Genomic DNA, 115,915 nt, shown 5'->3' with positions numbered 1-115,915 from the left:
AGCGATCACGGAATGAGGGATAACTGGTCGGTTAATGAATGGGTTCGCAATAATTGATGCCACTTTAAATTGGCCAAATGTTGATGGCCCCGAGAATGGCTGGCCGAGAACAGCCAGGAAGGGAAAGTTGGCCAAGGGACTGGAGGCTGTCCCATCGAGTGTTGCAGGTGATACTCGGACATGGAGTCAGAGTGATATTTCAACCTTTCTCCCGCTACCCAAAAGCGAAAACATTTTGCGAACGTGATTGGGGATAGGGATGGAGATGGGGGATGGGGATGTGGATGTGGATGTTTGGACATGGCCTTTTAATCAAGCCCCACATTGCGAGGCAAGTGATTTTATGCCTGGCATTTCTGCGCTCACTGACCAATTTAGCCGGCTGAGCACAAAATTTCACCGCAAGATCATCGCACTTGGCACGCAACCCGAAAGCCAGGCCCAAAAATCCCAAGTTGGCACTGGACGCCGCGGCCTGATGTTTATGTATGAGTTCAGTCACATTTTGGGCCAAGCCAAACGGTTAGTTGGATGCTCAAAAAATTTGAAAATGGGATCACTGCTGCGCTGCACTGACTCGCTGACTGGCACTCGCATGCTCCAATTAGTGCAGCGATGGGATGGAATGGGCTGCAATGGGATGGGTTCGCTGTCCGGCTGTCACTCCTGGTTATATCACCGCATGGTGGCCCAAACCCGAATTGGAGTTGAATGCACCCGCCAGCGGGAAAGCGCGAATTCCATTGCCCTCTGACTCCTGGGAAGCTGTGGAAATCGACTGCATCATATGCACCATACGTATCTTCAGACCAGCAGACAACATCACTCATACGTGAATGATTCAATGATTGCATGATCACGAGGCAGATGCACCAGCCCCGGCAGCCACCCACCTGTCCATCTTCATCTTTGTCTTCGCCTGGCCGCTGGGGTGTTGCATGAATTTGCGCAAATCTCTTAAAATTTAATTAAAAACAATTATTTAAAAATAAAATTTAATTAATTGCAATGTTGCATGAGTAGACACCTCGCTGCTGATATTGTAACGGTGGCACTGGCCTCGCCGTATGGGGCATCCACACCTCCAGCTCATGGGTGGCACACTCCCTCCTCCTCCTCCTCCTGCTCCTCTTCCTCCGCCTCCTCCTCCTGCTCAGCCCCCTCCTCCTCCTTCTCAGCCTCCTCCTCCTCCTACTCCACCCCCCAGCTGCATGCGAAATGAAATGCAATGTGCTATATGGCCTATATAGCCAAGTCGGTGTGGCACGGGAATAATTAAGTTATGCTATCTGCTGCCCCGTTTCATAATCAGGGGGAGGGGGTTTCGGACTTGAGATTGGAGGTAATGCAATGAATAATATTCTTCGGATTAGGATTAGTCTTCGTCTTGTTTATTAAGCGGAGAGAATTGAATTATAAAATGCAGAACAAAGAAATATAAAGTAGACAAGATAAATTGATTTTTTATGACATGCAAAGGATTTGAATTCAAATATAGATAACGATGCAGTTTATTTATATAAGCCAAGCTTTTAAAATATAATCCCAAAATTAAACTGCTTACGTATAAGTGGAGATATTCAAATGCAAGTAGTCTTATTTATTTAAAGTAAAGAATCCTTCACTTTACCATCTGCAAGGTCACCTTTTTACAAGTCATCGGAAACTTAAATTAACTAACATGAAAATTGGTCAAAGAAATGGACATCGTTAATATGACAAAATTTTTAAAATTATAAATAGTTTTCAAACTGTGGGACTGGTTTGCGGACGGACTATATACTTCATAGGTTCGGAAATTATAATACCCTTTGCAAGGGTATAAAGACAGCAGGTGTGATAACGAAATTAGTAAACAAAACGCAAGTAACCAAGACAAAATTAAGAGAACCCCATTTATTTTTCCACAAAGTGTATTTTATGGGCTGAAAAAGCAAAGATAAACATCAAAGTGTAGAGCTTGTGATAACAAATCGGAACTGTCAGTGCTAAATTAGATTAAATCGCTTATTTGCATACTTAAGAAGTGGAGTCCAAGCACTAACCACCTGAGGAAAGCTGCCCCCACCCAAAAAGATCTCCGAATGCCTTCATGCTGTCCGAGGCTGGGAATAAAGAAATTAACATGTTGCCACAAAACTGCAGTTATGCCCTGGAACAACCAACAAGCCAGAATCAGAGCTCTAACCACTGATATTGGCCCACGGCACATTTAAGAAATGCGCCCAAAATATGCCGAGAACAAGGAAATGTTTACTTTGGCAGTTAACGTGCCCGCTCCACTTGGACCCAATAATTACCGACCACAACCAAAATAACAGCCCAACTTGGTCTTGGCCGAATGCTGCACGCATAAATTTAGCCTTAATTGGCTTTAATATTATGTTGTCAGGCAAAAAAAAAAAAAAACCGAAATCAGCAACGCCAATCAAAAAGGGACAAGATGGGAAACGGAATTCGGACAGGATCGGGAATGAGGATGAGAATGAGAATGAGAATGGGACTGGGACAAGACTTGCCAAATGTGGCACGTTTTCGGATGCCACGGTGTTGGGGTTAATCAGCGGTTTCCATGCAATTGCCAAAAAAATGTCTTACACAAAAGAGGTGGAATGGGGCGAAAGATGCAGATATGCATGTGAAAGTAAAGAACAGGCCCTTAAATAAGCCCAGATCACAGTGATTGCCATGGCAATGATGATGATGATGGGTCAGGCATCGGATTCGGACCCTTGCCCCCACACTTCTTCTTCTGGCCAGCAACCTGTTGGCCTTTTTGGCGCATTAACGGCTAGGCAGAGTGGCTAAAAAGCAGGTGGAGGCAGGTGGAGGAGGAGCATTTGGATGATGGGGCAACCTTTTAGACAGTCAGGTTCAATGCCACCCAATGCGACGAAGGCAATAAAAACAAACTACCAAATTTGAAAGCAAAAAAAAACCCCGCTTGGCAAGAAGCACAAGTGGAAGACGTAAAAACTACACAACGTTTATATAGCAATTACCAACGCTGCTCGTGTTTCGGATCATATGCAAGCCGCACTCTTTTAGCGGTGACTGTGTGAGTGTTACATCAGAGCTAGAGATGATTCAGTGATCATAGCTGAGGATTCAAATTAAAATAGTTGTCTAAAACTGAACAACTATTTCTAAAAAGCTCTAGAAACAAATTAAACTTTGTAGTTTTTTATCATAATTCCTTATCATTTTCAACTGCTATTTTGTGATAGTTATGTTTGAAAGATCTAAATGATAATAATAATTATTTGACTCAAAAATTATTGCATTCCTTACTATTTTTACATGAACTAGTCTTCATATATATTTGTTGTAATTTTTTTTAACTATGAACAAACGCACAGAATTGGCCATACATTGTATAAGCTAATAAATTATTAAAACTCACTTAATCAAAAGTCCTTCGCTGCGGATTAGGTTCTAATGTTGCACTCAAGTACATCACTCTCCCAGCAGGAATTAGCCTATATCACTTACTCATCTCTGGCGATGGTCAGCTGCTACTTGGTGGAGTTTACTTTGTGGTTGCTGCTGGGTTTATAGATATATAGATGCAGATGCACCAGAGACCGGCCATTCGACGTGTGTGTGCTGGTATCCATGTGCTGGTGGTTTTGGCACTGGCTCTGGCTAGCAACAACATCAAAAGTTCATTATGCGCGCTCGCGAATCGTGACATTGCATAATGGCAGCTGCAAGTGGACTGCGAGTGGCCAGGCGGACATGCAAGGCGCCGCCGACGTCTTCGTCTTGGCCGTTCCCCAGTCAAAGGTGGTGTACTTGTACCGGGTCCACCGAGCACACACGTTTGGAGAGAGAGGAATTGGAGTCGGAGTTGGGTGCCACACCTTCCTGGAAGGAGCCACAGCTTGGGTTGCGAAATTGATTCCCCGACTAACGGCAGAGTGGGCCGTCTGCCGAGCAGTGTCCACATTCACATCCACGTCTTCATCGCATCAACATCAGTCAGCTCATCATCTTGAGGAGCTACCGCACACAGTGTATACATAGTATGGGGCATATTCCTTCCAGTCCGGGTCAACCTTTGCCTCGTGCTCCACATTGGAGTCCTGCATAGTGCAAAACATAAAAGCTCTCTATATCTTAAATACTTTATTATACTTAAGAAAATACTTACCTTATAAACAAAGTAATAAATTTCATATTTATATTAGGACAATATGGCATTATATTAACAAGCCCTGACATTTTTTGATCATTTGATTGGTTCGTTTAATATTAAAGATACAATATTTAATGAATTCTCCTATCTAAAAATAACAGACCCAAAACTCTGAAGAACTATAGTCCTATAGATTTACTATACTCATTTAACAGAAGCTTCTTCTTGATCAACCATTACCTTTTATTGTATAATTTTATCTGCTAATAACATATTATTTGTATATCATCATTATCCAAAGTGACATATCCCTGTGGTTAATTTAAAATATTTTTAAGTTTAAAAAAAAACCGGGTACTGCTGTATGTTATACCCTTTTCAAGGGTATAAAAGCAATCGAATTGATAATCAATTCTTGAGACAATTTTCTCCTTGTGCTCCCCGGCCTCCCATCCTTTGTCCAGGTTGCAATTAGAATCTTTGTCGTGTCGCTGGCTTATCGGCGCACACTTTCCGACATTTTCGAGGTGTGTTCGGCCAGCTTTCTTCTGTCTTGCCAGCCCATTCTGGCCCATCTGAGACCATCCCATACCATTCCGATTCCCATTCGCAGTTCCCCTCCTGCAAGAGATAAAAAAGAATATGTTGCGGGTATTTTTTCCCATTTCCCATTTCTCTTTCTAGGTTATCGCTTATAACAACTCGTACATGGCTCTCTTGTTTGTCATACTCCATGGACTGCGACTATGAGTCCGGAGTCATATAATAAAGGCGTTCCAAGGCATGCTCGGAAATTGTCCAACGTCTATATTTGGCGTCTATGCTGTGTTCTGTACTCCCCGAGCCGCACTGCCCGGCATCTGCTGACCACAACTTGACCACGGTGCCAGAGTGGGAGCCAAAGACTTGCCTTCGGAATGGGAGTAGAGATGTGTGCCATGTTGACCCGTTTTTATTATGTTCAACAAGAGGGAGACGGAGCGGGGAGATGAACGGGGGCCAACTGGAACGCTTGACATGTGCACCGAAGCCAATCCAAAATGCTGTTGAACATGGCCAAAATATTCGCAATGCGGTCAAAGTTGAAAAGGTTCCCGCGATCTGGAGTGAGGGCATCAAGTTGGTCAGTGAGTGGAGGACTGCTTGTTTGTAGATAAACAAATGTTCGCTACCGAATCGGAATCTTGACTGTGTCATGTTGTTTGTACTGGTAGCAATTGCCAAGATAGTTGCACCACTTATGGTATATGTAGGTGGATATCAAGCTCTCAATGAACTGCTGGAAAATGGTATTATAGTAAAGACTTTGAACAGGATATGATATGACTTTGATACGAATATGATATTTTGTATCTTTTCTGTTATGGTTAGAATTTATTAAAACTATGTAGAAATGGACTACTCCTATTATCTTAATCCAGTAACATCAAATATGTACACTTCGTAATAAATACCTTTGTAATTACAAAATGTAAGTCTACTAATGAGCTTTTTATACACCTAACTTGTAATTCCTGGTAAGTCGCGTTTTATCTAAGTGATAATCTACAGACGAAGAGCAAAGTAGATCATCGTTAGGCCATTAGTTGATCATTAGGAGATCACACATAACTCATTTTGAAAAAAGTGGATCACTTGTCGCCACACTTTCCCCCACTCCGGCAGCAATTAGCCGACGGATTGGAGAGCCATCAAATCGCCATTCGATTGGTCGGACGCCGGGCTACCGAAGAGCCTCCTCTCAATCAGCCCCAATCAAAGATTGTCCGTTTGCTAGATGGACCGATGTATGTTTAAGCGATCCCCTTAAAAGCGAACAAACGAAAATTGCAGCGAAATCGACGAATAATGCGCGAAACAAATAAATAATTGCCCGCTAAAAAGTCAAACAAATCTTCGGCTACACCAAAAAGGAGTAACAACAGCCAAATACTGACAGCGCCGATTGCTATATATAAGCGGCAAATAATATTAACAACAAACAGACAAACGCCGATCAATCAATCAATCATTTTCACTCAGATGTCGATGGCGAAGTCGAGGCTGGATTGAGTTGGATCCAGCCGGCTGGTCTTGCCCTATGGATTTGATATGGCCATAACCCATAAACCGGCCCCCCACTTCTAAGCCATCTTCTGCCTGGTCTGGGCGGCTGTGCAATTAAATAAACGAAAGTTTTTCATTAATTTCGATTGCAGCTAGACGACACTTAGACCAGGGCCTCCTCTCCAGTTCCTCCCCCTGATCTTTGAACAATCCCAATTCATTAGCCACGCTTTGGCTGGGCTTTTGGGCCTGCTTGGTCATGGCTGGAAGCCTGTTTTCGGTGGACCTGGTCTTGGTCTTGGTCTTGGTCTTGGTCCAAGACCTGATCCGCTCTGGAGTGGGGCGTGCTCTGTGCTGCTCATAAATGTCTGATGGATGTGACGTGCCTTGATGTATTTCACTTTTCTTCTCCGCTTTTCCTAGACTCTGTGCTGGAGCTGCTAAGTGCCAGCACATACTCACGATGCCAGCCGATGCTGACGCTGCTGCCCAACAGCAACAACAAATAGTTGTTTGTTATTTTTCTAGTTTCAGAAATTTTCACATTACTATAAAGCAAAGAGAGCCCCAAGAGCTGGAGGTGAAAATAGAAAAATCGCTTGGCAAATGAAAAGCGCGAAAAACGCGCGTAGCGAACAAAGCAAACGAGCCGCTTCCCTCTTGTCCACACTCTTTGGAGGGATGAGGGTATTAAGTTGATAGGAAAACAGTGATGGTTTCAGTACACATTTTCGAAAACATACCCGATTTCCCAATTGCACTTGTCTTTAATTAGCGTTTTTCATTAGTATCGATTGGGAACTTTACGATTCATTTTAGTTAAATTAGGTTTTAAGGAAAAAAGGGTTTTTGGGTCCAAAATTTATCCTATTATCTACTTTTTTAAGAAGTGAAATAATTATCATAATTGGGAGAAATAAAAACAAGAAACCAAATTCGTTGTTTCAAAAAAATGTTTAGCGTACGAAAATAATAATACTTTTATTTAAGTTTAAATGTGTACTCCGTATTATTCTTTATTTCTGCGGGAATACAAACCAATTTCAGGTTAGATATCTTCCCAAGAGCATCTAAAATTCGCTGCAACCATTTCCAGTAACTGGCTTTCATTTGGTTTCGGTGTTTGCCATTTCATTTGTCGTCTTATCCGTCATAAGCTCTCTATCTCGGCTCAGTTTAGCTCAACTTGGCTTGGGCAGCTCCGAAAAGGGAAAGTACAAATCGCACTTTTCCTAAGCACTTAGGGCTTGCCATCGGCACTGTCACAAGCCAATGCAGTATTGGCCTAAGGATGCAACCAAACCCAACCCCGAAACAACCTCGACACGAACCCAACCCAAGCCCATAAAGCCCATCTCAAGTTCAATATGATTCACTTTGATTCACTTTCGCTTTTGTTGCGTTCGAAATTTTATTTCTTCGCTTTGTCTCGGCTATTTTGGTTGGGCGCAGTTGCTAAAAATTAATAGCTTTGTGTCGCGGTAAATACGCGCTTATATCCGCCGGCTGGAGCGACACACATTCTGTCTATATATCGCGAACACATATATCCATGCCATATGTACTCGAGGTTGGGGGAAAGCTGCCTCCACTGCGTCCGTGACTCTGTGGCCCCCAAGATTGCGTTGCAATTAATCATCGGACAAAACGCATTGTTCGCGTTCCCCAGTACTGGCGGTGGGATCGGGGAACTTGGGCGGCCGTGGGGCGATGGGAGTCGGACCCCGAGCCTGTCACGCACCGCTCCCGCCCAGAACTGCCCACTCCTCGGACTCCAGCTGCTGCTCCCGAATATTAAAGTCGGTCATTGGCGCTTGACCAGTGTGTTTTTTATGCTTCCTCCATTTCCACATCCACCTCAGATGTTCCCCCAGTTTCGCGGAGTTTTCTTGACCCAGTTTTCCCAGAGGATGAGGTGAAAAGAATTCTTGTTGCTGAGAATTTTCCGCACGAGTTATGTAATCTGAAAAGAAGCCAAACAATTTTTCTAGACATTATCTATTGTTCGCTTATACGCTTGTTAGCTTTAAGTTAGTTAAGATACCAGGAAACCATTTTAAAAAAAAATCTATTTGTAAATAAGGCATAATTATAACCCCATATTCCTATACTATATTACTTATCTGTAGTATAAGCAAATAATTTTCAATCCCAATAACATTTCATTAAACAAAATTAATTTTCTGTACTTTTATTATTATGTTTTCACAGTATAATAAACTTGGTTTGAATGCATGTATAAGATACATACACACCTTATATCGTATATATATCCTGTATATATATATATATATATATTTCTCATAATGTATGCATGTTGGTATGCGTAAGCGCGTATAAATTAATCGTAATCATTATAGTACTTATGCAGATAGTACATTATCTACATGGTTGCTGCTCAGTTGATGTTAGTCCTTTTTGAATATACATAGTGCTGTATATTTCGTTTTTAGCTCGATCTTGAATCGATTTATAAATCAGCTTAGTCATTATTATCATTATTTAGTATTATTAATAATTAAAACTGTGCGAAATCCGCAGTTTCGCCTATCAAAAATTACAGCTATTCAAATATTCGGTTATTATTGGGGCATGGACCTGGATCTAGGTTGTGGGAACGGGGGCTGTGTTTTTCTTTCTACATTACAAAAAACAACTCAAGTTGCTCGACTTGATCTACGATCTGACTGGATATATCTCTCTCGGTTTCTGTCATATAGTCATTTTTTAAACCATTTTGTTTAATTATTTTGCTTTAGAACACATTGTAGTTTGCAGTTCGTGTGAGTGTGTTTGTTAATAAACTGAAATCAAAATTGTCTTACAAAAATCAGTAAACTTAGACAACTATTTTTATAGATTTCTTCCTGCCCCTTCGGCGGGGGGAAAATGCTTCGACTTGGGATACTAGAGATGTTTACGTTCATTAAGGCTAGTATTCAATTTGTTTCAGAAGTCCCTAACAGATTTCTAAGTCTTTGCTATAGATCTCTAGCTGGTTCCGCTTATTCGGGCTGACTTTTTTTTTAACGAGTCTATCAAAAGGTTTCTTGGGTTTCGTCGGTTGAAGTCGTTCTCGGGTTGTATGTCTAGTAAGCCATGCTTAAGGGGTTCTATATTTTGTCTATGTATTGCTTGATCGATCTGAGATTGATATTGGCTAGCCTAGATGTCAGCCGCAAGCTTGGGGAGCAGAAAGCAAGGACCTCCAAACTGTTCAAAGATATATTGATTGGTTAAATCGGAGCTATCTGATATATCTCGTTGGCTTGAGCTGCTTAAGCTAGTTAGTTCGTTCCTAGTCATGATTTGGAACCATCACAAGTCAAAGACTCTAACCGAACTAGCCCGACTGGCTGTTTACTGACGGTTCTCCTCGAGTTCCACCTAACTCTGCCGCTTCTTTGGCATTTTTATCGTTTCATATCGCTTCGTTTTCAATTTGCTGTTTATTGTGTTCATCGATTGATAGGTTTTGTTTAACATTTAGAAGAGAGATTATGCTTTCACTTCTTCGCTTTTTAAGTTGAAATTCCCGAACGTGATTTTATTTAATTAATTTTATTTACAGAATTTATTTTACTTTTCATTTTGAAATATAAAATAACTTTTTTGTTTGGTTTTCGTACTTTTTATGATTTTTATTTTTATTGCGCATATAAAAATATCAAAAATTCTTTTTTTCTTTTTAAGTTTTTCCGTTTATATAATTTTGTTTTAATTTTCCGTGTGGAACTATTTGTAAGTCTGTTGTGGTTGATTTATATAAATTTTTGCCTGACTTGCTCTAAGTATACAAAATTTGTTATGAATTTTTCAATGCCAAAAATTAAATGACAAAGTTAAATTTTTTTTCTTGTGTCAAAGGTTAAACCTTTTCTGGCGCCCCAAAACGGAAGCATCCATTTTCCACCAGACACTTTTAATTTTTGTTTTTTTTTTTAAATTTTTTCTCATTTAAAAGGATTTTTGCTTTTTTTATAAATATGTACAAATATATTTTGTCGTAAAAAATTATAATAAAAAATGGCGGCAATTTTAATAATTTTGTTGTTATTGTTTTTGAAATAGGTTTCGGCCTGAATATAACTTTTAGTTGTTTGCTAATTATTGGCGCCTATAAACTGCATTGATGTAAGGTTCCGTCTTTTATTAACTATTAGTTTGTTTCTGTTGTAGTTTTGCATAAAGCACAGCACATTAGAGGCATTTTTAACATATAACTCGTAATTTTTCTGTTTCCTTTTGCTTCTTTGGAGTATAAATAATGTAATGTAATGTATACGAGTGTTGCATGTGGGGGAGGGGCTTAGTAAGTGTATTTCGATTTGTTGCTGTTCAGTTAACTTAACTTCATGTTGCTATATGCTAAGTGTCTGTGTGTGAGTGCTGTCTGCGTGAATAGTCTGTATAATCAGCTTAAGCGGCCCTTAGATGATGCGTTTGCTTACAAGTTCCTAGGATGCATGCCATTATCCTACTACTAAAACGAACCGTCTCTGAGCCGCTTAATTAAATGTTTTGCTTGTATTTAAAATTAACTAACCACTGTAAGCGCAATGCCCCAAGTGTTATATTTAATGTATATATAATTATGTATATATATATATGTATATATATATGTGTATAATCATATGTAGTAAATTATTTTCCTCGGCTTAGGCTTCCCTCTTTCTTGTTATAAAAAAATAAGTTACTATCAATTGAATTCTCTTATTATTGGTGTATATAAACTAGCAAGAAAACCCTTTGCTTGCCTTCGTTATCATGGTATAATTATTATTTAATATATTCTTGCTTTTTGTTTTCTTTTGCCCATTTCTATATGTTATAGGTATAGTATAGTAATAGGTGATGAAGCAGAACATGATGTGTGCTTGTAAAAGTTTGTAAACTTGTTCTATTGCATCGATGCGAGACTTGTGGAAGTACTAATGTGCGACGAGGTGCCCAACGTGGAGGCCATGTCCCCTTGGTAGCTGAACTGTAGCGGCGAAACCAAAAAATCGGATGAGCAAAAGGTGATCCACTTGGAATAATCCCAATAAACCCTTACCTGCGGGAATAGCGGCTCTTCGGCTATGGAGCCTAAAGGTCCGGTGGGATCCGGCGGCGTTAGCTCCACACTCTCTCCCGTAAACTCCTTGTCGAAGTACCTTGTATCCGTATCGGATGTGACCTGAGGCTTGAAAGGCGGCGGTATCTATGGATAAACATTTTAAAAACTAGGCATTCGATAAGTTATTCTCTGGCATACCTTTTTCAGCACCAGATCTGTCCAGTTAATACTCGCAAAAAAGGGATGTGCTTTTATCTCATTGACATCATCCTTGCCACCGCCCAAACGCTTCTTGGGATCCTTGGCCAGTAGACCTGCTAGCAGATTTTTCGCCTCATCTGTGATATTGGGTGGGAACTTGACTTCCTCTACCAAAATTAATGTAAACAGCACATCATGATCACGATTGTAAAACGGAAGACGACCACAGATCTGTCAAACAATTTTGTTTATTATTAATTCCATCTTTAGATGTCCTGCAAAAGATTTACCATCTCGTACATAACCACGCCGGTACCCCACCAGTCCACCGCCTGGCCATAGTCATTGTCGTCTAATACTTCCGGAGCTAGGTATTCCGGTGTGCCGCAGAAGGTTTTCGTTGTGCGGCCATAGGTTATATCCTCCTTGCACAGACCGAAGTCAGCGACTTTGATGTGGCCATCTTTGTCCAGCAAAAGATTCTCCAGCTTCAAGTCGCGGTAGATGATGCCCTGTGAATGCAGATAGCCCAAAGCAGAAATGATCTCTGCGCCATAGAAGCGGGTGCGGTCCTCAGTGAAGATGCGTTCGTGGCTCAAATGCCAAAAAAGCTCGCCCCCGTTCACATACTGCATCACGAAACACAAGCGGTCGTTGGTTTGAAACGAATATTTAAGTGACTGCAGGAGAATGAAGAAAAATGAGAATCAGGATTGCATTTTTAGGTACTTTTTTACATTAAATATAAGGAAACAAAACGGTTTAACTAAACGCCATTTAAACATTAAAGTTTTCAATAATACTTAAATTTTATTTTGCACCTCTCTTAAAAGTTTTAAGGTAATGTAGAAAATATGTTGAGTACTCACAATGAGGAACGGATGATTGGTGGACTTGAGCACACGACTCTCGGTCAGAGTATGTGCCACCTCGTCTTTCTGGATGATTACTTCCTTTTTGAGAATTTTGATCGCGTACAGCCTGGCGGTGGCCTTCTCGCGGCACAGAATAACCTTACCGAAGGTGCCCTTGCCGAGCACCTTGAGGAACTCAAAATTCTCTAAAGTCTGCAACGAGATAAGGTGTTAGTTCGTTCATGACACTAGCCAGTGACTGACTAATCGAATACTTACCACTTTCTTAACGCCGCTGCTGTTGCAGGTGGTGCCCTTTACGGAGAATTGCTCGGAGAGCTCTACCCCCATGTCTACGTCGCTCATGTCTGTCTGGACCGACGGCGACATGGCCACCTCGCCCACATCAATTAGACGACTGGACACGTTGCGGATGGCCTCTGTCCATTGCTGACGGTCCAGTTCTGTATCCACGGCGAAGGTGCGCTCGATGACCGTGGTCCACTGCAGGCCGCGGATTATAAAGGTGAAGGGCTTGGGCCGATCCACGGTCATGATCTGGCAGCCGCGCACCGTGAAGTTGTTGAGCAGCGAATCCGAGGCAGTGCTGGCGCTGTCTGCAGGCTTGCTGCGATAGCCCATCAAACGTCCGTCGGAGTGGAGAACAAAGTAGCGCTGGCGCCAGGTCTTGATGTGCTCGCCCCGCTTCATCAGCCAGCCTTCCTTGACCAACTCCGTCAGCGAGTGGTCCATGCTCATGCTGGGCAAGCTGGCCGAGTCGAAGTTGGTGTTCATCGACATGGTTCCGGTTGCGTCTGTGGTGGCCAAGGGGCTTCTGTCTAGCCAGGATGGCTGCCTCCAGCTGAGACTGATGGGGCTGTTGTTGCTGTATTGGCTATTGGTGATGTTGATGTTGCTGCTGCTGTTGCTGTTGGTGCTGGGCGAATCCGGGATCCTAGGGGCGGATCCTGGCGCTGGGGTGCTGGCAACCACAGTCGATCGCCGCTGCAAGGCAAACGGTAAGTAATTCGTGTTGAGGCTGTTCCGAAAACTCTAGGGACAAGCGAATGTGATGCCTGTAAGAGAAATAATCAATAATTAGCAGGCGGTTGAGTATATTAAGGTACAATGTTAAAAAAAGACCACACAAGCGAATGACGTGCCTATAGAAGAATAAGGTACTTATTTAGGTATACTCTTAAAAAACACACAAGCGAATAGGGTGTCCCTAAAGCCAATAGAGAAGGTCAAGTCAATTAAATACAGGTTGAGACTGTTCAAAAATCTCTTCAGATAGGCGAATAGTAGGCGTAAAAAAGAAACAATCAATTATTGGAAGGAATAATTGAAATAATTTAACAATTAAGTGGGAAGTTAAGAATTTAAAGGGTATTAAGTTTATACAAGGGTAAACCTCAAATTGTGTAATTAGGCTGTTCTTAAAGGAAGGTTTAAAACCGTAATGATAAAATAATTAATGCCCTTTAGGTAGGAAAATCAGGAACAAGAAGAGGTCAAAGTTCATCCTACACATTTTTGCTAAGCTAGGGGTACCCTTAAAGAATGAAATCAACAATTAGAGGAGTCAAACATAACCATTCTCACAAAATCGCTTATCTCACGCTGGTAGTAAACAATTGTTATTGTCATTTTGCATGTTTATGACAAATGCAGTTGGCGCTTGCGTCAGCAGCCGCTGCAAAACATTCACGGCATTTCCGCTGGCTGAAAGGGATTGTATTGGATTGGATTGAATCCGATTGGATGGGGAATTGGATTCTTAGTCACTGGCCCACATGCAGATGTAGGCGCCATCGTCGCCTTGTTGTTGCTGGCACTTTCGGCTTCAAACGAAATTCCCCGCCATGTTACGCAGCGCGAGCGATACGAGCGAAAATTGTTCGCGATTGCATTTAGCGCGAAATTAAATCAAAACAAGTCGACGGCGGCGACTGTTCATGAACTTATGTACATATGTATGTGTATAGACGACACACAGGCAGCACTCGCACTCACACTTGCACAGCTGCAAAAGCATATTCATTTACAATTTGCGAAAATGTCAACGACGGATGGCCGCCGGCTGTACAAATTTCGCTATCTATCTAAAACTGTAAACAAATGTACATAAAATAAAAATCGACAAAATACACAGAGGCAGGCGCGCTCGCACACGCACACTTAGGCAGTCACACAGACATGGCTGCATTGCAAAGTGCGAGGCCAGACTGTGGGTGCGAGGGGGAGGGAGACAGACAGTACGCGTGTCTGCCACAAAGGTGTGTGTGTGTGTGTGTATGTGTCTGCGAGTGTCTGGCCGTGTGGGTGTGAGTGAGTTATTGAGTGTGTGTATGTGGGCAGCGGCGACCTAGCAGCGCAACATGTCAAATCACTTCGTGGAAATGGAAGTGGAAAAACTAAAAAAAAACCCACCTAGTTTTGGAAAAGAACGCGACTATTGCTTTCGCTACTACTGCTATTTGTTTTTCTGCTCGTTTTGGTCTTTTGGTTTTGATGGTGACGGCAACGACAACGTCACGGGCCTTATTATTGTGCGTGTGTTGTTGTTGCTTCGACTGCTCGCTGTTGTTGTTGTTGCTGCTGCTGCTGTTGTTGTTGTGTTAAGGTGCCAGACACCAGAGGACGGAACGGAACACACACACTCGCGCACTGGAAAACACACGCAGGTTCAGTCTCTAAACGCCACCCGGGCGTTTTCACTAGCTGTTTTCGGCCTTCCAACGCGACGCTGCAGCAATTGCAATTGCTAAAAACCAATTTTTCATAAACACAATCACGCACACAGGTAAAATAAATTTTCCATGTACCGTTTAGTTTTTACGCTTCACTTTTTTTTCGATAACTGGCTCGATAGCTTGTTTGAGTTGCGTTGCCACAAGGCTTGGCGATAGTTTTGCTGAAAGTCACGATGCAGTGCTGCCAGACGGGCGCTCTCTTTAGGGCTGTAAAAGGCTCAAATATATCGTTGAAGTGTGTAAATATTAAAAAGAAATTTAATTGTGCTGGAATGGCTTATGTCTTTTTATGTTGCGTGTTCTCCTACAATATTTGAATAATATTAAAAAGAAAATAAATAAAAACGAATGTTTTTCGTTTCGTATTTTATGATCAGCCGCACCCTACATCTCCTAAATATAGAAAAGGTTTTGCATGCACTTACGCAAAGATTATTTGCAGAGTTTTTTTCATTGATTGTCATATTATCTATAATTTTAGCCTAATTAAAAATAAATATGTTTTTTATATTTCAAAAGGGCCCCAACACGCCGGAGAAATGTTAAATATTTATAGATGTTATGAACAAAGTCTAATATTTTGTGAGAGCTGTCTTAAATGAATACACAAAAATATGATGTAAAAAGGCTTTAACAATTAAATGCTTTTTATTATAAAAAATGTGTTGCTGTCCTAAATTTATATCCAAGAATAAGGTAAGAAAACGATTTAATAATTAGAGGCCTTTTATTTAAAATAAATGTGTTGTGAAATGATGGGAAATTTATACTATGTCCTCTTGTTACATGAAATATCATTCTTCATAATGTTCTTTTACGCAACAAACATAAAATTTACACCATTATTTTTAGATATTTTACGTAAATTATTGAATAGAAGGTTAAGTAGACAAATCCTCCAAATATTCTATATTATTTTATATCAAAAACCGTTTTGGCAACATACAATCCTAATTAATCTGTGACCGTTATAAACCATTAAATTTTGTGGCCTCGGCAACCCTAAAAATTGCATTCGATGGTTTGAGTATTTGCTAAGCAAGTAGTAAGGTGTGACCAGTTCTTGGTCGATGGCAAATGTTTGCCTCTTCAGTAACATTTGACGTCGCGTTTTGGTATTCTGACTGGCAAGACCAGTGGGCACTCTGCTCAGATTTGTTTATGCAGAACGCGAAGTCTTTGAGCCGAAAAAGCAGGAAAAAAACAGCGAGAAAAGTGCCCCAGTGGCAATTAACGAGGTAAAGAACATGTAATCCGATCGGTAAAAAGAATATCGCCTGCCACTCCCAAAAAAACAAATTGCGAACACAGCCTGTGTGTTTGTGTAGATGTTGAGCCTGCCAGTGTGTGTGTTATCAAAAAAGGCGTAGAAAAGTGCAAAAACAAAGGTGTTATTGACTCGTAACTTTCTTTTTCTGCCTTTCGTGTGTATCACTGTGGGCTGTGGCTGAGCATTTGCCAAATAAGAGCAGTTGGAATGGCATAAGTAATGAGGCAGAATCGAGTGCATTCAATTAGGAGAAGAAATGAAAATGGAAAATTGGAAGAGATGTGCGAGAGAGTGCAGTCTGGGGCAATCAATACCAACGCAGTCACGAGCCCCCTTTCTTATGTGTGTGTGTGTGCGTGTGAAAACAAAACAAATGTGTGCTGGCTGTAGAAAAGAAAGCGCATAATTGAATAATAAATAATAACAGAAACAGGGCAAATGGCAACGACTCAATGACAAAAGCAAAGCCGCCACCGCAGCACAAGAAATGTGGCTGCAAAAGTGATGAAATATGCCATTGTTTATGTGATTTGCAAATGTGCACATTTACACATCCATAGCTGCAAGATAACTGTTGTTGTGCGGGCGGGTGCATTGCTCGGCAGGGCTGTGCGTGTGTGGGAGCAGGATGGCCATAGATAGAGAGCAGGACAGCAGGTCAGGGGCGGATCTGGGGGGATATCACGGGTTCCCTCTCAAAACAATTTTTTAGTGTCAACATAAATTGTTGTTTTTGCCCTTAAAAGCCAAAATCGTAGAATTGTTTAATTCTCTAATCGCATAATGTATTTTTTTTTGTTTAAAAATGATTTTTTAAATCCTACATTTAAAACCACATCTTGGAATTTGATAAATCTTACCCGTTGTACTAACTACACAAAATCAGTTTTCCTCAACTCAAAAATATCACCCCCAAAAATGTTACCTATATCCGCCCATGGACAAAGAGCAGGAAAGAGAGAGAACAGTGCAAATCGAATTAGTCCAGACTTTTGGTCACGCCCTTGAACTTTGCATTAACCCACTAACACCCCCACTTTGCAGTTAGCACCTAAGGATCCCCACACACCACACAAGATGTTCAACTTCATGAAAAAGAGCGCTGGCGACGAGGAGAAGGAGCGCCGCAAGCGGGAAAAGAAGCTGCGCAAAGAGGCTAAGGGCACCACTGGTGGCTCGGGAATTAGCGGCGTCACTGGCGTCACCGGGAGCATGAGCACCGACGAGCTGCTCCGCTTGGACGAGGTGCGCCGGTCGCTCAAAATCCGGGGGCGGCGCAAGGAGAAAGAGAAACTGCCCAGCGGAATCACGGCGGACTACAGTGCTGACTTTTTTGCCGCCCTCAATGCGGACGCAAACGGCGGAAGCAACGGGGGAGCAGCGGGATCTGCAGATCCCGAACAGGATCGTGGCAATGAGGAGATTGTAGCATCTGTGATGACGCACATCGAGAGCCGAGCGTCCAACGGCGCCGGCGTGAGTGTCAACTACAGTGAGGTCACACATTCCCTGCTCGCCGGCGGGCTCAAGGTGAGTTTCTTGCCCTATCCTTGTCCAATATTCGATTAAATCAATTTTCTTCTCCATTCCAGAATCGCTTTCTGCCGCCTATACCTCCCAAACCACCAAAGCGAGGCATCCTAAAAGGCTCCCGCAGTAACATGACCAATGTGCACGAGGAGATCAGCTTTGCAGGCGGGACTGGGGGAACAGGTGGCACTCCAGAGATGCTCTTGCGCAACACCTTCCAAAATGAGTCCCTCTATGAGGGAGCCGGCAGGGGAGCCGGTTCGATTGGCTCGAACTCCAGCCAGCATGGCACCTCTTTCACCTCCGTTGAGAGCCTGCGCAGCGACGGAGAACAGCCAGGTGCTCAGCAGAGGGCCATGACCCTGCCGGCCAACGCCCGCTATGGAGTCGCACCCCAGGCCAGCAGCCAGGTATCTCACCTCCATGTGCTCACCTCGCCGTCGCCCAGCGCCGACAGTCTCACAGATACCACAAACTCCTCGTTCGCCACACCTCCCTTCTCGCTGAGTCCTGTTGGCGAGTCGCAGGGCATTGACCGCTGGGCCCGCGTCCATGCATTTGAGGATGTAGAGCTGCCCCTCCCACCGGTGCAGCTGGTGCAACTTCCGCCTCCGAGACAGCTGGTGATCAGGCGACAGAAGTCGCCGCGCCAGGACTTTGGATTCAGCCTGCGCAAGGCCATCTGCTTGGACAGAACAGAATCGCTGACTTCGCCCATTTTCAGGCCGGTGATATTCGCCGAGCCAGGTGCTGGTGGTGGAGCCACGGGTCTGCTGCCCGGAGATCGCCTTATCAAGGTGAACGGAACGCCAGTGGGCGATCTGTCACGGGAGATCATAATCGAGTTGATACGAAACAGCGGCGAGGCTGTCACAGTAGAGGTAAGTTCTTCTCGGAATTCCTTAATCCCTTTGTTAAATTCTACATGTGAGCACGAGGAAAATAACAGCCGAAATTTGGATGATAAGAAGATTTATGATAAGAGCAAAGATTTTAAGATTTTCTTTATTTTATGGGTTGAAATGTTGTTGGAGTTATGCTTATTAGAATGCTGATTTGACTCTTATATTAAATAACTAAAATAATACATTTTAAAATATATATATAATATATTACATATATGTAAAAGGAAGTTAATTATTATTTAACCGGAATTATAAACGTATGTGGAATAAAACATAACGTGATCTCATTTTTCACCATTGAATCCTTTGTCGCCCACCTAGGTCCAACCAGTCGCTGAGTTGGTGGAGCTGAGCAAGCGATGCATGGCACCCAGTACGGCCACCGTGGAGGAGATCGATCATTCCATTACAAACGGCAACTGCAACACCCTCCGGCGCAGTGCCAGCAAGCGCTTCAAGCGTCAGGTGAGTCGAGATCGCATCCATTAGTGGGTCTAGCTCACACACACGTGAATGATGGAACTGCATGCCCGTCATTGCAATGAACCAAACCTCGAGGCCTTGCTTGCATAACAGCATTATCCATTAGTATGTATCGGACTGTGATCAATTATGAGAAGCTCAGGTGCATCTAAGTAACTATTGGTCTGTACAATGATTTTTAAACTGAGAATGCAGCTTTAAAGTTCAAAAATTGTTTTAATGTTTATTTATATTATTGGAACAACAATTTTAAGTAAATCTTCAGGTATTTCTGTCAGGCATTTCCTGTTTAACATCAGTTTCCGTTCGCAAATATTCTCTTATTTATGACTCAACGTCAGTTCTGCAGAATGTAGTTACCTACTTATTACTTTAAGATCTATATGACGTATGTCTAGCAACTAGAATTGCCAATCCGAATTAGTACTCACTGATTGGAAATATATTTTCCCGTAGAGACATTTGGAGATCCGATTAACCCAATTACAATTTGTATAAGGAGAATATTATCAATGTTTATTTTGTATTGTTTCGAAAAGTTCAAAAACGGATAAGTAGGTATTTTTAAAACATCGTGGGGAGAGCATTCTATAATCGCATATTTCCTTATCCAGCTGGTCTGCTGCAATTCTTATTGACTTGTTGACTATGCTAGAAACGTGTTTGACATTTTCTCGCCGTGTTTAACTTGCACAAATATTGTGAAATATGGTCGTCAGCTCAGGCTCTCGATCTAGCCAGCGATCTACTCACCTATGTGTGTATCTATCTTTCCACCTATCCAGCCTAGCCTGGCCTGGCCCTTTCTATAAATATTTACATATTGTTGGTGGAGCAACCTGGGTGGGGTGGTGCTAAGGCGTTGACATATTTCACCGCCTTACTCGCTTCCATTGAAGAAGACGAAAATAAAACCAAACCGATTTGGCAACACTGTGGAAAAACTCGAACTGCATTTGGTATGCACTTTATGCATTAGCAGTCGGCCATGCATTGCAGCAGCGACTGCAACAGCAGCAGCAGCCCACTTCGAAGCGTCCAAAAGACGACGATCCGTGGATTTTCACGATCCATGGTTTACCCGTGGCTAAAGCACCAAGCCAGCAGCTCTGCCAGCGCCGACTGCAACTGCGGCAGCGACTTCGGCAGCGACTGCGACTGCAGCTGTGTGTGCATTTCTACACCCACTTGGGGCTGCCTACACAAATATCTGGCAAAGCCACAACAAAATATGAAAGAACTGTAAGGAGGCTTAGTATAGACTATCAGATACCGCTTATTCGGTTCTTAGGTAAAAAAAATATAAAATTTAAATGCCTTATCTACCATTTTTCTATCACAAGATGCAGTCGATCTTTTAAACCGTAAAATATACCAATTGGTATATTGGTAGATATATAAAAGGTTCGGTTTTAATGGGATTAACTTGTCCTTAGCCTTCTTCAGACTACTTAGTTAAAATTACCCTATTGTGTAAATAGATAAGCCGAAAGCCGCAAAACCCACATTTTCGATATGCTTCTATTTGCACTCAATATTATGAGTCATATTGGTAAATAAAGTTAACAATATTTTTAAAGTGTAGGGGGAACAGTTTTGAATAATGAAGTTCATTTATTAATTTGTGTTCACGAATTTGGGGGAACTATCCATAGATTATCCCTCGTGCTTTTATTGGAACTCTGTTACACAGTTATATATTTATTTCAGCCGAAAACTTTAACATATATTTGAATATTTATTTGATCTTATATTTAAATAATGAGATGGTTTAAAATAATATAAATTATTCTGGGTTACTTATATGGTAAATACTTGATAAAGATTATTTTATACAACTAGTCCAACTTAAATATATTTATTTATTAAAATAGTCTAAAAAACCTTTTTCTTATCAGAAATGGTGTGTTTAGCTCTTATTCTAGTACCTATATACCCAGCTACCGGGTATAATCATGGGCAGAGGCTGAAGCAGCGACATCGCTGCCGACGCAGCTTGCTTCTTTTTTTTTGTCTTTGGTTTTGTTTTTGTTTGAGTCTCGGGGTTTGTTGTTGTCGGACGGTTCGCTGTCGTTGCGCTTGGAGCAGGGCCGTCAGTATGCTGAAAACTTTGCCCAGGTTCGGTACGGAAATTGAAATCGAGGAAAGACTGCGCGACGCCCACGGCGAAGTCCGATGTTGTTACTAGTTGTAGTGTCTGCTGCCTGGCGGAGTGGATTTTGGTGTTGTGTGTGCCATGACGATTACTATTCTGGCTGTCATTCGGTCTGGACTGGCTTTAATTCATAACTCGCTGGCGTCGTCGCGTTCGTGACTTGAGTCTTGCAGTGCAATCAATCAATCAGTTCGGTTTGGTCCATCGATCGATCGATGATTGGCCATTTTCAGTCGCGCAATTGTCTAATGTCAATGCGCTAAGTGCTCTAGCCACATAAAGCTAACAGTTCCAAGGTTCCGCGGGCGCTCCAGTTACCCAATCGTCGCCTACTTCCCGCTCCGCTTCAGACTCTGGCTATTGTGTATCTTCGCATCAGTATCTGTATCTGTATATCTGTTTGCTGTTTGCTAATCCGCTCTGGTCATGCTCCGCGAGCTGGCCATGACAATTGTGTGTGCCCAGTAATCGCATAACAGCCATGTTCCTTAAGCCCAAAAGCTTTGAGCAGTCGCTGCGCGGCGGAATCGTTCCGGCTGTGCCAGCTGCTCCAGGATCCGGTCTGAATCCCTCATTCCACAAGGGATGCACGGGCAAGGCGCATGCCTGTGGCACCAGCAAATCCCAGCGGACAGGAGGATCAGGGACGGCAGCCAGTGGAGGATCTAAGGCGGGCAGTCAGACTCCGAAGGCTCAGCGCAAGAACAGCATAAGTTCGGAGACGATTAGCGAGAGTGGTTCGGAGAACTCCAGCAGCTGGCCCTCCTCTTCCTCAGCGGCCGTTCCCTCTACCGCTCCGCCACCGAAACCTCCACGATTGGCGGCCACTAAAGCTAAAGAAGCCGCCGCCATAGCGTGCTCTCCGCCACAGCCTCCGGTTACACCGATCTTCGAGCGCTCTACAAAACGATCGCTTAGTTTCCGGAGCAGCAATAGCAAAACTGGGGAACCAAAGGTTTCCCTTGGAGGAAGTTCCTCTATTCGTCCGCCCTGGAACATTTCCGCCGTTGCTGCATCAAAATACGCCGCAGCAGCCGCCGCCAGTGTCCCCCAGTCACCCAGTCCCAGCACCAGGAGTTCGTTCCGACGACGCCGCGATGCCCAGAACATAGGTCTCCAGTGGCCGGCCATTTGGGCCAGTTCCCTAGCCGGCAACTGTAAAAACTACGATGCAATCGTCAAGCAAAAGGTGCGCACAAAAACTACACTAAACTGCAAAAATTATTTTGGTTATTAAAAGATGAGTTAATGAAGGTGGGCAGCTCTAAAAAGTTGGAGGGTTAGAATGTCCGATTCAAAAAATCGTAAAGCATATCGTTTGTCATTTTATGTTAAATGCTTGTATTACTTTTTAAAATAATGAGTCATATGCAAGTAATTGAAGTCATTTTTGTCGGTTGCAGGGAAATCTAAGTGCTTTGAAATAACTTCTAGCAATGTTGTTAAATCCGAAAATAGAATGAAATGTTCAAAATCTTAGCTAACAAATCATACAATTATTTTTTCAAACCTACTCACATTGGACAAAAGTGGCTCCAAACTTGGTTGCACAGTGTTCGGTGCACATTTTATCCAACGAAAACTTTCTAGTACTTCTTACTTTTTTCCACTATGGATGGGTGCAATAAAAAAACAAATGAATGGACAAGCCGACGAACGAACAAAAGATGGAATCGATCGATAGATCGCCGAACCATGACCCAATGTACGATTTAGTTGTTAGACCTTTTATTATTATGCTCGGACGGTGCGTGGGCCGTCGAATCCCAAACTCATAATTTACAGCACGGTACGGTCGTCGTCTTGTCGCTGCATTTATGGCGGTATAACTTTATGGCTCAATACGCCTGCGAAGCCGTCGAGCGGAAGTGTTCATTTAGGTTCGAGTTAGCTTCGCAGCGTGGCCGCCTCTTTAAAGTTCTTTTAAAGCGGTCGGGCCGCAAACTGGAATCATGTTGCATAACGCAGTAAAAGATAGATGGATATCCAGACAGTAGCTTTTGGTAAGCCCTATCCATCCATTCGTCCACTGCCTTATCCTATCCGCTATCCATGTTAATTAGTCAGGTCTGATGTCTCTGTGTGGTGTCTCCGCCTCTTCGTCTAATTTGTGTGCTCGCCATCATCATCATCAACAGCTGCGGCTACGTCTGCGGGTTCGTTGACTTTGCCGTAGAGTGGAGTGCAGCATTGATTGACAGTGGACATGCGCCCGGGGAACTATTTTGTTTATCTTAATATTCCTCCAAACAAGTTCCACCCGATTGATGAGTGTACGCGAGTTGTGAACTGAACGGGCGATCGAATTGTGGCCCAGTTGGATACTAATTAAGCGGGTCCAACGCGCTCATGAATCAAATTAAAACACGTAAATTAGATCTTTCGCCTAAATGGGGCAAGATTGAGTTAAACTTAGTCACCAATACTAGTTTCAAGGGTGTATCTATTTTAATTGACTTCTCCCTTATTTATTTTACTTGAGAAAATTATTTATTGTGATTATAACTTTTTTCATAAGTTACAATTCTTAACTTACCAAATAATCTTACGATTCAAAAAGTGATTTAAAACTTCTTAATAATCTAACATCATTAGAAATTTCAGTATTATGTTAATTGAAAAACCTTCCTAAATTCCACAGAAATTTACTTGAAAAACTGTAAAAATACAGTTTTAATAAGAACTTTTGAATTCAAGCCCCTTTTAATGAGTTTACTCTTCCCCACTTAAATTCCAACACGTTCAATTATATTAAAAGTCTATGAACAATCGTTTCGAAACTGTTGAACAGCCATAAAATTAAAGTGACTAAGAACCTAATGAAAGACTACATTCGTTTTCCTATCCGTTCCGGCTTTCCCAACATCTACAAAATTAATTAGTTTCCCCCACTTTCCCGAAACGTGCCTTTAATTGAGGGCTATTGAACCTTGCACAATATTTTCATAATTCGGGAGAAGATCTATCTGGCGGAGGGATATCTTAGCAAGAAGATAGCTTGGGAGGCTGCTGCTGCTAAATGCCATTTATAGCCACAAATGTGAACTGACGCTGGCGACGACGTTGGTGGGTTGCATAATGGCGCATCCGCGTCGTCGTCGGTTTGGCTGTCTAGCCCAATAGCATTTGGCGCGTCTAGGCGGCTAATTAGGATTTAGAAACATCATCAAATTTAGAAATGCACCCGAAATAAACCGAGAGCAACTCTGTTGGCTGCCTGCGGCGGTGGAGTAGGGATAATAAATGGAATAAATGCGTGAAAATGTTTCCCGATCCACGCCGTTCCCAAAATAAACTCAATGTACACCCCACACCGCCGAACTGCTGCTTCAGTTGAAGTTGCGCCGACAAAATGTTGACCCCAATTTAACTCAATTTTTGTGTTGCCTTGTTTGTTTTCCATCTTTTCGCAGAGCCGCCACGAGAATGGCAATGGAGGAGGGGTCGAAGGAGAGGGCCACGATCTGGAGGCGGATGTGGCGGATGCCAGTCAGCCGGAGCGTGTTTGGCTGGTGCATCGCGGTGGCTTCACTGCCGCCATCCGCCTGCCGACGCCGTCTTCTGGCCGGGATGAGGAGCACAAGCTGAATCTGCGCCTCCTGCATAATGGGGAGCTGCTGACGGTCGACGAGGACGACGTGGAGAAGCAGAACAGCTCCGCCCTGGACCTGGCCGAGGACATCTGCGAGCTGAAGTATCTGAATGAAGCGTCCGTGCTCCATTGCTTGCGCCAGCGCTACGCCAGCAATCTCATCCACACCAAGGCGGGGCCCACGCTGCTCGTGGTCAATCCCATGGCACCACTGTCCCTCTACTCCGAGAAGGTAGGTACCAACTGGATACTGGTCTGAACGGGTTATTTATCGGGTGCTGTCCCTCGTTCGTAGGTTGTCTCCATGTTCCGCGGCTGCAAGACGGAGGACATGCCGCCCCACGTCTATTCACTGGCACAGACCGCCTACAGGAGCCTGGTCGAAACGCGGCGCGACCAGAGCTTGATATTCATGGGTCGATCTGGTTCTGGCAAATCCACCAGCTTCAAGCATGCGCTCAACTACCTGGCGTTGGCAGCGGGTATGTCTAGACCGGGCTGCGTTTCCACCATCTTATTGTCGTGGCTGCTCCTACTCGCACTCGATTTTCAGTTGCATTTGTTGTTTGTTTTCCTTTTGGCCGTAGGCTGTGGGCTGCTGGCTGCTGGCTGGCCCAGTTTGTGCGGGGCCACACCAAAATGCAATCTGCGTTCGATTGGCTCATTTGCATTGTTGGCCAAGAAATGCAGCTGCAATTAGTCAAGCCTCCAATTCGGTTTCATTGTTAGATTTATGACCCAAAAAGGGGAACCGTCTAATGAAAATGTAAATTGCCATGATACATATTATTGATATTCGTTTTTATCGGGCAACTTATATTGCCCAAGCAAATTATACAATAACAAATATTAAGACAGCTTTACTGACGTAAACAATACGATTTGTTTTGATAAGCTCTTGAATATTTTAAAGGTTTAAAAAAATATGTATATTTTTGATGTCTACTTTGCTTTCGTTGTAATTATATTAGTCCTACATAAAAAAAACCTGTATATATATTTACCCTTTTCAAAGTTACAGTTTTTTCTTTTTTATTAAATACTCATTAATGAATTCAGCGAGAATTGTAAAAACAACAAAAGATATTGAACTTTCAAAGGAAAAAAAATAAATTTTTTGTTGATAAATTGTATTTAAAAGATACTTGTTTTTGAAAAAAAATTAATTCTTTCTTCTGTTCTTTAGGTGCCTATAATAATTTCATTAATGCGGAGAAGGTCAATGCCCTGTGCACGATTCTGGAGGCTTTTGGAAATACGAAAACTTGCCTCAACTCTAATGCCACTCGGATGACGCAGCTGTTGAGCCTGGATTTTGACCAAACCGGCCAGATTGCATCTGCTTCATTGCAAGTGAGTTTTTATTTAATACAGGCATTCGCATAGTTTTTTCACCTTTTTTTCACTTAGGTTCTGCTCCCAGAACGACAGAGAGCTGGTCGTCGCTTAGGCCACGAACATAGTTTCCACATCATGACGCGACTTCTTGCTGGCGCAGCAGGTTTGCTCCAGAAGGAGCTGCACCTGGAGAACATAACCTCCGAGGACAGCCATCCCTTCATATCGCTCTCCCAGAAGCTGGAGGACCGCCATCGAGCGGCCAATGACTTTATGCGCACGGTTCAGGCCTTCGAGACGCTGAACATTGATGCAAAGGCAGTGCGCGGGATTTGGAGCATTCTGGCAGCCATTTACCATCTGGGCATTGCGGGTGTCACAAAACTGGGCACTGGATCTACAGCACGGACTCAGTTTGCTAATCCCACAGCCGCCCGCAAGGCTTCGGGCTTGTTGGGCGTGAATCTAGAAGATCTGTCATCAGCAGCCTTTGGTCTCACACAACCCAATGCCCCAAATGGCGGTCTAAGTCCTTCAAAGTCGCCCACGACGGACAATGGCCACGAGTGGGCCTGGGAATGTTTAGAGGCGTTGGTTATTGGCCTCTACTCGGAGGCTCTCGCTGCGGTGGTGGCGTTGGTCAATAGACAGATATGCACATCCGCCCACACCATTGCCTCAATTATGTTAATCGACACGCCTGGCTTCCAAAATCCGGCCAGCTGTGGCCAGCAAGTGGGCGCTACTCTGGCGGATCTGCGTCACAACTACCTGCAGGAACGGCTGCAGATGCTCTTCCATCACACCACTCTGGTGGCGCCCCGCGATCGATACGCCCAGGAGCTGGTGGAGATCGAGATGGATCAGGCTTCGGAGTGCCATCCCGGCCCACTAATCTCTCTGATCGACAAGGCGCCCCAGAACCATGTGGTGCGGTCATCCCAGCGAGATCTACGTGACCACGATCGTCGGGGCATGCTATGGTAAGTTAACTAACCTTCCTTTAACGCTTTTAATTTGCTAATTTATTATATCGATCTATGTTATAGGCTGCTGGATGAGGAAGCCATTTATCCAAACTCCAACGATGACACATTCCTCGAGCGCTTGTTCTCTCACTACGGTGACCGGGAGCATCACACGCTATTGCGCAAGTGCGCCGGTCCCCGGCAGTTTGTACTCCATCATCTGCAGGGCACCAATCCCGTGCTCTATGCTGTTGATGGCTGGGTGAGGCATAGTCGCGAGCATCCTGGCATACGAAATGCCGTGTCCTTGCTTCAGGACAGCAGTCGGGAGGAGATTAACCGCCTGTATATTGGCTCACTGACTAGAGGATCAGGGGCGATGGTGTTCTGTGGGTCCTTTGCTGGATTGGAGGGCACTCAGTCTCTGCGGCGCGTATCCAGTATTCGCCGCTCCTTTACAACGGCCGGAGTGAAGCGCAATTCCATCATGCTACAGGTGAAGTTCACCGTGGACGGAATTATCGATACTTTGCGACGCACCGGCACCCACTTTGTCCACTGCTATCTTTTGCAACATAACGCTGGCAAGCATGCCAAGTTTACAGCAAATGGATCACCTAGTTCTGTTGCCGGTCAGGCGGCCAGCGAGGAGGAAATGGTCAATGTGCCACTGTTAAGGAGTCAGGTAAGCTTAACAGATCAATAAATTAAAGTTAAAGGGTTAGATACAAACCGACAAAAGAACAACAATTTGATTTTAATATATAATATATTTCTATATGTAAAATTTAATGTCTAATCCAAGAAACAGTTACAGTTAAAGACTTTTTACAACTTTAATAATTTATTCTTTTCTTTGCTTCACATAGCTACGTGGCTCGCAAGTCCTAGAAGCCGCTCGTTTGCATCGCCTTGGTTTTCCCGAATCAGTGCCATTATTGGAGTTTGTCCGTCGCTTTGGCCTTTTGGCCGGTGACTTGGCTAGCAACAAGGATGTGAGCGTTGAGCAGATACTAGCAGTCAATGAGCTGGATGTGGCCAGTTATCGCATTGGACCTAGTCAGGTGAGTCCTCGAATATTACGCTCTAGTTGGTATATTTGAAATCTTTTTATTGTAAATTGGAAAAATGTACTTTTCTTTGAATTATGAAACAATATTTTTGTAAGCTTTGGAAAAATCCCTATAAAATATAGTTTCTGGAAAAGTTATCTAATCTGTGAAAAGCTTCAAGCAATTAAAGCAATTAAATCTCCTTAATAATACACATCATTTAGACTAAGAACTATTGCACAATTAATTTGCAATAATTAATTAAAAAAATGCGATCTATAATTGTTTAATCTATATAGTTTAAATGTATTTTAGTCGTATATGCCTATGGTGGTGTACCTGCCAGCCAATTAACAAGTTTGATGGTTGCGCCTCGGTCGTCTCTCCCCTCAAAGTTTTGTTCGATCTCACGTTCCTATAAGATTAATCACTCTCTGTTGAAGGCAACTCCCATCTAATTGTTTTTACTCACGCGTAATTAGTCGTTTAAACCGAAAAGTTGACATTGACTTAACACGTTCAATAGTAACTTGAAATTGAGAAGGGCAAAATAATCATAGTCCAAAGACAAGATTAAATCTGAGGAAAGACCCAGTTCAATTAAAGGAATATCGTATTGAACTCAATTGTAAAATAATCTCTGCTTTATTCGTATTCTTTGGGCATTTCGCTTTTAGTAAAGGCTAAATCACTTTTTGGTCAATTCTCTTCACTCGCTTCTGATCAACTTCTATCCAAGTAATGGTCGTCTCGCCGTCTCCCGAACTGTGGACGGCCGTGGTCGTCGAATGTGGACTAGTCCATCGCCGGTGCCGTACGGAGATCGTGGTCGTGTGCTTAGATAGAAGATACCCCTCTTGGGCACCGCCGGTTCACCGCCCATGAACTCGTTGCCACTGCATATTTGAGCTGCATGTTTTCGGCTACCATTGCCGCTGCAGTTGCAGGTGGCCGAAAGCACCGATTGAGCCGTGCTGCAGCGCAAAGCGGCAAATGATTTGGGCTGACGCACTGACTCGGCAAAGTAGAACATGGCCGCAAAGTGGTCGCACACAAAGTCAAACTCCGTGGCCGTGGCGTTGGGACAATGTGGTTGCCCCAGGCCCCAGTTGGCGAAGAAGGAGGCGTGGCTGAGCTTGGTGCTCGGATTGCCCAGTAGCGTTAGGTCCGTGTGAATGGACTCCACATACAAGGCATCATTAACGTCCAGCCGGTCCTTGGGTCCCAAGCTCAGTTGAGTAAGGCCTGCGGGGTCCAGGGCAAAAATAGCACCCAATCGCTGTGGCTTCAAATACTTTCCGGTCAACCCCGAGATATGACTGCCGGCACTGTGACCCACCAAGTAGATTTGCTCGTAAGGAACTCCTGTATTATCATGCAAAAATCGCAGCAATTTGGCCACATTGGCAGCTATTGAAGGAAGCTGCTTGGACACACGCGGATAGCTGATATCCAAGGCTTGGCGACTCCAGTCTAGAATTATGACATTGTAGTTGCCACGGGATAAGTAGGCATCCTTGATGGCGGCATTTGAACAGGAAGTACTCTTTCCCGCCCAGCCATGTATAGAAACTCTGGAAAAAAAGATACAACATGTTAAAAGGTTTTGATTTTAGTGCTTTTAAAAAATATAATTTTTTCAAACTTCCTGAAAAGATTTGTAAAAGCAATGTCTTTAAAAATAATTTAAAGTCTCGAAATTAATAACAACGGATGATTAATATTCAATATTTGTAAGATATAAGATCTTTATTAAAAGATCATATGAAATTATATGACTGAAAACAATTCTTAATAAGAGAATTTTAAAACTTATTAATTATAAAATATTTTTCACAATAATCTTAACGGAGAAAAAACGAACGCCCCTTGTCCAAAATAAACACCTAACATATTTTCACATTTCCCTAGCTGATAAAAATCAAAAAGATAAAAAAAACCTGCCAAAAAATGTAAATTCATGATGACAAATTTGGTTGATTTCTCTCACCTCACTGGCCATTTAGGATTGAAGTGCGAGTTCTGTAGCATGCTGATATCTCCTGGTCGCAGAAACTGGCGCTCCTCCGGATTAAGAGGAGTATAGAGATCGTACTGCAGCAGTTTGGATTGCGTTGGGCGGGGTCTTCCCAGGATGATGCCAGCTTCGGTGTTAATCATGGCCTGTATTACATCTGAAATGGATATGTCGCATTTTCCGGGCGCGTAAGCAAAATACTGGGCAGACGCAACCACTGAAAAAGCATATGTGTGAGAACTTCTAGATAGATCATTAAAACCAGATCACATTGATTGATACTTACTTCCCGATGTGCCAAGAATGAGCAGCGAAAGCCACGATCTTAATATATGCATTCCCGTTAACGATCCCATAAACCGCACTGGTCGAAGCCAAAAACCAGATGACAATTCACAACAAGGCGTCAATTAAAATCCACTTAAAAGCGATTTAAGGTATTCTGTTGTTTTTCGAATTCCTGTCTTAATTCGCGATCCAATTTTTATCACTCACTCGTGCCGCTCACTAAAACAACGCGAAATTTCTGAGCGGTGCAGAGCAGAGCCTGGCCTGATACACCTCCGAATCGTTACAAGCTTCGAGCCGAAGTATTGCAAAATTCTAGACGGAGGCTTGGTTAAATAAAGCCCGCTGCGTTCTGTCTCTGCCGCCGGCGAGCGGCGAGGGCAGCCTATCAGCAGCAGTATCAGCAGCAGCAGCAGAGCGGTCACTGTCATGATGAACGATCATTAACTGGTTGGAACGGCAGGCCTGGCAATTGCAGTGGCAGTGTTTGCTAAGTGCAGGCAAACACTCCACAGATTGTCAACAAAAGGATGCCGATCAGAACACCCGGTCGATGGGGATCGATGCTAATGTTACACGCCATAAAAAAACGAGTCAGCAACCGATATATTGGGTCAATAGGCTTTCACTGACCACTGCGATGCCTTAAGTTATTCATTTATGCATTGATTATAAATGATTTTCGTAGCAAAATATAATAGACACGCATATCTTTGGCTGATTTACAGTTGCCGGTCGATAAGTCCCATCATCAGATGGTTGATCTTGCCAGTTGTTTGCTTATATAAGTTCGTTCGGTGTATCATTAATATTAATTGGAAAATTACACTGCGCAACATTTGCAGCTTTTTCGGGTGTTACCGCAATTTGGACATCGGATTAAGAAGGTACTTCATCGAGACTAGTTAACACGCGAGCTAAGCTAGATAACCCCCAAGTGCAGTTTGATTAGGTTGCTGATTAGTTTCAGAAACTGAAATCCAAATTGCAGTTACATTTTCCGTGTTGCACTGTGTTATTAAAGACTGAGTCAATAAAATAAGCTGTCATTTCGAAAGGGATTGTCCATTATAACGTAATGGATTAAAGTAAATAAATTAAATAATTGCACGGAAAATTAAAACAAATACGTAAATGTATGTGGACCGACATGCTCACTTACAGAAATTACATTTAGCAATTATTTTTTAATCCATCCAGCTAGAAATCTAGTTAGAGCAAGCACTTATTATAAACAATTTAATTCAAATTCTGATTTGATAAAATTAGGTCTGTAAATAGAAAGTCTCGAGTCGTTGATCTCGCTTAGAACTAGACACTTCTTCACTTTTCACCTGTGCCAGACGAAGTGCGGCACAGATTTAGGTGTCTAGATCCCAAATACGTTAGGGTTCAGCTCAGCGAACTGGGATTGGAACGTCCAGATGTTTGCAGAGCATTTAGCAGGTGTTGAGCTGGGTTTACGACTTGCCTGGCTCTTCTTCTCTGTTATTTTTGGTTTAAGCTCATTCATGCTCATGCTAACATTTAAGTATATATTTTTAAAGATCGTTAAACCCGTGCGTGGCGTTTGCCATTGTCGTGTGTGCTGATCTCGCGCCGACTTGTTACAAAAAAGTTTATTGACAGGATTTACGTTTTAAGGCAAACACATAATATGTGATTATTGTTATTATGGTTATCTCAAACGAAACGAAACGAGTCACAGCGGAATGCGTTGGCATTGTTCCGTGTATTTGTCCAAACAATTTGCTGTTACTTTCAATCTAATCGAGAAATTACCTTGGAATTCGACGGATGTCATTTGTCAGTTCAAAAATATTGAAACGTTCCTCTATCTGCAGTCTCCTGTAATTGTTTATGGCATGCGAACAATCACCTCCTTGTCAGAATCCTTTCATTAACTTAAACTTACTCTGCAATTATTATATTAAATGGGCACCTCTCAATCATCACGGTCCCTTTCTAGATGGGATCACACAGCAGCGTTCACATTTTGAGGAAACCAAATACTAGTTGACTATCTTACACTAAGTAAGCATGACTTGACGAAATAATCGTACGTTTGATTTGCCCTCAACCTCTTTCACCAAAGAGGTAGGCTCTTTCTTCAGCTTCTATTCAAATTAGAATATATAAACCCCTTTGAATAATTTATGCTTGAAATAAAAACGAATTCGCAGTGGTGATTTGTGATTTTACTGCCATACAAATTCGTAAAACTCAAACAAGAATTTCTCGTCTTTTTTTATAGAACTATTTAGTAAGTGAACGAAAACGAAACTAAAATTTACACCTAGCCGAATTTGTGTTAATTTGCTAAATGAAAAATCTATAATATTTATATTCGTTTGTTTCATTCTTAATTATCAGTTTATTTATGTCTGCTCTGCAAATACATTCTTTTCTTTTATATCTCTGAAGTAAATGCAAAACCTGAAAATATTTTACAAAAATTCGAATTTAACCTAATCTACAGTATAAAATATCGTGGCTCTAAAATGTTGTCCACGGCTGTGTTAGCTCCCTGGGAAGATATCGGTTACATGCAGCCTCTTTGGATTCACTTGGCTGCCCGCTTGAGTTTTTTTATTTCCTGTTCTCAGCGCTGCAACTGTGAATCGAACTGTGCTTTCGGCCGGCGGCTGTCAGTATTCAGTGGTCAGTGAAGTGATCGTAATAAAGCCACTTTGACGTCACTTGCGACCAGTCCACCAGTCTTTCCCCCGCGACTCTTTCTCCGCTGAGCGATGACGCTGGCTGCTTTCACGGTCAAGTTCATCTCGCCATTGTCGCTGGCTTGGGTATAGAATTCCCCAGATGTAATCTCTGCGCCTGGAAGATGGACGCGGCTTCACTGCGGCTCAGTTGGACTTTGCGAATGGAAATCGCCTGAGCTCTCGACGAGATGTGGTCGGATAAAAGCGCAGTTTGTTTGCCGTGGAGCGGCAACGCGAGTACCGCCCGATTATCCCGCAAAAGTGTTCAGCTCCTAGGCGTTTTTTGTGGTGAGGGGCAGGAGGATTTGCTAGTGCCCGAACCAATCCTGCTGACCATCGCTTGTGCTGTCTGTGCCCTCGTCTGCATTTGCCTTGTACGTACGGGAAAGTGTCCAAATCCGAATCCGAAACCAATACCGATTCCCCCGATTATGATTACGAACACACGCACGGCGGCATTGTCGCCTCGCCGACTTTCACCAAAAAAAAAGAAAGAAAGAAAAAAAAACGGCAACCAAAACAAAAATCGAAAATGACGTTGCAACCTGCATTCGCTTCACTGGGAAACCACATTTGACCAGTGCACATTAAAATTATTTTAACCAAAGTGAAATTTTCAGCGTTCGCTTTCATTAGAAATGGGGAGTGGCTCATGGCCGATGGCTGATGGCTGTCTGCTTGCCGAACATGATTATATAACTCGGTTGTGGCGGGTTCTGTCAACGCCACAAAGAGGCGGAGGGGGGAAATACCTTTTAAATTAGCTCTCCCGGTCGGATGGATGGGAAAATAAAAGCCCGAACCAAACGCAATCGAGACACGAAAACTTCATTAACGCCTCCCCTTGGAAGGGGGCGCGGCTAGCGTCTTTAGCTTTAATCTCCATCCACCCAGACGAGCCCTGCATACTATATGTAAACTAGTTTTTAATTATGAAACAATGACCAGGAAGCTGCCTGCGTTGCGTTTCGAACTGGCTCTGAAATCTCTTCGACATTTGCGGGACTCGTTTACTTCGGTTTTACTTCTTGTGATCGCATCAATTTGGGGCCACAAAATCTGTAAGGGAAGCCCCAATGACATCGTTACAGCAGCTTCTGTCACGATCATGGTAATGATGACTGCGGGGGATCAAGGATTTCCTGATCTTAAACTGCGACGTGCATTTGTTTTAAAGATTTTGTGATCTTTATTAACGGTATGACAAAATGTCGTACGAGGTCGATGCAATTATACAACAATCAAATTACGAAGTATAATTAACAAAATTTTTAAGACTTATAATTTAAATACCAACTAGAAATTCTCAATTTCACTCTTTTCTATTTATTTACTTAATACCTTATAATTTTCCTTCATTTATTGTTTATCCTGCAACACTGATCACAAATCAATATATACCACAACTGATAATCACTTTTCAGTGGTTTTTCCTATCAATTAAATAAATTACTTTGTTATTTAATTGAAAACCACAAATAAAGACTATCATTTAATTGTACTACTATTCTGACATTTATTAACCCAGTCTGGTTAACGACCTTTCAACCGTATTGCAACCTCTAAAGTCTAGACCGGTGCAGCCTATACCAATATTTATTTGTCCCCAATGCGCATGGCACTTTTGCCCTGCCCTTCCGTGGATCTCTTTGAATCTTTTGTAAGGTAGACGGACCAATTGCTGGCAATGAAAAGGCAAATTGGAAACATAAATAACCAGCCGAGGGCAGGTTCAGACCTAGTCCATTGCCTCACTTGTTTCGCTTTTCTTCTTTTTGTGATTGCCTTGATGGCGATGATGTGACTAATTGTGCTGGGTAGCCGCAAGTCGAGCATGTGTGGCCAATTGTTGGTACTGGTAATTAGCATCATTGGTCCAGCCTGAGGATCGGTGCCTGGTTGTTGGGGTTCGCTGCTCGGTGGCCGTTTGGTTTGGTGCATTCGCTTGCCCCTTTCCCTCGGCCAATTACCAACGACCGCGACCTCAGCCAAGTTTGTGTTGTGTTGAGCTCTGTTTATGTGCCAGCCCGTTTCTCGATAAGCCACTTTCGAATGCAGAGCCAGCATTTGGCTTGGACTCGGACTGCGTCTGTTTGGCCAGCCAATTCAGTTGCGTCGCCGAGCCCGAAGAGAAAACACCATACCACATCCGAGAGCACAAGAGTTGCCGCCGCCCAAGCCGTGAAAGTAGTGGCCAGTTGCCGTCGACCATTGAAAAGGAAACTGCAATTTATTGCGAAATTATATGCACTTTTACTCGCCGCCGTCGCCAGTCGCTGGACAATTGCTTTACATAATCTCGGAGCAATGTACAAGCACACGGTCAAGTCCAAGTTGGGCCAGGTGCGGAGCAATCCACCGTCTGTTGCTCCTGCCACGCCCACTGCCCCCAAGCATGGATTGGGGGCGGGCAAGAAGTTCTTCTCACAAATACGCCATAAAATCGAGGATAATCTAACGCCCAAGTTGAGTGGCAAACTGTATTATAAAGGAAGTAAGCATACCAGATCCATGAGTGCCCTTTGCACGGTGGATGGAGGATGTGTGGGTGGCAAGTACACACCAAAGGCAGTGCCCACAAGTCCTGTTCCCCTGCAAAGCCAGATACCCAGTCAAATGACCAGCAGTGTGTGCAGCTATGTGGACAGCGATGAGGAAAGTCACCTGAGCCTGAGTCTCAGCTTGGCCCAGCAATCGCTGGAGGATGAGATATTCGCGGAACTGGAGAAGGTTGCTCACGATGAGAGCAAACTGAACGAGGTACTCCAGAGCTTCGATCACATACTCAACGAGTATCCGCCGCTGGAGGGTATGAAACTAGCCCCACCCGACGAGTTGCCCGCTCCGCCTGCGGAGTTCTGCGATCGCCAGCCCCTGCTGGCCAAGTCACACAGCACCTTGAGCATGGGCAGGACCAGGATGCAGGTCTACCAGTCCCCGGAGCTGGCTGGATCAGTCCTGCTACTACGCGGAGGTGGAGGCGATTCACGATACAATTCCCTGAGTGACCTGAGTGGCAGCAGGATACCTGTGCGCAAACAATCGAGTCTGCGAAAGCGTAGTGAGAGTTTCTGCCTGGAGCAGCCCATTTCCTTGAGGACAGCCAGTAAACAGCGGACTCGCTCCATGCTGACACTGAATATTTCGGGACCTCCAAGAGCTGCCAATTCGGCTGCTGTGACCATGCCTAAGCGAGCCAACTCCAGCCTGGAGAAGCGGCAAATCACCGCGAGACCAACGACCAGGCGATCCAATTCTACCGTGAAACCAGGAGCTGTAAAACCAAAATCTCCGAATGCAAACAGCGATGAGCTGCTGGTCAAGTGTTTGGCCAAGGGTCAGGAGATCCTGCGTCAGGTGGAGAGCATGAGTGCTAAGCCCAAGAGAACCGGAAGTCGGGGAGTGACCAAGGAGCACTCGCAGCTGGTGAGGAACAAAAAGAAGCTACAGAAGCTGCACTACGCCAACGAGGAAAAGGTGGGCAGACCCAAACTGGAGTCCTGCAAGATAATACCACCCAAGCTGGGCGAAACCTCCGACAAAAACCAGGAACTTCTAGTGAAAGTAGTGAAGGAGGTACAGACCACAACGCAACAGCCTCTGAAGAAACAGACAAAGGAAATTCGGACGGAGCAAGAAGAGGACTCCGATGACTCGGGACACATTAGCAACCCGCAGCTCTCCACATCCACCTCCACGAGCAACTCCACCGGTAGTCTCTGCGAATCCGAGGGCGACGAGGCCGAAGAGCAACTACCGGAGGCCAAGAGCGGTGGCAAATCCAACAAGATCGCGGAGCTGCTACAGAAATTCGAGGCAGCTGCGGCGGCTGAGAAACAGAGCGCAAACGCCACCACGCACTGCCCCACTGTGGTGGCCAGCAAGGTGGTGGCCCAGGTGCAGGCGGTGTGCTGCATCCAGACCCAGGTGGAGATCTATCCCACCTACACGAAAGAGGTAACTATGCGGCTGCACTGACTTGGCAGCGGCAGAGCCGATCCCGCTTCCGATCCTCCCCAGCCACTCCAATCTTAACTCTCAGCTGTATCTACTGTTTTGCCTCTATCTATATCTAACTCTATCCAACGTATGCTGTAAATGGAATAAATATTTATTGTACAAAACCACTTGCTATGGGTTTATCTTTCCTCCTTTCCTCTGGCACTATCCCTACCCCTTTACTGCTTTAGCTTTACTTTCCTCTATTGGCTATATACGAGGTCCTAACATCTGGTTTCTGGAGCTAGTTTCTGGGATTGAGAGTTTATTATGCCACTCTGTTTAAAAAAAAAATATATATATAAGGCTTTAGAAAAATATACTTTATATGGTATTTTAGTTACATAATTATCTAAACCATTTTAGTATTGAGTTAACTTGAGAATCCAGATTTCACTGGATAAACTCCATTCTATTTAATGTTATTCTTTTTAGAATACTTTAAATTTTAAATACTTAAAATTTTAAATGGTCTTCTGATCAATAAATATCTTTTGACATTCTTGTGAGAGACTTTCCCCAAGTCCGATATTAGAAATAATCGGTGGCTTGAGGCACACGGAAGAACACTTCAGTTGGCTTTTTATCGCTCGGTACCAACCACTCCCAGTGTCCAAATGGTCACATCCGAGTGTCCATGCATCCAACCACCAGCAGGTGATGACTGTACCACACACACTCAGCAATCGCCGGCACAAGACAGTTTAGTTTGCCATTTCACATTGGTTTACTTTCATTTTTGTCTACGTGCCGGGCATAATTAAAATTTCGAGAAAATAGTTTCTCGCCTCGGTCGCGAATTCGGCGTTGACAGACAGAGACGGACTGCGATGGGGGCCACACCTCGAAGGTGCGTCTTTTCATCAGCTAATTTGTATGGGAACCCGGTGGCCCTAAATATGCTAAACACATATGCCACGGATATATTTACTCGACTGTGTGCACTTCCACCTGCATGAACCGCCATTAGGAGGGCACCAGCACCACTCCAGTGATGTTTTTTTGCTTTTATGGCAATATCTTGTTTACAATTTCGTTTTCATTGCCCTCTGCTGCCGCCGTTTCATCTTCACACTTTCACACCTGTAAGAGTTTGCCATCTTTTTCGCGAGCAGGTGTTCAAATTGCTCATAATTTGTATTTTCCCCTCTTACGCCTCTCCATTAATCTGTATCTTCATTTGCATGGTCTGGGCTAAGTCAGCCCACCTTGACCTTCACTTCCTTGGAATAATGTGATTATACCCGTTACTCGTAGAGTAAAAGGGTATATTGTATTCGTGCAAAAGTATGTAACAGCTAGAAGGAAGCGTTTCCGACCCTATAAAGTATATATATTCTTGATCAGGATCACTAGCCGAGTCGATCTAGCCATGTCCGTCTGTCCGTCTGTCTGTCCGTCTGTCCGTCTGTCCGTCTGTCCGTCTGTCTGTCCGTCTGTCTGTCCGTATGAACGCTGAGATCTCGGAAACTATAAAAGCTAGAAGATTGGCATTTTGCATGTAGATTTTAGAAGTTCCTACGCAGCGCAAGTTTGTTTCAAAATGGTGCCACGCCCCCTTTAACGCCCACAATGGCTTATATACGATTTTAAAAATTTAAATATTTCGGAAAAGTAAAAATGCAGTTTTATTGTGTTTATCAATACCTATCGAAATGTAGAAGAAAATTTTCAAATCGGACCATTCGTTAAAAAGTTATGCGTGATCAAAGTTTCTATCTCCATCTCCCTCGCACTCCCTTTACCTGAGTAACGGGTATCTGATAGTTGGGGCACCCGACTATAGCGTTCTCTCTTGTTTTGTTTTTTGATTTCTCCCTTTCCGCTCCACTCTTAAATATTTGAGTTTGATTGTGCACCTGACTTCTTATGTTGAGTCATAATTAACAAGAAGGAAAGGTAATATTATAAGAAATTATTTAATCAGTAAAATCAAACTCTTTTTTCTTAACGAATTTACTTAGTTTTGAGCTGATTAAAAGCGATGCTTCATGAATTAACAATTTTGATTCATAATGTTGATATCTCAGAACAAACTGAGAGCAAGTTACTCACTCTATGAGGGCATTTTATTAATGTTTTGATAAGTCGGTCGATAGCACCAACTAAGGAATGTTTTGTTTTCAATTTGTTTTTAAACAAACGCTGACTTAGCAATAAGACCGTAATGTATGGATTTGGGATAAACACTCTGAAATTGGGTCGCAAATAAATGTGAACAGTATTGCACACATGTTTCTTGTTATAAGATGCTGTTAGCCTATACAATTCGATCAGTAGGGACTTTCGTTTACACAATTAAAATTATTCAATAATAATTAGTTTTTTATTGAAGCAATAAAAATACACAACTGTTAAAAAGATTATTAATATTAAATGTTTCAATTAAAATTAGATAATTAGAATCCAACTCTTCTATAAAAATGTATTTCATTTATTTCAGATTCTCTTCCGCTCAGGAGTACTTAGTGATCTGGAAGCCAAGCGCGATGTCCTGCTCTCGGATCGCATTATCCAACTGCAAGCATTTTGTCGCGGCTATTTGGCCAGGAAAAAGATGTCCCAGCGGCGAGTACAGGTAATTTCAAACGCAAACACAGAGCCAAGTGGCAATTTGTAATTTATTCTATTTTTCGTAAAGGAACTGGCAGTTCGTTGCATTCAACGCAATGTTAAGGCATTCCTTGCCGTTCGCGACTGGCCCTGGTGGCGTCTCCTGGTCCGGGTCACTCCCCTGCTCAACGTCCACCGCACCGAGGAGCAGCTAAAGACGGCCAATGAGGAGCTGATCATGCTGCGAGCCAAACTGGAGAAGATTGAGTGCGATCGCAGCGAGGTCAAGGCGGAGAACCAAAAGCTGGAAGCCAAGGTAAGTCGACTCTTCTGATGGACAAGTGACCGAATGGATCTGCAATTAAAATTGCGCCATATGACATGACAAGTCATCTGCGTGGTCATGTTTGCGTTGGCAACGGTTAAATATCTGGGGCGCCAAAAGAAAATGAAAAATGCTCAATATATTTAGATTGTATTGCAGCGGGGGTTCTTCATTAAGAAACATATTCTGTTTCAAGAAAAATATGTATTTATATTTGGTGTTTAAATCTATATATATCTAAAACAGATAGCTTGACAGTTTATTATCTTGTGCCTTCAAAAATAGTTGAAGGGTTTGGGTGCATATGTATTATTGCTCAATAATTCATAAGAGTCCATGACTAAAACTTTACAGATTAATAAATTCCATGAACTTTGACTCAACTCAGGTTGAAATAGCAACATTTTAAAACTGCCTGAAGATACAGAAAATATACAATGAATATCTTTATAGCCCGTTAATTAAAAGATTTTCTGCTTAATCAGTTAAATGCTTCATCAATTCGGAGATTGATTTTGTTTCCTTAGGAAGCGTGAAAAAGATGCACAATTCGCCAACGGATTTCCATTCCCCATTTGTGTTATTTTGTTTTTGAAGTGGGTTAAAAATAGCATTTTGGGCATTGAACACCAACTGACTCTGACTCTGAGAGTCTGTGCGAGTGTATATATTCTGGTGGAGATGGATGGGATGCGATGTGGATGCTAAGGCAATGTTTCGCACATATCGCACACCAGAATAGCCAGAAGTATTTTTAAATGCTCTAAAAGATCATTAATAATACTTTGTAGCGCTACAATTGAGTTGCAGCTGGGATGCGATAGGGTTTACATAATGCCCCCAAAGATTGCCAAATTATTGGATCAACAGTTGGCCGCAATCAAGAGACAACCGTCAGACCATAGATTATGCGATAGGCGGAACTGCTTCGATGTTGCAATTGACTTGGCTCGATGGCGCCTCTCCTCTCTGGGGAAAAAGAGATTTCTCTGGCTATTGGTTTGCCAAAAAAGCAAGAGGCAAGTAGCCGGCGAGCTTTTCCTCTGGCCAGAATCAAGCGAAACCCGTACGCATCACTTAGTCGCCGAGCAAACGTCGCGTACGCCTGAGGCCTGTGGCGCCGTGTCCGGGAGATTCGATGCGATCCGATCCGATCCGAGCCCAACCGAGCCGACCTGATCTGATCTGATCTGTCTCGATTCGTTTCCCTGCCGTGCGTGTGTGAAAAATCGCTGCCAAGAGCAATAAAAGCCAGCGCAAACAAAGGAAAATCTGCTGGCAATTTGAAGCGCGCGCGTGCTGCGGCCGAAATAAATGCAGCAACAACAAGTCACACAAAAATTCAGTCCGAGATAAATTTAAATTGCATCAACGGTCTCAAGTTTTTGACAGCCCCTAGCATAATATAATCCCCACCGACACACAAAAAGAATCCACAAAAAAAAAAAAAAAAAAAAAAAAAACGATTGATATAACAAACAACGACAAAACGACACAAAAATTTCGAAACTTGCGAACAGAAACCAAAATTCGACAAATATTGGCCAAGGAAATTTGCACAGAAACAAACCCCAGAGCCAACACCCCAAAACGAAACACTCTAACCCCCTCCTGCCCCGCTTGCCACTAATCCGAACCCATGCCTCCTCTGTCGCCTGCTAATGAGGCTACTGCTGACATTGCAGCTTCAGGAGATGAGGAAGCAGGCCCTCTAGAATCGGACCGATTGGAGAAGGAGAAGTTTCTGGCCCGCGTACTGGCAGCCATGAACGGCGGGTCGAGATCAGGAGTCCTTGCCTCCAACAACAGCAGCGGCTCCTCACTGAATTCTACACTGAGCGGGTCTGCCCCTCTGGCACGTCCACCCAAACCACCGCCCAGCCAAGCAAGGAAGCAGCTCCGCCTGCTGCCCAAGCAGCGGGAGCAGAGTCCTGTGCTGAGCAATGGCCACACCACACGAACCACACTGAACACCCAAAACACCACCAGCAAATACACTTCAAAAACCACCAGTGGCAGTGGCGGCAGCTCGTCGTTTTCCTCATCCTTGCTGGGTAATAAGGACTCTGAAAGCCTGTACGAGATCTCGCTGAAACTGCCACTGAATTCACCCACAGGAGCGGACAGTGATCGTCTTCGCCTGGTGAACCGTTCACCCAGTCCGGCCTACTCCGTATCCTCGCGATGCTCCACCCAGTCGTCGATCTCGAACTACAACTCAAACTCACGCCTGCAGACACCACCGCGAAGGGTTTTCCCGCAGAGTTACACCCGGGGATCGGGAGGAGTTGATCCCTACGAGATGCGGCAGCTGGAGAGTTCGCCCGTGGTCTTTGATGGCAATCTATCCTTTGTGCTCGGCTGTCAGCGGCAGCCGGTGCATCAGTCGATGCGTGCCTCACCCTCGTTCGAGGATCCCCGCACCTCGTCCGCCTATCTCAGCGAAAAGATACAGAACTTCCTGAAGCGCACCGATCATGTGCAGGAGGAGTGGACCGCCATGGGCAGGAGGACACGAAGGACGACGAGCAACAGTTTCCGCGCAGGAGGATCGGAAAGTCGGTGCACCACTCCGGGCAGCACCTGCTCCGGATACGATGACTATGACACCATCTCACTCATCGAGCGACAGCGTGAACGGAATAGCATGGAACGCTGCGGATCGGTGGGACGCACTCGCTCCTCGCAGAACATCCTGACCAAGGCCTTCCAGCTGGCCAAGCAGCTGCCCCATACGCCAACGTCGCGCGGCAACTCTGTGAACCGGGATCGGGAATCCTCGGTGGCCACCATTAGCCTGACCAACGGAGACCATGACGATGATGATGATCGCACCATTCGCGAGGAGGATGATGAGGTATCAGTTGGGCTAACCTTGAGCTTGTCGTTGACACAATTTCCCGCCTCTCCATTATTAAGTCTTTATGAGTGGGGGTGATGATGTCTCCTCTTCATAAATATTAAATTCCTAAACAAACACCACGGCAAATGGTATGGGGGCTTCCATGCTGCGCTGACATTGACAGCGGCAAAGCTCCTCCGTCCACCCCCACACCTGAGTTGGATGTGGATCTATTTTTGGGATCGCGTACTGGGTGAATCACACGGCGGAATTCTTTCAGGCAGGAGGGAATGTTCCACATTAAAATCCATAATATTTTTTTTTTTTTTTTTTTTTCGTTTGCGGCAAAATAAGATAAATCAAAAGTTTAGGTGGGTTGGAAAAATAGGTTCTCCAAAATATTTTCTAAAAGTTCCGATATTCGGAAAGTTTGAATCCTAGACTCAACATTTTTAACAGGGCAGTGAACCGACCTTCTACAGTTTATTGAGTTAGTTTCGATTTTCGTCATGGAAAAAATATTGAATTGTAGTAGTATTTTTGACAGATATGCTTTGATCTATGGTTTGGTAAATGATCCCACTAAATGAGTAATTTCCTTGTCGCATTTTGTGATCTTAAGTCAATTTTTCTTGCGACTGTTTTCATTTTCTTTTTAGTTTCTAGTATATACGACGTCATGGGATCTGAAACATTTCAGCTGACATAAATAAAACATTCGTTTTAAATAGGTATTGCTTTAGTCATTGATTTGTAGTATTTAAACATATAAAGTTCATAATGTTTTGTTATTCAGAAAAAATTATTAAACAATTTAAATAAAATTTAGTTTATAAAAAGATAAACTTTTTATTAGCTAAGTACAAATGAAACTAAGTGGTTCCTTTACGCATTTCCGCCGGTCAAGGTTCAATAAGTGTATCTCAAAATTTACAAAATATCGGCACTCCGACCGAGGCGTTTTATAAATAATGATCTCACTTGTTTGGACATATGGCAGAAAGAAATCGAAATCGTAGAAACAAAACAAACAGTCAAATGATATGAGAATAAATTCCTTGAGAAAACTGGCACATAATTAAAAATGAATGTTCTATATTTTTCGAATGGCTTTAAATCTTTGCAGCTATCCGAGCTGACGGTGGACCTGGCCGAGGAGCGATCCACTGCTCACATAGCTACCGAGCGGCTGGAGGCGGAGACCGGAGAGCGCCTGAAGCTGGAAAAGGAGCTGGGTGATCAGGCGAACAAGGTGAAAAACCTTCAGGAGACGACTGAGAAGCTAGAAATGGAGTTGATATGCGCCAAGTCCGATCTCAACGGCATCTCCGAGGACGAAGATGCAGAGAACGAGGATGGCGGCGGCGGCGGAGTCTATAAGCTGAAGTACGAGCGGGTGGCCCGCGAACTGGAGTTCACCAAACGGCGACTGCACACGCAGCATGAGCACGATCTGGAACAGCTGGTCGGGCTCAAGAAGCAATTGGAGAAGAAGGTTGGTTCGATTGATACCAGATTGTATACTTTACAACAACCCCTTAACCGTTTCAATGCTCCGTTTTAGCTTTCCGATGCCTACGAAGAAGTTGAGGAGCAACGTCAGGTTGTGGGCCAATGGAAGCGCAAGGCACAGAAAATGACCAACGAGATGAACGATCTGCGCATGCTGCTCGAGGAGCAAAATGCCCGCAACAATTTGCTCGAGAAGAAGCAGCGCAAGTTCGATGCCGAGTGCCAGTCGCTGCAAGATGCGGCGCGTCAGGAGCGGCAGGCCAAGGAACGCTACGGCCGCGAGAAGGACGTCCTGCAGGCGGAGAAGTTTACGTTGGAGCAGACTCTGGCGGTAAGTCCACCCTGCAACATTGTCCCCTTTGGTATTGGCAACATGTAGCCGGTGCCTTGTGTATCAGGCAACATGTTGCTAAAGCAACATTTCTAGAACACTGATAAACAAAGAGTTTTAGTGTTTACATTTAAAATAAGAATATATCCGAGAATCTTTATGGGGCTAAAATAATCACAAGCAACTTAATATTCGTGATACAATACAAGTGTATTTTCGGCATTGTTTTATTGGACATTCGGATAAAAGCATAACAAATGTTCATTTACGGGAAAGGTTAAATTAAATTTGTTTATATTATTACCATACAGACTCTCTGAAAATATAAATATATAATTTGTTACAAATTTAAAGAAATAACTCCCAATTGTATGGTTTTAATGGCATTCAGTTCAGGTAATTAAAATGCCATTTAAAAACCTCTGGTTGCACAGTGTTTAAGCAAGTGGCGACACGGTGCGCACATTGCAGCCGAGATACCGATACAGATACTGGATATCTCGGACTCGGAAACTCGTTCGTCTTGTTTGCCCATGCACATTCTGCGGCTCTACGGTCTTCACTCTACCTAGACTGCCTACCTGCCCACACCAAGCATACGACACATGCGCGCATGTGCGGCATGTGCGACACGCTCTCTTGCATAGTTCCATTCCGAGATCTTTCAGTTATGGGTTCTCTGTTCTCAGTTCTTGGGGTTTCATGTTTTTATCGGCCTGTACTCGAGGCTCTCTGCCTCTCTCTTCGCCCTGTATCTGAATCTCTGTGACGGCCTTTTGGTTACACATTTGTGGATCTCCGCTTTGCTGCTTTCTTCACGGTTCCGCTCGACAGTAGCTCGACGAACGTCAACGTGCGATAACTGGAGTACATAGTTCTGTCTGATCCCTCCGCCTCCGTCTGTCCCAGTGCCTGTCTGTTCCGATTGTTCGGCCTGCAAAAAGAAATTAAAACGTTGGCGGCGTTCTCATTACGCTTTCGATACTCATAATTAGCTGGAAGAGGAAGAGCCTCCATGGCGTGCGATAACTGAACTGGCCACTGCGATTTAGATAGCATAAACCGAGGGTCACAGACACAGAAACTGAATTTTCCCAGCCCAGTACAGCTATGAGTTTCCGCTACACCACTCGGCTGATTCAAGTGAGTCCGAATGGGCACAAAGCCAAGCTCCAAACTCCAGAAAACAGAAGCAATTAAGCTGACTGAATGGACAGAGGCTTCAGTTGATTACTTAGTGTTTTATATTAGAGTGTACTTTAATTTTAATTGTGCAAGATTTAAGATATCTTAAAATAATAGTTTAGGTATACAGATTTATTTTGGATGTAGTCCAACTTCAATATGTTAAACATGAAATGTTTCTTTAAACAATTATTTATATTTAATTAATTTATTTAATAGGACACACGTCTGGATCTTGACCTCAAGGAGGAAAAACTCGCCTCACTGCAACGCGAACTGGAGGAGATGACCTTTGGTGGCGGCACTGAGGAGGAGTTCGCCCAGCTGCGGCGCTCCAAGAATGAAACGGAGCGTCGGGCCAAAGAGCAGGAAGAGGAACTGGACGAAATGGCCGGCCAAATACAGTTGCTCGAGCAGGCCAAGCTGCGCCTAGAGATGTCTCTAGAGACGATGCGCAAGGAGGCGCGACGTGAGTCTCAGCAGCGCGACGAGGAGCTGGAGGAGGTACGCGGCAACGGCTACAAGAAGATCAAGGCTCTCGAGTGCCAGTTGGAAACGGAGCACGAAGAGCGGACATTGCTGCTGCGGGAAAAGCACGAATTAGAGCGACGACTCTCATCCATGGAGGATCGTGATCGTGTTGACCGCGACGCCGAGGAAGCCCTAAACCAGAAGCTTCGACGTGATCTACGCAAGTACAAGGCCCTGCTCAAGGATGCCCAGACACAGTTGGAGCGACTCAAGGCAGACACGCCCGGGAAGACGCTCATCCGACAGCTGCGCAACCAACTGGAAGATGCCGAATCCGCTCGTTCGCTGGCTATGAAAGCGCGGCAAACAGCCGAAGCCGAACTGACCGAGGTGCAGGCCATGTTCGAGGAGTCACATCGTGCAAGGAACGACGCTGAGGAGCGAGCCAACGCCGCACATAGGGATCGCGCTGAGCTACAGGCTCAAATCGAGGAGAACGAAGAAGAGCTGGGCGAGCTGATGAAGAAGTACAGCGCCACGGTGAAGCAACTAAATACTGAGCAGATCAACGTGTCCGAGGCTGAGTTCACGCTGAACGAGATGGAAGCAGAGCGCAACAACTTAAAGGAGCAAGTGGCTGAGCTACAACATCGCCTGGATAACGTGGAGAATCTGGGCGATCCCTCTATGGCTATGATGTCAAAACGGTAAGTGGAGGTGGCATAATAAATATAATTTTTGCTAATTTATATAAATGGATCAGGTTGGAGCTGCGCACCAAGGAACTGGAATCCCGCCTCGAGCTGGAGCAAGCCACTCGTGCTCGTCTTGAGGTGCAGGTGAACCGTCACAAGGAGGCCCTGGAGAAGCTGCAGAATGAGGTGACGCAGTCAAAGATGCGTGAGATGCAGGCCCAGGACGTAATCAAGAAGTCGCAAAAGAGTCTGCGTGACATGCGCGAGGAGTTCCACACGGTGTCCAGTCGCGAACAGGAGTCACTGACGCGACGCAAGGACCTCGAGAAGAAGATGGAGCAAATGGAGTCCGAGGGGGCGGCACTAAAGAACGATTTGCGCCTGGCTCTGCAGAGAATAGCGGATCTTCAGCAGGCCATGGAGGAGGAGGGCGAGGAAGAGCTGAGCGAAAGGTGAGTAGAACCATTTAAAAATTATGTATTGAAGTTAAACCAACAATTACTTTTAACCCATTCCAGTGATGAAAGCCTAAGCTCGGTGGGCTCAATCAGCGATCTGGAGGATCGTCTACGGCCAGTGCATGTGAAGCGCAGCTCACAGCAATCTCTAAACGGCAGCATTGGCGGCGGAGGTGGCTCCGTTGTTAGCTCTACCCGCACCGTGGTCTTTGAAAAGGACGACAACAGCCCTAGGTACGCTGATAACGAAGTCAACTCGAACAGCAGAAAGCAGCACAAGCATTAAGGCCCAAGCACCCAGCATAGACTCTCTCACCCTCTATTTGTCTGACTCTTAATATGCCTATCGCTAGTTAGCTAGTCTGTAAGGTCTGTTGCTATTTGCCGGCTTATCTAATTTAAATAATTAAACCATACATGCAAACCATCCGCCACAATCCACATCCACAAACGACCCCAAAAACCAAATCGTCAACCGCCGCCAACACTTTAACGCTGCAATTCTCCAATGACTCCTGCCAATTCAAACAAAACCATAAAAACCAAACGCCCCAAAACAAACGATGCGTGTAAATATGTTAATGCGTATGTGACAACAAACCAAAACACACAACAAATCCTCACTCCGCTCCGCTCTGATCCGCTGAACCGCCCCCGCTCCGCTCCGCAACAACAACAACAACCCCGCCCCTTCCTCCTCCGCCTGTGTGTGCGTGTAAACCATTAGCTTTTTCTTATTGTAGAATTACAGTGACGTCGCCATCGTCGCCACACATTCATAAGCTGGCACTGGCGGCCAAAGCCATACCGGCCAACAAACCGGACACAAAACCTGCAGCAGCGGCCAAAACAGCGGCGGCCGCATCGACCAGGATGGGATTAACAGTGCCAGCGAGCCAGTATAACGGCCAGGATGCTGGGCTGGCCAAGCCGTAGATCCATATTGGGGCTGCTATTTGTAATTTGTAATTTTTATTTTTTGGATATTTATTAGTTGTTTATCATTATTATTTGATTACTGTTTAGTTCAATATGTTTAACTATTTATTATCGAAATATAGCTACATGATAATACATTATATGAACCCTAATGGCATTCAAAGGTAATGCTAAATCGTAGTTAATTTAATTTGCGCGACAGTCCCTAAATAAAAAGTGATTAACCATGTTTTATCTCTCTCAAAACAAACAAAAACAAAACGGAACTAACACCTATAGCCTATATAGAATATAGTCCATTATCCTATAGCCAACTTAAATGAAATTAGTTAAACGCGTTTCAAAATCATAGGCAAGTGTATGCAAACGCAATAAATTGAATCTTTAATCAAATTAAATCCCACAAAACCAAGTATTTTACAAATAACTGATATTCTTATACGAATCATCGTCCCCATCATTACATCAGTAATTAAACAACGTCATTAGCGTCATTCATCTCATATTGAAAAGAAAATCTTATAAGTAAAGACAGTAATATATATTGGAATACGAAATTTTGCAGAAATCATTAAAAAACTAAAAAAAGTTCATGAAAATTATAAAAAAAACTTATAAAAACTAACGAAACGAACATAAACAAATAAATATATTGTTATAAAACTCAAATAGTGTATTTTTCATTGGTTGTGTGTACTTCGCAAAGGTATTATAATTTTAGAAATAAAACTGAATAGATTGGTTTCTTAATAAATTGTTTTTATACCCTTGCAGAGGGTATTATAATTTTGGTCAAAAGTGTGCAACGCAGTGAAGGAGACATCTCCGACCCTATAAAGTATATATATTCTTGATCAGGATCACCTCCTGAGTTGATATAGCCATGTCCGTCTGTCCGTCTGTCTGACCGTCTGTCTGTTTCTACGCGAACTAGTCTCTCAGTTTTAAAGATATCGAATTCAAACTTTGCACACACCCTTCTTTCCTTTGCACGCAGTATAAAGTCGGAACGGCCGGGATCGGCCGATATCCTATAGCTGCCATATAACTGATTAATCGGAAATGCCATAACTCTGCTGTTTGTTAAGTTAGGAAGTTGGGACTTTCTATGGGTTTATATTTGGCCAATCAATACGACGACCAAATTTCATAAGGATCGGCCGACTATATCCTATAGCTGCTATATAACTGATTGATCGGCAATGCCATAACTTTGGTGTTTTTAAAGTTAGGAAGTTGGGATTTTTTATGAGTATTAAGAATGCATCATATGAATATTTTGGAGAATATAATTTGCAGAATATTCTGCAAGGGTATTTCAACTTCGGCTCCGCCCGAAGTTAGCTTTCCTTTCTTGTTTTTTCTAATATTGATCTGTAAATAGTTACCTTAATATGTAGCATACTTTTTGGGGAAGTTCACATTGCTCACTTTTGTAAAATGTATGTAAAGTGTCAGACCTTGGTTTTTTCTTAAAATAAAAACTCAAGAATCGCAGGATCTAAATAACCGTATATTCCCCTTTTTCATCCCACTTTTTCAATCAAACAATGTTGATAATCTTTAATGCCTAATTTCCTTGGCCTAAGTTTCGAATCAAGGAACAACAATCAAAAGTCAGCACCTAAAAATGGCACACGGGCACTTGGCCTAAAACTGAATTTCCGGGTAAGAAGTAAGCCAACTCTTGAGTTGCACCGCCGCATTGATTCATTTGTGTAAGCACGCACGCTGGTAGGTCGAGGTCAAATGTGTAAGACATACCGAGCCCATGCCCGATCAGGGGCTACAAATCTGGCACCCACTTACCCCCAAACTGGAGCCGAAAACCCATTAAGTGGCACCATTCGGCAGTCGCCATCCCAGGTGACTTTGAAAGTTGCAGCAATCACAGTCCCACGCCCACGCCTCGAATCCCGGATCGGTCACGAATGAAAGCCAGGCACGCAAGTTTACCGCTTTGGGGGAAGGCCCCGAGCACTTGAAAACACTTGTTGTATGTCAAAGCCGGAGGGCCAGACATCAATCAGGCGTCTGGCTATGGCTTTCCAATCTAGGCGGGTGCAACAAGTGTTGCCCCGGGAAACTCCTCCACCCGGTCCCCCATTTGGGGGAAAAAATGCCGCGTGTCCGTCAGTCGAGCTGAACTCAAAAACAACCGTCAACTAGGCGACTGTCAAATGCGCCACGTATCCGGAATATCGATCAAACAGCAGCGACTTTACGCCAATTTCTGGGTCTCCGTTTTGGCGCAGACACATATTGGATTTCAAAGGCTGCGGAACAGAATCGCAGCGCTGCACTTGCGGCACTTGGAGTAGCTAAAGATAATACCAACATGGATGACCGCACCATAGACTCGATATTCCTGGGCTCCCTGGAGTCCCTGCCGCCAGTCAGCTCGAAAATCGTGCGCATCTTCACCAGCTCCACGTTCACGGGTGGGTCAACAAGCCAGATACCTTTGGCCACATGTGGCTGGGCATGCGAAGAAGTGTGAACTTGTTATGTAATCCGAGTTTTCGCAGACACCACCATGGAGCGAAACACACTTATGGCCAAGTGCTATCCCCGGATCAAGGACTACTGTCGCGAGAAGCACGGTCTTGAATTTCAGGTGGTGGACATGCGTTGGGGCGTGCGAGATGAGGCCACCGACGATCACATGACCACGGAGCTCTGCATGCGTGAGATTAAGAACTGTCAGCGACTCTCGATGGGACCGAACTTCATCGTGTTTCTGGGCCAGAAGTACGGCTACCGTCCCATTCCCACGTACATCGTGTCCTCCGAGCTGGCACTCATCTGCGAGGAGCTCACCTCAATGGGTGTGGACCGCGCCATCCTCGATTTGTGGTACAAAAAGGACAGTAATGCGGTGCCACCCATCTCGGTGCTACAACCCATCTCCTCTATTTTAATTAATTTCAACAACAAGGTTAGTTTTGTTATGAATTCTTTATTAAATTATGCCAAGTGTTACCCAAGAAATATGTATTTAGTGAAGTTTTGTCTTAGCATTGTTAAAGATACATCTTAAATATTGTTCAAACGCCAAAGAACTGTGTGTAATATAGTTTATAATGCATTCTATCTATGAATATATTTGACTCCTTAGACTTGGCTTTAAATAAAAAATGTAATATTCATTCTATCACCAGCGCGTGCCCAAGCTGCAGGCGGAGGATCAGGCGGTCTGGTGGGACACCCTCAACAAGATGCAGAAGCTGCTGCGCAAGGCGGCCGCCTCCTTGGGTGCCAGCAACAAGATGTCGAAGGAGGATGTGCACAACTACTTCATGTCGGGTGAGTTCGTAGCACTTAGAGAGTAGCAATCGTAGTGGTAGCTGAACAAACATTGGTCCGCGTTTAGTGACGGAGCGGGAGGTGATCAACGGAATATTGAACGTGAAAAACACGAAGAATCATTGCCTGTCCTATGTGAGGTACATCAACAACATAAATCTGCAGAACTTGAAGAAGGCCTCGCTGTTCGTGGACATCATCAACCGCAGCCTGGACACAGAGTCTGCCAAGTTGCTAAGCGACCTGAGAGACACCCGATTGCCGGCCAAGATCGAGGCCGTTAACGCACAGAAGTAAGGAGAGAAAGGAGCGCCTAAGCCGCCGTGAGAAGACGGAACGGGATGCTAATGCTATCTGCTGGGGGGCGGGCACTTTTCAGATACACCGTGGAGTGGATCGGACGGGAGGGACTGGACATTGAGACGCACGAGGAGTACCTGAATCATTTCATCTCTCACTTCTATAAGAACGTGGTGAAGCTGGTGGATAGGGCGATGCGCAAAGAAGACTCCAGTGCACAGGGGCAGATAGTAACTGAGATCCTTCAGCATCTGCACGCTTGCAACAATTCGGTCAAAATATTCTACGGGCGCGAGGAAAGTTGCGAACGTATCAAGCGCTACATGCTGGGGGATTCAGATAAGCCACTTGTCCTTTTCGGCGACGGAGGCTGCGGCAAGACCTCACTGCTCTCCAAGAGCGTTGCCCTTGTGGCCACCGAATGGTTCGTCCATGCACGGCCTATCAACGTCATCCGTTTCCTGGGCACAACGCCGGACTCCAGTGCCTTGACGGCCACCCTGATTTCCATCTGTCAGCAGGTGAAGTCCCTCCAAAACCAGCTACCAACCAGACCCCCAGAACTAACCCTAACCGCTTCTAACCTCTTACCCTGACACACACACCCTCTTAACCAATCAGATCTCTTACAACTACATGCTACCCTTCGAGAACATACCCGATGATCTTGTCCCCTTAACAGCACACTTTAAGCAATTACTAACTTACGCCAGCCCCGCCCAGCCGCTCACCATCTACCTCGACTCAGTCGACCAGCTAACGGGCACGCAAGACTCGAACAAGGTATCATGGATACCCACGCGTCTGCCTCCGCACTGTAAGGTGAGCCCTATACCCCGATGAGGCTGTGGACTCCACTCAATGTCCGCTTTCTTACTTTACTAACTCTTGGTGCATGATACTCTTTTGTATATACAAAACATTTCTCTAAGTGCATGATTTTAATCAATTTTATATAAATATTTAAAACAGGCATAAGATCTCTTTCCTCCTCTCTGACACTGTACAAATTTCTGCATGATATTTTGACTTTCTTCTAAATATATGAAACTTTTGCACTTTTATAAAATCCAGATTGCAATAACTGTCGTTCATCAAATTCCTCACATTACCTATTTTCTCTTGTAAAATATACTAGTCCTTAAAAGAAATGAGTACCAGCTTCACTTCCCTTTATATTTGTATTAAAAAGAATACTCTCCAAGAATTACTTTAGTCATCAAATTTTAATATTTAATATAAATAAAATTCAGAACAGACCAAAATGGATCCAAAAATCGCTTTACGTTAGATATTATTAATCGATATCCCCTAATAGGTAAAAACGAAAACGTAACGTGTTTGAAATTAGAGTTGCGAGTATTTAACATTTCCTTGATGAACCGATTTTCAGTTTTTTAAGGACCTTTCTACGATTATAGAAATATTAGGGAAACCAAAAAGATCAGTTCAATCCCCTGCTTCAATCCAATTTCATCATCATTACTCATACGCCCTGTGTATACACTGCATGAATCCGCATGCCCCAAATCAGAAGGGAAACTGTGTAAGTTTTTCCAATTGCTTGACCTGTGCGTGCTAAGCAAAATCACTCGTCACCGCCACCAATGCAATTGCAGGCACCTCTCCCAAAACGACACCGCAAGGAAGCCGTTCTGCATGAGGCGATCCTCGCTTGGTACTCACCCTTTGTCCAATGTCCTTGTATACAGATCCGATTCCGACTGTTTGCAGATCATCATCTCGTGCGCCAACGAGCCGGCAAATCCGACGGTGTCCCACGAGTACCACGTCCTGTGCAAGATGATCGACGTGGAGGAGAACTTTATTGAGGTGACCGCCTTGGGAGAGGATCTGGCCATGAACGTGATCAAGATGTGGATGAAGACGGCGTGCCGGGACCTCAACAACTACCAGTGGCGACTGGTGGCCAATGCCATTAGCAAGTGCTCGTTGCCGATTTTCGTAAAGCTCGTCTTCGCGGAGATCTGTCGTTGGCGGAGCTACACGCGTCCCCAGGAGACGCATCTGGCCAATACGGTGATGGACTCCATTATGCTGCTTTTCGAAAGAGTGGAGAAACAACATGGCCGCATACTCGTCTTTCACGCCCTGGCCTACATAACCGCCTCAAAGTCCGGGCTATCCGAAAGCGAACTGGAGGATCTTATTTCGTTGGACGACAAGGTGCTGGACGATGTCTACCAATACCATCTGCCGCCGACGCGGCGCATTCCGCCGCTTCTCTGGACCCGCATCCGTAACGATCTGCCCAACTATCTGAGCGAACGCGAGGCGGACGGGGTCAACGTGATGAACTGGTATCACCGGCAGTTCCGGGATACCGCCAAGGAGCGCTACTTCAAGAACATGAATATGGCTATTTACTTTCACTCCATGATTGCAGATTACTATCTAGGCATCTGGGGCGGTGGGGTGCCCAAGCCATTCAAGTTCACTGAGATTCAGCGGCACAGGTTCGGGTTGGCGGACAAGGAGGGCTCGGCGGATCGTAAGGTGCCTATTCAGCCGTTGGTTTTCAGTAGCAAGGACGGAATATCAAAGCGCTACAATTTGCGTAAGGTGAGTTGTGGGGCTCTCTATTTAATACGTTTATATTAATCTTAAATACTTAACAGTTTGGTGAGCTGCCTTTTCACTTTGTCCGTTCGCGCCGCTTTAAGGATCTGTTCGAGCACGTCCTTTTCAATTACGACTGGCTGCACGCTAAGCTATCAAGCTGTCCGCTTCAGGCGGTGTTGGCGGATTTCGAGGATGCCTCTAGCAACACCGACGACAAGGAGGCAAAGCGAGAACTGATGCTGGTTTCGGATGCCCTGCGTCTGGGAGGCGCTATCCTGGCCATTTATCCCAATATGCTGGCCCCGCAGCTGGTCGGACGGCTCCTGCCCGAGATTGGAGGAAATCCCAACATCAAAATGTTGCTGCGGGCCTGCGATCGCAGTGGTCCCAAGGACTGTGCCCTCATTCCGGTTAATCATTGCCTGCACACGCCAGGAGGACCACTAAAGGTAGATGATATATTCAAATGAAGTTATATTTAATTATAAAACCTCGTTTTATTAATAGTACTCCCTGGAGGGTCACCAATTCGCGGTGTTTGCCTTCTGCCTGACCAGCGACATGCGCTACATGGTCTCCATATCCACGCACTTTATCACTTTTGACCTCTCCACTTCGGATCTCACGCGTGACGTGAATCCCGGCATCGAGGGCATTATGCAGCAATTGGTTTTGAGTCCGGACAACAAGTGGGCAGCCGCCTATTCCAACAACAACCAGACGGTGCTGCTTAACATGCTCTCCAGCGAGTTTGTGGTGATCAACAGTCCCTTCGAGGAGTCCCACGGACCGGTCAGCGGTCTATATCTGCTCAATCAAAAGTAAGTTATGTGCGAGATCTTACAGGTTTCTAATTCTATTCTTTTTAAAGCTTGTTCATCACCTGCAAGCTTCGTTGGGCTCAGTTCGATATGCGCGGTAATTTGGTGGATACATTCGAAGTACCTGGCGAAAATGAGGATTGGGAGATTCTAAGTAAGTACGACAACTACCTATTTTCGTTTGATATACCAATAATAAAATCAAAAGGAGATGGGATAAATTAACACTTTAATAAAACCTAATACATATGCACATTATTTTTCTGGAAGATTCTATCAAATTAAAAACATTTTAAATGTATGATTAAACCCTTATTAACCGTTATCAAATCTTACCAGATATGGAGTTCTTCACCGCTGCCGATTACAATGTGGTCTTCTGGTCGGGCTCCATTAACGACATGCGACTGAGGCTGGATTCGTGTCGTAATGGCAACTACTCCAATTCCCAGCGGCTATTCAGCGCGATGGTCATGAACAAGGGAAGGACCAGGGCCTACGGCTGCGCCAACGAGGAAAATTTCGCGGTTTCCGTGTTCGATTTTGTCCAAGATGAGGCCACCGGTGAGATCTGCTGGACTCTAGTGGAAAGCCTGCCGCGCTTTGAGAACGACGACAAGGAGATGCTTTTGCAGCTGCGCCTCGATCAACACGATCGCATGCTTTTGGGTACGGCTGGTAAGGGATTTGTGATCTGGGATTTTGGCAGCCGGGAGAAGGATTCGGAGGAGCAATCCCGGTTAAGGGAGGGCGCACTGTACCTGGCACTTCCGCACGGGGTGCGCAACATTACAACCCGCATCATGCAATCGAACTCGATCATGGTTAGCTCAAAATTGGATTATGCCGTTGCCGGAGTGCGTAAAAATCTGTATGTGTGGTGCCTGACTACCGGCCAGCTGGCAAAGGTGCTGGACGCCCACTTTGGGCGCATTATCCAACTGGAGCCGCTGACCATCGGCAACTGGAACAACTTGGTCACGTCATCTATCGATCGTTCCGTGAAGGTGTGGAACATCAACAACATCTTTGAAAAGGTCCATGTCATCGATCGCCACGAGCTGCAAATCGACGACATCAGTCTATCCGAGGTGGACATGGCGGTGACCGTCACCCGCAGTTGTGTTGGCGTCTGGGAGACACGATCCGGTCGTTTGCTGGCCAAATTGGCCGACAGTCCTTTGGGTGCCATCGTCACCCATGCCGAGATTACGCCGGATGGTCGCTACATCATCTCCTCTGAGACGGGCAAGTTCTTGGTGTGGAATCGAGTGTCCGAGCAAGTGGTTTTCAGGGATGACCAACCAGGCATTCAGCAGATCACCCTCATGGATTACGGATACAAAGTGCTTACAGTCTCCGTGCCGAACATCAATCAACGGGACATTCTGGCTGCTGCAGGCGGAGCCGCTGATGAAGCCAACCGGCTAACAGCCATAACCACAATGCGATCGGTACCAGGTGAGTAACTTGTTGATCCAATAAAACATACCTGCTTGAGTTATCTGTTGCAGAGGGAGCAATCCTGTTTCGATTCGACTTTCCCATACGGATGATAACGGGCATGCCCTTCCGACAATCGGTTATTACGGCGGACAACGCCTACATCGTGGTGGTGACCGTGGACAAGTCCAACAAAGATTGCCTGGGCGTGTACAGTGCAACAAACGGGGCTTTCGTGTCCAAAATACTGTTGAAGGGGTGCTCCATCAAAGAGGTGATCTCGCTGGTCCCGATGCCTCACAAGGCCAACCAGGTTGCCGTGATCAGCAGCGAGAAAGGCAGCGTGATGGACATCAAAACAAAGAAGCATGTCCGCTCCATTGCCAAATGGGGCGGTAGCATCACTAGGGATGGCAAATGCGGGTTATATGCCCCCACCCGCGGCGGACTGGAGATGTTGGAGCTGCGCAAAGGAACCACGGTGAAGACCTTCATACCCAAGGTGGCCGAGGGCGTCTTCTCGGTGATCTGCATCTTCACGGAGAACGACGAGTACGTGGCTTACTACCACAGCGGTCGAAAGACCATACGCGTATTCCGCACCGTAGACACCGAGATGATAGCCAACTACCGTCTGCAGGCGGAGCTTACAGCGATTAAGAGCAGCAAGGATGGTCGCGCTATTGTTTTGGGCACAGTGGATGGATGTATGTCTGTGCTGGCTATCGTTGATCCAAAGAAGGAGGAAATGAACGACTACCTCAACGACTTGCCCTCCCGCGACGAGAACTGGAAGGCCAAGCTGGCCAAGATGAAGGCCCGGGTTGGCTTCAAGGCTGCAATCCGAGTGGCCACCATCTCCTCGCGCTACGCGAAGACCAGCAAAGGCGAGGACGGCGAGGAGGAGCTGCTGACGGAGATCACCGAAGACGTGGTGCCAGTGGCCGACTAGCTTGGTTAGTCGATTTATAAATATAACATTTATTTTCGCATATAGTTCATGAGGATGTTACAAAAATACGCTGCGTGTCTACTGTGTGTTATCCTGCGTGTACTGCGTGCTTGCGGCATAGAAATCAGTGTGTGTGTGCGGGTAAAACTGAATGGGTCTTAAACTAAACAATGGTTAGGGGGTAACTGCTATTTGGTAAAAAACTACGGTTAGCTAATACGAGTATAAATTAGGAGTTTTTTAGCGCGCACTGAGCCCAACGCTTGGCTTGAAACAATTTTATCCGTGTTGAGAGTGTTGAAAACATAACCAGACATAATAACAAGAATCGATTATAGTGGGCGCGTGAGGCAAAACAATGACCTTTCAAGTGTACACAAACCTTTAACATGCTACTGCTTTCACTGATAATTTAAACAAAATAGCGTAGGCATAAACTAACAAGCTGTCTAATGGAACCCGCTCTCAGTCACAGTCGCCACTTCAATCTCAACTTAGCCAATCGAATCTAATTGAATCGCATACGAAACACAACTCAGTGCTAATACATAGACCGATCATTTGTTATTAGTACAAGTACAATACATAATTGGAGGAAACGTAGTTATAGTGTAATTTGTTAATTATTGTTACTGTTGTTAACCTGCTTTCGACACTCGCTGCTGCTCCTGTTACTACACATTATTACCGTGAATATATATATGTGCCGACTTGTAAGCATACAACTATGTTAAATAATAAATGATTCATGTAGTTTACGAGGACTGGCTCGTTCAGTGTGTTTTGAGTGTGTCTCTGTTTCTGTATAACTTTTTAGCTGCCGCTGTTTGTAGCTAAGAATTTTTCAGCTACGGGAAGCGCACAGCTTATTGGGCATGATTCTCTTTCTTGATTTGGGCCAGCTTTGCCTGGAGATGCTGTAAGCGATTGGGCGACATGTCCCTCTTCTGAAATAAGTACATTAAAAAATTGCTATCTTCTTCTGCACTATTTGTACTCACATCTCTCTTGATGAGTGACGCCTTCTGTGAGTTCATCCCGTTTAGGCAAAGGTTCTCGTCCACCACCTTGTTGTCCAGCATGTGAGATCCATCGTCTGCTGAACGGGTAGATGCTAGTTTACCGGCCCCGCCTCCGCCGGACAAGTGATACTGCAGGCGGTCCATCCAGAAATCGGCATCGTGTCCGGAGTTCTGGTAGTTGACATCTGTGAGATAAGAACGAGTAGCTGCTGCAGTTCGTCGGATTCAAACGCAAATATAAATGTACGTGCGTGTGATTAGTTTATGAAATCGGGTGTTAAACGTTCCGTGCGCTGCCATTACCTGTGCGATTATCGGGCGCCTGTGTAGAGCCAGCGTTCTGGTTGCGTTCGATCTCGGCCAGACCCTCCTCGATGTACTTGTGGAAAGTGGCACTAGAGCCTTGGAGGAAGGTGCTCAGATCGATGTCTGGATTTTGTTGCTGCAACGTAGAAGACAGTTGCAGTACAATAACAATAAACTATAATACCTTCAAAAAACAAACCTTAAAATCGTAAAGCTTTTGCAGACCTTGCTGCTTGGTATCCCTATCCGAAATCAGCTTAAAGATCTGTGATACTGTATCATGAGTTTGGTGCGAAATACGCTTGGAGGCAATCTCCTTGGCTCTCTGGGGGGATGCTCCGATTCCTGCCGCAGAGCCGTCCTTCTGGAAATTCTTAAAAGGCATTGTCTTTTTATTTAGCCAAATTCTTTAATAAATTGATCTAAACAACCCACCTTGAGGATGCGTATTAAATACGTATGTAGCTCTGAGTGTGTGGGAATCTGGTTAAGATGCTGCAGAATGGCGTTGCCCTTAACCTTTGCCATGTTGTGCAGAATGGTCTTGATCGTTCGCATTGGAGTGTCCGACGGTCGATTCTGCCACCAGGTACTGGGCAGGGCCAGCATAAACTCGTGCACCTCAAGAATCACGGCGTCATAGTTCAGCTCGTTGCTACGCTCTGGCAACATCTTTACGTTTCGCCAGATGCACTTCATCAGCAGATCTGTAAACTTTGGTAGCTTTGCCTCAGGACAAGTCTCGCGCAGCAAACGTATCAAAGCACTGGAATGGTTTAAATTAAATGATGCGACAGAATAGAATATTGAATTAACTTACCAGTTTAAATTTGTAAAATCGACCTTATCCAACACTTTGAGGCAGATGCCATTTATAACCTTGTTATATTGGCTGTCATCGCCTACGGCCAACTTGGGATCGGCCATTAGGTTTAGCAGCGACGACATGAGATTTTTGATGCAGGCCACGCCCAGCGTTTTGCCCAGAATGTTGGCATGGAAAAATGTATAGAGAATGGATAGTAGCGGCTGGTATACGACCACGGATTGAGCCGATGGTATCTGAGAGAGATTCTGGCAGTAAAAATAGAAAGGTAATTATTTGAGCTTGCATAATAACAATGTTATATACCTTAAACTGTGCCAGCACATTTTGGATGAATATTTCCTCGTAGTCACGCAGCACGGCCTGCTTCTCGGGAGCCTCGATAATGGCGGCCAGCTCGTTGATAGACGCACGAGCCTTCAGCGTGTCTGTGCTGCTAACACCCTTAATTACTTTGACCAGTTGCGGATCGTGCTTGGGGAGAACATCAGCCAAACTGCAAGTAGGGAAAATAACAGTAGCGGATGGATATAAAGGGCAGGCGAATGGATAACCTACTTTGGTATATTATTCTCCAGTTGCTGGGGCACCTGCTGGTGCTGCATGCGCATAGGACTGCGATATGGCGAGATGCCACTTGTCATGCCGCCGGTGGACGACGGTGATGTGGTTAGAGTCTGCTGCATGTAGTGCTGCCGCGAAATTAAGCGATCGAACTTCTCCTGCGGGTAGTGAACCCCGGCTCGAGTCGGCCTTACTCTAATTGGTTCGTCCAGCGACGAGATGTCTACGTTCAGTAGTGGCTTCTGTTCCATTTGGTCAACGCGGACCCAGTCTTTTTCGATTTCGTTTATTACCTGCAAATCTAGGCCGAAGGGACCACTTGGTTTCTGTTGCTGGGCCTGCTGCTGCAGCTGTTGCAGTTGCTGCTGAAGGAGAAGCAGCTGAGAAGATGGCGCCTGATCAAATGTTCTACAGAGTGTCGAAAGAAACAAACGTGTTAGCGCAACTCTGGAAACTTAATTGACTTTGGTACACGGAAAGCAATGACAAAAACGAGAACAACAAAGGCAAAGGCGACTTTGCAAACAATCACGCCAGCAAGCAACACAAAACAAATGAACAAAACAACACAAAGTATAAAAAAAAAAGCCACTTTACGCCTGTCGAGTCAGGGAGTTCAAGTAGGCAACCACATTGGTGGCACTCCGCTCCGTCAGGTTGCTCAGCCCACGTGCATTTAATTCCCGCTGCGAACTGAGTCAATAAAGTAAAAATATAAACGAAAATCAACTAACCGAAATCAACAAAAATAAAGGGGTTTGTCTACTTGGGTGTCCGAGGGTGGAAACCACTATAAACGCTGTAAGAAACATATATGATATGATGCACAAATGTAATGTGAAATTTATCCAGAAATACCGTTACCGCCAAGAACTCGTCTCAGGGTTGGTGTAGTCTGCATTAATATGCGTCTAAATGTGTAACCTTCTATGAGACTACACCATTTAAATATTTGTTATGGCAATTTAAGTTCTTAAATTTATTGATTTATTCCTTTCATTACCCTATGGAACCAAACCCACAAAGTCGGGAAATTCTGTATTCTTTCTATTAACACTCACATTTGGATGACAAATAAACACATTAACTCAAATCATAATTATTTTCGTTTTTAAATTTCGCTTAGACGGTATAGACGGTTCGGATTGAGAGAATTTCTTTCGCCTTGTTCATAATCCCGGCAGCAGTTTCCAACCCTCGCCTGTACAGGGCACCCAACAAACTAAGTAGATAAATGGACCTGTATCTAGGGTCTAGGGAAATTGATATTAAAATCAGCCCCCGCACACTTACCCTTCGTCGTCCGGGGGCGGCAGCTCGTCGCAACCGTTGCCCATTTCTGCATCCTCTATCTCAATGCTGTCTTGTCGCTGAGAAGCCGCCGGCCTGCCACTGGTGGGCATATCCACAGAGGCCGGAGGCGTTGGCTTCTTCGTCTTCTTGGCACGCTTGATGCGCTCATCGAGCATTGACAGATCCTTCTCGTTGAGATGGCCAATCATCTTGTAAGTCTTTTCACCGGACAAGAAGAACACCTGGACGATGCAGTTGAGGGCCGCGTTGCGCACGGAATTATCTCGGTCGGAGATCTGGCGAGCAATCTCCCGGACCGCCGCCTGGGGGCAGATGTTCATGCCGTAGCTCTCAATAAGAAAGGAGAGTTCGTCCAGGCACTCAGTACGCTGGCGGGCATTCTTAGACTTAAGGCCCTCCATCACATAGGCAAAGACCTTGACGAAGGGGAAGACCAAGATAACTTGCCGCAGGACACGACGTACGCCATTCCGGACAGCATCCTTGGGATCTCCGATCTGAAAATGCACAAAGCTTTAAACTAACTTTGAATAAAATTTCGATGGGCGTGTCTTACCTTTAAAAGGAGGTGAGGCACAAAGCAGCTGCCCTCGTTCTCCGCCAGAATGTATTCCTGATCAATAAGCATCTGAAAGACCTGCACTAGATATTCGAGACCCTTAATCAGCACAGAAGGGTTCGTATCGTAGAAGCGTAGTGTCAGCCATTTAAGTATTAAGTCCAGGTTGCACACCAGTGCCTTGCTGTTGCCAGCCAGATCTTCGCTTAACTGCTCGATGACTTTCAAGTGATAGCTTGGGAGAATTTAAAAACGTTATCTCTGGAATGAAACAGTGATGGCAGCAGGACTTACCGAAAATCGTCGTGGAACATGTTGGCTATCAGCGCTTTATTTACATTGGCCGTCATCATCTGGTCGCGCAACAGTTCGGTGAATTCCTCTCGCGGTGTTACGAAGGTCCATTTGAGCACTTTCATTTTCTGTTCGTCCAGCAGCCGCTGGTTCTTAGAGTTGTTTACCGTCAGTAGCGGAGAAGTGTCGATATCCTCATCCTTCTTGCGCGCAGGAACCGGCAATTTGTCCTGCCCACCGGCGGCCCTAGCGGATGCACTCTTCTGAACGCCAGCTGCCCCACCAGCACCGCCGCCACGCACTGTCTTTGCCTTTGGCTCCTCCGGTATAGGAGCCTGCTGCTTGCCTTTGGGGAGCGGTTTTACCGGGAGATTAGGACGCGCCTTCTCCAAAGCCGCGTATATATCCTTTTTAGAGGCTGGCTTCTGCTTGTCCAGGGCGCGGTTCAAAGCATCAAACCCGAGGTGGATCATGATTCCCAGCACAGCCTCGTTGGCGTTTTTGCGCACATCGGCATTGCGATCGCAGATGTGAGCGTATAGGTGCGGCACCATTGAATGCAGATCCTCCTTTGACACCGACTTGGGGGGAAGTCCTGGAAGTTTGTCTGCTAGCCAAGCCCAAAGCTCGGTCTTCAGGGCTGGCGATCCACCCTTGAGGGCATCAGCAATCATTTCGCTCTCAAAGAACTCCTTGTAGCCGCCCTTCTCGCCAAAACTGTTAATGCAATTGAGGGCGGCGGCTCGCACGAAGCTTTTGTTATCTCCCAAGGCGTGTAAAAATCCAGGGAACAGAGTGCGCACATGGTTGCGACAACCAGCGCCCATGGCCGTGGCTAGCTGCTCGCAAATGGCCAGTGTCGTCTGGGCAATTTTTGCATTGGAATCGACTAGGCGATGCGCCAGAGCTGGAGCTAAATCTCCGATGCTGGGCTTGATCAACCTCGCCTCCGATATAATAGCCTGCAGTTTAGTCAGTCCCTCGTTGCGAGTTTTCCAGTCCTTGTCCGACATCTCTTTTAGGAGGGCTTCCGTAATCTGTGGCGCAATGTCAACCCGGGGTAAAAGATCAGCCATGTTAATAGGCTCTTCTTCTCCGGCTGCTCCACTATCTTCGTCCTCGTTATCCGCGGAACTACTAATTGCTCCACCGCTGCTACGTTGGACTCCTCTTACAGGCTTTGGCGGTTTTTCTCCTACGTTCTTGTCAAACTCCACCTGGATCTGAGACTTTAAGGCGGGCTTTTCACTATCGAAGAACATCATAAGAGCATTTCCCATATACATGGACATAGTGCCCACAAGTTGGATGGCAGCGGCACGAACTGTTGGATTTGTGCTCTGCACGCCCTTACGTACATCCTCGATTAAAGTTTTTGGCTGCAGTTGAAAGCCGAACTCTGTGATAGATTTGCCCACCCAATTGAAGGCCTCTGATTGCACTTTCGGTGACTTTTGCTCGAAGGCAAAGTTCAGAACTTTGCCAACGACATACTCCAGCTTTGTGGCTTCAGCAAACGCGGAAAGAACATCAGCAGCAGCTGCTCCATTCTTAGCATCAGCCAACTTTTCGGTTATTTCGTTAATCACCAGATCTACAGTTGTCGTGGTCAGCGGATAATTCTCAGCCACACTACGGATAATGTCCAGCTTAAACTTGAGTACCTGGAAATTCATTTCCTTAAGACCGGGCTTACGCCCGCTGATGGTACGGATCAAAATCTGAGATATGCCCGCCTGTTTTGCATCGAAGCCGGTAATTTCGCCCAGAAGCTGCTCAACGGCAGCGAGGCGATTCTTCCAGTTGGAATCCACCAATCCATTAAGTATGTCGGCTGGCAGAATTTCCTCTGCCTTTTCCTGCAAATCTTCGGGCGTTAATTCACGTTCCGTGACTAGGGCTTTTCCAGTCCCTTTGGAGGTTGCAGCTGGAGCAGATGCAGCTCCTCCCCCTGTACTTGACGAGGGCTTCTTCAGGACTTTGCGTGCCCCTGTAGTAGCAGGTCGTGCCACTGGCTTCGGATCAGCACTGCCTGCGGTGGTCTTCGCAGGAGCAGTGGTTTTCGCAGCCGGTGCAGATGCAGGTCGTGCCTCCTTCTTTGGACCTGCAACCTTTATCTTTATCTCCGCCTTGTCGTGGCACTCCTTGATCTTGACCATCTTGAGTGGATCGACGTCCGCTAGGAGTGGAGTCACCGCCTTATCACCCATTAGTTTCATTAGAGTTCCCAGGGCTTCGGCGCTGCTGTCGCGGACCGTGGGATCCGGCTCGTTAAGAGTTTTAACTAAACTAGTGGTGAGAAGCTTGAGCAGCTTCTTGTTAAGCGCGGTTGGCTGAGTGCGGGTCAGAGCACGGGCCAAGAACAAAGCCGTCTCAGATTTAACACTTGGATTCTTGTTAGCAAGCGACTCCACAATGGACTCTTGTTGGGTCTCCAGTGAGGTGGAGGAGTAGATGGCATCGATCGCCTCTCGTAGGGCTGTCACAACATTAGGTTTTTTTTCTTTAAATTTCTCTAAAAGGGATGGGACACAAGCCTGAAATAAAATAACGTATTTGATTATGCTTCGCTTAAACGAATGTAGGGAACCAAGACATTACTTACCGATGCGTAGTTGGAGAAGCGCTTTGCCAATCCTTTTGCTAGCAGGGCTAAACATTTTCCGGCCATTGCCACAAGGACAACGTTGGAATCCTTGGTAATCACTTTTTTCAGGGCGCTTACTAGTGTTCCGTACTCTCCGTTCTCAAGTTTTGGATGGTCGGTAAGCAGCTTCTCCAGGACCTCCAGCGATTCCTTGCGTAGTGTCCACTTCTTTTCCTCTAGCTTGTCGTAGAAGTCCTTGGGCATCTTTGAGAGTATATCAACGGGATCAAGTAGATCCATTGGATCGATTTCTTCGACGCCAGGCTCGCCATCCTCTTCTATTTAATTTAAGTAAACCAAAAACTTAAATTATATTGATTTAGCGGAAGTATAGAGTCCTTACCATGATAGGCATCCTCGATGGCTGCTGCGTCGGCGATCTTGGCTTGCTTCTCTTGCTGGGACTTTAGATATCTAAAAGGAAAAAAGTTTATTAAATGAATCATTTGAGAGAAGGGTACAAGCTCACCTGGAGGGCTCTACACGTTCGCCTTTGAGCTTGTCAAACTCATCCTCCAGCTCCTTGAGCGTAACCTGTGGCAACGTGGAGATCTGTGCCTTCATGGCGGCTCCGATCCAGCGGTAGATCTCCACGGCCAACTGTTTTCCCTCATCTCGGACCGCCTTATCTCGTTCTGACATCAGCGGGGCTAGTTTCTTAATCAACGGCTTGACGCCGATCACTTTGTGTCCGAACTCACGAAGAGCCAGCGTAGTGGCCGCCACACAGGCGGACACAATCTTGGGGTTCTTAGCCTCCATGCCCTTAATTAGCTCCTCGACAACAGCATCCTGCTTCTCAATCTCCACGTACATGAGTGCAACCTGGACGGAGAGCTCCTTGGTCTTTGTCTTGGGCGCGGCAATGCACTTCTGGACAATGCCGGTCATCACATCGCCCACAGTGCGTCCAGCAAGGCCGCTGTTCTCTACGAAGATGAGGGCTGCCTCCAAACCCTTCTCCTGGGCCAAGGCATTGGAGTCCACAACCATCTTCTTGATGAGACCTGCGAACTTGGACCACTCCGGGGACTTCTCGTCGTCCAGCTCGCGGAAGATCTTGGCGGCCTCCTCGTAGCCATCGACGCGGGCCTTCCACAGCTTGTGGACACATCGCTCTTCCACCGGCAGCTTCTTGTACTCGGTATCCTCGGCCATTGTATGTTGCTCAGAACGCTACTCAATTCGGTCTGAGCAGCGGATTCTCCTCAGTGGTCTCTGTCGCAAGCAGTTGCCTCAACCAACATTCTAGGGAAAAGAGATATTATATAAAACCAAATCAAATGGAATTTCTCTCAAAAATTAAACAAATCCCAATGAAGCAGAACTATTCTGGTTGTCAGGAGTCATCAAGCTAATGTTTCGAAATTGAGCTTAATCGTCGATGAAATGCCGGAGGCCAAAGGAATCATCCGTCCGTTCTGCTCGAGAGACGGCAAGATTAAATGGGTCGGCCATATTTAGATTGCGCCGACCAACTGCAGTTATTTGGCAAATAGAAATAGAAATAGGAGCGTGCGAATTTGGTTTTTCGGAAAAGGTTGGTGGGCTTGTCACCAGGATGGGTGATATCATTTCACGGAATTACGCGCATTATTCAGACAATATTGTATATCAGAGCAGGGCAGCCCTTCCCTTCCTCCACAAAAGGTGACTTACACGCACACGCAAGTCTGTGGCTGATTTAGGCGCGCATTATTCATAATACTCGTACAAATGTATGTAGTATCACAAAAAAACTATTAAATGAATTTCATTATTTATAGCCCTCAACATTTTTCTCTAGATCTGCTCCTGGACTGATTTTACTTTGTTCAAGTTATAGTAGAGCAATCCATTAGTCGGATATGCCGCGCTTTGTCAACCACTTCTTAACCATACTCTCTCTCTCTATATCTTAAGCGTTCTTCCAAGCTCTCACGCACACCGACGCTCTCTGGTTCGAATTAACGGATCTCAGGCAACAACAAATGTTTCTCCTGTGAGGCTTTGCGTCTGGAAAATGCCGTCGTTTACCGTTCCTTCCAACCACAAATTGTTGCTTTGGCCTTTAATTTTCAGTGGTTGCAGCTTTAGAGCTGCACAAAAAGCGACGCCCTGGAACAAAATCGCGATGCACTCAAGTGCATTCCGAAACCCCCACACCCACTCACCATCAGAATGAAGATCCAAGTACCGCCGAGCAGCGGGGGGCGTGTCGAGGTCTGTGGGGCCGGACAGCTGGCTAGCGGCAGCGTTTTTAAAGGCTGCGCAATGCAATAACTTCGATTTTTCGCAGGCGACACACCAACACTCACACACAGCACAACACTCAGGCACGCACACTAATTCGACTTGGACACACCGACGAGCTTTTTCCTGGGCTGCCAAGCACTGAGGCAACAATAAACAATAACTTAATTATGTTTTCAGCACTTCGAGGCACTTTTGTGCAGCGGAATTTACTCGGTTGCTCGCGTAAGGGTGAGGTAAATAAATAATAATTTTGCAGTTCTTCAGCAGCGTCGTCGCGCGCCAGTGTGACCGCCAGAAATAATCGATATAATACATGGAATAGTGGAATTAAAAATAGCTGGATTCCACTGGGTTGTGTTTTTACATCTTACTAAATGTACTTTTTTAAAATTTTAAAATTAATGTGATTTTGCCATTCATTTTTACATTGTTATGTGCAATCAAATGTGTAAAAATATTGCAATTAATAAGCCAAAGGGTGAAATACTTTAACAATGAAAATGTATACCATCTAATAATATGATAATATTATGTATGTATCTTTCGAAAACGTACGTAAACCCATAAACAGATATATTTTAATTTTCAACCTTAAATATTCATTAAATCCATATTTTTATTTTGTAAAATATTCATAATCAAAACATATTATACTGAGAGGCAAATGAAGTACCAAGCATCTATTTAAACTCGAATCCCATGTATAAAAATCAAAATCTGTATTATTGTTATATAGCATTTATTGTGTGGCTGCCGTCGACGCGCGTAATTTCAAGAAGGTGAATTGTGTGCCCGCCCATAAACTCCAGAAGATCCACGCCCGACTCCTTGCCGATATCATCCATGCTGATGGGCAGTGCCTGCAGTTTCCACTTCTTGAGCAGCGCCTCGATCGACCAGTCGGCGCTCCTTTCCTGATAACTAAATATAAATTTGGCCCCGGCATTCCGTTCAAGCAGAAAGGCTACAGTGACCACAATGTCCTCGAACACACTGGGATCGTAGAAACAGTCGGCGGCAATGATGAGGTCCAGGGGCGGGAGCCGGAAAACGCTGTTCAGCAGCAGACCCCAACTCAGGCCCACCACATCGATGTCAACGCCCGGCTGCAGCTGGTTAGCCAGGCAAGATTTGCGAATGTGAGCAAGCGACTTGGGCAGGATGCAGTTGTCGGTCAGGACCACCTGGGCGCGACATTTGGCGGCCAAAATGCCGGGCAGGGCGGTACCGCTTCCAAGCTCCAGGACGCGCTTCCCGGCCAGCGATTGTCTTCTCTCCCACAGAAAATGGGCGAGCACTGGGGCGCAAGGCCAAGTGTAGAAGGAGTACGCTCCCTGGAGCAGCTATTGGTCAATACAGAAAAGATTAGTTGCTGCGGGAACACCTAGATCTTCATTTTACCTCAGGTATCTTGATCTCCAAACGCTCCGCGGGGGATCCACTGAAGACGAACTTGCGGATGTGCTCTGCGGTGGCTGTGGCTGCCACTATGTCGTTTTCCTCGCTGCCGCTCTTCATGTGGAAACGCATTTTATCACGAGCATGCAGAAATAGTACTTTTTTCTAAACTGTCGCTATTTCTCAGATATTTGTTTACAACCTGTTTGATTAGTGATGTCAAAACTGAAGCGATACATTTGTCGATAAAGCTGAGGGTGAGCTATGTAAACCGTGACCGAATATCGCAGGCTGACAATAACTAAAATATATTGGAAGTCGTTCGAATTGTATACCTTAAGAAATAGTATTTTTGTAGTTTTAAAGACAGAAATATCTGAAGTTGGTTTAAATAAAAAATAAGGGGGACAAAAAAAAAATTGTATTTTATTATTCTATTATAACTAATTAATACTTGTATACTTCCAGACAATTGTATTACACATTTTACAATTTTTTACCAAAATTGATTAAATACATCATACAAATTCAAAAGAGAATAATTCGATTGTATGGTAATTGTTATAATTTTATTTTAACTCACTATTAGTTACTAATTAGAATTTCAATAACTGATTATTAATAGTTACTTTTATTTCCGATATCACCGAGAATTTTAGTTCTTTAAATTCAATATGAGATTTTGGTCTCAGAACTTAAAACCGCCACTGCTGTTAACAGAAATATATTTTCAGCTATGAACACCCTTAATGTAAATATTTGTGAGCCGCTGAGACAAGTGCGCAAGAACTTAACTATCGCCCATCACTAAGGATCTTTTTGAAGTTTTGATTTTCGCTGTAGAATGGAGGGATTCTTTAAAGAAGGTGCTGCGTAAATTAAAGAGATAGAGAAAAAAGCGAAATAATGTACTCCTGGGGAAACTGGGAGCTATGCGGCAAATTGGGCCAGGGTGGCTTCGGTGAGGTGATCCAGTGGCGACACCGGACGACGGGCCGGGAAATCGGTGAGCTATAAACAACTTTCGGGCCCCACACCAACGTACATATATGGATATGCTTTTCCCTGTGTTTGGTGTTTGTGTGCAATTCCCAGAAATCGGGCTGATGCAAGCATTTCCCGGTGGTGCACTGATAACAAGGCCACCCGCGCGAATTTCAACGCCTGTGTGGTCTCCGGATGCGATAGTCCATAGGCTTTACAGCATATAGCCTTTTGGCTGACTCAGCCGAAAGCCAGTCTCTGCGTCGCAGATATAAACACCACTTTCGTTTGTTTATTTATATTTCTTTTAGCCACCAAACATGTCAACAAATTAAACTTAAACTCGTTGAGTGCCGATCAGCAGATAAAACTGAGCGAACGCTGGAACAAGGAGTTTAATTGGGCGCGCCAGTTTCAGCATTTTCCTCACATTGTGGCGGGCGTGATCCTGGACAAGGAAGATCCAGCCTTCCTGGACTACCTCAATGCCAGGCACACTGCAAAGTTGCCTGTAATTGTGCTGGAGTACTGCAATGGTGGGGATGTGAGGCAGCAACTGCAGAGACCGGAGAATGCCAACGGACTGGTGGAGTTCGAGGTGCGCGAGATCTTGTGCGCACTTCGTCAGGCCCTGCACTTCTTGCACTCTAAGTGTGAGGTCTGCCATCGCGACTTAAAGCCGGATAACATAGTTATCCAACGCAGAGCGGATGGAAAGAAGGTTTATAAGCTCACCGATTTTGGATTAGCGCGAGGAACACCCGAAAAGACAATACTACAGAGCGTGGTGGGCACCCGCCACTACTTTGCCCCCGAGGTGGTGGAGACAGGCTATTATAACTCTTCCGTGGACTATTGGTCAATGGGCATTATTGCCTACGAGCTGGCCACCGGCGAGCTGCCATTCATACCACACCAGACGCCAAAAAATATTCTAATCAATTTAATTAGAAAACCCGCCAATTGCATTGCCATCACGGAGGATCCAGAGGATAGCAGCCGTTTTGAGAATCAGTTCGAACTGCCCAATGAGCACCACCTGTCGCAGCCGTGGGCCAAAGAGTTCACCAAATGGTTGTGCCGCCCACTCGATACAGACCACAAGCGACGCGGCCAACTGGCATCTGATGAAGTACAATCAGTTCCAGTCGTCTTCGCTGAGCTCGACAAGATACACCAATTGAAGGTGCTAACTATTTTTGCAGTCAACTGCTGCAAACGTCTGGAATATGCAGTTTCTGCTGACATGACCATGGCGGATCTCATTGGCTTGATTGTACGCGACACAGAAATGAAGGTGGAGGAAGTGTATTGCGTTCTGCCTACTTTTCATCCGCAGAAAAAGATCACGCTTCAAACTAAGCCTTTGAACTTGTATGTGGAGGAGTGGAACGACACCAGCCAGGATTGGTGTGACCTTGGCAAGGAGACGCGCAAGGCAGCCAAGCGCAAAAATCCTCCAGTAATGTTGTACGTCTTTCAAGGAAAAGAAGAATGTGAGTACAGTGTGCCCGAGCCCAGTCTGTCGGTTCTGGCTCGTAAGTTTATGTCGAATAAGTTAAAGTCGGAGGCCAAATGGATGCTGAAACGTGTAGCTTTGGACATGCTCTACGTTCTCAACAAAGAACAGACGATCTATAAGATGTTCGTGTCCGGTGTTAACGAGCATGCGCTGTCCCTGGAGGATGAAATGGTCGCCAATCCATTCATAGACAACATTAATGAGCAATTGTTGACTACCACCTACGCATACGAACAGTTAAAAAATCTACGAACAGCAGCCCAAGGAGAAATTCCTACAACTCAGGTACCTATATATATACGCCCTAATCTTGTTAATTATTTATTTTATTTAATTATGTTTGATTTCAGTTCAACGACGGTGCAGAGTGGGAAAACCTTACGCACAATTATGAAGCCATCATAAAACACGCCAAAGCGATCAAGTCTCACTTTGAATCCGGTTTGCGCAGTGCTCAGGACATGGTTAAGACCACCAATCAACTGTTGAAGGATCTAGGCGATAAAGATATATTCGACGCGTAAGGAAATTATGACACTGATCAAGCTAATTATGATGCAACTTATTTGCTTTTATCTCTTAGCATTCGTTTCCACCAGCTATACTTGTGCAACGGAAGGTCAATTTCACCAGTAGAGTTAAAAAATGCTGCCAATCAATTCGTCACTACTCGTTTCCAGTTGCATAATAAGGGCGAGGTTAAGGAGCTGTCCAAAGCTATCGATCAACTGCACTTTTATTTTTTTAAGAGCAAGGTGCCCGTTCCAGTTCTCTTGAAAAAATTTGACGAAGTCAAAAGCGAGATTTTTAAGATGCATTTGGATATGATGAAGCCCATATCCGCAGCTCCACCTCCGATGCTTCAGCTGAGCGACGCCATGGATCGTCTGACCATGAACTATGATGCCCCCATCTCAGATGCATTTGACTCTCTAGGCACGAACAGTGTTATCGACGAGGCAGAAAGGATTAATAACATGTATGTGAATGTTTAAAGTCATTTTACATTTTTATTAAATAACTGTCTGTTTTATAGGCTTATTCGTGAAATGGAAATCGATCACTGCTAATGCTTGCTGTTCGTCCAGAAAGTGTGGCCGAGGTCCATTCGAAGTCATTATTTATTTCGATTTTATTTTGTTATATCGCATGAAATTGAATAGCTTTAATAGTTTTTTAGAAACTTGACTGCATGTTTCTCATCACAGAATAATTTGTGTTTTGTTAAGTGAATATGCTTTTGTTTTCTGGTTTTATTTTATAAGCATTAACATTAAAAAACAATCCATGTTAAAAGAAAATGTTTTATTATTGCCACTGAGTAGCTGGAAAACTCAACTGTTTACATTGCCCTATTGAATATCAATTGGCGTGAAATGATAACCTGATTTGACTGGTTTAATGCCAGCTTTCCAGATGGTCATAAAATTAATTGTCGGATTTGTTTATCTCCATATAAATACATCGTATATATTTAATTTGAACGTTGTTTTTACAAATTGATTTACTTATTTATAGAACAAACAAAAAAAGGGCTTTATTTTTCAGTGAAAAAAAATTAACATATCTTAATTACCAAAATAATTTTTAAGTATGTTGTTTAAAAATGTTGACACTAAGAAAAAACTCGCATGCAGTTAAGAACTTTGAGCTTGTGCAATATTTCAGTCAATCTTTTTCTATTGGTCAAAATGCCAAATGTCTGCCAGGCAGACAAAACAAAAACTTCAAGGTATACATATATGGTATATATATATCATTTATGAATAAACAGCTGTATATAGCTTGGCTTGGTCAATTGAAATGAAACTGCTGAGGATTGCAATGTCACGAGAAATTGCACATGCGGCAGAACCGAGAATTCGACGGCTTCTGGTCAAGCTAGTGGCTATAAAAGTGATTCCGGCAGCTTGGCAGTCACCACAATCCGTTAGCCGGTGACCACTATCAGAGCTCTAGAAGGATTGCAAAGAAACCCGGGATGAATAAAAACTGGTTGATGGGTTTGCTTCTGCTCTTAGGAGTAGTACTGCAGGTGAAGTGGACAACAGCAAAGCCTTCGACTAAGAAGCCACTACGTAAGTAAATGGTCATAGATTTACAAAATTTTTCATGTCAATAAACAATTGGTTTACTCACGTGAACGATTAGAGTTAAGATTTTTTAAAAAAGTTTTCTAGCTGTCAACAATTTAAATTTTGAATTGCTTTTCAGCATCATTCCTCAAGGTGTGCCATCGAGATTCCCCGGACTTGAACACATGCGCACGTGAATCCTATGAAAAACTGCGACCGCGACTAATGGAGGGCATTCCCGAGCTCTTTATACCAGCCATGGAGCCACTAATCGTTCCGCAAGTGAAGATGGACCAAGACTCCGGTGCCATCTACCTGCACTCCGTGTACCGGAATGTCAAAGTCACGGGCATCTCAAAGCACACGGTGAACGAGCTGCGCTTGGAGCCCTCAAAGCTAAAGTTCATTGTGTCGCTGACCTTCCCCAAACTGCACATGGAATCGGACTACAGCATTAAGGTCAGTAGAGAAGTACGAAGTCACTTCAAAAGCCCACTCTGAACAAACAACTACAATTGACTTTTTCATTTAGGGAAAAATTATGATGATGCCGCTTCTTGGCGATGGTCACTGCAAGGTGGATCTGAGTAAGTTTTATCAGTTTTTGGGGTTTGCTTAGTTTGTTTATACTGTACCTGTCTTAAATGTACCTACTAATTTGCTGTACTTATCTTACAGTAAACATCACCATGCGCACGGAACTGATCGGACAAGAGTACAAAAGGGATGAAGTCAATTATCTTAAGATAAACACGGTAAAGGTTAAGTACGAGCTATCTGATGTGCACATACACCTGGACAACCTGTTCAACGGCGACAAGGCTTTGGGCGATCGGATGAACGAGTTCCTTAACGAGAACTGGAAGGCCTTGGCCGAGGAAGTGCGTCCGTTGATGTCTAAGGCGCTGGTGGACATTTTGAGAGCTTCCGTGGATAAGCTGTTTGCGTCTTTCAGCTACGATGATCTTCTACCCAAGGGCAGGTATTAGGTGGAGATATTGGTGAACAGCATATTTTCCATCTTAATGATTTAATCGTAGTACAAAAATTAGCCTACAAATAAGCACACAATTAAAAGCGAAATAAATTATGAATATAATACATAAACGGCGGTTGAGGACCATAGGACCATTAAACCAGCCACAGCTTTGTGGGCATCTTGGAGAACACATTGTTCCATAGGCCGTGGAAGATGTCGGCCAGTCCCAGTTCCAAGTCTGGACGCAGTTCGGCAATAACTTCCTTGCCGTTCTGATTGAGGAACGAGTTGATCGAGGCCGCCAGGATGTCGTTCCCATTGAATAGATTCTTAAGGTGGATGCGCATGGCGCCCACGTCAAAGCCCACCTTCATCTCGTCGATGTGGATGATCTCATCGCCCGTTCGGGTTTCGTTTCGTAAGGAGATTCTGGTGTAGACAGTTGTGTGTACGTCCTTCAGCGCCATGGCCACATCTCCACTGCCGATGAGTGGCAGCAGCAGGATATTTCCCTTTAGGTTGTACTTGGCCCGGATTCGCAGCCGAGGGAGCTCGAGCTCGAAGTTCAGAAGGCGCCGCTCCAGATCCAAGCTGCAGGGAAAGTAATTGTATGTTTACATTTGTTGTTATCATTTATTTGTAATTTATTTGAATTATTTTTACCACCTTTAATTGTTAGGTTTTCCAGTATTCATGCTCTTACCTTGCTCGACGGACAGTCGCGTTCGATGGCCCACGAATGACGAGATTCTGAAATCCCCCGGACAGCACCAGGTTGCCACTGCCCTTAGACACTGACACTTGGTCAATATTAAGCGGCTCGAAGCTCTTCACACCGATCTCGGGAATTCCTGCGGCTAAGGCCGGAAAGCAGCCCTCAAACAACTGCCTGAAGCACTTGTCCTCATTCGGATTGGAGCGCTTGCATGTCTGCAGCCACGAAGCTAGGGGACACAAGGTTTGGATTGTTTAACTAAGAATGGTTTTGAATTTCTATTTTTCCAAAGAAAAACATTCGTAAAGTCATCTTAATACATTTTTTTTTAATGTGTATTTAAAAGATATAAAAAAAATATATGTAATGCTAAAATGTAGTTTATTGGAATTTAATTTATTATGTTATGAACAACCTAAATCTTTTCTGTAGTCGAAGAATTAAAGTCTATTATTCCAATTTAAAATTTGTTTTTTAAATAAGTGTACTTTAGAAATCCTTTAGTATCACTTAATTTTTCAATTTACACAAATAATTTTAATATTTTAGAAAACTTTATGAATCGTTCCTAAAGCTTTGATCCTCCTTATATGCACTATCAGCTATCGGTACTCACGTCTCTCCTGCAACGGAAGTTTGTCGTTCACAATTTCTCGCGTATAGACCGCAGAGCCTTGTGCCACCAAAAACGAAAAGATAACGCCCAAACTAATCGCCAACTTCCAGTATGTTGTGTTAAACATTGTGTTAAAGGAAAAACAAAACCAAAGCGAAAGGTATCCTTGGGGCGACGTCTAAATTCGTGGTTTGAAATCTGGTATCCGTTGCGCGCGACCGTTAGCGACGATGGCTCGAGACCAAGTGCCGGGATAGCCATGAGGAAAGTCGGACGAAACCATCGAAGGCCATGACAACATTACTTTTTCGTGGGTTGCTTTTGCGGCCAGTTTTACATACTCTTTTTGCTCGCACTGGCATTACGAATTCCGCAATTTTGGAACTGGTACACCCTCTTACCCGCTTGACCACGGAGAAAATGTCTATAAAAAGAGTTTAAAATGCACTTATCAACGGGGGAGCTTTAGTTAGAGGATGTGCCTCATTTTAGGTAATCATTCATAAGGAGGGATTTTGGAAAAAAATAGTTTGAATGAAGCTGTGTCGTTTGAATAAAAAATAGCTACAAATAAATAAGAAACTTATTTAATATTATGAATTACTTTCTTTTATCTTTTCTTACAACTAATTTATCTGAGTACTTAAAAAAACCAGACATTTAATGAAAGTTATTTAATGACAGAGTGCAAGCAATTTAATTTATTTAAGCTATTCAGCTCGTTAACTTCCCTGGTTTATAATTTCTACATCTACTACAAATTTCCCCAACTGTAGTGCATGAAGCTGCAGCACTTGACCGAATATTTGTAATGGCTTGTTTGCCGTATTGATATTTGGACTCTTAATTTTACTTTCGTTCGCCGTTTAAACGCCACCGATTCCCAGCTTGTTTATGTTTATAGACGTTGCGCCACACACACGCAAACATGTGGCCAGAAAAAGACACCCAACTCGTCCCTCTGGCCTGCTTTGTGTTCCACCAAAGTTCCCTCCAAAGTTGTTCACCTGTTGACTACTTCTGGTATTACGCAGACATGGCTCGATCGGAGTTGGAGTTGTCTGGGATCGTCGGCTCTGCCTTGCCCCTTCATTGTCACGGGTGTGGTCCGGTTTTCAGGCTGTTCGTGCTCCAATGCCTCGGGCCACAGCAGCTTCCCATGCCCCACGTCCGCCCTCTTTGGCGGTTGTCGCGTGCACTCTGGTTGCAAGTTTCTGTTACGCAGTCTCCCCAATTAACATTGGGCCTAGAGGTGGTCGAGTGACCTGATCGTGAGTGGAGGGGAGTGGAGGATTTAAAAAGTAATACAGTTTTCGAATATATTCCACATCAATAAACGTAAAACATTTCTTGACGAAAATCGTATTCCCATAACTTTATTTGCTTGTAGGGATCATTATAATCTTTAACCTCCTCAGTCAAATTTGAACTTTTTTCAGAATAGGTTTTAAGATTCTTATTATTTTAAAGAGGCTTCGACAATAATACTTAATCACTTGTAATAATACTGTATTATATTGTGGGACCCTTAAGACAAAAAACTTTTACCCAAACAATACTCTCCAAGAATGAGATGTTAAATAAATATAAGTCAATTACTTAAGGAAGTACTTAAAAAATATATTACTTTGAAAATTTATATTGGAATTTCTTGATCCTGCAATATCTGTTATGAAATCCATTTTATCACGATTTCATCTCTAACAATCATTTGTCATTTGGCAGTCACTTAATTGCCGCCGTTTACGAAAACATAAATATGCAAATTTGAGCTTCAACGCTTATGTGACTTATAATCTTTCTCCCGCAGGGGTCGGCATATTTCAATGTTGCATGTTGCGACAGTGGCCGAACATCCAAAATACACTACTCATCCATGTTCATCTCTTTTCTGTTGACCAAAAAGTCGCGTGCGGAAATTACTGAAATTGCGGGTCTTAGTAATAGTTGGCCAGCGTCTGGAGATTGCGATATATTTAATTGTAGCTGCTTCCTCGCCGACTGGCCCATCAACATGAAAGCCAGCAGAGATTGAACAGCTGTCGAACCGGCAAAAGTTGTCCCACTCGTAAAGCCTGGCATTGCGCAACGATCGGCTTGAAATATTAACAAGCATTTTATTTTCTTTAAACGCCAAACAAACGGGTTTAATGTTCGCTATCGATTTACTTTGTTTTCGTTTCGGCTAATGTTTTATTGGCGTTTATTTTCACACTTGCTGCTGCATTCATCGATGCCAGGTTTCTTTGTAATACTGCCGTTTTGTTGAATGCCCCAAGTGATGCAATCACCGGTAATCAGTTTTTTGGCTACATTTTTTGCAATGTCATAAAAGTAAAGAAAACAAATAATTGAAGGGGCTTTCCCACAGCTCTCGGCTAATGTAGACTCCACCGCAATCCGCACCTGGTCACGTGCAATTGGAGCCTAGAGTTCAATAGCTTCGATTGGTCTTTTAAAATTGGTACCTTGGTATGCAGATCACGCCTTTAATTTTATTGTTTTTCACTCGATTTTAGCTTGTATTTTGATTGCAGTCACCTGCTCTGGCATTGACCGATTAACCTGTCATCAAGTGTTGTGAAAAGGGCTGTCAGTTTGGTATTACCTCGCCAAATTTGTATTTTATTGCAATTAATTCATTCTGAATGACATATTCGCTAATGGCATACAAACTACATGGTTAAAGTAAAGATAACTTTAGATGATAACTTAAAATAACGTATTGCTTATCGGTGGCGTTGAAATTCAAAATATTGTAAGTAGATGTAGATGTTGAGTAAAATTGGTGATCAATCGCTAAAGAAGCAGCTCAAAAGTATGCATCATTTTTTGATTCAGTTTTAGTCAGGCTTAAAGCTCTAACACATTTACCTATATCAAAAGTCAAATAAGCCTATCTTTAGCTAAGGAAATTTAATCAAATATTCTTAAATCTCAATCTCTTTCTCAAAAGATCCTTAAGATCCTGAACTCAGATCAAATTATTTCGTAAAACCCTTTAAAAAGAAAATAATTTGATTTTTTTAAAAAGAAAATAATTTGATTTATATTTGAATACAATCTTTATTTAGCGTTTATTTTCGAGGGAACAGAGTTATAATAATACTATACTATTACGTAAGCCTACAGCTAAATGTTCTATGAAGAGGGTGGGTGGGGAAGTGAGGAATTCACATACATAAAATATTTAAGCTAGTTGAACAAGAGTTATGATAAAGAACTATATGGAACTACATTATAAACGAAGCGATAAACAATATCTGTACACACATATATAACTCCATGGATAAGCACACATATATAAACGTATATTTGTACAATGAGAATTGCTATTAGTTATTTACACGACATAGAAACTAAGTGCCATTCAGGCTGATCTTAACCTAGAATCAACCGCTGTTCGACTTTCCGATTTCGGCTAAATTTGGGGGAATAATAATTGATTAAATATAGCTTTTCCCAAAGATATGTTTTAAAAAAAGTGCAATTTAAACCATTATGAAATTGAAACTTGACCGAAAAGGAACTGCGAACAGGGACGAGTGGGACTAATGTCTAAAGTCTTTTCAATGCAATGATTCCAACGAGGGCTTTCAATTAGGGTGCAGTTGGTGAGGAGGAGGGAGATCACATCACAGAGCCATTGTCCACTGCCCAGTACCCTTACGAGGTGGCCATCAGCTTGGCCGCCTGGATGACGTTGTGCTGGTGATGGTAGCCGGCCAACTCACTGGCCGCTCCGCCGGCCATGGCCGCCGTGGACGCAGCTCCGCCCAGTGCCCCAAAGGTGCCTCCAAAATAGCAGTTGTTCACATAGTCGTAGTTGGTGGCACTCGCCTCCGTCTTCACCCCGTAGGCGGCGGCAGCGGCCGCTGCGTGCAAATGATGATGGGCTGCCGCCGTCACATGATGGCCATGGGATCCGCCCAAATGGTGGTGGTGCTGGTAGTGGGGCGAAGGAGTGCCATTGCTCAGCGCCGGCGTCTCGGCACTGTGCGACGTGTAGGCGGACGCACTGCCTCCGCCCGAACTGCTGCCGGGCGTGTAGAGCTGTGATCCTGTCGCTCCGTGAAGCTGACGAGCACTCAACTGGGACTGACCGGAGGATGGAGTCATGCCGTGACCATGTTGCTGGTGCTGCTGTTGCGTCGTCGCCTGTCCATAATGGGGAAAACATTGCTGGTGGGCCGCCTGCTGCTGCTGTTGTTGTTGCTGTTGCTGCTGCTGTTGCTGCTGCTGCTGGGCGTTGTGATGCCCCATCAGGGTGCTGCTGCTACTAGAGGTGTTCTTTAGGTCGGTGTGCAGCTTACCAAGGCTATGGCGCTCCAGGCTAAGCGAGGGCTTGAGATCTACGACGGAAAAAGAGGATCAAGATTAGTGTCTTTGCAAATAATGCTTGTGCTTAATTACAGTGGTAGATTGCTAAACTGAGATATAAGTCTAAGTAAAGTTCCGTTTTAAAGGCTCAAGTTTTGCAATCTGCAACCGCAATGCAATGATTTTAGAGGCATTAGTTTGCAGGTTGCACAACTACAAAGTTTAGATTCTAGAAAACCCATTTTTGATGTCTCTTATAGCCTCAGGCTATTCGCATAAAACAGTTTTGAAAAACGTACAGCGAATGCAGTTATATTAAAAAAACAACAAATTAACCCAACTGGCCAAGGGATAAACTGAACAGAAGAGAAGAAAGTGAAAACCTATTTTCTGTCCAATTGGTCATGAGCAACACAATCCTATAAGTCACCACTTACCATGCTCTTCCTTGCACTCCTTGATGGCGTCCAAAGTGGAACTCGATCCAGAGCCAGTGCCCGATCCCCCAGCCGATCCGCTGCCCGTTTTCTTGGGCTTTCGCTTCCTCGTCTGGATGCCATCCTTGCGCATGGCCAGTGGTCGGTTCACACCGTGCAACTTGTAGTACAGACCGCAGGCATTGCACACGGGTTCCCCATCGTTGTTGCGCCTCCAAAGGGTGGTAGTTCGGGTACCGCAGTTGGTGCAGCACAAGCCCATCCTTCTGGTGGCAGTCTGAAGAAAGTAGAAACAAGTTAGCAACGGAATCTGGAAAGGATCGGAGGGGACTACTCACTGCACTCACCAGGCGCTTGCTGGGCTTGATCAGCGGCCGGTTCATTCCGTTCATCTTGTGGTACAGCCCGCAGGCGTTGCACAGGTAGTGCCCAGTGCCATCTCGCCGCCACAAAGGTGTAGATATGGCGCCGCAATTGACGCACTCGCGTCCCTCGCCGAACTGAAAGTCCATGGCACTCTCGTAGGGCGAGGATCGCTGGAAGCCCGACGGATCGTAGGCACTCCGCCAGGAGCCCATCATGACGGCGGCATTCGGTGAATAAAACTGCGCCGGCAGCTGACCATGCGCCGATCCAAAGCTGTCCGTGGTCCAGGCATTCTGCGCCGCAGCACTGCCGAAATGCACGTGGTTATACTGGCGGTTGGAGGGCACGTAAACCGGAGCGTTTACGGCCTGCTGATGGTAGCCGGACACCCCGACTCCGACTCCAGCGCTGGCCGCACTCCCGGCGGCAGCGAGGTCCGTGTAGGCCGCTACGGCGCTGCTGTGGTACATCTTTACGGCGGCCGCGTGGGAGGCAGAAGCGGATGCGGATGCGGAAGCAACCGGCAGCGTCACGTTTTGATGGTCGCCGCTGAAGTGCGGATAGTCGCGTGTCGACAGCTGATCCGATGTGGACTCAAAGGATACAAAATAAAACTGATTAGTTACATACTAAAAGGATTAAATATGTTAAATAAGAATCCAAATACATATTAACTATTATTTATTCAATCGTTTCTAAGATAGCTGTAGGTTACAGTTGTCTAATTTGTATAAATCATATAAGGCAGCTATAAACAGAAATTTGGAGCAATAATTTAATTTAAAAAGTATTCCTCACAAAAGATTCTATGCTTAAATATACATATGTCTCAATATTCTTGTTATTTTAAAATGTATTTGGATGGCGCAATTTGATGGTGTCAAATTGAGTTTTGCAAGTGAAAAAATGTAAGGAAACAGTGTTTAGAGATTGTGTAATGTGAAAAGCCAATGACGTTGATCATTTGGTGTAAAATATTCGCCCTCTCCCAAAGGCCATATCCCATTCCATCCCTTTTTAGATCCTGTCCCTTTGCCCAGACCCCATTTCCATCTCTTTCGTTCAGGGACTGCCATTGGATGCTCTGACACTTGGGCAACTCCCCTTGACTGGCAGCCATTTTGGTTTCGCCTCTGACTGCAGCTCCTGCGTCTGCTCTTCAGCCCTCCTCCCCCGGCAGCTAAACCCCCTCCTCCGAATCGGAACCCGTTTTCCCGGACTGCGCCCTTTCGGTTACCAACTCGAGTTAATGGCGCTCTCTGCATCTCGCACTGCTCGTGTATCTTGGCATCCGTGAGTTTGTGCATTTGTATCTTTGGCTTCGCAGCACTTATCTGGTGCGTAGGCACTTTAATTTCTGGGCGGAGGGGAAGGAGGAGGAGGAGAGGGACACACCATAAAGTGTCATTCGCAAGCACTCGGTACTCATTTTGAAATTATAAATTGGGGATGTACGTATCTACATATGATTCCATAAAGAATAGATAAAGAAGAACCGTATTCAAAGGAGTTAACTAGTATGGAATAAGATTCTTTCGGCTTAACAGAACACCTTTTAATTCTCCGATTATCAATTAATATAAACATACCAAACTCATTGTTAAAATTATAACATCATATTATTTGAGGCAGCTACCGGTTTATTTAAAATACAAATTGCATTTACATTGTTATTATTTCACATAATATAATACTTTAAAATGTAATCAATATATAACGAATTGCAAATCGCCTACCTAAGAGAAATGTGTTGCCTTTTCATCTTTACAATTGTTTTTGTATTTCATGAAACATTTTCATTGTTCATTCAACATTTTTGCACCAAATGAGGGAAAAGTCTTCAAGTGGCTTTGGCTGTTTTCCACACATACACTTAAATGTTTATTCAGACTCAGTTTTTTATATTCCTATTTCAGAAAAGTTCAACAGCCAAAGAAGAAAAAACAATAACGAAACCCGACAGCGATCATCGAAATCTGTGCTTCACATCGGTTTCAATTAAGGCGCCAATTGCATATTTTTATTTATGCGGATATATTCGAATATATTTTTTAATTGCCTTTACAGTCAGCACCAAAAAAGTAAAAAAAGAGGGAAAAACATTTGACGTCTTTATCTTATCCCACAAATTTAATGCGATGATGTATGAAATTTTTAATTTTTCTCATTCCCGTTTGTCTCGAGGGGGGCGCAAATAAATTTTATTTGTAAACAGATGGCCACTTAAGGGGTGGGGGATTGAGAATTGCAAAGTTTGGGCAATATTTATGATATTAAAAGATTTTTAATTGCAGTTCAACGTAATCGCGCGCAGTCAAGTTGGTGAACAAGAAATCGATGCTAGGGATCAGTGGATTAAAAAGCCGCCGGCGATTTGAGCAATATTTTGCAATGAATAATAGGCTTAAAATTATATCCGATGTAATAAAAAGTGCACGCTTTAAACTAGTTACTCGAACTCAGCTCGTTTTTTTGATGATGACTGCAACTTCAAATTTTATAATGTAAATTTTGTAAAGTATTTATGTAAATTCTGTATAGTAATGTGGTTAGGTGGCTTTAATAATATATTGAACAAATATGTTGAAAAATTCTGTAACCATATGTTAAGTTTATATGCTTAAAAGCTTAAGAATTTATGTAAAATACTTGCAAACAAATTCTCTTAAGAAATTACTCTTTCAAAGTTTGATCGAAATGACAAATTATAAGATATAAAATCAGATTGGTTGAGTGCAACATGACGTATGAGCAATAATATTTAAGACTCAACACGCAACTGTCAAAACAAATTAATTGTATGAGCGGGAGGGGGATAGGTAAAGATCAGTACAGCAATTTCGGCTGCAATTCCTCAAATTCCAGAGGAGCATGAGAGCGAAAGGGACAGAGAGTCGCAGGCAATCAAAGAGTTGACCACGCGTGCATAATGATGTCGCTCCCCTTAGAAGATCACTCGATCAAAGAGAGCGCCGAGTGAGAGATGCGATGGCGATGGAGCTAAAGTCGGCCTGGAAGTTGCAGGGCGAGATCAAAGGAGGCGGCAACCATACGAAAAATTGTCAACAAGGCAGGCGAAGGGAATAAGGATGAGAGAACGGATAGAAGGGATCATGACGTATGCATGGTGATCCAACGTGCGAGCGAAGGAGAGGGTGCTTTGGCGCTTATTAAAAAGCGATCAGCAAAAGGGACAAGCCGCGTAATCCCCAAAGGAGGCGAGGAATTCAATAAACAGCCATAAAAAATTAATTTCATAAAAGTGCACTTAAATAAAAATAAAAAAGTTGTATCTTCTAAAACAGTTCTGCGTATCTTACAAAACTTTAAACGGTTTTTTATTGTAAGAGTTTAATATTTTGATCCCCCAAATATAATTAGTATAAATTAGAAAAGTTTTTCATAAAGTTTATGAAAGCACGTTTGGGAATTTTCTTTTGTTTATTACTACTTTCCAAATGGCCAAGCTTTTAAGATAAAATACATTTATTTTCATAAGAAATATTAAGATTAGATTTGGGTATACATTTTTTTGAGTGTGGAAGAGAACAGAAAGAAAAGAGGATAACGATACCTATACCCACACTGAGTATAACGTTAATAATTTGTCACCGCAAATGAAGGAACAAAAACAAACAGAGAAAACCACTTGAGCGGGAATGGCCGGGCAAAAACAAAACAACGGCCGAGGAGTCACAATCAGGATGAGAAGGGGGATCCCGAAGAGGATGGGGGGTAGAGGATAAGTGCAGAATGAGGATGAGCGGCGCTTTGAGTGTTTGTGTCTTGTTTTATTTTTCCCGCTCTCAAGCTGGCGCTCTGCCGTCAAGTGAAGGATCCTGTTTTCAACTATCCACTCCTCTCCACTTCTGCCAACTCCACTTGACTCATTCATTCATTGATCTTTGCTATTCCAGGCTCTCTCCGCGCTTTCTCCTGCCGCCTTTCTCACCCCTCCCCCGCTCCAGCTCCAACTTAGCTGCTTGTTTCGGTCTTGCATTTTGTTTTGTCCTAATCGCTGTGCCATTTAAGATTGCCGCCTGTCAAGGCTCATCTCATAAGAGGAAAATCATTTTACTACATTTACCAGCTTTAAGACTGAGGCGTAATTAAAGCCGATGCGAAACTAATTAATCTGATTAATTATTTCTGTTTGAGAGACAAAGACAAGCTGATATATAAGACTTGACTTTAAAGATGGTTTAATTATTGAAACTTTTATGTAATTGTTTTTGATAACAATAATAATTTTTTATAAATCTTTTTAAAAAATATTTTTAATTTATTTATTAAAACTTTAATTTTTTATTTAACACTTATTCCTATTTAAATTTGACTTGCTAACTTGAAAAATTGAATCTAAAATCAATTGATGAGACCGATTTTATTTCTTGAGAAGGCTACAATAAACTTTGTCACTTTATTGTTATTTGGCCAAAACAATCTCCTATTTCAATGTAGTTTATAATAATTTATTAAAACTTGTCAAATATTTTGTGTTAAATTATAAATAAGTTTATTTTTGATTGAGTGGTTTGTGTCTTTAATTCAAGTTGTAAACTTGTTACCCAAGCCAAAAAAGAAGCTGGAGCACATGTTTGGTGACATATTAACGAGAACGTGAAAAACGTGAGGTAAACTTACATCGCCATCACTCAGTAAGATGCCCATGATTTATGGCCGAATAATTCGCGATTCGCGGCTCGTTTTAGAATGATTAATGGGCACGCACGCAGCTCAGTTCAAGTTGAGGTTGAAACCGATACGGATTGGGCTTCCGATGTGGATATATATTTGATTCGATTCGATTCTATATAGCTTTGGTTATTGATTTTGACGGTGTCGTTGGGAAGTGTAAATAAATAATCGCATCACAAATGCATTCAGATTAATTGCAACAAGTTCAGAAATGTTTTATGGCACTTTTACACGAAGTTTGTTTATTATTTATATGGCATTTTATGGGCCTTGTTGTAAGACATTTGATTAATGTGGCCTATAAAGCGATAAATTTCGTACTAATCCATTTACGAGCACTCAACCGATTCCGGGGCTTTTGTCTCTACCTCGGTTTTCTTTTCTTTTTTTTGACTTTTGTTTTTTTGAAGAGCGAGAGCACAACGATCCGACTTCCTTGAGCTGGACAAACAAACTAAAAAACGCCCCGAAGTAAACAAAAACTTAATCCCAAATATCCAGATCCAGTTCCAGGCGTTGGCGTCGACGTCGGCGCAGGCGGCGACTGCGACGACGGCAGAGGATCGGCAAGAAGTCAACGGCAACAACATAAAAAGTCAATTTCATCAATGGGCAGTCCGTCGCCGCTCCTCTCTTTCCTCTCTCCCTTCCACTCCCGGCAATGTCACCCAATCTTCACGGGCGTGAGCGGGATGCACTCAGCTGACAGGTAAAAATTTGTAGGTGCAATGCCGGCAGAGACGCCGGCAGCGGCGCTGACTCGAAAATTAGTCAATTTCATGTAAGTCTTGAAAAATGATGTCCCACACACTTGAGCCGGGAAATTGAAGCAGGTCCGTCCGCACTTGAGACCCGGAACGGTAGGCACTCTAGCACTCGTCCCCTCTAATCCGCTTTTCCAGACCTCGATCCCGAAACCCATATCTATTTTCATCCCAAGTCATACACAGGAGAAAAAATCTTGACCTTCTATACAGATGAAGTTAGACTTTTGGAAGTACCTACATATATATTAATTAAATATTTTGGAATTATATGATCGAAAGCTTTGTATACTTCTTTGGAGGCATATACTCTATCCACTAAGGTATTGAATTAAGTATCCTAACATATTACATAGAATACTATTCCGTTTTGTAAACTCTCTAACTGAGACAAAACAAATATCATAATATTATTTTTCATGTTAAAATATTCTTCATATTTTTAGGTATATTCAATATTGCACTTTCTCAAGTGTATATCCACTTGAAATAAACAACATTTTTCTTGTGTGTATTACAATGAGAAACCGAGGCGATATTGTGGGCAATGAAGGCCCGGCCCATTGTCAGCGGCTCATTAAATTGCCTGGGCGTGTGTCTGTCCCCGAGAAAGGATCACAGGATCTGGACAGGCTCAAATTAATTGACCGCTCATCCATGTGTGTGTTTGTGTTTATATTGCTCTTAATGATAGGCGATTAATTCAGATGATTCAAAATGCAACTACAGAAAGGGAAATTACAAATAATTCAGTGGAAAGGTGAATGGAGATTCTACATTCTTAAGTCCAGAAGTAATTTAATAGGGTTAATACATCAGATAAAGGCGAACAGATAAAATAAAATAAATAAGAAGTGGAATTTATAAACAACGCCTTGGAAAAAGTTTATGTTTCTAAAGACTAGTTCATCTCATAGAAAATAATAAGGATCATAGCTGATATTTTACAAATTTGTAAAATACATTTAAGGCCTGTCCTAGTTTTGAATTGAATTTGTCCAGTCCCAACCATTAGGTTGCTAATTCGGGACCACAGTCTGACCACAAATCACTCCCAAAGCAACTGGAGACCCCAGGAGACGTCATTAATCAAGCAATTTGCCTTAGTTTTTGGCAATCGGCCAAAACAAGAAAAGGTTCTCGGGGAGGGAAAGAGAGGCCAGATTCGCTCCATTAAAATGCAAAGCAAAAGTGGCAGAAAAAAGAAGAGAACAAAAGCAGGACGAGGAAAGTCAGTCACAAAGCCAGTCCAAGGTGAGGTACGAAAGATGTCAAAACAAAAACCGCAGGGATGGGTTTGGGGTTCGTCGGAGGAGGAGGATGAGGGAACGCGGCGGACATGCGCATATTTCAATCCGCGCTGACACATCCTGCTGCGCTAATGGACCTTAATTTGTGAACAGCTTTATATATCATGCGCCAGACCGTTAATGTGATCATCCACACGATCTGGCTGCGACTTGGAGTTGAAGGTGGAGCTGGCGATAAAGTTTTTATGGAGCTTATCGGCCGAATGCGCGGAATGGAATGGAACCGGCACGCGCTTTCCTGGAAATGGAAAAACTGCCAGAAAGAAAGGCTTGGGAGAAAGTGGAGGAGAGTCATTCTCAGGCCCATTGAGTCCCTGATAACGTGCAGACAAATGATAATTGCCCTGGCTCCACACTCTAATCCTGGGCCAGCCATAGAGAACCCTTCAATTGATTCCGATTTTTCCGGGGTCGGGGAAATGTCGCCAGAATTTTCAAAGTGGCGTCACCGCTTATCCGCCCCTGTCCAACCCCTTTCTTCCACTTTCTCCCACCCCTCAGGGAAACCCAGTGAAGTCTTACTCTCGGGTACTTTGCATCTCGATGATCACAATTCCCATTGATCGTCATCGCCATCATCGCTGTCTTTTTCCCCCGCTCCCTGCTATTTGGATCTCCCTCACGGCAAAGATGAAAGCAATCTTTATTGGTTTTTGTAGTGATTTTAAGTGGATTTGTGGTTCGATTCTTAATGCCGAAGTGCGCCAGGGCAACCTCCGATCCAGAGATTCAGAGATTCGGATTCAACCTCCGTGGCTGTGGCTGGGATGTCTCTGCGGTTATATCGCTTTTATTCAAATTTGTATGTTTATTTCTTTCTTTATGCGTAATTATGAGAATCTTCCAGCTGTCGTCTGCCAGACGAAGACATACTTGGCCCACGGCCGTTGAGTGTTTTAGGCAGTTTGAGGCTTGTAATTATGGACTTTGGTTCGTCTTTAATGTCGCAAATGCATCTATCTAGTCGAGGGAGGGGAGCGGTTCGGATGGGCAGGGTTCTTTGATGGCTTTTCCATCACAAGTTGGGCATGGCAAGTGCGGGATTCGAAAAGATAAACGGGGTTCTACGGTGAGTGAAAAAGCGTTATATGAGTATTTGCAGTTGATAACCATTAGCATCATGACTATTAACCATAGAATAAATTAGCCTAGCATTATCTAACGGAAAATACAAATTAATAAATAAAATGGTCAAGTCTAGACAACATTTTTATATTGTTGAGAGCTAATCAAATTGTGTATAAAATCTTAAAGATTTTTAAATTTATCTGCTTTAACTGACAGATATTTATTGTTTGGTAAACTATGGATATTTGTCAAAGAATTCATTTGAAATTTAATTAAAGAGAATCTATCTGCCAAAAATATTTTAAGTAAATGTTATTTTAGGAAAGGCAAATTTATTTAGCTTTGAAAGTATATCTTTTTGCGTATCCAAAATGTTAATTTTATAAACAATCTCATGTAGTTTTTTAGGTGTTGTTTTACAAAAATGCAAATACTTGGCTATAAAGCAATTTACAGCGCCTTCTTATCAGAGGTTTATGGTAATGCAACGCATTACAAATGGAAGTAAGTTTTTCTTTAATGGTTAAAAGTTTTCAACACAAATGGCTAAGTTGCTTTTGCTAGCGCCGCAAAAGTACCGATCTGCTTTTGTTATCGCCGTGCCATTAGGGGCTCTTTCAAACAACCGCTGCAGTAACCCATCAAAGTAACTCCCCGAGCTCCACTTTTCACTGTGCCACCCCCTTTTGCCCCCTCCCCCAGCCCGCACTCAATTCAAGGAGGCACTTGACATAGCAACTAAAACGCAGTTGAAGTGCGACGGCTACTTACAAATTCCTAAAAAACAAAAAAACGGAGAACAAGCGAAGAACTCAATTTGAATATGAAAAGATAAGTGAGCCTCATGACTGTTCCAATCACTGATTTTGAGTGTGTGTCAGTCTATAAACATCGCCGCGGATAGAGGCTCACGCTTATCAACTTGCCTTCGGTGGAGAACTGATGGCGGAAATGGTGACTTATTGCAACTTTTGTTCAGATAATGTTTCATTTGCTTGTGCGTTTTGTTTTATAATTAATTACCAAACCGATATGCATATCTATGCTCAGTGAGCGCACTATTATGCTGGGTCTGCTTTTTTTTTGGGCCACAGGGCGTGTGAATAACGAAAGACTCAAGCAACGAACTCGATGCGGCGATTGTCCTTTGTGGAGAGCATAGATGGCGTCTAAATTAAGCCTGTGCCTGGGGCTTTTGATCTCTGCCGACACCGGGATACCAGCGAGGTGTCTCCCAGCCCTCCCTGCTTTTTTCAAAATCAAATTCTACACAGAAAAAATTAGATCTTAAATCGAAATGTGGTGCAATGAATTTTATACGTTGAGTGTTACAAAATTATACCATTATTTTTACAAAAATCATTTTTTTAAAATATTTATGGAGCTGAGGTAGTCCTACTTTTACTGATAAAAACTTTGCTAATTGTTTGGAAAGATATATAAAAAAACCTAGTAGCTGCGCTTGGTCTTTATTTTAAGAATTTAGGAAGCAAGAATCTGTTAGCTTGTTGTTGAGGTCTAAAAAACAATGCCGTAATAAGACAGTTTCGTGGACAAATTTAGTATCAGCACCCCAAAATCTATTTGAAATTGATAAAAAAAAAAAATATCATAGTGTTTTATAGATCTTTCTTTCTGTGTAGTGGCAGTGACAAGTTTTCGGCACGCGGACCGACAGATTCCCGGGGAATGTGCCTCGAATGTGTCTCCCGATTGGGCCCCCATCTCGACGTCCGTCGGCCCCTGACCAAAGCTTTTAAGTGTCTTGGCGTCGGCGCGGCTTATGTCTTCTCTTCTCCCTTCCTCTTGGGTGACATTTACATTTGTGAGATCAGAGGGAAACACAGAGAAGGAAAGAGAGAGAGAGAGAGAGAGACAGAAAGGGAACCCGAGGAATTAATTGCTGTGGAAAAATCAAGATTTAATCGGCGCTCTTGACTGTGAAAAGATGTCGCCTAATTTTCCCTAGTCTTTAATTAATTAATTATGGCCACCTAATGACGAAGAAGGAAAATGTGCATAGGGGAGTTTTCGAAAGTTTTTTTATTAGCCTTTGGCGCCGGCCCTGAGGTTCAAATGAACTCAAAGCCTGAGAAACACTGTGATAAGGTTCAACTGCAACCGGAATCGAAATCAGTTTTCTCCAACAGAGCTTATCGTTGGGACTTGTGGAACACAGCTTCCTCTAAGACCCAGCGATAAATCCGCAGATTACGCCTCCTCCGCGAAGGTTCCACATGGCCCCGATTTGATAGGCCTGTCTTGATAGCGATATTGCCATGAATAAGGCAAGCTTATCGTGCCAGCTATTTGTATCCAGGCCTAAAATATATTATATATGATTTATGTGGTTGAAATTTAATCTACGCCACTGGTAAATAATGTTGCGGATAAGGATTGGAAAACAGTAAACAACTGATTTGATTTAATTGTTTGACATTAAAATAAGATTTATGATGATTTATACACATTAAATATATATATCTCACTCAAAAATAAATTAAAACATTATACAAACGGAATGCAGAAGAAAAAGTTATTTATTATAGTTTATGTATATAGAACTTTGTATCTTTGCACCATATTTTGAGTATCTCTACAACATAGCACTTATCCCCCTCTGAAGCAGCCAAAAATACTCAATAACCCACACAGCAAGCCACTCAGACTGCTGACGCCCAGTTCCTGGCTACCGAGAAGGGCCAGGACCTCGCCAGGATCTGCTATCTACATGGCCGGGTCCTTGGCTAACACGCAATTAGCCGCCGTCTCGCAGGGCACTGCAGGACTTCCAGGACGTTGGGTCAATGGGTCTCCAGCCCAGGTCTGCACTTCCTATTGGGCCCTCTTTGTGGCCCGTTGACCTGCTTGAGTTAAAGTGCTGCCAGGGGCATTTATCATGGCCTGCCAGTTGTTTCTGCCGCTGATACACTTTCCACTTGCGTGCTGCATTCTCGGACCAGCTCTACCTGAATGAATATGGTTATGGACGAGGCTACAGTTCGCTTGGGATTGTGCTGTGTAGGTTGGCTGGTGGTCAGTTTGGCGAGCGAGTGTTAAAATTGCATAATTAGGTTGGCTTGCTGCAGTTTGCATTTTCCGTTGAATGTGTCTGGGGGTTGTTTGAGCAGAGTTGCCAGGCTGCTTCGAAAATTAAGTATATTATGGATGTGAAGGTATTACATGAAGTGAAAATCCAAGTTTTTAAACTTTGAATTAATGATGACCGATATCATATCATAGTATTGCAACTTAGAGTAAGAAACAATAGCCAAAAAGAGCTCTTCTTAATGTTAAAAGTATTCTTCTTGTATTAAAAGTACTCTGTATTCATCCTTTGGTTAAGCTTAATATGCCATACAAACTTATGGGAAATATATACATATGCTATTTTCGTTGATTTAAGACAAACCAAAATCAAATTAGCTGTTGGGAATTTCGAATTTATCCCTTTGACAACCTGGAAACTCTAACTCTCGAAGACCTTTGTTTTGACCTCGCTAAACATTTTGGGCTAAGATTTATGATGCAATTCCCAAAAAATTCTCTCGACCCAAACTGGAGACAAAGTTAGAGCCATTTAACTAGTTTTGTTTTGCCTTCTTTTCTGTTGTTTGAAGCCAATTTCAGTTTTATGGGTTTTTGTTGGTCTCATAAAAGTGTTATAAATTAAAAGGCGCTTAAGCACGCACACAGATCCATCCACGAACCCAAACCCACTTGGATGGATGGTTGGCTGAGGGATCATGTAACCTGTGCCACCGGTCACACGCAGCGCTTTTGACTCATGACCTCCTCGGAGGGCAGGGAAAGGCAAAGGTTTGGCTGTCCTTAGGCCTGCTTTTATGGCCCCTATGGACTCGCCTTTACTATTTTCTAGCTAATGATTTTATGACATTTTTTGCAATATTTTCCTGCGCTCAAGAATCTGCCGTCATGTTGTGTCATTGTCAACACGGTCGGGCTCTATGGGACCCTATTCTCTGGCCACTCGGCTGTCTGGGTCATCCATTCAGCCTAGCCAGAGCCACTGCTGTTGTCCTCTAAGTGGTGGCGCCAGCAGTTAATTGCTATATGGAACGGCACTTGTTAGTACCTGATGAGGAATGACAGATTCGTGGCCTCTGCTCGGAAGTGAAAGTGAAGCAAAGGGTTGCATTAGAACTGGGTTTGATGCTAACTGGTCTGGTCAAGGCTAAACATTAAACTGATAGAAGGGTTGCCAATTCGATGTGGTGTCCAAGGTTTTAAGAATATTGTTCACGGCACATTCTGTTTATTTTATTAGTTCAAGGACTGCCTTATAGCTTATAAGGTTTATTAGTTGTTTTACAAAAATGACAATTTTTATTTAGTGGCTTTAAGGCATTTGTATTGGGCCGATTAAGAACTCAAGTCAATTGTCCCCAAATGAGGAGTAAGAAAACATTCCGATTTTTATAACTCTAACAAACGACTAAGTAAAGAAAAATAAAAATATCTAGATTGATTTATAGACAGCTTAAAACTTTAATAAAATATTCTAAAAAGAAATCAACTGATCACGTGTTATATAAAAGTCCCCTCTTACTAGAATTCGTACTTTTAGATATTCGGGGAGAGTAAAAAATAAGAAAACGTTTCTTCCACTTAAAAATGATGAGCAAATTCCAGAGAAATATAAATATTTAAGAAGTTAAAGAGAACTTTTTCGCTTTATAACGGATTTTGTTAGAAGGTGATAAGAGCACTTTGAGTGCAATTAAACTCAAGATAGAGTCCCTTTAAAATGCCTAATTGCTGCCGAATAATTTCACTTGTTTGGAATTGTAAGCCCCTTCTACACACCCCCTTTCCCCCCTTCATTGTCAGCTGCTTACACCTTGCTCTAATTTATGTGCATTACCAAAGAGTTTTGGCCAAGAGGCCCTAATGAATAGTGATGCGAGCTAATGTTAATGTTAATTCGAATGTTAATGACTGCTATCCGTTGTTCTCGCAAGTTTTGCTCTGGAGTCTTTTGTTGGGGTTGGCCCGAGTCGGCAATTTATGTATCTGCAGTGCAATTGTGCGAGTAATTATGCCAACTACTGGCAGTGCGACTGAGTGTTGAAAATTCATGAAACACGTTCGGTTTTCAGCTGCCGCCTGGTTGGCTGCTCCCGTCAATTACGGCCAGCCAAATGGAAGCTTGAAAGATTTTTGTCACTTGGTCTTTCAACGGGGAGCTAATCGGAACAAAACTGCGCTCATGTCAACTGCCAATGGACGCCAAGTTCATATCAAATCCCACCCCTGGGACTACCCCCTTTCTTTACTCTTTGACAGCTCAAAAGTTGATCAGAAATTTATGGCTTTTCTTGCTATATTTTATGGCAGTTAATACTTGAATATAAAACTCAAGCGCATAAATTACAATTCAATTAAATTATTGAACAACACCAACAATACCAAAAGCAATATCAATTTGATATACGGTCAGCCGCTAATGGCACAATCGAAAATGATTTAGTTGCCAACATTTGGTGGCCAAATTTACGACCCTTTCACCCTTTTAGCTTCTGGGTGTCTACAACTGCAACTAAAGCGATTTCCACGAGGGTTATCAGAGATTATCGCAAACGAGTTTATTAACTTAGATCGGTATCTTAACGTAGTTTTTACATGTTCAACATAAGTCCGATGCTAATTTCATTGTTGGTCCATAAAGATTGTGTTGTGGCCGAGCTTGAGCTTAGCTAATTGATACAACAGATCATATTGTTTATGTCTAATTTAAGCTGTAACTGTTCTCACACAAAGCTGCAGTTCGCCAATCATCGGAATCGATCATTGAATGGCATTTAACAGCGCTCTAATGAGTTGCCACTGGAGTTTGGAACCTGTTTTCTAATTTTTTGATGGGGGGTTGAACATTAGGTCGTTAAGGTAATACTTAATAGAGGAATTTTTTAAAACAACTATGGTTTGAATATTTTGTATACAAATTAGCCAATACTATATTCACTATATATACACTCAGGTCGTAAATATTTGGTTTTTATAAATGTGTTAAAAAAACATAATATTCTATCAAGGCTTCGGAACTTTTTGGCAATATTACATTAAAAGAAAATGTTGCGATATAAAATTGCTCAATATGTAATTAATTAAAGGAATTAAAATTAGAAACTTACTTAGTTTGGGATAAACAGCGAATATCTCGCTGCTCCCTTCCGTTTAATTCCTCAGTGGTGCTCAAATTGCTTTGTTTGATATATGCTAATCGAGATTCGTATGCCAATTGGCAGTTATGGCACTTAATGGCCTTTTTGTTGGGCGGTTAAACAGAAATGTAAACTGCTTTTAAATCGCATTTATTGTTTTCACAGCGAACGTTTTGTCAGTTTTTGTTTTGTGTGCTATGTTTAATTTGATTTTGAATACTGGTGTCTAAACAAAAGCGCCACAAATCACACGCAATCCATAGACAACTGATGGATACCAAAAAAAGACTAAGATCACTGATCCACTCACAAATACACTTTTATATTGACAGCTAGATGGCCAATGGAACAACGGATGCGAGACGCGAAACCCGTTTAGTTTATCAAAATGCGACTATTAAAACTGTGAGTTTTCCAGTTTTCGATTGAATGATGATAGCGGTTGTGGTTATATATCACTGTTTGCTTTTTGGCGACGGCAATTCGCGTTTCGCTCGCTTCATTCGCTGCGTTTCGCGTGTCGCGCATAAACGTTCGAAATCCAACTGAAGGCAAGGAATTTCAAATTCGACGGGGACTCCTTGTCGCACTGAGCCTGCTGGTGTGTGTGCGCGTTCTGATTGGAATGGGGAAGCACTGGCACACACGTACAGCGAACATTTACACACAAGATGGAGTGTGAGAGCGCGTTTCTTTTGGGCTTCCGGTTGGACGTGCGCTAACAGAGCAACTGAATGCGTTCTCTCGCGGGCAAACAAACGGGTTTCCCACACACACAGACACACGCTCACAATCTCTATCGATAAAGTGGGTGTTGCCTTAGTGTTGCGCTCTCTCTCACTTTTACTCACTCAGCCATCCATCTCTCTCACTCGCTCTCTTTCTTAATCGAAACGTGGCCATATTAAAAGTTTACTTGATTTGCTGTTTAGATATTGGTGTGTGTCAACGAGAGAGAGAGAGAGAGGTAGAGTGGGAAAGAGAGAGAAGGGTGACTCTCTGGGGACAGCCCACTTTGATCGGGCTTACGCGGCGTATGCGCAATATTTCTCATTCGCCATTAAAGCCCATTATTTGCGCTAATAAAAGAAATAAATTAAAACTATCAAAGCCATATGCCAATGCTCCTTTTTCCGCAGGTAAAATCCACACTTTATGTGCTCTTTAATTGGTACCCTCATAACTCTTCTCCCATCGCATTTAATGGCTATGTAATACACTTACTTATATATCCGCCCTCGTACTTGAACTGGACTGCAATTTATAAGTTTAACGCCCACTTGTGATTTATTTATCAGATAATGTCTTCATTAAGCTGATGCCATTTACATACATCGATTCGGTACGAACTTTAGAGGTGAGAATAAACAAATTCTTTTTGATTTACAAATTAGTTGTGCCATTCATTTGTCATAATGCAGATAAGCCAATCAGTTAATGCTAGTTTCAATGCATAAATTTTAATTACCAGCACAGCACAGACTTCTCAATGAGAGAATTATTCGGTTACTTTTAAGTCTTAGTTATGAATGTATCTGCGGTTACACATTGAATGCTGCTAGAATTCAAAAGATTTGTATTATTTGATTCAACTTTTCAGAAATGTTTTAAAAAGACTTAAAGACAATACTACTCATAAGGCTATTAGCTAGATCTCTCTGGAAAACTACAGGTTATTATGTTTTTGATTTGAATAAATTCTAATTAGCTACGTCGGTAATTTTAGCTTACAATATTAATTCAATATTTTTACCGATTTGGATAGATTTGAAAAGAGAGTTTCGTTTTCCACAGAGGATCAATATTAAAAAAATATATTGAGTTGACGCATTATATGGCTGTCCCTGAACTCGTTATCTGTGATGGATTCCAGAACGTTTTATGTCATGCCACTTGGGTTTTCATATAAGGAATGACTAATCTGAAATGATAAGGGTGACACTACCCCACGAAATTATATAGTCATAAGCTATGCAGAATCAGTTTTTGTAAGCTTATGATATTGTCATGGAGTGACACATTTCCTGAAAAAAAAAAATCCAAAAAACAAATGGTTTCTATTTCGTACGCACCCTGAGATTCCCTCCATTACTAATTACATGTCAGCACTGAGAAATGGATATTTTCAATTGGAATTTCAGGCGGGGACAGCTCGATAAGCTTCTAATTCCCCACTTTCGTGTCTAACTCTGGCCAAAGCATAATGTTCAATTACCACAAATTAAATTTATTAAATGGCGAGCGGGCCAGCAGACGATAAAGTTCAATTATTTATAGGAACTGCCAAAATACGAGCAGGCGAAATCATAAAGAAAAAAGCAGGCACAGACACGAAATGCGTTTGCCTCCACTCCAGTTTTCCGAGGGGGAAAACGGAAGGGGAAAAGCGAGCTGCAAATGAATTGGACCTGAAATGCGTGTAGCCGTGCGATACCCGTGCGGACCCGCGTGGCACGGACATGAAGCGTCGCAAACATGCAACAAAATTTATGCGAAGCTTTAATGAAAGCCAGACGGACGGAGGGAGCGAGGGAAAGAAACTTCGGTAACAGCAGGAGATACAGCACAACAACACTCCCAGGGGCAAACCAACTGACCAATCGCAGCGCAGCTGCCTCAACGCTGACTCCACCTCAAAATGGGGACCAGCACCCGAAACGGGTTTCCGTTGCAAGTTGCTCCGTCGGGCTGCAACGACGTCCTGCTGATTTCCAGGCGTGATAGCCACCGCGACAACCATGACAACCGACTGCCCCGCTCCTGCCCAGCTGGAGGCCAGGCCCGCGTCTGGTTTCGATTGTGGCTCTGGTTCTGGAGTTGGGGATTGGGGTTCTGGGGTGTGGCGTGCCGAGGTTGTGGGCTGGGGCAGAAGCCGCCAGTCCGTCGCGGCAGGGTCAAAAGTGGTAGAATTTGTAATGGTGGCTACCAGCAGGGGCGCCCCAAAAGGGTTTTATATATCGTAGGGCTACCTTTTATCAGGTGATCAACTTAGCACATTTTATTTTCTATCCTAATTTAAGTTTTTAACTAAATAATTAGGGATTGTCAATGGTAACATGCGAACTTGCATTAGTCATTATAATGATATTGAAAAAAGTTAAACCTCAATTGTATTTTTGTTCGGGTAATTTAGTTTTGATTTTAATTGTTGTACGTTTATAGAAAATATATTTGGATTCCAAATAAATAAATAATTCCTAATTATTTTTAATAGTTTTTTATAAAAGCTTTAAATTTAATAGTTTGCAAAATCCTTAATAAAAAGCTGGATTGGCTTTGAAATTAAATTATAATTTGTATTTGGCATTGGACAATTTAAATATGATATGTTTAGTCATTATTAATATTCATATTTATATGTAGGACTAAAGATTCTAATAATTGATTGATAGCTTATAATTCCAGACTTAAATAAAATTTCAAAGTACAATAAGACCCCCTTAACCTTACCCAACTCCACCCTTGACCTTCGCCCAGCTCCATTCTCCGCTTTGTGGCGCCCGGAAAGTGGGCTGTGGCTTGAGGCCGAGTATTGTGGAGACTCCAACTACGACTCCGACTCTGACTCCTTGAGGTGGCAGTGGTGGCCGGACCCCTGGCTCTTTCGCCTCCTTCTGGCGTCTTATCCACGGCACTGCCATTGCAATTAATTTTGGCATTTTGACATTTACGCTTTTTGTTGCCTGTGGCTGGGGTTCCTGGGCACTATCTCAAGCATACGCACATACATTTTTGTTCAGGTATGCTGGCGCTCGATAACGAGACATTTTGCCCATATAATTCCGAGCGGAATTTTCTCACGTTGAAGGGCCCGCGAAAGCGGCGCCAGTTGTTAAAGAGAAGGAACCTTTAATTGCAACTGGTTGGGGCCACTTTCGGGACAGTATTTGAAATATTTCCCCCATCCGTGACCGTTCGATAAACTAATGAAAAGCCATCCAGGATTTTCGCAGGCGCCTAATTGAAGAGGATGCCAGTCATAGATTTGCTCCACGGTTTCGATATGAGCGATGCTGTCCGTAAGTGGGTGCCATACATTGTAATTGTTATGGCCAATATCTGGGGTCTTTCCCACTTTACTTTTGTGGTGGATGTGGCGCCTGCCTAACAAAGTTGTTAAGTCTTCAGATGGTCGTAAAGTTTATCGCTTTTCAATGCATCGCATTGGTGAACGATCCCAACATGGTAACGTTAATGAAATGATTAACTAATTGAAATAGCTGTTATTGGGTTATTGCTAAATTTAATGATTGAACATCAACTGATGACTTTTTAACAAAGAATTTGAACAATCTTTGTTTTGCATTTTAAATTTATCTGCAGTAAAATGTATATTTTAAATTTTGTGTATGTTTTAGGAAATTTTAGTGATGAGACTCTAATAATAAATGCAAATAAATGATATCATTTATGACAATAAAAAATATATAAATGCATATATATATTCTAAATTATTAATAAATCATTTAAAAACAGTATAACCAAATGCGAGTTCAAATGTTTAAGGGGTTTTCAGAACAATGCCAACAAGAGGGTATAACAAAGAAAAAGGGTAAATTCGTGCACTGACATCCTATTTTTGAAAGGCATTTTAAAACTCAGTGCCATTACTGCACACCAATCGCTCAAATCGAAATCTCCTCCCGCCACAGGTGAAGCCATACTGATATCACTAATTATTCCAATTGAATACACACGAGCAACTCGCTTGTTCGGTGCACCAAAGTGCAGGTCAATGGAGGGGCTAAGACCAGAGGGCATTACAAGATCACAAAGTGGCCTAGCTGGCCATCAGAAGTTGTGATCGTGATCTGAGTGGAGGAGTGCCCCTGGTGGTGACATTTAAAAGCTGCAAGTGCATTAGTGTGAAACAAGGATCGAGGCGCCGTCTAAATTACAGTCGGCCAGAGTCATCGCGATCAAGATCAAGTACCATTTTCAACGCTTCCTTTGGCGCCACATTTCTGGGCTCCGAGAACCCTTTCCCAGCTCATTTTGCCCAAGTTGCATTCCGTGATGCAAATGCGATGGCCAGGAATCTTGGAGAGGGGCAGCGGCGGGCAAAGTCTGCAGCTCGGACGATAAGCAACGACACAGAAATATGCGGAGGAGATGGGACTGCGGACTGCGGACTGCGGACTGGGGACTGGACTGCAACTCCTATCCTGAACTCTTTTCGGGCTTCATCTTTTCGTTTTCTGCTTTTCTCCTTCTCGATAAGCGCCGCATCTTCAATCTTCCTCCAGGCGGCGTCTCTCCAGAAAGAGACAGAGGGAGATGGAGCGAGCGATCCGGGCCCATCATCATCGTCATCTGTGATATGTTATACCTTATAGCGACTGGCCGTGTGGATGTGTCTGTGGATGCGGCGTATCCATTAGCTGCGTCGCCATCTCGCAACGGAGAGCGAAGATAATGTGATTTCGGGTCCGAGCCGAAAACCGAAATGAAACGAGACGCGCGTGAGTTGTGATAAGGGCCGAGTCGAGACAAGGGAATACCTTAACCCTCATACCCATATCCATACCCATACCGATATCCATATCCATACCTCTGCCCCTGCTTTTGCGGCTCTTCCAAAGCAATCGCATTTTGTCTTTCGTGTGAATTCTTGGAATTTCGATATTTTTTCCTAGAAATCAAAACGAAGCGGTTAAGTCGATGCTGCTGCTGCTCTTGTGACGTCACTGGATCTTTGGGTGTGTCTTTTGTTTTGACGGGGGATTTGAGTGCTGGTGTTTCAGTGTATTGTATATCAAGAAGTGGGGAATAGCAATTTATTGTCAAATTAAAATTTAATTTCAGAGTATTGTAAAAAAAATATAAAAGGTGATTTCTAAAAAGTATTGATTATGAACTTTTTTTTTGATTTTATGTCGATTTTCTATCATTATAGGTATTCATCTTTATATCTTGCTTAATTAAGAACAAACATAAATTTGTTACATTTTCAGGACTCAAAAAGTATAATTTAAATAACAGTCTTTGTACCAGAAACTAAAATCTAAACTATTTAAGGGTGATGTTCTGAAAGATGAGCAAAGTTTCCTTCAGATATCATATCAGCTAGAACTCGAAATCCAATTAATCTGTTTGAAATGCTTAGAAAGCTTAAATATATAGGTAACTAATAGAAACCATTTTTAACTATAATCTGCCTGTTTTAGATCTCCCAAGCTTTGGCCAAAACAAATGATACTCCCATTCGATCCCGATCTTAGGGTTCCCCTGGACCCTCTCCACTCCCTCGAAAACCCTCACTATACGGACTTGCAGTTGGACGGCGGCGTCCGACTATCGGCTTTTATCTATTTTAACTGCGCGATGTTAAAGCGCATTTTCGTGTCGTTTGTCGATTTGTAATGCCAGCCATGAAGATGACGCTGACGATGATGGTAGCTTGCAGTCCGGCCAAGATGCAATGCAGCCAACCCGCGACTGCGGCCGCACTTTGAAGTTGGCTAAGTGGCGCCTCGGACCCGGTTTAGGGTTTTCGTCTTCTCGACTTTTCGACTTTTCGGGTTCGAGATCCAGTTCGAGGCGGGTTCAAGAGGCCGCCGTGCTAGGTGGTCAACGCTGGCTAATTAAATGCAAAGGGAGTGGGAGAGTTGACAGTTTCGACTTTATGTTGGCTTTTATGCCCCCCTGGCATACCCTGCCCTGCCCTCCCAATCTATTCACATCATATCTGCACGGAAAAAAAACATTTAATAAATATTTGGAGATATCTTTTTTATGTAAATGGTCGCTTATGAAGTTTAGCAAAAGATTTAGAATAGATTATTGCCAGTAATATCAGAATAAAATGTTTAAAAATATTGTTTCTCTTTAAGTCATGTTGATATTGAAAGTTGATTTGCTATTGTTCTTCACATCATATCAATAATTGCAACTCATATAAAAAACTGATATGTTAGTATAAGGTCAGAAATGATATTTACAATAATCTATTGTTCCTCACATCATTTCATGTATATTTTTTCTTTCTGTGTAAAAAACAATCGTTACTTAACTGTTATTGGACATGAACAAATGCGCGTTCGCCTTGGCCAATTGCAATTAACTTAATAGAAATTCAAATGCATGCAAGGCTCCGGAGATTAGCGGATCGCTTTTTTTCCCCCAGCGAGTCCCTCATTTCTTGCGCCGTTGTACGTCTGTCATAATTCCAGCGATAATGTCAGAGCGTTGCAACTTGCATGGTAAGTGTGCCAGGAGATCGGCAAAAGGGGAGTGCGGCGTGGTGGCATCTGAAAAATGGCGCCCGCTGTCGTATCTTGTTGCCTGTCACATTGAATTATTATTTTACGGTCTCGCCGCCCCTCCGCCCCCCCGCGCACATCGCCATGGAAATGGGAAATGGAACAGGTTGGCCGCTAATGTTTTAATTCGCTGCTGCAGAGGATGTGCCGCTGGCCACAGGTGCGGCAGCAATTAGTGGTTCGCTTATTATGGATTGCCGAGTTATTAAAGCATAAATACAATTGCGATTCCGATATTCCTTGAGTGTGTCTGTCGGGACTAATTAAAAAGCGTATGAAGTAGCTGCTCCTTTCCGGTCGGTAAATGCCATTTACCATTGTTTCCCATTGTTTTAAAAAATAAAAATAGGGGCTTTTTGGTTCTAGTTTAGCCAAAACAAGAGCCACGGTCAAAAAATTACAGTTTTATGCAGCTGAGGACCTACCAATCCATTCCAGTTTGAATTTGGAAAAAATTAGTTATTTTTTCGATTTTTGCATTTTTTGTAAGAGGTTTCATCATCATTTTTTACAAAAATGGGCCTCACATTATTTTTTTTAGCTGTGAATACCAATCGATTGGAAATTTTAAAACGAGTTCAACGAGGTATGACATTCCAACATTTGAACATTATTTCCCAGAGTTTTTATCAAAAAACCGAATATCCAGTGGATTTTTCTGGATTTAGGTTATAAATTAAAGATTTTTTGTTCTAACGTTAGACTTAAAACCAAGAGAATGATTGTTTTAGGCATCGGAGCACCTAAGAAATGTTTTCCTGTGAATGCCAATCGATTGGAAATTTATTAACGAAATTATAGATGTATAATATACCAACATTTTACCCTTTTCCCAGAATTTTAATCAAAAACCAAAACTTGAGTTGATAACAAAATCTGCCAAAAATATGAATTTCTTCAAAACCGACGAGGATTCCTTCCTTATGCCTAGTCATATTTTTATATCATAGGCTAAAGAAAACCTTTCCCTATTTCACTTCCACCCCGAAAATATCGCTCCACTAGTCCAGAGCATTTCATTCCATTCCATTCAAAGCCATTCCATTCCACTTGCACAACTTGACGCTGCACATAATTTTTTCCAACACATTCCATAGCTGCCGGGTGCTGGGACCTCCGTCTCATTACTCATTCGCACCCCAGTCCCAGAGGCACAACCACAACCGAATCCGAAACCACAAACACAACTTTAAAGCCTCCTTTTGAGCCGCAGCTTTAGTTGGAGTCGGTAAACTTGGAGCGCCGGCCAGAGCGGACGCTAATAAAAGCGGTCGTAAAACAAGTTTGCCTAATTGATCGAGCGTACGCCAAAAACAAAAAGAAGGCTGCGGACTGTGGAGACCCCAACCCAAGGCGTTAATAATATACCTCCTTCGGCCGCACTGGCGAACTGAACTCCATCTTCGGGCCGTGGGGCATTTTTGCCATACCATACCCATACCGTACCCATACCAAAAACCATACCATATCCATACCATACCATACCATACCATACCGCCGACAGAGGATCAGCAGATCAAAGGCAGCGGCTGCAGGCGGTGGCGTTACTCGGCGGCGGCGTTGTGCGTCGGACAGGCTTTTAAGCGATGACACCAAATCGCTATTTAGACACTGCTCCGGGGATCTTTTGAACTGGGTACCCGATCGCAAGGGGCTTTTCGCTTTCCGACCTGTTAAGATTTTATGGTCTCGCGCTGTGGTCTGTGGGGGTCATTAAAATTAATTTGGATCAATTTGGTTGGCTGCCAAATTGTTGACAATGAAATATAACGAGATCCAGTGCAGTTCCCTGCAACCTGGTAGAGCCATCAAAGTGCCGAGTGTCTTGTGTTTACAACTTATTTATTTTGTTGAATTAAAAAAGAGGCTTAAACATACAAAATCGTAGGCTTCTTTATGGGCTTGTGCTGTTTTTCGCTAAACTACCTCTAGAGTACAGCGCTGTGGATCCAAAGTGATCCTAAGTGATTGGCACAAATCATTTCAAACTATTTTTGCTGTAAGCAGTTGACTAAAAAGGAGGAAGACGAAAAGTATTTCTTCCTCTAACTGGGACATTGGTCTTGGCTCTATATATCTATGGCTAGGGCTTAAATAAATATTTTGGCAATTTTGACATTTTGGTTACGATTACGTTAGATTACTTTAGTTTGTAGTTAAGTTTAGGGTTAGTTGGTTAGCTTAGTTATTCGATGATCGCTCTGGGAGTCCAGTGCGCGTGATTACGCTGGGGGTCAGCTCACTGTTGGAACTGCGACCGCTTTCGATTGTGGGTACTCTGTGGGGTTTTACAAAATAGAGATCATAATTAGAGATCGAAATGGGATAGAGGAAGATCCTCAACTCACGGCTGGACTATCTGGCGGTTTATCGCCACTGTGCTGGGCAGATGCGGCGACTGGCTTTGGGGCGTCGACGTCGAGTGCTGACTGTAGGGCGAGTGGCTCTCACCCGTCACGTGGTGACGAGCGGACATGTTGAGCGTTCCGTCGGCGGTGGGCGGGGCCGACGAGTTGAGGGAGATGGCCACCACCCGGGGTCCACCCGCCGGACCCGTCGTCGACATGTCGTGCAGCTCCGGACTGGCATTCTGCTGACTATTCAGCATGCTCACCGGCACTTGGGATGGATAAAGCGGACTATTCGCCATCAGGTTGACTCCTTGCGACATGCCTGGTGGTGGGAACAGGAACAAGCCAAGAGTTGGGATTAGTATTGTATAAATTTGAGATATATAATTATACCCTAATAGAATTAACATTTAAAATTAGAACTTAATTTAGAGATCTCCTATCATAATCATAAGCTTAAGCCACCTCTTTGCTTGCCTTAATAGTTCGGAATGGAAAAATCCTAAGACCGCACAAACAGGTCAAAACTCCAATTACTTTCTATATATTTTATATTATTTAAATATGACAGAGTATATTTGCATTTTAAATGGTTAGAGAAGAAAGTTGTATTATAACTTTGTTGATTTTAAAAATTATTAAATCAAACTTTTTATATGATTGTCTATTTCTTTTTTTTAACCCGGTTACCTAATATTAAAGCAAAATACCATTACATTTTCGAGAAATCAATGTAGTAGCTTTTTGTCCTCTAAAATAATCATTTGATCATTTGATGATTTACGTATTTAGGTTTTTTAAAAGTCATAGATACCTAGCCTATAAAATACCCTTCTTATTCCACGATAGGCGTACTTACTTGGCAGCGGTGCCCGGTGCATGGGAGCTCCTCCGTTGTTCTTTGGCTTGCGCTTCCGCTTCTGGATGCCCTCCTTCTTCATCGAGAGTGGGCGGTTCATGTTGTGCAGCTTGAAGTACAGCCCGCAAGCGTTGCACACCGGATTCCCCTCGTTGTTGCGGCGCCACAGCGTGGTCGAGTTGGTCTGGCAGTTGGCGCAGGTGACCCCGTTGCGCCGGTTGTTGGGGGCGGCGGCGGCCTTGGGCTTCGCCTGCCGCTGGGGCATGCGCGGCGCCATCCGCATGAAGGGCGGGCAGTTGGGGCAGAAGTACTCGACGCCCTTGCGCATCAACGGCGAGTGGCAGTTCTCGCACTTGAGCTCGTGGTTGGGCGACGAGGTGGACGAGGTCGCCACCAGGCTCCCATCGTACTGTCCGATGCTCCCGGCGGGCGACCAGTGGGTGGTGGTCATGTTGCCGGTGGTGTACTCATCAATTACCTGCGGGTGGAAGCTGCCCTGTGGAGCACAGAGAAGATAAGTTAGTTAATGGCATAAAAATAAAATTTAAATAAAATACTACGCTTTAAATACAATATAAATTCAAGAATTTCCAAGTTGGAATTCTAAATAATTTTTTCTTATGTTGCTTATATTGAAATCAAATTTACTGAATAATTACTTTCAATAATAAATTTACAATAATAAATTTACAAAATGTATAATACAATCAAACATTTGGTTCAATATAGTTTCGAACAAAAAATCAGAAATCTGATTGGATAACTTTTTTTTTAATTTTAGTAATAGGCGTTAGCAGTTTTAAGTCTTGATTTGTCTTACGTTCTTTTTCATCCTTTCATCAAGGCCTAAGTGTTATCTTTTGTCATTATTTAGTCTTGGTTTCGAGAACATTTGTTTAATTCTAATAGTTATTCTTAAATGATAGTCTTATGGTCAGATAATTTTACTCCGTTAGTTGACTAGTAACTACTTACGAAAGGCACATTCTGGTACTCCGGCGGAGCGGGTGAGGTCCACAGGGCCTCGATGGGGTTGCCGCTGTCGTTGAAGGATATCGTCTGGAAGGTGGCCGGACCGGCCTGGCGCAGCTGGTTGAGGCCGGACTCGGACTTGGCCAGGAACTGCCCGGTGCCCGGTACACTGTAGATGGTGTTGCCCTGCTGCAGAGTGGCCGCATAGCTGTTGCTATTGAAGCTGGAGCTGGGGGGAATGGGGTGTAGGCGTTGCCCAGATCGGCGTACGTCTTGGACTCGTTGGCGTGCACACTGCCATCCACCACGGGGGCATCGTAGTACAGATTCGAGGCGGACGTCTCCGGTCCGGCGGTGGTGAAGCGTCCGTCCTCCGTGACGAAGCGCACGGTGCCGCCATGCGAACTGGTGGCTATGTGAACCGCCTGGGCCGCCGCTGCTGCAACTGCCGCCTGATGCTGGTGGTGTTGTTGCTGCTGCTGGTGCTGCTGCTGCTGCTGCTGGTGGTGATGCTGCAGTGCCTCCGCCTCGCTGCTGATAACTATGGTCTCTCCATAGCTGCCGCCATTGGGCGTGGGACATTGCTGTTGCTGCTGCTGCTGCTGGTGTTGCTGCAGTTGCTGCTGCTGTTGCTGTGACTCCCCCGCCGCCTCGCCCTTCTCGATGGTCTCGATCTTAATGGCCGCCACATCGTCGCCGCTGCAGATGATCTGCCCGGAGGGATAGGCGAATATGGCACCGGGTGGAGCTCCGGCGGCGGTTCCCACCTGCTCCGGCACCTCCGCGTTGCGTGGCGCCATCTGTACGTAGTGGGTGGCTCCGGGCGAGTGGTGCGCACTGCGCTGGTACTCGATGTGGCTATCCGGAGCGGATCCCGAACTCGCGTTGCTGGCGTTTGTGCTCGGCTCTCCTTCACGGGCTTCGTTCAGCTCACTGAAATTTTAATATTACTTAATATGGTAATGGAACAACATAACAACAACTATTAAATAAACATATTTTATACAATTTCAACTATAAGCTTTTTTATTCAAATATTTTAGTTGAAATAGGAAAAATAATGAAAATAATATACACTAAAAACTCACAGATAATAAATGCAATATCATATAAATATTTAATCCATTTCTGACGAAATACATTGTGTAAATAACACCAAATTATCCCTATATTTTCTCTTTCCTATAAGTTAAAGTATAAGTTAGTTCATTAAGTAATATTAAAATTATGTTAATTTTAATTCAAATCAGAAGGCAAAAATATTGTGTTACCTAATGCTTAAAAAAAATTTGTAATACCTATTATCATAGTAACCGTTCTTTTGGAATTAGCGAAATATTTGTATTAATTCATGATAGTACTAAGCAACTACAATTCGAAAAACGATTGACAGAACGGTACGGTCCAAAAACAAATAAAACACATGACTCTAAAACTGAAAACCTCGATGATATTGTTTTTTCGCGAAATATTCAAACACTTTCCTCCCCTCTAGTGATTTTTTCTATACTTACAGTGTGCCCGCTGTGGTGAGGATGCGCCGCTGGATCCGTGGCACCACCACGTACTGCTCCTCCGGCTCGCTGACGCCCGCCTGACTCGTCTGCACCACGACGCCCACGGATGTTGCAGGTTGCTGCTGCTGTTGCTGCTGCTCCTGTTGCTCCTCCAGATTGCTGGCAGCCTGCTGCGACAGCTGCTCGGCTCCGTTGCTGGACTCGAGCTTGATCTTGTCCAGCAATTGGAGCTGCTGCTTGGTCAGAACCGTCTGCTGTTGCTGCTGCTGCTGCTGTTGCAATTGTTGCTGCTGCTGCTGCTGCTGCGTTGTCTGCTGTTCCATCTGCAATGAGCAAGCGACAAGTGTTGAATGTTTCGCTCGGCCTGCCTCAAAAGTGTGGCTCCAGTTCCGGCCACGCAGTGCGAACTGGCCGCCGCGATTTCCGCCACAAAAGTCAACAAACGCGGCCCGGGCCAAAACGTCTGAGTCGGACTTCAAAAAGGCCGCCCGCTCTCGCGACTCACAGCTCAATTTGTCGCCTACAACCATAAAGTACCAGAAACGGAGACGGGCTTCAAGACGGCCCCTCTCCTTTCGGCCGCTCAGTGTCAACATTGTCGAACACATTTTTCACTTTTATTCCATTTCATTTCCACCAGAAGAAGTATTTGCTCACAGAACCCTAAACTCAGTGCGGCGGTTTCTTGGTTTCGTTTTCATTTTCGTTGTGTATTCGGGTTTTGTTTTTTTGTTTTTGGTTGTTGGCGGAAATTAAAGCTGGCCATAAAATCGTTTTGCTTTCCCCGCCGTACGTCAGTCGACTTGGGTTTATGACCTCATTCCGTTGGGGGTGGCACTTCCACATCCACTTCCACTTGCACCTCCACCACAGCCCCATCCTCGAACTTGTGTCAACACATTCGATCGTCACTGTCACCTGATTCACGATGCGGCCCGGCTGGAATTTGCCGCCCGCCTGCTCTTCACAAGTGTCATATAGCTGGGAGGCTTTCAGGTGGGCTTCACCTTTACTAGAGCTATAAATATGCAATATAACTTGTGTGCCCATGTGTAACCCATGTTCAATACACACACGTCTGGGGAAATCAATGGCAATATTCAAGGATGGTAAGCCAGCAAGTATGTGTTATATTCAGAAAGGAAAACTAATTAAAATAATTATTTCAAACTCCTCAATGCATATTAATAACATTTATATTGCTTAAGAGTATAAATATCTGGGTCTCAAAGTTTATTTAATATATTTTTTCATGAACTACTGATGTGGTTCTATACCATTTTAAAAAAATGCTTCACTTCAAGTACAATCTTTACTAGAAGTATTTATCAGAATAATTTTTAAATTTCAGCATTTTGTAAAATAAAATATAATTTGGAGATAACGTTCGTAACCCAAGATTGTTCGAAACATGGCTTTTATACTAGATAAATAAATATTTAATTTTAAAAAAACTTGTCAACATCTACATCCGGTAGCTTTGGAACGATTCATCACTTTATGTAAACTTTGATTTCCCAATAATAAATTATTTATTCATAGAATACCATCGAACAGAAGCTTCTAGTTTACATTCAATCTGTTTGGTAACTTCAAAGAAATTCCCATTTTAAGTAAACCCCAAATTCTTATTTACCTTCCGTTAAATTATAATTGATTCATTTTACACAGAACTTTTCGCTGACTTGGCACAAATGATTGATACATTTTATGTGTGGATACAAGCTAAGGCCAACCATGATTCATTGAACTCGTCGATGTGTTAACAGTCATAAAAACGAAAAATTACCCGCTTACTAGGTACAAAGTTAAACTATTTACGTAAAAGAAATAGAAGAGGAAGTTGTTAAGGGGAAAAGTTAGTGCATTAGACGTCTTGGCCAAAGTTCAAAGAATTCCCTGAGGAGGAAAGAGGGCGAGATAATGTGGTGCAAACGTCACTTTGACAATCGGCTGGCCAACTGTAGATAAACCCGACTTTGAGTGTGTATATAGTAGTACGATAGGTATGCCCCCATGCACGTGCCATGTACCGCGAAAAAGTTAAGATACTACGGCCGAACGATACGGACAATATCTTATCCGGGCGCTATCAATGTACATAATCAGTAGCTGCTGCTGCTGGGCCTGAGACTGAGAGGTCATGGTTGGAATCCCTACGTCATCAATAGGGACAGATAAATCCAAGAATTACAATAAGTTGGGCAAGAGTTGTTTGTCACCCCGCGAGTGGCATGTGCTATTTGCTCGGCTTAGTCAAGACCGTTGCGAGGGTGTGGTGCCCGCTGAACTTATGAATGAAATCTGCCCAGTCACACCCACAGCCACTCACACACACACATAGGCTCCGACTTTATCTATATAAACAAAAGATATCGGCTATATATAATCGCACCTCATTTCGCTTTCGTTGAGCTTGGGTTTGTGGTTGAGCAAATCTCGAGGGCAGCTCTGACCCAACATTCAATGATTTTTAGACTTGCTCCACATTTCTGTAATGCATTGGAGCGATATATACTAAATATTTATTTCAGATAATACAATTTCGCATACTTTGTAAATTGAAAATTGTTATTTCTTTGAAATAAATTTAACAAGTCCATAATACCAGAGTTTCCAACAAATGATTTGTGAGGTATTTAAAAGTTTTACATTTTTATCTGTATCTGAGAGCTTAAAATGTAAAAAATAATTAATTTAGGGAAATATATATATATATATACTAACTTTATATTTAATAGATCTTCTAAAAAAGCTTTTATTTTGATCGTGTGGGATATATACCTAAAACCTTTAACTTTTTAACCTAACTACAGTTTGAAGTGAAAATTACGATATATTCAACATTCCATATTTGGATAGCATATGCGTTTTTTTTTCAACTTCCTTAACTTACATCATTAAGAATTAACTAGCCTCTGTTTATTTTTAAATTAACTTCAAAGCAGAGAAAAGAGTAAACAATTTTGTAGTCAAGTCTAGTCATCTTTTGGATATACTGAAACCTTCTTCAAATAAAAAAGGCAGTTATTACTCTTTCTATCTACCCATCGTTGGAAGATCCCCCGATTAATTAGAGTCCATTGCAGTTGCAGCAACTAATGAAAGTGAGATAAGCGGTTCGGCTGCCAGCTGCATTTACAGCTCTATTAAAGGGCCATCAATCGCAACCTTCGCCCTCGTCCTATCAGCCATCAACTGTCAACTGGCGACGCGACGTGACGCGTGTCTAATAAAAGTATCTGCAACTGGAACTGCAACTATCGATGCCGCCATTGAGCAACTGTTAACGGACTGGCTTTCCATTGGCCGGCTGGCCACTTCCGGCTGGGAAAAGTAACCCCCAAATGGGCCAAGGGTTGGCAATCGCCGCTTCATTCATGAACCCACCCCGACCCCGAAGGATAGGCTCGGGGCAGGGATAAGAACCAGGACGAGAACCAGGACGAAAACCAGGACCAGGACCAAAGCGAGGTGATAAGATTGACATAAATTTCACATTATCCGTGTGTCCAACTGAAAAGTGTCCTTTTTTTTCATGAATGAAGCAAATGTCGAAGTCGGCTAGCGTGTTTCAAATTTTATTTTTGTCAAAGGTATTTTGACGCCACCTCCGATCGCAGCTGAATTTGGGCCTCATAAAGATTAGCCATCTTTCCACATTTAACTTGCTTTTTTGTTGCCCCGTTTTCGTTTTCGTTTTGGTTCTCATTCTCGTTTTCTTAATGGGTTCGGTTTTTCTTTTAAGAGCGGACACAAAAAATAAGTGTCGCAGTTTTGCCGCTGCATCCCAGATGAGTCATTCATTATAAATCAATTTGCCTTATCTCATTCTCCGGCGCTAGGACTGAAAATAATATCTATACCGCTGCCGTTTACTGACTGAAAATCTTTTTCTGATTTAGCACTTGAAAGGATATGAAACGTATGGGATTTCTTTAAACGTTTTTTCAGCTATAAATCCATTTTAAAGCTCTTAACTCTCCATTAATTAATAAAGTAATATTTATTCGTGTTTTGCGGCTGATCTTTAAACTTTAAGAGTCCCATTTTATGGCCCCATATGGCTTGTCTATTTAGCTTAATGAACTTGTGTGAGAAAACGTTAAAAACTTTTTATGATCTTGTCTTTTTAACAAAGTTGAAATGATAGATAGGCTTATAGAGATCTCGTAAATTGAGTCCCAAAAAGGTATTAAAAAAAGAGTTCACATTTGGCTGCTTAATTTATTAAGTGAGCCGATCACATTCTGGGATTGAATTTTTGTTATTTAAGAAATAAATAGTAAAAATTCGTCAACAGTAAATCAAAAAAGGTTATTAAAAAAAGGACTAATGCACAAAAAAAAGGGAAAACGCAAACCAAAACCGAAATGCGCTAAAAAATGATTTTTATCACAATTCCATTTCACAAAAATCTCGTAAGTTTCATTGCTAATTTATATAATAATTTGTACAGTTGTACAGTTTTGTGTTACCCACCTTCAGCTGCATTTTTAAACTCGTTGAGATAGTTTTGCAGACCATCAAATTGATTTACCCTCGGCGCTTCTTTGGCTTTGCTCCAGCGTTTTATCTTAGTTTGGTTTTTTATCACTTGAATTCAGTTCTGTTGTGTTTTTTGTTTCGTTGTTTTTCAAAAGTTATCACATGCACGGCGTGTCCAGGTGTTTTTCTGGGTTGCCGAGATACACTTCTTGTTTAAATTTAGGCGCGCCAATTGAGTAAAACGGCAGGAACTTTGGGGGCGATCTGGATATGGTGCTGTCATCCGTATGGCGATGGTGGCTGTTTTCCCGCGCGCAACCTTTAGCGGTTAGCAGTGATACGAAGTGCTATTTGGCGGTGGTTCTGGGCACTGAGCACTGAGCACCTCACTTGCGATGACAACAACGACGGCGACGCAATGCGGTGCCTGTGCCTGTGCCTGCCGCGCGTCTGCCGCCCAATTAGCTACCCACACCGATGCGCACACAGCACCTCTGCGGTTGGGCGGACCCACACCTGTGTGGGTGCGCGGTCCCGTCCGTGTGGCAGCGTTATGATTTATTCTGTACCGCCCGACCTGGTATTGGTTATCTTATCGCCTTATTTGCGATAAGTCAGTTCACGAGTGTTGGTGCCTCGGATGCGATAAGTATCCGTGAGATACAAATTGCGCCTGCGTGCTCGGCCGCCGTTCCCAAGTTTCCATGTTCCGATGTGTGCCGGTGTGCCGATGTGCCGATGTTCCGAAGAGTGGCGTCAAGAGACCCACCAGCCGGCACAGTTCAGCCCAGGCACACACATTTGATTCCAATTCCAGCCCGGAATTCACCGCCACCCCCACCATACCACCCCAGCTATTTGTCAATTGTGCAATTTAGTCTAGCGCATTTTCTAATTGCACTCATAAAACACTTTTCTGGCAAACTAATAAACACGGCCAACGTTAGTCAACGTCAACACAATGCCAGCGGATCGGGCTTGGGCCTGGAAAGTGGGTCTGGGTATGGGTCTTGCCATGGATCTGGGCATGGGTCTGGGCATGGGTCTGGGCATGGGTCTGGGCATGGGACTGGGCATGGGCATGAAGCTTTATATGACCCCACGAACACTTACTTGCTCGAATGTGGGCCGCTTTGACAACTCGACCGCTCCACTTCCCCAATTTCCCACTTCACAATCGCCCCTCGAGTGTTGTAACTAATGAAAATCGATGGGGTGGAGGGGCAGGAGGGGCAGGAGGCAGGTGGCAGGGACACATGTGGTCGAGGATCAGGTGCTGGGAATACATTGCCAAGTCTCCGAAATGTCACCAGTCTGTGAAAGATTGGGTTTCAAGTGGCTGTGCAAGTGGAGTGCTCGATCAGATTTTTTGATACATTTTTCGAACAATCCATTACTGATACTTTGTAAGCAAAGATTCAATATAATGATTACTCAATGATTAATTTTCAAGAACGACTTACAATTTCTTATCGGTGTGGTTATTAGAAAACATTTGAATTGGTTTTCCATATTATATATTTTCAATGGCAGTAATATTTAATACTTGTCTTGAATTCTTATGAATGAAACATTGTTCTATGATTTTTCCGTTTCTGATCACATTTTGAAAATGTTAATATTAAATACATCTTTGTTATTTAAACTAGCTGGTCAGGTATTATATACAACTCTTTCAATAATATAACAATGTATCTTGTGCTAGCACAAATCAAATTGTATTTTGTAATACATTATACATTATAATATTTGAACGGTTTTTAGAAACCGGGCATTTCCTATAAAGTTTCTCCGTTATTTTTCTCCTACCATTTCGATTTAAAACTTCTGTGAAAAAAACTATATATTAATCATGATAATTGGTTATTTTTCCCACTTAAAGTTAAACCCCAACATCCATACTCGTGGCTTTCACTCCTTTCAAGAGCAGCAATCTGGGAGTTAGTCGCATATCTTGGACACCCAGCCAAGTTGGCCCAGCAAATCATAAATTGTTTATAGTTAAAGTCATAAAACAAGCAGATATATGACGGCCATTAACATGCACAGCCGAGCTGAGCAAGAGCTTCCCTCCTGAGTTGCTTATAATGCCACAATTACTGGCAACTTTCTGCTCCTCCCATGAATGGAAATCGCTTGAAGCGATAATTTTAATTGTTGCAACTCATGTGGCGCATAAATCATGGGCAAATCTTAAGAGCAAAACCGACAGACAAAAAGTATCTAATAGTAGCTGCTGCTGCATGTCGCAAAATATCTTGGCAGTGATTAATCACTCAAAAAGCTGACAGCAATGCCAGTTTCGATCGCCCGGCGTCGCCTTACAAATGGCGCTACAAACGCAACACGAATTCAACATTACAGGAGATTAATGCGAGAGGAGGACACTCCGACGGCAGTCGCCCCCTAAACAAACTGGATCCCCGGGACAAACTGACTCATCGAGTTCATTTTTTTTTTGGCCTGGCAGAGCCGGGCAATTAATACCCTAATTGATGGCACCGCCGCGTCGGGCTTTAGGCGCTTTGCCAGCGAATTTACGACCCTAAGACGCAAGACTTAGGGGCGGCAGAACAGACAGAGTCTTAAGATTGCTGACCACGGCATATCGTGGACGGAATCGTCCGGAATCGCACACCCTTCAACTTGTCCACATCCGTGCAGTTTCAAGTGGTGCGCCAATGAAAGCCCCAAGCAAACCGAGAACCAAAAACCGAGAACCAAAAAACAAAAGCCAGAAACTTATCTACCCACAAGTGTTCTTGGCCAGTTGACAGTATCGCCGATCTGTCTCCGGAATGACGCTATGGAATTTAATTTATATATTGTACCATTCTGTTCTTCTTTTGTCATAATAATATTATTTTTATACTTTTGTTTTTTTCCCATTTTGTTTGGCGGCGAACGGGCTGTTCTGATAAGGGGAAGAACTCTTTGGAAATTAAATGCCCCAGTGCCAACAAAGGCGTGCGCCATAGTTTTAATTATAGCCAGCGGAAGGGGTGCGATCCGAGCCCACTCCACACCACTCCACTCCCCGACGATGATCCAACCCCGAATGGTTGCCCAATCCCTGCCAGTCCGCAATGGCGTGGCTCAATCGAATTAAGGCGGAATGGAAATGGAAGTTTCTGTAATGGCTCTCCCTTTTGGCGGCTGCATTCTGCGCTTCTCG

General features: G+C 43.5%; 11 protein-coding genes and 1 long non-coding RNA gene across 28 annotated transcripts; 5 read left to right on the top strand and 7 right to left on the bottom strand.

The window, feature by feature from the left end:
- Positions 1–8,359: 8,359 nt before the first annotated feature.
- On the bottom strand, positions 8,360–13,338 carry LOC108044651 (RAC serine/threonine-protein kinase). The gene is made up of 6 exons (XM_017123728.2): positions 12,578–13,338; positions 12,314–12,511; positions 11,735–12,124; positions 11,442–11,675; positions 11,241–11,387; positions 8,360–11,168 (listed from the first exon to the last, which is right to left on the bottom strand). Exons 1-6 carry the CDS (start codon positions 13,097–13,099, stop codon positions 11,085–11,087), a joined length of 1,575 nt encoding a protein of 524 aa, XP_016979217.1. The 5' UTR covers positions 13,100–13,338; the 3' UTR covers positions 8,360–11,084.
- Positions 13,339–16,187: 2,849 nt separating this feature from the next.
- On the top strand, positions 16,188–48,828 carry LOC108044636 (unconventional myosin-XVIIIa). Of its 9 annotated transcripts, XM_017123713.2 has the most exons (18): positions 16,188–16,292; positions 17,369–17,854; positions 17,917–18,735; positions 19,081–19,224; positions 24,811–25,221; positions 25,285–25,471; positions 26,176–26,342; positions 26,400–27,310; positions 27,377–27,980; positions 28,165–28,359; positions 39,815–39,949; positions 40,013–40,240; positions 44,218–44,586; positions 44,656–44,934; positions 46,339–47,297; positions 47,354–47,737; positions 47,804–47,977; positions 48,487–48,828. In XM_017123713.2, the coding sequence occupies exons 2-18, from the start codon at positions 17,402–17,404 to the stop codon at positions 48,677–48,679; spliced, it is 6,612 nt and encodes a 2,203-aa protein (XP_016979202.2). In that variant the 5' UTR covers positions 16,188–16,292; positions 17,369–17,401; the 3' UTR covers positions 48,680–48,828. The 9 variants fall into 9 exon arrangements, with proteins under 9 accessions (XP_016979202.2, XP_044314633.1, XP_016979203.2 ...); XM_044458698.1 differs by lacking the exons at positions 16,188–16,292; positions 17,369–17,854; positions 17,917–18,735; positions 19,081–19,224 and adding an exon at positions 21,323–22,586; XM_017123714.2 differs by lacking the exons at positions 16,188–16,292; positions 17,369–17,854; positions 17,917–18,735; positions 19,081–19,224 and adding an exon at positions 21,324–22,586 and having other exon boundaries at positions 47,804–48,595.
- On the bottom strand, positions 28,962–30,967 carry LOC108044639 (lipase member H). Its single transcript, XM_017123716.2, has 3 exons — positions 30,651–30,967; positions 30,338–30,581; positions 28,962–29,921 (listed from the first exon to the last, which is right to left on the bottom strand). The coding sequence occupies exons 1-3, from the start codon at positions 30,718–30,720 to the stop codon at positions 29,078–29,080; spliced, it is 1,158 nt and encodes a 385-aa protein (XP_016979205.1). The 5' UTR covers positions 30,721–30,967; the 3' UTR covers positions 28,962–29,077.
- A 2,144-nt stretch (positions 48,829–50,972) lies between the features above and the next one.
- Positions 50,973–58,845, top strand: LOC108044647 (NACHT and WD repeat domain-containing protein 2). The gene is made up of 12 exons (XM_017123725.2): positions 50,973–51,123; positions 51,211–51,620; positions 51,844–51,988; positions 52,056–52,281; positions 52,368–52,809; positions 52,910–53,110; positions 54,023–54,871; positions 54,928–55,320; positions 55,379–55,692; positions 55,743–55,846; positions 56,032–57,153; positions 57,207–58,845. Exons 1-12 carry the CDS (start codon positions 51,021–51,023, stop codon positions 58,085–58,087), a joined length of 5,190 nt encoding a protein of 1,729 aa, XP_016979214.1. The 5' UTR covers positions 50,973–51,020; the 3' UTR covers positions 58,088–58,845.
- On the bottom strand, positions 58,093–67,898 carry LOC108044646 (protein mini spindles). 7 transcript variants are annotated; one of them, XM_044458692.1, is made up of 16 exons: positions 67,773–67,898; positions 66,089–66,867; positions 65,963–66,033; positions 65,578–65,897; positions 62,973–65,509; positions 62,676–62,913; positions 62,099–62,616; positions 61,403–61,498; positions 60,800–61,213; positions 60,548–60,737; positions 60,236–60,489; positions 59,851–60,181; positions 59,615–59,788; positions 59,413–59,551; positions 59,089–59,318; positions 58,093–59,034 (listed from the first exon to the last, which is right to left on the bottom strand). In XM_044458692.1, the coding sequence occupies exons 2-16, from the start codon at positions 66,775–66,777 to the stop codon at positions 58,954–58,956; spliced, it is 6,282 nt and encodes a 2,093-aa protein (XP_044314627.1). In that variant the 5' UTR covers positions 66,778–66,867; positions 67,773–67,898; the 3' UTR covers positions 58,093–58,953. The 7 variants fall into 7 exon arrangements, with proteins under 7 accessions (XP_044314627.1, XP_044314628.1, XP_016979212.2 ...); XM_044458693.1 differs by having other exon boundaries at positions 59,089–59,315; XM_017123723.2 differs by having other exon boundaries at positions 59,089–59,294.
- LOC108044649 lies at positions 67,545–68,485 on the top strand. Its single transcript, XR_001769311.2, has 2 exons — positions 67,545–67,821; positions 67,898–68,485. It is a non-coding gene; the product is annotated as an uncharacterized LOC108044649 (long non-coding RNA).
- Positions 68,486–68,574: 89 nt separating this feature from the next.
- Positions 68,575–69,482, bottom strand: LOC108044648 (methyltransferase-like protein 23). Its single transcript, XM_017123726.2, has 2 exons — positions 69,256–69,482; positions 68,575–69,197 (listed from the first exon to the last, which is right to left on the bottom strand). Exons 1-2 carry the CDS (start codon positions 69,382–69,384, stop codon positions 68,583–68,585), a joined length of 744 nt encoding a protein of 247 aa, XP_016979215.1. The 5' UTR covers positions 69,385–69,482; the 3' UTR covers positions 68,575–68,582.
- A 583-nt stretch (positions 69,483–70,065) lies between these two features.
- LOC108044653 (inhibitor of nuclear factor kappa-B kinase subunit beta) lies at positions 70,066–73,269 on the top strand. Its single transcript, XM_017123730.2, has 5 exons — positions 70,066–70,258; positions 70,548–72,043; positions 72,109–72,278; positions 72,342–72,737; positions 72,795–73,269. Exons 1-5 carry the CDS (start codon positions 70,159–70,161, stop codon positions 72,826–72,828), a joined length of 2,196 nt encoding a protein of 731 aa, XP_016979219.2. The 5' UTR covers positions 70,066–70,158; the 3' UTR covers positions 72,829–73,269.
- A 402-nt stretch (positions 73,270–73,671) lies between these two features.
- LOC108044656 (circadian clock-controlled protein daywake) lies at positions 73,672–74,940 on the top strand. The gene is made up of 4 exons (XM_017123732.2): positions 73,672–73,836; positions 73,973–74,292; positions 74,366–74,420; positions 74,512–74,940. The coding sequence occupies exons 1-4, from the start codon at positions 73,740–73,742 to the stop codon at positions 74,820–74,822; spliced, it is 783 nt and encodes a 260-aa protein (XP_016979221.1). The 5' UTR covers positions 73,672–73,739; the 3' UTR covers positions 74,823–74,940.
- A 24-nt stretch (positions 74,941–74,964) lies between these two features.
- LOC108044655 (circadian clock-controlled protein daywake) lies at positions 74,965–76,474 on the bottom strand. The gene is made up of 3 exons (XM_017123731.2): positions 76,144–76,474; positions 75,516–75,756; positions 74,965–75,403 (listed from the first exon to the last, which is right to left on the bottom strand). Exons 1-3 carry the CDS (start codon positions 76,268–76,270, stop codon positions 74,965–74,967), a joined length of 807 nt encoding a protein of 268 aa, XP_016979220.1. The 5' UTR covers positions 76,271–76,474.
- Positions 76,475–79,189: 2,715 nt separating this feature from the next.
- On the bottom strand, positions 79,190–95,995 carry LOC108044634 (GATA-binding factor A). Of its 3 annotated transcripts, none has more exons than XM_017123705.2 (4): positions 95,262–95,995; positions 81,239–81,859; positions 80,901–81,177; positions 79,190–80,495 (listed from the first exon to the last, which is right to left on the bottom strand). In XM_017123705.2, the coding sequence occupies exons 2-4, from the start codon at positions 81,734–81,736 to the stop codon at positions 79,810–79,812; spliced, it is 1,461 nt and encodes a 486-aa protein (XP_016979194.1). In that variant the 5' UTR covers positions 81,737–81,859; positions 95,262–95,995; the 3' UTR covers positions 79,190–79,809. The 3 variants fall into 3 exon arrangements, with proteins under 3 accessions (XP_016979194.1, XP_016979192.1, XP_016979193.1); XM_017123703.2 differs by lacking the exon at positions 95,262–95,995 and adding an exon at positions 85,911–86,418; XM_017123704.2 differs by lacking the exon at positions 95,262–95,995 and adding an exon at positions 85,911–86,418 and having other exon boundaries at positions 81,248–81,859.
- Positions 95,996–104,376: 8,381 nt separating this feature from the next.
- LOC108044633 (box A-binding factor) lies at positions 104,377–113,269 on the bottom strand. The gene is given in 7 exon segments (XM_017123701.2): positions 104,377–104,831; positions 104,902–105,226; positions 105,764–106,259; positions 106,739–106,965; positions 106,968–107,668; positions 108,250–108,575; positions 112,735–113,269. Coding segments are annotated over 7 exon segments (2,217 nt in total). The 5' UTR covers positions 112,780–113,269; the 3' UTR covers positions 104,377–104,734.
- Between the last annotated feature and the right edge of the window lie 2,646 nt (positions 113,270–115,915).

Source organism: Drosophila rhopaloa, unplaced genomic scaffold (genome assembly GCF_018152115.1).
Source record: "Drosophila rhopaloa isolate 14029-0021.01 unplaced genomic scaffold, ASM1815211v1 contig_167, whole genome shotgun sequence".
Classification (NCBI taxonomy): Eukaryota; Metazoa; Arthropoda; class Insecta; order Diptera; family Drosophilidae; genus Drosophila; species Drosophila rhopaloa.
The sequence above is the reverse complement of the archived record's forward strand: the minus strand, read 5'-3'. Positions and strand labels throughout refer to the sequence as shown.

Bases quoted from the DNA above. Each gene is read 5' to 3' on its own strand.
- LOC108044651 (XM_017123728.2), bottom strand. From the start codon at position 13,099: ATGTCGATGAACACCAACTTCGACTCGGCCAGCTTGCCCAGCATGAGC. The intron at 12,125-12,313 runs GTGAGTACTCAA...ATTCTCCTGCAG, and splicing joins CCAATCATCCGTTCCTCATT to TCACTTAAATATTCGTTTCA. The intron at 11,388-11,441 runs GTATGCCAGAGA...GTTTATCCATAG, and splicing joins CAGATCTGGTGCTGAAAAAG to ATACCGCCGCCTTTCAAGCC.
- LOC108044636 (XM_017123713.2), top strand. From the start codon at position 17,402: ATGTTCAACTTCATGAAAAAGAGCGCTGGCGACGAGGAGAAGGAGCGC. The intron at 25,472-26,175 runs GTATGTCTAGAC...TCTGTTCTTTAG, and splicing joins CTACCTGGCGTTGGCAGCGG to GTGCCTATAATAATTTCATT. The intron at 28,360-39,814 runs GTGAGTCCTCGA...CATTTATTTCAG, and splicing joins ATCGCATTGGACCTAGTCAG to ATTCTCTTCCGCTCAGGAGT.
- LOC108044639 (XM_017123716.2), bottom strand. From the start codon at position 30,720: ATGGGATCGTTAACGGGAATGCATATATTAAGATCGTGGCTTTCGCTG. The intron at 30,582-30,650 runs GTAAGTATCAAT...ATGCTTTTTCAG, and splicing joins CATTCTTGGCACATCGGGAA to TGGTTGCGTCTGCCCAGTAT. The intron at 29,922-30,337 runs GTGAGAGAAATC...CTTTTTTTCCAG, and splicing joins AATCCTAAATGGCCAGTGAG to AGTTTCTATACATGGCTGGG.
- LOC108044647 (XM_017123725.2), top strand. From the start codon at position 51,021: ATGGATGACCGCACCATAGACTCGATATTCCTGGGCTCCCTGGAGTCC. The intron at 51,124-51,210 runs GTGGGTCAACAA...GAGTTTTCGCAG, and splicing joins CACCAGCTCCACGTTCACGG to ACACCACCATGGAGCGAAAC. The intron at 55,847-56,031 runs GTAAGTACGACA...AAATCTTACCAG, and splicing joins TGAGGATTGGGAGATTCTAA to ATATGGAGTTCTTCACCGCT.
- LOC108044646 (XM_044458692.1), bottom strand. From the start codon at position 66,777: ATGGCCGAGGATACCGAGTACAAGAAGCTGCCGGTGGAAGAGCGATGT. The intron at 61,214-61,402 runs GTAAAGTGGCTT...GACACTCTGTAG, and splicing joins AACTCCCTGACTCGACAGGC to AACATTTGATCAGGCGCCAT. The intron at 59,789-59,850 runs GTGGGTTGTTTA...ATGCCTTTTAAG, and splicing joins ATTTAATACGCATCCTCAAG to AATTTCCAGAAGGACGGCTC.
- LOC108044648 (XM_017123726.2), bottom strand. From the start codon at position 69,384: ATGCGTTTCCACATGAAGAGCGGCAGCGAGGAAAACGACATAGTGGCA. The intron at 69,198-69,255 runs GTAAAATGAAGA...ATTGACCAATAG, and splicing joins TGGAGATCAAGATACCTGAG to CTGCTCCAGGGAGCGTACTC.
- LOC108044653 (XM_017123730.2), top strand. From the start codon at position 70,159: ATGTACTCCTGGGGAAACTGGGAGCTATGCGGCAAATTGGGCCAGGGT. The intron at 70,259-70,547 runs GTGAGCTATAAA...TATTTCTTTTAG, and splicing joins GACGACGGGCCGGGAAATCG to CCACCAAACATGTCAACAAA. The intron at 72,738-72,794 runs GTATGTGAATGT...TCTGTTTTATAG, and splicing joins GCAGAAAGGATTAATAACAT to GCTTATTCGTGAAATGGAAA.
- LOC108044656 (XM_017123732.2), top strand. From the start codon at position 73,740: ATGAATAAAAACTGGTTGATGGGTTTGCTTCTGCTCTTAGGAGTAGTA. The intron at 73,837-73,972 runs GTAAGTAAATGG...ATTGCTTTTCAG, and splicing joins TTCGACTAAGAAGCCACTAC to CATCATTCCTCAAGGTGTGC. The intron at 74,421-74,511 runs GTAAGTTTTATC...CTTATCTTACAG, and splicing joins TCACTGCAAGGTGGATCTGA to TAAACATCACCATGCGCACG.
- LOC108044655 (XM_017123731.2), bottom strand. From the start codon at position 76,270: ATGTTTAACACAACATACTGGAAGTTGGCGATTAGTTTGGGCGTTATC. The intron at 75,757-76,143 runs GTGAGTACCGAT...TGTGTCCCCTAG, and splicing joins ACTTCCGTTGCAGGAGAGAC to CTTCGTGGCTGCAGACATGC. The intron at 75,404-75,515 runs GTAAGAGCATGA...CTTTCCCTGCAG, and splicing joins GCGACTGTCCGTCGAGCAAG to CTTGGATCTGGAGCGGCGCC.
- LOC108044634 (XM_017123703.2), bottom strand. From the start codon at position 85,937: ATGGGCATCTTACTGAGTGATGGCGAT. The intron at 81,860-85,910 runs GTAAGTTTACCT...GTATCCTTTGAG, and splicing joins TCTTACTGAGTGATGGCGAT to TCCACATCGGATCAGCTGTC. The intron at 81,178-81,238 runs GTGAGTAGTCCC...TACTTTCTTCAG, and splicing joins GCAAGCGCCTGGTGAGTGCA to ACTGCCACCAGAAGGATGGG.